General features: G+C 43.7%; 2 long non-coding RNA genes and 1 other non-coding gene across 7 annotated transcripts; 1 reads left to right on the top strand and 2 right to left on the bottom strand.

The window, feature by feature from the left end:
- Positions 1 to 17881: 17881 nt before the first annotated feature.
- LOC139045147 (uncharacterized) lies at positions 17882 to 27637 on the bottom strand. Its single transcript, XR_011503012.1, has 3 exons — positions 27386 to 27637; positions 27066 to 27249; positions 17882 to 26541 (listed from the first exon to the last, which is right to left on the bottom strand). It is a non-coding gene; the product is annotated as an uncharacterized lncRNA (long non-coding RNA).
- Positions 27638 to 29224: 1587 nt separating this feature from the next.
- LOC139045146 (uncharacterized) lies at positions 29225 to 87827 on the top strand. 5 transcript variants are annotated; one of them, XR_011503009.1, is made up of 4 exons: positions 29225 to 29721; positions 39287 to 39497; positions 72874 to 73066; positions 87471 to 87827. It is a non-coding gene; the product is annotated as an uncharacterized lncRNA (long non-coding RNA). The 5 variants fall into 5 exon arrangements; XR_011503007.1 differs by lacking the exon at positions 87471 to 87827 and adding an exon at positions 83481 to 86338; XR_011503010.1 differs by lacking the exons at positions 72874 to 73066; positions 87471 to 87827 and adding exons at positions 64585 to 64696; positions 68460 to 71030.
- Positions 65183 to 65289, bottom strand: LOC123285382 (U6 spliceosomal RNA). Its single transcript, XR_006527133.1, has one exon. It is a non-coding gene; the product is annotated as a U6 spliceosomal RNA (small nuclear RNA).
- Positions 87828 to 125962: the final 38135 nt, after the last annotated feature.

Raw genomic sequence — 125962 nt, 5'->3', positions numbered from 1 at the left:
AACCACCTCATTGGACAGGACATTTTCTTAGCTTAGTACACCCTGTCCCACCAGGTCAATCTACACGGGAAGGCACCTGATAATCAGAGGGTCACTTTTGTGATATGTCATCAGAGCACAATGATATTTATGATTAATGGCATCAACAATAATAGTTAACATTTACCGAGTGCTTACTGCATGTTAGGTGTATTCTAAAGCTTCTAGAGTTCCCATGTGTTAGGAGCATCCCGAATGCTTTCACGTATTAACTCACTTCACTCTCTCTGAGGTGAGTATTCTCGTCATCTTCTCCACCTTCCAATGAGAAAGCAAGCCCAGAGGGGTTAAATAATTTGCCTGCAGTCCCTGGTACGTGGCGGAATTAGGACTTGAACATGCCTTATGCCCTGTTTTTACCCCGTAGGCTCCTCTGCTCCTGGAGGTGCAGCTCCCACACTTCCCCGTCCTGCTCCCCGGGCCTCCTCCAGATGACTGACGAGAGCTCTGCGATGTTGCCCTCACACGCATGGTCTGGATTTCCCAGTCGCTGATTCCACAGCGATGACACGGGCTCCTCGGCGTGTGTTCCGCCCGTTGACCAGCCGGCGTCAAGGCGATCTTGCTGCCTTTGGCTGGGCTGCATCTTCCAACGTGACTCTTGCGTGTATCTGATGTCACCTGTCACGTGCCTGCTTGATTCCTCTGCCTCTCGGAGTGCTGGGGCCACCCTTCTCACGGTAGGGCCCACATTGTATTTTCTACAGATCTCTTCAAAGTGGTAGGAAAATGTGCACGCAGTGAAACACGTCAATTAACGTTCAAAAGGGAAGAGACAGAATGGGAAAATGTGATGAACAAAATCATAACACTCCTCATAACACGTAGTCCTGGAGTCCTTGCTAATATGGGCGGTAAATGCAGCTCCCTTTTCATTCAACTATTTCAGAGCACCGTGCGCAGCAGCACACAGACAGTAAGAAACAGTTATTGAAATTTGAGAGCTGTCTAAGAGGTGGGAAAAAAATGAGGGTATAAACCGTGCATGAGCCAAAGAGACGGCTTGTGATGACTCCGTCGTTTCTCTGAGAAAAGATGGCAAATATCAATGGAGTCGGTGCTGCGATGACAGAATGCAGTCGATACCGATTGACGGAGTGGATTCCGTTTGCTCGTCGATGCCCTTTTTGATAACTGGAGGCTGTAGCTGCAGCCACGTGTACAGTGGCAAGTAAACGGCTCATTCCAAACAGCCAGCGGCTTCCCAACATCTCAATATTTATTATAATATGTAACAAGTAAGATTTTTCAATGTCTTTCTCACATTTTATCAAAAAGTTTTAACACCGTGACAACAATCTCTGAGTCTGTGTTGTGTGGCCTAAATGGCTTGTATACGTTAAATATCCCATTTGAAATCTCATAACAGGCTGAACTTTGCTCATTCCTGCATTATTTGCAATTAGTATGGCACTAATGAGATTGGCTGTAGCTAGATATTTCAATTAACTAGTAAAAAAGGTAAAAGACAGGTATTTTGAACAGAATTAAGCCACTTACAAATCCCTCTTGGAAGGAGAAATGACTGTACTGCGTTCAGAAGTAACGTCAGGCTTTGGAAGGAATTCGCTGTGAAGCAGGTGTTAATGGAAGCTTGGCTAACAGTCCAGAAGAGAGTTAACCGGAGTATATGCTCATTGGTTGATGCCAGCTTCTCATTCGCAGGCTCTGTTCTGATTGGTGGCTGCCTTGTTCTGGTTGATTGTTTCCTATCAATAGTTAAATATTTTGATTGGCTCCTGAAACAACTGTTAAATGTCGTCAATTGTTAAATATTTTGAATGTTTTCTAAAACAGTTGTTAAATATTTTGAATATCACCTCCACTTGGAGCCATCCTCCAACACCGTATGGTCAACAAAACCCAGATCATCAAAGAGTTCTTATAAACAACGCTTTTCCTAGCAATCAAAGGGCATACCTTTATATATGCTCTTTTATTTATATTTATTTATATATTTATATTTTCAATTAAGTGTCATAGAATAAACACCAAAAAGGAAGTGACAGAATGGAAAAATAAGTTGCAAACTAAAAACCGAAAGCTTTTCTAGAACGGTAGGCAAATATTTAGATAGGCTTACGATGCTGTTCTATGCGCTTTCCAGAGAATGACCCCTTTGTTCTTCCCAGCAGCTCTGTGAGGCGGGTGATGCGATTGTTGCCATTCTGCAGATGAGAAAATCGATGCTGAGTGATCAACACGCTCAAGTTCACTACCGAATAAGTGGCGGAGACCGACTTCGTTCTAGGAGTTTGGCTGCAGAGCCCTGGTTTCAACCCCTGCCCTCCACTGTCTCTATCACAAAAACATGTAAAAATTCATATAAATATGTAAATCAATACATGTTTCAAAGAGATGGACAGAGAGTTAGTATATGAAGAAGTCAATTCTGAAAATAACTAAAGATCACAGCCTTTTTTGAAGTTAGAGAAATACGAAGGAAAAGTCATTCAGTGAATGTCTCAAATTAGCAAAATTGAGTAAATGTAAGAAAGCTCAATTTTATAAGGGATATGGGAAAACAGACACCCTTTCAATGGCTGTTGGCACAACATATTGAAGATTTCTGAAGGACAATTTAGAAGTAGGTTATGGGAGCTTCTGAACCCTAACTGGTTTCCTTTTCATGCAGGAATTCCAGATTTGGAAAAATATCTGAAAAAAATAACCTAAAGAAGAAATAAGCTGATATCTTACACAGATGTCTGCATCAGTAGTCTATGTAATAGTAAAATTTGATGATAACCAGACCTACTACAAAAAGGAAACAGCTAGACAAGCCATGGTACATTAAGAACACAGAACATCAAATAGGTATTAAAAATAAGAAATGCATGAGCTTTATAAATATGTAGAAATATGTGAGTGGAAAAAACAAATCCAAAAATAGAACATACCCAAAGATCGGATACACTGATGAAACTGTGGAAAAACCAGTAAGTGCAATTTCTTTAAAACCTGGAAAAAAGTGTTGGATGTAGGAGTTGAATCTTTATTAGTGGGTGTTTGTGTCTTTATTAATCTTATGTCACTTAAATTCTCATTGATTTGCTGTCTTGTGTTTGTCAAGACAAATGAAGGACGTAAGGGAACACGTTTCAGAAATGGGTCAATTTTACATCTAAATGGAATTACTCCACACCTCTGATGTGATCCTGGAGGGAGCTGCCCGGGAACCCCATTGGATAGAAAACAGTAGGAGAAGCCCATGAGGAAGAATGAACCAGAAGGAAATGCATGTAAGGTCAGGAGAACCAGTCTGAGCATTCCGCATGCTTGGCTGAACCATACACGTGAGAACCCCTCCCGGAACGAGCCACAAATGGCCTGCCAAAATAAAGAAGTAAACTCGCAGCATATGCTGGGAAGTTGGCTGTTTTTATGATAGACAGAGAGACATTTTCTTTCAAATATTCTCTTCCTTCACACTGCCGAGAATCCAGCCCTCCGTTTACTGTGATTTCAGACTTGTTCTGGGCAAATTTTCGACTTCTTTCTCAGCCCGCATAGTGATCTCCAGCGTCCGGACTGCACATGTCTGTGTGATATTTCAGGACACACTTGGTTCACTCGTTTGACTCCCCCCTCCTCACCACCATCTACCACTCACTGGATGTTCTACATACAGTCAGACTTGCTTCAGTTGGTGTCATTACGAATATTAAAAATAGAGTTTTAAACGAAAACACACCCTCCTCTGTGCTGTACACTTCTCCGAGAAGCATGACACCGAATAATTTCTCAAATGCAACCCCATTTTCATCCTGCCAGCAATTTGGCAGTTCTCAAAAGGTTACTGCTCTGAATTTGTTTTCTGTGTAATCTTGCAGTCGATTTGTTCTGCCTTAACGCCGAACGTCTGTGTAAGATCCTGACCTCCATATGCCATACACCAGTAGATTTACCCTTTTCTTTAAAATTTTCTTCTACACTAAGATGAGACAAAAGAAAGCATTTCACAACTTGCTAAAATGGTATACGGGCTAAATGTTTAAGGTTAAAATTGAGGGGGTCTCAACCTTCTGTAGGGCTTACGTACCTGCTGCAAGAGCCGGTGTTTTGAGAGCAAGGGCATCTTTCCAAATTTCTAGGACGCACACACACAACTTCTTCTCGCTGAAAGGGATGGTGCAGTCAATCTACCAGGACTGTTAGTTACCCTGCCCTGAAGGGGATTCTACCACTGTTTTAACGACCACATAAAAGGGACTGATTACAGGGTCATAAACCAAAACCAAAAAAGTGAAAGCCAGCCCTACATACAAAGTAGTGGGGAGATAAGTATTTCAGAGAAAAGTCAACTTTCTCTGTCGTCTGGCCATTTCCTAGGCATCTGTTGGACACTGTGTTTTCTCAAGTGTCTAACGTGATGTCAGCTTCTGTGGGGTCAACAGAATTGTTCAGGCGAGTTCCCTAACCACAAGAGATTTCTTTTTACTTGGAAGAGATAGAATTAATACTCCTGAAATAATTGGAAAACAATAAATGCTAACCCTCTTACTCAACAGGCATTCAGGGAAAGGAGAGAGCTGCTGGGCCCGAGGAGCAGATGTGCTTACAGAGGAAGCAGAGCTTGAGGGGGACATGAAAGAATAAGGAGGGAAGAGACGGGCAAAGAAGGAGGGGAAGGAAGATGCACAGAGTGCGCAGTGACGTGTACCAGGCCAAGAGGCAGCACAGGCAGAGGGGAATGCGTCAGGAGCAGCACACCCAGGGGAGAAGGATCAAGTACGTGTGGGCACAGCGCTAGCTGGATGGAAGCCTCGGGTGGGCTGGGAACGTGGTTGGATAGGAGAGCTGAAGACCAAGGTCTGGATCCCAGCTGAAGGCACTGGGGAGAGACCCTGGGGCTTTTCTAAGAAGAAATGGGGCCCAGGAAGAATAGTTTAGCACTAGCTGGGGGAAGGGTGAGTGCAGAGAAGGGGCTAGAGAGCCACTCCCCCCATCTCTTGAGGGTGGGAGTTTGAAGTATGCTTTTTTCTTGGAGAAAGAGAACAAAGGGGAAGTTTTAGGAAAGCGTCAAAGAAGGTAAGAGAGAACTGGATGGAACCTTCAGTTCAGGGGGTTACCTCCAGGGAGTAGGGCTGGGGAGCGGGTGGTATATGGGGGGCCTTACATTTGATGTTATAGTCTTTATACACTTCAGGACAACTGTGTGGGTGTGATTTATTTTGCAAAGGCCTCGTATTAGTTTTACAGAAAATTAAAAAATGTAATCCTAAGACGTATGGCGGACTTTAAAAATAATGACGCCACTGACAAATGGGGTAACTGTGAAGGAAGCTGGCCTCGCTTCTGGTAGGCGCAGCTGTGTGCATGCACACACACGCACACACACACTCCCTTCCAGGTCTGATGTGCACAGCACTCATGTCATTCATCAGCTAGTTTCTGTTTCCTGGATCCTTCTTCTTTGGGGGTCTGGAGCTGTTTTCCTCTTACCCCCCTTTCACGGTGTCTCTGCCGTGCTCTCTCTGATTCTTCTACGATCTGGCCTTCACTGCTGGCCCTGGGATGCCATGGTCTACTTGGAGATATTCTGCCAGGTCTGCCTCGAGTTTCTTCAGTCTGAAGTCCCCACTGTCCTTTGCCTCGTACCAGGGCGCCTGGGCTGCTCTGCAATCCATCTTCCACACTTGTCCAGCTCAGCGAGCCTGACTTGCAGACCCAAGTGCTCCAGCGCTGGGGGGTCGGCCCCATCCAGGGCCACACCGACTGCAGCGCAGGGAGTAGATTAATGTCCACACAACGCACGCTCACCAATGGGCCATCAGGCTTTCCAGCTGATTTCATAATTTATAGAAGAGATGGCCCTGCCCCTAGAATATATAGCAGTGGCGTCATAGGTACAAATTAAGAAACTGCAGATAAGTCAAGCCTCAGGACCTAACAGGCCACATGGGTGCCAAGTGGGCAGCGGGCGCTTTGTGATACAGACAGTCAACAGTGGAGAAGCAAAGAGTTATTTATTTACTTGGACTCCAACATGCATGCATGACCCTGCATTAAGAAAGCCCAGGGGAGCATGCATCACGTTTTGTGGGAAGAGCCATAGGGGTGGAAAAGAAGGGGCTGGAAGTGGTGATCTGGCCAGTGAAAACCAAAGCAGAGCAATAGTTTCCTAAAATCAGGTCAAAGCTCTTAATGCAGGACCCTCCCTGTGTTACTTCCATATTGTGCTTTTGATGCTGTCAGCTGAAGAACCCCCAGAGGGATTTTTTTTCCCATAAGTTCTGAACTTTTTCAGAGAAATAATGTGACTATAACATAACAGAATTTTATTTAATGCTTTTTTTCATCAAAGCATGCAAAAATAATTAAGCTAGAAAAAAAATGTCAAGAACTACAAAATCAAAATTTCTGTATGAAATTGTAGGATGAGTAAAACTTAGAGTTTTCCAAAAAAGAAGCCTTTAAATAAAGCAAAATCTGTAAATTTTGAACAACTACCAAATGTATATAGTCATCCTAATCTTAAATATTTTGGTACCTGAAAAAAGACAAAAATTTTTTCAAGTAGGATGAAAGTCTATAATATTTATGAGATTTTTGGCAAAATCAGAAGACTTGACCAAATTCTTTTAGTAATTTTGCAGTTTAGGAAGTAATTTTGTCTTCAAAGAGTTGTTGAGATTCCAGGAAATTCCAGGCACCGTTCCAGCGGCCAGACACTCAAGAAGAGCAGGAGGTCCGGCTCTCTCAAAGGTCGTGTCCTAGTTGGGGAAAGGGACATGGAAGTAAGCACACACTCGAGACAATGCTAGAGCACGAGGCTTCACATGCAGGTGACAAACAGGGTGCTGCGGGAGAGCTCAGGCGGGAGAGGAGGTGGTCAGGGAGGGCTTCACTGAGGTGGTGACACTGGGGCTGTGATTTAAAGGAGGCAAATGAACCAGTCATGTCTGGACCAATGAAAAACATTCCAGGCAGAGAGAATGGTAAGCGGAGGGAGTGGAAGCAGGCTTGTGCTTGTGCTGGGTTTGGGGGAATAAAGGTCGTTAGGGAGACCCTGGCCAGCTCCCAAGGGAGCTTTCTGGCCATCACAAGGAATCTGGATTTTGTTCCAAGTGCAGAAGAAAGCCATTGGAAGGTTTTGAGCAGCAAAGTGATCTGACCGACATGATCCCATTTATATTTTTAAGAGATTACTTTTGCTCCTGGAGGAAAATGGATTGGGGAAGGCAAGAGCTGGAACGGAGAGGCCCAAGGGGGTTGTTGGGGCATCCCAGGGAGAGGGGATGGCAGCCTGAGGAGGTGGCAGGGAGATGGAGAGAGGCGACGTGCCTGGGCAGGTTTGCAGGTAAAGCCAGCAGGCCTTGGACATGGACTGAACAGCTAGAAGAGCAGAATCAAGGATGACTCCCGTGCTGGGGGCCTTAGTAATGGTGGACAGTGGTGTGATGTATGGGGCTGGGACGTCTAATGGAGGATCAGCCTTGAGGAGGATCAGAGCTCTCTTATGAGTCTAGGTTGAGATTCCTATTTAACATCCAAGCGGTAAGCAAGCAGGTGGATCTGGAGCTCAGAGAAGTCTGTGTTTGAGATGTAAATATGGAGACTATCTGTAGGTGGATTTAAAGCCAAAGGTCAGGATAAATTCACCTAGGGACAGAGGGTACACAGACAAGAAGACCCCAAGTACTCCAAAAAACAAAGGTAGGTAGAGAAAGCTCCAGAAAAGGTATAAGTGGGAAAATGGAAAACCCTGAGTGTGTGGTGTTTTAGAAACAAGGAGGGAAGGTGATCAGCATTGTCCCGAGAACCCCTATCGGGTGAAGTCAGAGAGACGGTCCTTGAATGTAGTCACCTGGAAAAGAACAGCTTCGTAAAGGATGAAGCCAGGTAGGCGAAGGATGGATGAGAGGGAAAGGCACAGGTGCAGCACGGGTAGCAACTCATTTGAGGAGTTTGGGGTGAAAAGAGAAACAGGGAAATGGGAGGTTTCTGGAAAAGGAATGCGGGGTCATGGAAGGCTGCAGTTTTTGCTCATTGTTTAAAAGGTACTCAATACAGAACCAGTTAAATAAGTTCTGATACATCTACACACTGGAGCTACACAGCTGTAAAAGAGAATGAGGAACCATGTACCAACTGAGGTGGAAGGATCTCCAACATGTGCTGTGAATGAGAAAGGGAGGTGCAGACAAATGTGTGTACTATGCTACCTTTCCTTTTAAAAGGGAGGAAAGAAAATACATATTTGCGTTTAGCTGCATATTTGCATAAAGCATTTCAAGAAGGATACATCTGACTGTCCACAGGGAGGAGAATGCGGTGATTGGAGTCCACTGGGAAAGGATAGTGCTTTGTAAACCTTTTTATATCTTTCAAAGTGTGAAGGATGTGAATGCATTACCTTTCCAAAAACTAAATAAACAGCCTCTACTAAAGCATGTTTGAGCGATCAAGTAGAGAAAGAGAAACTGTGTGATGGTGCAGGAAAGAGACGATAACTAAGAGGTGACGCCCCGTAGAAGTGAGAGGAGCTGGGTTTTGGAGACCAGCACAGGAAGCCCACTTGGCCATGAGCAAGGACACTGTCTCCTTTCCAACAGAAGGTGCAGGCAGGTTTGTGTGTTCGATGGCGGCAGGATGAGGGTTTTTTGCTCAGATGGTATTTATTTTGTGAGTGGAGGAAGGGCATCAGCTAAGAGTGCAGAGAAATGAAAGAGGTGCGGAAAGTTTCATGGTCTCGAAAGATGGGCTGTACGCCCTTGGGAAAAAGAATATACTTTCTGGGTAAAATTGGATGGTTGCAGATTGAAAGGGAAAGTAGTTAGGCTGGTCGTTTCATATTTCCAGTCACTCTGAGCTGGCCAGGGATGTGTGCAAGGAAGACAGGCGGTTGAGCTCTTGCCATTCTGGGATGACCAGGGTCCAGCAGGGCAGACGTGGAAGATGTTTGCAAGACAGTGATCTGACAGGGACCCTGGAATTTACCTGGATGAACTGGAGAGTGAAGACCAGGATGGGGGATATGGACAGTTAAAAATACGTGGTTTCGACAGATTGGAGGTTTCCAGTACATGGATGAATTGTTGTGATGGGGGATTCAAAAGTAAGTCACCTGGAAGGACAAGGAATGCTGTCCGAGAGCGAAATGTGAAAGGAGTGGAAACAGATCAGAACACAACCAAGGGAAGAGATGACTGAGGCTGATGGAAGAAAACGGTGGAGACAAGGAAGCCAAATACAGACACGCTGGGCCTCAAAGGAGGCCTTGGGATGAAGCAATGGCCTGTGTGGGGCTGGAGAGCAAGACAGTGAGCTGAGAGCTAAAGTCCCTAACGAAGGTGGGGGGCGGGGGTGACTGCTCACAGCTGGAGGGGCGGTGGAAGTCAGGAGTTTCATCAGATCTGCGGTTATTTTTTTTAAAGATTTTATTATTTCCTTTTCTCCCCAAAGCCCCCCGGTACATCGTTGTATATTCTTCTAGTTGTGGCATGTGGGACGCCGCCTCAGCGTGGTCTGATGAGCAGTGCCATGTCTGCGCCCAGGATTCGAACCAACGAAACACTGGGCCGCCTGCAGCAGAGCGCGCGAACTTAACCACTCGGCCACGGGGCCTGCCCCTGAGCTGCGGTTTTTAAAGGAGCAAAGAGAAATGGCTTGAAGCCACAATGGTGGGAGAGGGGGAGGGAGGAAAGACCTACTGAGTGGCTGTGAGGCCCCCGCTGAGGGGACTGCAGGGGCTGCGCTGGCCTCAGGGGACAGGGCGGTCACAGGAGCACTGAGAGAGGAGCGAGAACACTGAGCATTTCCTGCGCAGGCGGGCATTCCAGAGGGCACAGGGATGTGACTGACACATCTTTTTCCCCTGCTCTGACCTCCTTTCTTTCTCACCCAGCCAAACAGCCACCCCTGTGTACCGAGCAAAGGCCCTTATCTTTCAATCGGATCCCTGGCTCACCACAAACTCAGAGGGGTGCCAAGTGGAGGCCAGCCATGGCTCCTTCTTGGTTTCTGGGCATTGAGGACATTACCTAGCAACTCAGAGTTTTCTGGGTGGTGGCAGAATGTGGCCGGAGGGAAAAGAAATTCCACACTAGCCACGTAAGGCAAGGATTATACCACCAAACCATGACCAAAAGTCAAAGATATCAACATTCCCACATGCAAACAGGTACAGAAAACCTACCCCGTGCACCTGGGCCTTTGCACAACAGAAATCTAGGCCTCTGCCCTTGCCCAAAGATAATTAATGCACCTTAGTATTTTAGGCTGAGTTGCCACTGGTGGTGTAGATGCAAGTGGGATGGAAGTGGAACTGGGGGTGATGAAGGGAAAGAAGTTGTTCCCTAATTCTAAAAGCAGAAAGAGGAAACAAGGAGGAATGCCATCACTCCTTCCTGGAGTGGTGGAATCCACAGGTCGTAGGGCTCCCAGGGCCTGAGGAGGTCATTATGGAATGCCCTGGGCCTCTGCACACATACCCCAAGAGCCAGAGGTGCAGAAGGTTATCTGAGGAGCCTCAAGCTTCAGGGGCCCGCCACTGGGGAACTGTACTTTAGAGAGCTTGAGGCCTCAATTGCCCACAAACAAGACAACCGTGAGAGCGGCACTTTCTGCCTGAGGCAACATGAGAACCAGGGAGCTTTTTAAAAACTTACAACCTCTCCCTGTTCTTCCTGTGCCCCAAACCCTGCAATTCTAATAAAATCCCAGAGACCTCACTCCCAAGCCACTCCTTGCTTTACCACTCCAGTAGCTGCATGTATCTTCAACTGGAGTAAATCAAGCGGCTTTGCCCACTTCCCCGGAGGCTCTAGCTATGGTACGAGCCGTAACCTCTAGCGGACAATGTTCTGAGTTCAATTTCTTTCTAGACCACCTGGCTTTCCTCTCTTTCAAGGTCACAGACTCATCTTTGTGGCCAACTTTAGACAATTTTAAGGCCAAGCAGAACGAGATAAGAGAATCTAGTTCACAGTGGATGCTCAAGAAGGGCAGTTTTCCTTCCTCCATTTTCGTGTCTTTCCCTGTCTTGGGGCATTCTCACGAGCACGGTCTCGGCATTTCCCGCACCCACTATTCTTTCTGACCCTCTCACTGTTGCTAAGGGGACGTGCAGAAGCGGAGGAAGTTTTCTTCCCTTCCTCTCTCAGCAATTAACCTGTTGAAGCCGCAGGGAGCAGAGAGCAGGATTCACTGTAACGGTTAAATATAAAATGTAGGAGCACGTCAGAGGTGAGATGCTGACTCCCACCCACAAGTTAGAACTGAAACATGTCAGCAATTATTGAGGGGGGCTTTGGTTGGGGTAAGGCTGTGGGGTAGACTTGCCACCAAATGGTATGGCCCCAGCTCTTGATGGTTCAGGAAGAGGTCAGCTCTGTAACAGGCAGAACACTCCAGGGATGCGGGAGGAAGAGACCGTGCAGGACTGCACTTCTGCCACAGGATCAAAAAGACGTGGAACACTCTCAGCCTTGGGTTACTCAGACAAGAGGGTCCCTCATGTTCTTTTGGTCTCTGTGGGCGCCACTCTGGTCCCACAATGATCGGACCAAGTACAACCGCCTCCACAAAGGATTGGATGGCGGAATCCCAGCTCACCATCCCTAGGGACTGGTCATGTCAATTTCCCCACTCTTGGGGCAGGAGAAAGTATGGCTTTAGGCGAGAGTGACATGATTGGCTTAAGGGATTGGTCATCTTCCAGGGCAATGAGGCCTTTCTCCTAAGTTCTAGCACTTCCTTCAGGCAGAATGCTTTCCTAAAAATAAAAGACAGCAAAATCTAATGGGAGGAAATTGAGCCTTGTATTATTGCAAGGTGCTCAGCCGGCTACTGCACTGATTGTCTGGACAGGCACGTGGAGGGGCTGGGGTGTGGCCAACTCTAACGCCCATGACAACCCTTGCTGATCACAGCTTCCGAACTAGCCCTGGCCCAGTGGACGACGGAACGGATGCTGCTCAGGAAACACCTCTTGTCCCCCATGCTCTTCCCAGCACATGTGAAAATGCTAAACACTCACTCTTCATGTGCTTTGCTGTAGGCTTATTCTCTCTGATTTGGTAAAACTGAAATGTCATTGAAGTGACCGTGATTTTCACTGAGAAGAGATAACGAGTAGAAGGTATGTGTGTTGATTTTGGTTTGGAATAAGCAGTAAACAGAGCTTCCAACACAAGGACTCTAAATGAGGGCTTTGAATCTAAAAACCATGTGATTCCCATTACAATCAACTGGAGACCTGCTTGTGCGTCTACACCCGGGTGATGGCAGTACGGATTCCAGAACTAGCTCATTAGACAGCCACTTCAATCTTCCCCCCAGAAATGTGGAAATTGTACAGCTGATTAGATCATGGGTCTCAGGTAGCAAAGAAAAACATGAAATTTAGTTGACTGAATCTATAAGCAGTTTGACTTTCTTCATAAGAAAAGTCAGGAAAATTCAAGGAAACTCCAGTGTAGCTTTTTGGTATCTGACAGCCATGGAGCACATTTTTCTACTCCAAGAGTTAGACGCATGGAGTACAAAAGCAAGGGGAATAGCTGATGTGAAAGCTTCCCATAACGAGCCAACATTTCCCCCAAGATTGAAAAAAAAGGTACCACTTAATGATACATGACGTAACTCCCACCCTTGGCAAAGCAATATTTTAAAACTAAAATTATATTATAATTAGCCTTTCAAAAGTGTGAACACTTCAATATAGGAGGCCATTATTAATCCAAGCGCTGCTGCTGCAAAGCATGTTCCTCCCACACGTGTAACTTAATTAAACAGAGCCTCTCCTTCCAGCCATCAGACCGTCATGAAGAACAGGCTCCCACTCACAGATAACGGAGAGATGGATCTCGCTATGACTTCGCACGTCCAGACAAAATTATCTAAATGTCTTCCTTGTTCTTTCTTCTGGCAATTTCTATTTCAAACACAGATTTGCTTCTACTTTATAGGATTTAAAGTTCAAGCACTACCCAGGACAATTCTAATGAAAATTAAATGTCGGTTGATATAATGGTTTGTGTCATTCTTCATACAAAGATCTCAAAAAACTCTTGCTTCCTTATAGAGCTGGGAGGTTTGGTAAGTGCTAAGAATAATTACACAGTGATACTGTGATTTCAAGGGCACTGACAGAGGATAACAAATAAAAGCAACAGCCTCTCAGAATCTTCTCTCTTCTTTAATGCACTATAGGTCCGGCGGCATAAATTCAAAAGCCTGGAGAAGCAGGCGGGTGGCTGGAGTGGTGAGGATGGCTGGTGTGGAGTGGGGGGTGCGGTAACTGGAGAACGCGTGCTCTGTCTAGATGCGCAGGTTGCACAGCTCATGCACATCCTTGTCTTGCCTTCACAAGGGTCAGGGTTGCTGGATCATCTGATGCTTCAGGAGAAGAAGGGAATTCCGATCTTTAGATGAAATCTTTTGATTTTTTTTTCAAAAAAAATGTGGCACCTAATTAAAAATTTAAAAGCCCTAGGTGGGCCAAAGCAAACAACATACAGACCTAAAGCCACCTTTGGGGACCACTGTTGACTAAGACTTTGATCTGCTTTGCCTCCTAAGAAGGGAGATGTTTATCAGTCAGGCGTGTCTTGGAGTAAATCCATAGTCTGAGAAGACACTTGGAGGAGGAGAGGAGGTGTCCTCCGAATAACGGGAGGAGTGTGTGTGACGGTGCTAAGCCTCAGAAGTCAGTGGAGAGGGCCTATTACAATTAAAAGATGCAAATCACAGAGATGTCACGGGCACAATTGCACAGAAAAGAGAGCTAAGGTCCACCTCTGCATTCTCGTTGTGTAGGTTTGGCATCGCAGGACCACAGTTGACACTGGGGATTTTGAAGACACAGGCACTCCCTGGGCACTCATGCTTCCATTGGCTTGCCTTGGTGTCCAACAGCAAGCATCTGAAACTCAGGGGCTTTCTCTCAGCTTGGACAGAGTGCCAGAGAGTTGATCCAGTCTGACCCCCAAAGAACAGCCTTCAGACAATAACACACGGAGTGGGAGCGTTCACACTTGGACTTCCCCGCTTTCAGGAGGATCACTCCGCATTATCTGCAGAGCTCCCCCAGCACCGAGCCCCGAGCATGCACAGTGGTAACCTGCTCCATGAAGCATTCTGCTGTCTCTCTTCCCGTCTTAGCTCCCCACACCCTTCCTGGTACTTCCTGGGATCATCTCCCAAACCTCTTAAACTCACATCCATGTCTCAGGTTCTCTTCTGGGGGAACCCAAGCTAGGACCCTGCACTGCCATGAAACATCTCCTGGGGGTCTTGCTTGTCTTAGCCGACCTCAGGCCTTGGAAGAGATTTTTATGTGACTTGAGCAGGTAGTACCATATTGTCTTATCTACAAAACTGGGATCATTCTATAAGAGCTGCCACTCCAAGCTCAAAATATTGTTATGAGGATCAAATAAGATAATGTTCCTAAGCGTGCTTTGTATGCTGGAGAGTGTTACACAAATGCTGTTTTTATAACTCTTCTTGTTAGGAAGAGCCGATGATGGTACGTCTCCAGGAGCAAAGGTGGGAGTGGGGCAGGGCGGGGGCAGATGGGGGGGAAGAGCCAGCAAGGTGAGGTGCTTTGCTGATCTGTCTGGTGAGTCTCAGAACAAAAATGTCTGGCTGCATGTGGCAGCTTTATTAGATGCTTTCAAATTTACGACACCGCAACAAGGTCGATCAGTCCACGGAGTTGCGCTGTGGAGGCCTGAACTATTTACAACACATTTAATGTGTTTGGAGGCTGAGTTATCGTTCCCATGACTGGAGGAAGATGAGAGTGGCCGACAGAAGGAATAAAACTGCAGCTTTGCAGAGAATTTCATCTGCATAAACTACAGCGACTATTCAAACAATGAAGTATTTAGTATCTATGAGACTATTTATAGCAGGAAATTAATGGGTCTTTTATATCTGATTTAACGGCCTTTTAAAGAGAAAAACTATAATTGCAGCACAATCAAAGGAAAGAGTGATATTTACAGGTTGAATGACGATTAACTACTGAAAGAAGGAGACACATTTTTCTACAGCAGTTTTGACGGTTGAGGTAGCCTTGAGCTGCGGCTGGAAATAAATAACTTATTTTCCTGTGTAAAGCTGCATGCTTTACACACTGCAGGCAGCAGGCTTGTGCTTGTTGCCTCTTATGGCAGCTGAACTGTCCTTTCAGATTTTCTGTAGTAGAGTGTGGTTCCAGGTGATTCTCTCCTCTTTCCCCCTGCTGCTAGGTATGCCAGTATTGTTCATGAACATAGGCATATTTCACAGCATCATTGGCCTCTACCCACTAGAGGCCAGCAGCACAACCCCCCAGTAGTGACAACCAAAAGTGTCCCCAGACATTGCCGATGTCTCCTGGGGGAGCGTGTGTGCACAACTGCTCCTTGTTGAGCACAACTGCTCTGTGGAACGTGGAGTGGTCGCAAGGTGTGTTTAAGAGTTCTCAAGATGTGAAAATAGGCAAGTTTCCATTAAATAAATGAAAATCAAGGATTTCTCTCACTTCGGGCTCCTTGGAGTGTATCGAGCACATGTTTGAGAGACAGAGGGCTTGATGTGACTGCTGACTCTTCCAGGCCCCCGTGTGGTTTCTGAACAATACTGATTCTTCATCTGTAATGCGGCACCTGCCCTCAGAGGGTTGTATGAGGATTAGAATAGAACAAGAATGATAGTGAGCATTTACTATGTTCTAGGTCCTAGGTGTTTTAAATGAATTAATCCACGTAATGCCTATAACAACCTATGGGTTGGGTGCTACCGTTATCCCCATTTCACAACTGAGGGACTGAGGCAATTTGCCTGAGGTCATACAGCCGTCCGGGCCAGAGTTGGAATACACACCCCAACACTGTGGCTTTTGAATGTCCCTCTCCACCTTCAGCCCACACTCCCCCTCTAAGACTGAATGTACGGAAGCACTTTGTAAAAGTCAAAGCCAGAAATCCATCGTTAGTAGTCTTCCCACACATGCCCAGACCTCTGTCCCTCAGGCTGAAACATCTGAAGCATCTTAGCAAGGAGCCTCTCTCGTGATGTTTTCTGTTTGCATTATTCACTTTCCAATTCTACAGGTGTAAATTCTATGCATCCTTTGAGGCCCAGCTCAAATGTCAGCCCCTCCAAGGAGCTTTCCTCTGAATTCTTCTTAATTTCTGCCCCAAGTGCTTTATCCCTCCTTGGAGCTCCTTTGCACTAATTTTATGGAACTCGTCATTCTCTATAGCAGTGACACCTATGTGACCTCCCCCGCCCCCAGCAGCAGACTCCTCATGTTGGTCAGGGGCCCTGTCAGTGACAGCCCCCAACAATGGCTAACGTGGAGCCTCGTCATTGTATGTATTGAAAGTGGAGTATTTCTAAATTAATGGATGGATTGACTGGAGCACGGGCTTGAGTAACAATAATTTCCACCTGTAATCATTTTTCTCTGTTTTACAGGTGAAGCACCTGGGGTGGGGAGCAGTCATCTAAGGGGAGCCTTCAGACTCTGCTCCTACCCACAGCAGCCTGGAGACACAGATCCCGCAGGCACCTTCGTGGTGCAGAGATTAGCTGAGTGTAGCTGCTTGCATGAAACAGTGAGTGAATTCTGCTGGGTGGGCAATTGGTAAGAAGAGGGTCCTTAAAGTTGTCATCTACTGACTGCAACTCTCTCTTCAAACCAGGGTCCATTGTCTGACTTTTGTTGTTGCTGTTGGTCAGGGCATCGCTGTGCAGCATCGCCTTGCTCTGATTGATGATTTTCCATAGATGTTGAAAAATATCTCGTTGATCAGATTTTACCAACTGTTCAGGCAAGAGATCATGAAAGGAGGGACTGCTGACACGGGCCTGATTACTTTACTTACAAAACTTTTTGTAGCTGTCATGATCTGGGCTTTGCTCCCGTGCTCTGCAGTGTCAGTTTCTGAGAGAGATTGAGCGGGGCTGCCGAAGTCGTTCTTCTTTGTCCCATGCTGCACTCATTATTGAGTTTGTACCCAGGGCGCCATTCATCTCTCGTGGCAGCACTGCTGCCATGCTGGCTTCTCTCATGCCAGACCCAGTCCCAGGGAAGTTTAAGGAGGTCTTGTTAGAGCAGAAGGGAAGGTGGTTAGGGAATGAGAGCAATTAGCTTGAAGATGTGTGATCAGGGTGTCAGCCTAGTCAATTGTCACAAGGACTGGGAGTCAGAGGCCTCCACAGCTGGAGATGCGCTGAGTCAGCTCGCCTGAGATCACTACGTGTTTTTTAGACACACTTTTGGTTGACCTTTATTCCAGATTCTGTTTTTAAAGGAGGGAATTCCACAAGGATTCTTTACTAAGGAGAAGCAATAGCTGTGTTTGATTTATTGGTGATATACAGGGTTTTTTAAAAATCACAATCTCACTGCATCCTAATCCAAAATATATTAATATCATCACACACACAATATAACAGGAAAGATTGTGGTTAAAATGGCATTGCCTCATGAACTCTTTCTTCCCTTTTCTATCTGCAATAGCCGTGGGGCCAGTGGAAGCCTGAAAGCAGAAGCCAAGTCTCTATCAATTGCCTTATCGTTTGCTGAGTCTCCATGAGACCAGACTTCATGATGCAAGGGGCAGAAAGCATGTAATTGCTGCTGCTGATGCAAGAGGCAGAAAGAGCCCCCCTTTGATGCATTGACCCATGTTTGAGCATGCAATTAGAAAAACCCTTCTCTCACTCATATGATGAGCAAGTGGGAGACAGTTGTGACAGGAAGAAAATGAATACCTAACTCTTAGCTGTCCTATCTGGGGAACTTGGCTTGATTTTCTCCCCCAGGCACAGCAGTATTGGGAAAAAATAACTCAGAAACTTGACAAGATTTTTTAAAAGGTTTATTTGTTGCGAGAAATCAACTTTCCTTCTATCTCTGACTTTTCACACCACATTGAATTCAGAACACAGCCCCTGTTTAAAAATAATACTTCTTCAGAATAGAAAAATAAACTTGCCTGTGCATGGAACATTTCCAAAGATAGAACATGAACAAACAGGTTTTTAATTTCAGGTGGAAAGTAGACCTTTTGGCCCAAATTTAATTGCAGATAAGAAACTCTCATGTCTAGGACTTAACTAGCTACCGCCTAATGAGGGCTTATTTTAAATACACAAATTAAACACAAGTTATTTATTTATAGAGGAAATGGATAATTAAGCACGTACAACATGCAGCTACATCTAGAGAGCTCAGTTTTCCAGAAATTAAGTAGCTGAGGCCGTTTTAACCATCATCTTGTACCTCAGGATTATGCTGTCCTGCCAACAAGTGGCCCTCGACTGCTTCCCAGGTGAAAACTGACAACCGGAAGGGCTGGCCCCGCCCAGTGCTGGGTGGAGCCGTGCTTCCCGACAGCTCCCAGCCGCTGAGAGTTTAGTCCTCATGAACTGCATCTTCACCCGTAAGACTTTCTATTCCAAAGAGAAAGAGTCTGACTTCCTCTGCTTTCTACTCTGCTGGGTTTTGAAAATTGGAAGCACATTGTTCAATTAAGAACCAATTAACGTGACATTCCAGCATGAAAGAAGTGTTAGGCAAGAGGAACCCACTGCAAACTAATCAGCTTAAAGTTTCATTGACTCACAAGCTGCTGTTTCTTAAAGGCCCATGAGGGCTTTGCATTTATACCCCCTTGGGTTCTGGGGACTTGATGGAGTTCATAAACGATGTAGGGTCAAGTAGAGTCAGGAGCACAGGGCGACCTTCCCAGAGTGGCCCAATTTCTGCAAAAGTGTCACCTGCTTGGTGTACTCTTTCTTTCACATTGGTACTGTCATTACTTCAAAACTGATGCTCCTGTTTGCCACGTGACTCAAAAGATAAATAGCAGCCAGAAACTCGGAGGGCATGGATTACAATCCAGTTCCCTCCAGCACAGGTTGTGCTGTGAATTTCGGTTTCCTCATCTCGAAAATCGACGCAACAGGATCTCTTAAATGCAGCTGAGTTGCTGTGTCACTTGCTACCAGAGAGGAACGAGCCCTGGTTTTTTGAATAAACGCCAGCCTCAGCAATTAGTCCATCAACTTAAATTCTTCTTGCAGTTTCAATTAGATTGAGAACCCTCCCTTGTTTCCACTCAGGCTGTTGTGCAACGTTTATGCAAGGCTCACAGCTGTCTTATTCCACCCCAGAGAGAGCTCGCTCAGCGCCGCCTGCGCCCCCAGTTCATAAAGCACTCTGGATCCGGCCGTGAGAGGCACTCCTGCGTCGCAAGATGGTACTTGTTCGTAGGAAATACGCTCTGGTGAGAAGGCAGGCGTGATTATGCTCTTGTTAACAAGTCACTCACACTCTAGTCGCATTCACTGGACCAACAACCGGTTGAAAACCAAGGAACTTGGAGTGGCAGATTTTGTAGGGGAAGTTTTTTAATGTCCAAAGATTTTGTAAGAGAAGAAAGCACCAAAAATGGAAGTTCACAATCTCTCAGTATCATCTCCCATTTCAAAAGGAATGTGCCAGAAGATATTCTATACAGTTGTTTGACAGATTTATTTATTTTTAACTTCATTTAAGGCAGCTTTCCAAATAACATTCTAAAAGAAATAGCTTCACCAACATTCTAGTCTGACCCAGAGAGCTACGTTTGATTCCCTTTTCCTTTACTCTCTCCGTTTCCATCTCCATTTTCTCTTCCAGCCATACCCACTTCCTTGCATGATGCTGAGAGACCTCAAATACTGCCTTCAGCAAAGCTTCCTCAGAATCCCCCTCTTAACATCTCTGTTGCTTAATGTCCATGTGACAATATGTTCCCTGCTCTGAGCCAGAGAGCCCAGCCCTGGTGCCTCCCTGACCCAGGCTCCGGTGACCGCTGGCACTGGGTGGGGTTTGGTCAATGGGATGTGGGAGGAGAGAGAGAGTGATATGTCTTCCTTCGTCTCTCCCTGCCTTGCGTCACTGTATTGGAAGCGGTTTCATTCCTCTGTGACTACAGCTCCTCGTCCAGAGTTCCAGCCCTGACACAGCTCTCCTTGTCCTCACCTGTCCTCCTTTCTAGAGGCAGTAAGGAATTTCTCTGGTGCCAGTCTCCGGCTGCCTCCACCTTGCTTAGTTGCTCACTCCCGTGCACACCTGTGCAATCAGTCCTTTCAGGGAAGCGGTTTGAGCTGGCTTTGGAGGCCTGCTAGGATTCTGGATCTCCCCACTCCCACCTCACATACACATAAGAGGACAGACAAATGAAGGTACAAAACTATGTTGAATGCACATGGGGCTTACTACCTGATTTGAATGGATTTCCTGCCTGAGTTCTCTCAGGGTCTGAATATACGAGCTGTGATTTCTGTTCTTAGTAGTCATATAACGCAACTTCTGTCACATGGAAAAATTAATCAGCAAGGAATACTACTTTATTCGGGGGTTACGTTGATATAACGGTGGCAACAGAGTAACGTTTAAAATGGTGGGAAAATTATGGTTAGACATGTTCAGATACTTTAATGACAGTAAAGGTGCAATGTTAGCCAAAATGAAATTTCTGCTCATTTTTAAAATAATGAATGTCTTTTCTATTTATTTATCGTAACCTAGTGATGCTAGGAGCTCTCTTGAGGATTAAGCCTAATTTCAGTATACTCCCAAAGGAGTCCTATTAATTTAAAAGGCAGTGGGTATTTAGTGAGAGAACTCAACTCTACAAAGTATAAATTTGCTCTCATTACATCATAAAGAATGTAAGATATTTTTTAAAATGGTAACCAAATATTTGTAGCTTGTATGCTTCCTTTCTCATTACAACATTTGTCACAAAGATGAATTAACGTTGTGCCATTTTCTGTTCTCATTACAATCTTGGTCCTGAGATGAAATATTGGATGTTTAATGTTCTTATGAATTATAGCAGAAAACTGTACGATGTTGACCTTTTTAATATTCTGGTTTCTGACTGGCTGGCATTTCGTCCCCTCCTCTTCCTGCAACAATTCCTACTAATGTGAAAGACAGGCTGGGGAGAGGCAGCCAATGAGAGAGCAGAATATTAAAAAGGTCAACGGAGTGCAGTCTCTTCTATAAATTCAAAAAAATTTATTAAGACATTAAAATTCAAATACTATAACTCATACTTATGAACAAAATATGTAATTCATATTTGTGAAAAATAACCATGTTTTGAGATCTTTTATCAGTGTGATAAAGGTACAACATAATTATTCAAGACTAAAAATAATCTAAGTATTTTATATTACAATAGATTGAGAATATTTTTTAAAATCACAAAGTTACTAAACACGAACATAAAGGTCACTTTCTTCTCTTTCCTGATGTTAAAAAAATTGTATTATTTCTTCAGCAATAGCACTAATATCCACAGATAACTGGAAATGAGGAAATTTATTCTGAGTGGTTGTAATGTTATTCACTGTTTAAAGAATTCTTAATTTAGATTTTGGCAAATAAAAACCAAAAACCATTTTAGATTCTAGATTCCTGTTCACTATTTTATCTAGCACATTTTAATTGTTCAATAAATATTGGCTGGTTGAACGTATGTGCGGGAAGGGAAACAGCCTCTCAAGTCGTAACTGAGCTCCCGTTCTTTTTGGAGGGGCGTGTGGATCTCTGTGAACAGCAACAACGAGGTAAGGGATCCTGAGGAACCACTGAGCTCACGGCCACTGGCGTGCTGTTCCTCCCACAGTACCTGACATAAAGCGCACCTTCAAGAACGCTGCCGAATGAATAGGAGACAAAGAGGAAGCAAGAAAGCGGAAAACCGTGCTCTCCACAGCCTGAGGACTGCGGCCACGCCCGGCTGCACTCCAGTCTGTTCAGCATTTTTGCCTTTTCTGAATTGCCTCCCCAGTTATACCCCCCCATTCTCCCTCACATGATGGTCACATGATCTCGGTTGACAAACTGAGTTTCTTTCTCCTTCCAACCTGTGTTGGGTGAGGTGGGCATTTAATGCCATCGGGGCTGATGCCAATCCACACTGAGGGACTGATGGGAATGCTAAGGGACAAAAGGATTGCTCACTTTCTCCTGGCTCCCTGTCTGTGCGGACAGAACATCCCCGGTGCTTCCTGTGGCCATCTTTGCCACCAAAGAGAAAACAGCTGCAGAATGAAGCCAACAGAGGAGAAAGCAAAGTTAATAGATGAAGAGAAGGAGAGAAAAGAGTGTGGCATTATCTGAAGGCCTGGATCGGGCCTTACCTAAAGCTAGTGCCAGCTCTTGAATATCTCAATTATTAATTAATTCCCTTTTTGCTCATGCTAATTGAAGCTGAGTATCTGTCACAATGGGAAGACTTTTAACTATGGAGTTATTGCAAAGGTTTGTAAGAACCATGTGGACCCCAAGCATTAAATGAATACTGAATAATGCATACAACTATTTTTGACTGAGTGCGGATGCTTTGATCAATAAATTACAAATGTATATGAACCCAGAGCAACTTTGTTATTATTTAATTAGTGTACACTAAACCTATTAGAATATGTGGACTCTGTAAAATTATTCTACACTCAGAGAAGGCCTTCATACTTAAAGAGATGGGGAATCGCTGATAGAAGGAACCTTTTAAAAAGCTGACCTGTGATCTATTAGTGCGAGAGTTCTCCTAAGACCTAGCTCAGTGTCTATGATCCCAGAACATGGATGCAGGCCTCGCTGGGTCTATAAGTCGATCATTAAACATTTATCATTATTTACAATATGCATAGCACTCCACGAGGTGCTAAGGCAAGTCCAATCTCATGGCTGCCTTCCAGAAGCTTAAAATTCAGAGGGGAGTACAAAGCACACACACGTGATGGGCAAACCCACACCACGATGCCAAAATAACTTGTAAGGGAACAACAGTGCCAGCCACGTTTCTCGAGGAAGGTAACACTTGGCTATTTTGCACATAAGAATGCCAAAATGGCAAAAGATTGATCCTAAGGGGGTACACGAGAGAGGGAGATGGTTACGACTAACTCCTGTTTTCTGTGGGTGAATCAATTCCAAGCGCCCTCCTAGAAGCCTGCCGTCCTGAGGGAGGAGGCTGTCCTCGCCGTGGTCCACGTGTCCCCCCGCCGCAGGCTTGGCCTTCGCTTTGCTGTCGTGGACACGTCTCCACCCACTTCCTCCACCTATTTCAAGTCCCTCTCCAGCATCACGCATTTCGCTGGATAATATTGTTGGCCCTGACCTTCTCTAGCCTGCCCTCTGCCTCTGGACGCTGAATGTTAAGAACCGCATCAAATCACCCCAGCTCTCTGGGTCCCCTGGCTGCTGGCTGGGCTCAGCCAGTGGGAGGCTCCGCGGGGCACAAGAGGCGGAGGGGCATGGGATGGGGGTGCTTCCTCCCCTGGCTCCCTCCCTGTTGGGTCGCTGCAGGTGGGTGGCATCCTTCCACCAAAAGCCACGACTACTTTCCCTGAGGTCTGGCGGTGCCCCTTCCTCTTGCCTCTTTTAGGCTGAGGGGTGTAATGGGCCCCCACAGTGGGTACCGTCACCATCCCTTGTCGGTTTTCCCTGACTCTGCCATACATTTGTCAATCACCCCTTCATTCACCTCTCTCACTGATATGCTCTGTTTTCAAATCCTGTCCTAAGGGTCCTTCACTGCCCCCTAGTTGAAGTGACCACGGCTTCCTTCGTCCCCACTCTTGTTCTTGTTCCCCTTGAATCGTGGCACTGGTCATCCTTCCCTGACCACACTGGCTCCCATGTTCTTCTCCTCCGTGGTCTGGAAGTTCCTGGAGAGCAGACTGTGCCTCCTCCCCAGTCTTATGGCCCATAGCAGGCACTGAAAGGCTGAAGGGATGAATGAACGAATGAACAGGGGAGAATACTGCCCTTGTCAAAGCCAGCGTAGCAGACGTTCCTGTTAGAGTCCCAGGAAGGCCACAGCGATGTGGAGGGTCTTCCCACAGCTTCCTCATGCTGACTTCTAGTCAAGGGTTGACCACACCCGCTTACCAGCCTTAGAGTCAGTTCTGTCTCACTCAGATTCTAGTTAATTGATTCAAATCCAAATTGCCAAACTCAAAAGATAAAGATTTTTATAATAAAATAATTCCAGGTTAATGGTTGATGGTAAAAACTATGATGCCAAATAGCAGTTATTTTTCCCTGAGTTTTATTATGAAAAATTTCGACCATAAAAACTTTAAAAAAATGGGACATCCTTACACTCACCACCTAACTTTAATAACTATTAACATTTTTCCATATTTGTATCATTTAACCATCTATGTTCATATGTGTTCTATATGTGTACACGTATATACATCAATAATATCTTTTGCTGGATCTTTGAAAATAGGCTGAAATGTCATTAACACCTCACCCTGACATCCTCCTGCAGGTGTCTCCTGGGACTCTGCCTCATCTAGTCACCACGCCACCAGCATCAGAGCTAAGAACACCGGCAGTCATTCCTTCACAGCATCTTATGCATGTCGATGCTGTGTGCTTGCCAGCCAGACCTGGGAGTACGGGCACCTTTGGCCCCCGGAGCTGCTCTGTTTTAATCTCAATTTTGTCTGGCCTGCAGGCTTTTTTCTAAATGTCGATATCTGTCAGCTTTTGCTGCCACCGTTGAGACCCACAAATAACTGTGCACACATCTGCGAGTCGGGCAGTAAAGGGAACTCCTTCTGGGCTTCTCCGGAAGCTCCTCCTCCGGGGTGAGGCCAGGGCAGCCTAAGACAGCGGGAGGCGCATTCTCAGCGAGAAGGAGCCTTAGATCTTTCTCCTTATATTTCTTTATCTTTTTCCTAATCCTGGCCAGAATATCTTTCTTTCTCTGGGCTGGAATTTATTTCTATCTTTTTTTGAAAGAAAGGGGAGAGAAACATCTAGATGTAAAAGATGCCCCTCGAGTGGAACTTGTAAAAGAATCTCCAGGGCCCCCGCTGGGAGGCCGCCCGGCCCCTCTCTCACTGACACCCACGCCCGACGGGGTCCTGCTGAAACGCGCGCCTTATTTGTTGTATCACTCAAAAAGTTTTAGGTCCCTCATTCTTATTTACAAAAAAGAAAGTGAAGTTCCTGAACTAACAAAATATAGTTGTTTTGATTGATTTTTTTTCCCTCCCCTTGTCGATCAGTTGACCAGCTATTTTTAAAAAAAGTTCTTCACTCTTTGCCTGAAATAATGACATGGCATGCGGAAATCGAGGTCTGAGGGCTGCTTGGTGAGTACTGACCAGCACGAGGGGAAGTGGACGGTCTTCCGGGATCTCCACTATGTTAAGATGCGCCAAGCACACTGGAGGGGTGGGCAAGGCCCCGGGGCCGTCTCCTCTTCCCTTCTCCCTTTACTGACAAGCGGGTGTTTCTCCCCGCTCTCTGCTTCTTGTGGGGCCTCCAGCTGTGGGCCTCCCCGACAAAGACCCCACTGGGATGGCAGGACAGCCATTCTCTCCATGGTGCTGGCTGCCGTTACACCCTTCTGTTAACACCACCTCCTCCTGGTTCCCTCTGCTCTCTGCCATTGCTGATCTCTGCGAGGGACCTCACCATCCCGTTGTCTTCACAGCTCCTCCATAGTGTGCAGCTAGCTTCCCACATTGGAGATGCCCTGTCGAGATGTTTGTGTTTCCTTAGCTGGACCCTAAGTCACATATCTTCCCAGTAGAGCCACCTCCCAGCTTAATGTAAGAATGGTCAGGACAAATTCAAAAGAAACACCAAGTTTCTTCCTAAGTCCGTAAGTGCCCAGTTTGTGTGAGGCCTGGGGTGTAGACAGAGGGGAAGCAGAAAACAATGTCCCTATTTTCAGGAGCTCACAATATAGTGGAGGAAATAGATCAGCACGTAATTTTAATGCATCATGATATATGCTGTGAGGACACAGAAGATATGTTCAAAACACTGTCCCAGTTTTGTTTTATTGTTTCCTGGGTAACTTTGCGGCTGTGGCTGAGGGAAAGGGCAGTAGCCAAGAGCCATGGGAACTGCGCTCCAGGCTAGCTCCATTACCCCTCACTAGCTGTGTGGCCCTGGGCAAGCCGTTGACCTCTCTGGCCTGCATTTCCTCATTTATAAGGGGGAGCATCCAAGCTGTCTTTCAGATTGCAAACATTCTTACTCTGACCTTTTCAATCCCTCATTTAACAATTCTCAGAGCCCACAGGCACTTATTTTAAAGTTCTTTCTAAAGGGCATGACTGAGGCGTGACTCACCCCGTTCAACCCAGGAGTCCTGCTTCTCCCATCCAGCACACAGCACAGGAGAACAAGCACATACACTCGCATGCACACACTTTGCCACTGTTCCCCATCACCTCTAAGTCCTAGGTTGTCCAGGAGCCTACTGGGGGGATGCGCAGTTAGCAACCTACACAATGTGACACAGCAAGCATTACCATCTGAGAGTCAGTCGAGGAGCTGGAGGGGGATGAGGAGCGGGTCCCCCGCTCTGGGCTCCGCACACCCGCTGGGATGCCTCCAGCTTGAACAAGCACAGGTCTCTCTGGCTGAGTTCTTCACAGGCACCTCCGTGATGCCTTAAATGGCCCTTGAGTGAGGGCTCCGTTTCAGGCGGGACAAAGCAGCTTCTTACAGTCAGGGAGCTGTAGAGGAAATCAGCCATTTAATTTGTTTTTAAAAGTACTTTCTCACTGATACGCTTTTTTAGTTACTACATCACCTGAAAAATATCTCTTAATCAGTTAAACTTATTGTCCTTGAATATTTAATTCCTGCCAATGTACAAGTTAAATAATCTCTTCCAAATACGCTGCTTCTGGCTGTTAGACTTACAGAGGGGCCTCGCAAAATGTCTCTTTGCAGAAGCACGCTGACACCTTTGCCAGTGGCCAACGGCCCACAGGAGGGCATTTCCAGCCCTGTCCCACCACAATATTGTTACCGGTGCTGGAGGCACAGTGGCAACAGAGCAGACAGAGATTCACAGCCATGTAAACAGAGGGAAGGAAATCTCGACTGGAGAAAAGTGCAGTGACTTTTAAGTATTTTAAGACAGGCGTTAAAAGAAAGAAATTTTAAATTTGCCATATTATTCTCAAGAGAGTTATGATTTAAAATGTATTTCTTAAAACAAGCTTGCAGATATATGGAAAAAATTGTGCTTCACCTCTACTGAATGCTCAACAAAAACCAGGTTTAGGGGCTGGCCCTGTTCTCGCCCTCCACTTCGGCAGCCTGGGGTTCGCTGGTTCGGATCCAGGACACAGACCTTATCAAGCAGCACTTATCAAGCCATGCTGAGGAGGCATCCCACATAGCACAACTAGATTATACAACTGTGTGCTGGAGGGCTTTGGGGAGAATAAGAAGAAGGAAAAAAAAAGAAGATTGGCAACAGATGTTAGTTCAGGGCCAATCTTCTTTGCCAAAAAAAAGTAACAAAAAGCAAGCAAAACCACCAAGTTTAAATTCTAGCAGCAAACTGACCTTCAGAAATGATGGGTTTGAGCACTGTGAGCTGTAGGCATCCAGCCCCTTTGCTGTGTCTTCTGTTGTAAAGAGGGATTACATGCACTTCATGTGGCAGACCAGGCTCTCCCTTTGGGCGCAGAAAGTGGGTTTCACATCACCGGAAGATTTTGGTATTCTTTCCCCAGATTGTCTTTAGGCTTGTGCTCAGCATGGAAGGGCCCCCCCGGCCTCCCTGGTCCCCTTTCCCACGGCCCTAGAATCTGTGTCCTTCACTTCCTGGCAGTGACCAGCCACTGGGTTTCCCATGTGTCTTTGTGAAGGCAGTGAATGCAGAGGAGGGGCCTTGGGGACCGAGGGCAGCTTTCCCAGTGGCACGGCCTCTGCTCCCCACTCCAGGCCCTCTGCCAAGGGCACTGGGGCAGCAGTGTGACTGAACCTGGCCTCAGATGTGCAAGAATCGCCCTGCCCCAGCCCCCCACCCCCATCCCCTGCCACAGCAGCACCAGGCTACTGGAGCCAGTCCTCTGCCCTTAAAACTATGTGTGGAGACAGCAAGGACTAGCTGGGTGCCTAGCTCCTGCAAACTCTGCCGCTACACCCTGTGCCTTTCCAGGTGTAGCAAGGGCCAGGACTGCACCCTGCACGCAGTCATGTTCACACTGGCGCTCTCCACCAAGGGCGTTCCTCAGCACATCTTCAGCTTCTAATTGCTGGTGTGCTCTTAGCCACGGTCTCACTTGAAATAACAGAAGGTATGAATGTATCTGTTAAAAACTAGTTTGGCTGTGTACACCAGAAATATTTCCAATGACAGTGCCTTACACACAACAGAAGTTTAATTTTTGCTCATGTAAAAGGATGTCGACACTAACTCAGGCTGTTTGTAGCTCATTTCTCTGCCATTCTTAGAGTGTGGGACTAGGAAGTCTTTTTTTCTTTTTTGACAATTAGCCCTAAGCTAACACCTGCCACCAATCCTCTTCTTTTTTTTTGCTGAGGAAGCCTGGCCCTGAGCTAACATCCATGCCCATCTTCCTCTATTTTATACGTGGGATGCCTGGCACAGCGTGGCTTGATAAGCAGTGTGTAGGTCTGCACCCAGGATCCGAACCGGTGAACCCTGGGCCACTGAGGTGGAATGTGTGAACTTAACTGCTGTGCAACTGGGCTGACCCTGGGACTAGACAGTTTTTAAGCTTTTTGGTCTCAGGACCCCTTTCACCCTTAAAAATTATTGAGGTTCCCTAAAGAACTTTTCTTTATGTGGGTTACTGTATTAGAAATTAAAATGGAAATTTCTTACACATTTATTTAATTTGTTTTAAAATAACAATAAACCCTTGCATGTAAACATTAATGACACAAATTTATGAAAAATAGTGACATTTTCTAAAACAAAAAAAATTAGTGAGAAGGGTAACATTGTTTTACATATTTATAAATATAGGGATTTGTAAATCCCCATCTGGCTTAATAGAAGGCAACTTGAATCAAATATCTGTTACTGCATGTGATCTGTTCCAATGTATTGTTTTGGTTTACATCCATGAAGAAAATTCTAGGCTACACATAGATATGTGATTGGAAAAAGTAATTGAAACCTGTAGGCTTCCTGAGCAAGAGTTTTGGAGACCCTTTGTGTCCTCAGTTTACACTTTGGGAATTACTGTCTTCAACCTCATAGTCTAGAATAGCTGCTGGAGCCCCAGCCATCATATCCACATTCAAGGTATCATGATAGAGAAAAGGTTGAAGGCAGGCTTGGTACTCTCCCTTTAAGAAGAATTCCTGGAAGGCTCACAGCATTCCTGCTTACATCTCTGTGCCAAAACTTTCACATGGCAACATTAAGCTCCAAGAGAAATGTTTTAGAGGGGCAGCAATGTGCTTAGCTAAAAACTTCTCAAAAAGAAGGAGAGAAAGGCTACTGAGAAGCAATTAGTAGTCTCTGCCATAGGAAGCACGAGTCAAAAGCATTCCGATGACCCAGGCCCTTCATCGGCTGTTTCCATGGCTGCAGATCCTCAAAACACCACGGACGCCCCAGGATCCCCTGTGAAGTAATTATTGTTGACGATGCTAAATGGTGGGTCTGTGGTGTTCAAGTGCGTTGGAAAGTGTCTGCCGAGGGGCAGCGTGTAGGATGGGAGTCTCCAGCTGAGGAAGGGAGCGAGTTTGGGGCTCTCAGAAGAGCTGAGCAGAAGCACGTCGTGGAAGGGGAATGAAAGCCCCAACTGAAAGAATACCGTCATGGAGAGCCTGCCCTGCAGCGGCCAGACAGTCCTCTCGGCTGAAAGACTGAATGACACTCAGAGAATGGCTGTCAAGGACAGAGCTGGTTGGAAAAAAAGGTAAAAGTGTTTTCTCTTTAGCAAAAAAACGGTAACACAGGACTTTCTCAGAGTTAATAAGAAAGAGTTAAGAAACTACGTTCAAATGCTTTTCCTGAATGCTTATTTTGTGCCAGTCAGGATTCCAAGCAATTTACGTGTATTGTTGACTCATTTGATCCTCAAAGCAACCCCGGGAGGAAGGTACTGTAATTAGCCCCATTTTTCTGATAAGGAAACTGAAGCACAGAGAAGTTAAGCCCCTTACCTAAGATCACACCTCTGATGAAGGTAGATTTGGTTCCACATTCTGGGTTCTGAAACCACTGGGCAATGCTACACGTGGTTCTGAGAAGGAGCCGGGAGCTGAAGCTGACACTTGAGGAAGTTCACTGGATGAGAGAAAACTCGTCATAATACAACTTAGTAATGCTGAAATTTAATGAGAAGCCACGTGTGCCTGTAGCTGGCTGCTGTCCTTTATTAGAATGTGTATTTCAATAGTCCCTGTGTTTAAAAGGAAATGTTAACTGTTACTAAAAAGCATCCTTTAAGTTTGTTAAGGTGCTGCTTCTACAGAAGGACTGTTAGTTAGCTTCTTGAGTGGGCCTCACACCCTTTCCGCACCCCGCACCCCGCAGTTGGCGCTCACAGCCTGTGACTCAGATGCCCCTTCCATCAACAGCCCGGTGGCAGGAAATTGAAGGGTGAGTTCACGCACCTCCCAGGAAATCGTCAGCCTCGGTGAACCTGTTAATGACCCAAATCTTTTTAGCAGAGGGTGCAAACTGGTAGCCTGCAGGTGACACTTTGCTTATGATATGCTTTATTTGGTTTATAGAGTGTAATTTTTAAAACCAGATTTTTTTGGCCAAGACCCGAAACCAAGATTTGACATAAGCAGCCAGGTGAGAGCCTCTGTTTCTCTGATAGGCCCCCTTTTCTCCAGCTCAGCTCGCCCCACCACGCCTGTCCCCCTGCCCTAGCCTCCTCAGGGATTTATGTCACCTGCCTGTCCCCTGCGGGCATTCCAGCTTTCAACTCTGTCTTTTCAGATATTAAACTCCAAATCATATTAAACCCGATACCCTGTTGTAGCGGAACCTGTTCTGAAATTCCGCTGTCTGCAATTTTCAGCTGAACTGATAATTTTGTCACAGTTTATCCACCTGGAGTTCCTGCAATCAGTGGAAACATGGACGGTATGATTCCACATTCTCTGCCGGTAGATCAACAAGGGGCTGGAAAGGAGAGGACAGGACAGATCACAAAATAATGGGCTGAATGTCTGGAGGGTGGTAATGCAGAGCCTGGCACACAGTAGGAGCTTACACATTCACTGATGAAGGTTTGCTGGCACACAGGCAGAGATTTACTGCAGCTGCTGGAATTTCTGTTCTGCCTTGACTGTCACTGTGACGGTCATTGCTCCTAGTTCCAATATTTCTGGCCCTCTGACTCTGGGCACGTGTGGGGCTGTGTGACTAGTTCTGTCGAATGAGTTGTCACCGGAGGTGCTGTGTGCGTCACTGTGGACCAGATCATACAATTGCCAGAACAAGACCCCCCAGAGCAGTCTTCCCTGTCACATGGTGACCAGCCACGTTTGAGCTGGCAGCAGCCCCATGAGCCTGGGACTCTGACAGGCTATGCCGGGCAGAGCTTCTGCCAACCATGACAGACATGTGGCATTAAGAAAAACTGAAATATTGTTATTATAAACCACTGAGGTCTTCGGAGTTGTTTTTACTGCAGCATAATCCATCCAACCTTGACTAAAACGGTCACTAAGTAGTCATTCGTAAGTACCACGTTAAGGTTTTAAGAAGTCTGAATTAGTGACTCGGGCCATCATCCGTTTAGAAGTACAGTCATACGCTGCACCACGACGTTTTGGTCAATGACAAACCGCATACATGATGGTGGTCCCACAGATGAGTACCATCGAACCCAGCTGGGTAGGGAGCTGAACCATCTAGGTTTGTGTAAGTGCACTCTATGACACTGGCACGATGATGACATCCCTCACAACGCATTTCTCAGAACGTGTCCCCCTCGTTAAGTGACTCGTGACTGTATGGAAACTCCTTCTTTAGGCCATATGTCTCCACAACTCACTGATTCTGGGTCCGTTTTATGAAGCCTCCTGTCCCCACGAACTCTCCTCCAGGAAGCACTTGGTCTCATTAGTTGGTGAAAATCACCTATATGCATGGTAAAAGCTTAATTAGACCTTAGTTTAGACTTTTTTCGTCTGAAAAATGTGAGCTTGGGATGGTCATTGGCGGTTTTTATCTACTGTTGGAGAAGTTGGTGTCTGGTTAGCTCTTCATTCTGGGCTTTTTAACATGGTGTTTTAAAGTATTTCAGTGAATCCAGCAAGTGCTGTTAACTAGGCACGACTATCCAGTTGTAGGCTTCATAATCCGTTTACTTAATCAGCAAAGCATTTATTGAGTACCTGCTGGACCGTGGCTGACCTCATCAGCGGACAGGACTGCGCCTTGTCACCGTTTTTCTCTACTGCCTAGCCCGGTGCCTGTCATATAGTGGGGCCCCACAGACGCTTTCATCAGTACTGTTCCACGCGCTACGCTGCTGCACCCAGAGAAACGGAAGTCTTCACACTTTATGAACTAATAGTCTAGTGGCTTAGGTAAAGTTAATACACAATAAGTGTAGTCTGTGGCAGTAAAAAAGAATTACTTGAATGTTAGAAGTGTGATATTAGAAGTGTGACGGAGAAGAAAAGGAACTGTGACGGCCCACGAGCACGCAGGAGCTTGGGGTCCATGGTTTTAATGAGTCTCCACTGAGCCACTGTGCAGCTGTGAGGAAGTTGTTCAACCTTTCTGGGCTTCTGGGTCTCTAACGATTAAATGAAGGAATTGACAAGCTTTTGACAACTAGAAACTTAAAACAATGGCATTATTGCGCTTGAATGCATTCTGATGAATTTCAAAGAACGCAGACAGCAGAAACGTCCTCCACCGCTCCAGCCCCAGCCCTTAAGTTTGGTATGTTTGTTTTCATTTTCATTCATCTCAAAGTATTTTCTGATCTTCCTTGTGGTTTTTTCTTTGACTCATTTGTCATTGGGAGTATGTTGTTTCATTTCCACATGTTTGTGAATTTCCCGAGTTCCCTTCTGTTACTAACTTCTAATTTCATTCCATTGTGATTGGGAAATACATGCTTTGAATCACTTCAATCCTTTTAAATTTATTGAGACTTCATTTATGGCCTAACGTTTAGTTTGCCCTGGAGAAAATTCCATGTACACTGGAGAAGAATATAAGTTTTCTATAAATGTCTGGTAAATCTAGTTGTTTTCTAGACTTAGTCAAGTCTGTTTTCTCGTTGACCCTTTGTCTAGTTGGCAGTGGGGCACTGAAGTCTCCTATTACTATTGTTGGGTGCTCTATTTCTCCCTTCTTCTGCCAGTCTTTGTTTCACGTATTTTGATTGCTCTATTGTTAGGTACATATATATATACACACACTTAAATAATATATATTATACTATATTTAATATATCTGCATGTACAATATACAATATGTATATATTATACAATATAATATGTAATACCTATATAAGTTGAATATATATATGCTATGATATGTTTATGCGATATTTTCCTGATAAAGTGACCCTTTTATCATTATGAAATGTCCTTCTTTGTCTCTAGTAGCAATGTCTGTCTTCCAGTCTATTTTATCTGATATTGGTACAGCCTCTCCAGCTCTCTTTTGATCAGTTTGGTATGGCTTTCGCCTTTATTTTACTTTCAACCTATCTGCGTCTTTGAATCTAAAGTGCGTTTCTTGTAGACAGTCTATGGTTGGATCATGTTTCCTTTAACTCATTCTGTCAATCATTTCCTTTTGACTAGAGTGTTTGTTCCATTTGCATTTACCGTAGTTACTGAGGTAGTTTTGTTGACTGATGTGTGCTCCTTAAAGTTCCTGTGCAGAAGCCCAAATCCCCAGTGGCACTATATTTGGAGAAAGGGCCTTTAAGGAGGCAGTTAAGATTAAATGAGGTCATAAAAGAGGGGCCCCAATCCAATAGGACTGCGATCCTTATGAGAAGATGGAGAGGCAACTGAGATCTCTTTCAGCTTCTCTGTGCTCATGGAGAAAAGGCCACGTAGGGACACAGTGAGAAGGTGGCCATCAGCAAGCCAGGAGGAGAGTCTTCACCAGAGTCCAACCCTGCTGGCACCCGGACCTTGGACTTCTGGTTTCTAGAACTGTGAGAAAATAAATGTGTGTGGTATTTTCTTTCTTTCTTTTTTTCGGTGAGGAAGATTGTCCTTGGGCTAACATCTGTGCCAAACTTCTTCTATTTTGTATGTGGGTCACCACCACAGCATGGCTTGATGAGCAGTGTGTAGGTCCACAGCCAGGATCCGAACCTGCGAATCCTGGCTGCATGCGAAACTTAACCACTCAAGCAGACTGTGTGAAACTTAACCACTACTCCACCAGGCCGGCCCCTGTGGTATTTTCTTATGGCATCCTAAACTGAATAATACAGATGAGATTTGTGCTTACCCTTTTGCTATTGGTTTTCTCTATATCTTATGTCTTTTTGTTCTTCTCTTACACACTTACTGCCTTCTTTTGTGTTAAATAATTTTCTAGCATATCATTTTAATTCCCTTATCATTTCTTTTACTGTATATTTTTCGATTATTTTCTTGGCAGTTGCCCTGGGAGTTACAATTAACATCCTAATTTAAAACAATCTAGTTAGGATTAATACCAAGTTAATTTTGATAACATACAAAAACATTGTTCCTATATAACTTCTTTGTACTATTATTATTATAAAAATTACATATTAGTACACTGTGTACCCATTAACACATATGTTAAATTACTGCTTTATGCTGTTGTCTTTTAAATTAGATAGGAAGAAAAAAGTATTAGAAACAAAAAAGTACATTAGCACCCTCTCAATTTTGGTTTATTTGAGAATGCCTTGATTTCTTCCTCAAAGGACAGTCTTGCAGGATTTAGATTTCTTGATTGACACCTTTTTTCTTTCAGCACTTTGAATATATCATCCTACGGCTTTCTGGCCTCCATGGTTTCTGACGGAAAATTGGCTGCTAGTCTTATTGACAATTGCTTGTGTGTGATGAGTTACTGCTGCCTTGCTGATTTCAGAATTCTCTCTCTGTCTTTGGCATTAGAGAGTTGAGTATGATGTGTTTGGGTATGAATCTCTTTGAGTTTATTCTACTTGGAGTTTGTTGAAATTCTTGGATATGTGATTAATGTGTGTCATCAAATTTGAGAAGTTTTCAGCCACTGTCTATTCAAATATTCTTTCTGCCCCTTTCTCTCTCTCTCCTCTCCTTCTGGGACTCCCATTGTGCATATGGTGATGTGCTTGAGGATTTCCCATATTTCTCAGACCTGCTATTTTTCCTTTTTCATCCTTTTAGCCTTCTGTTCCTCAGACTAGATATCTCAGTTGACATCTTATTGAGTTCCCTGATTCTTTCTTCTGCCTGCTCACATCTGATGTTGAACTCCTCTCGTCAATTTTTTATTTCAGTTATTGTAATTTTCAACTCCAGAATTTCTGTTTATTTATTTTTTTTAATAATTTCTGTTTCTTTCCTGATATTCTCTATTTGGTGAGACATCATTCTCATACTTCCCTCTAGCTTTCTAAATCCTGCTACCTTTAGTTTTTTGGCAATATTTGAAAAAACTGATTTAAAGTCTTTGACTTGTAAGTCCAATGTCGGGGCTTCCTCAAGAACAGATTCCATTGATTACTTTTCCCCTCTAGGTATGGGCTATACTTTCTTGTTTCTTTGCATGTCTCATGTTTTTTGTTGAAAACTGGACATTTTAAATAATATAATGTGCCAATTCTGGAAATCAGATTCTCCCCCCTTCCCAGAGATTTTGATCGTTGCTATTTGTTGTAGTAGTTGCTTGTTTAGTGACTTTTCTGAAAGAGTTCTGTAGAGTGTGCGGTCACTGCGGCCTCTGCTTGCTTAGCTTTGTGGTCACGAGCAGTTCAACAGAGAATTCATGATCCAAAAGCTAGAGCTTAGTCCCTGCTCAGGTCTTTTCTGGCTCTGTGAACAGTCCTGACATGCTCACAGCCCTGTGTATAACTTGTATGCACAATCACTGAAATTGCACAATTTGTGTGTCGTGGCTGTACATGCATAGGTCTTTTTTTCTTACTGGAGCAGTGAGAGCACTATACAAAACTAATTCAAGTTTTTAACGTTCCTGTTTGATATACGCACATTCCACCAATGCTCTCTACCTTTAACTTACTGGTGAGTAAGGAACGATGAGAAGGAGAAGGAATTACAGGTTTCGCTGTTTTCCTTTCCTCTGTGTCATCATTCTCAGCTTAATTGTTTGGCTAAGGCAGGGAAGTAAAATGAGTAAGAAAGGGTATGGCAGGGTTCCTAGGACATTCATGTTTCTTAGAACACCATTGCTTTTTTCTGTTTGAGGCACGTTCTGGTTTGAATGGAAAACACACCTCTCAGGGCTGTCACTGCCCTGACTCACAGATGTAACGTGCTTACCTTGTACTCACTTTGAGACTCACTGAGATTCCGTCTATGATGGGTCCACTAGGATTCTCTGCTCATGGGACATCACGAATGCCATATGCAGGTGGGGCAATAAGACCTGTGAGTGTGCATATTGCACAGACCTCCTGGGCTCATGCACATGCCCCATTGTCCCACTAGACTTCACTTAAAAACACAAATTCAAAGACAAAAGTATTAAGAACTTGAAGATGGCTCTAACAGAGGATTAAACCAAGCATGGGGCCCTATGGGGCCAACAGGCCTCAGACCCATAAGGCTGACTGTGGAGCAGAACCTCTAAATGCCTACCCAGCCTGACTGCTCTTCTTCCTTAGGGAAAACAAAAGCAAATTTTTTTGTTTATAGTGTCTACGTGCTCAGTTAAGCATCTCTATGTCCGAAGCTTTCTTGAAGCTACAGCAATGGCGTGGAAGAATTCTCACCAATGAGGCAGAAGCAGAGGCCTACTGGGACTCCTGGAAAAGTCCTGCCTTCAAGACACATCCATTATTCTTGTTTCTTCTTTTTATTCCTGCTTCAAGTGGGGACATGAGGCTGGAGGACAGCCAGCCTGTTGCCCATGAGGCAGTGAGCATGAAGATAAGAACAGGATCTCCCAAGCCTCTGCTTCTCATGGGAGGAAAATCAATCCTCGTTTGATTAAGCCACGATTTCTCAGGTGTCTGTTACTTGCTGCAGAATGCAATCATAGCTTATACTCATCAATTTAAACATCCCACTTTTATCATGTACTAAATTCCTATAAATATATGATTCTCATTCTGTACTTTTCAACTGTCCTATGGATCTTTAAAATATACTTCTATGCTAAAATCACACTTTTTTTTAACCGCTATAGATTTATAGCATGTTTTGCAAGCTGTTAAAGCAATGCCTCTTTTCTTTGTTCTTTTTTTAAAAAAAGGTCTTAGTTAATTTTGTCCATATTTACTTCTATATAAATTTTTAAACAGGCTTGTCAAGTTCAGTGAAAATTTAGTAGAATTTTGACTGAGATTATATTGAATTTATGGATTCATTTGAGAAGAACTGGAATCTTTAAAATTTCCCGTATTTCCCTCTAGGAAATGTATGCAGACTTTCCCTACATTCTTCAGTAGATTTCTAGTTTCACTCACATGGGTCGCACACATTCTTGCTAGAGTTGTTGCTAGGCATTATCTTTGGTTCTTATTGTGAATGGAACTCTTTTCCATTGTATTTTCACATTGGTTTTTGCTAATTTGTAGCAAAGCTATTATTTTTTATTGGTCTTGATTTTGTATTAGGCCAGCTGGCCAGATTATTTGCCTTAGATGCTTTGTAGCATCCATTTCGGCTCTAAAAGTGCTAGAATTTAGGAGTTATAGAACATCATCATTGGAAGAAGTCATATCTGGTCAAGGTCAAAAGCAAAGCTTCTCGGAAGGGTGAGATTTCCCTGTCCCATTGTTTAAGGCTGTCTAACTCTTCTGGCGGGAATGTCTCCAAGTCTGTCAGTTTGTTTCTAGTGGCAGGCTATACAGTTCATTCGGTCTCCTCTGCATTTCTTTATTGTTTAATCCCGACCTGCAGAATTGTTTCCAAAGGTGATGTGATGTGATAGGCTGAGTAAGAAAGCAGCAGAAAACCCCAAAACATCTCCAGCGTTGGTCACAATGTTCTTAATGGTGATCAGGATCTCCTTTCGTCCCCCAATCTGAAGATCTAAGACCTGAATTCAGATTACCCTCACTAGGAAATACACTGAAAGGCCACAGCCAAGTTCTTCATTAAACATTTAGAGTTTTGGCTTACCAGATTAAAACTGAACTTAGAATGGTTCTCAAAGAATGGCCGTTAGCCAAGAAGTCATATTATCTTCTCTCTTGCTACAACCCTCGCTCGCCTCAACAAGGCCCTAAAACATGTGTCTCCTATCGATAGGGTTCGAAAACATTTAGCGCTTAAGCCCCAATGTCCTGCTTTTGATAATGGGAATGCACACCGTTTAATGGACCAGCATTCAAACTTGGACTTACCGGGACAGCTGGAAAGATGTCATGTGTGTGTTTTCACATCTGGAACACTTTAGACCCTTCCGACCTAAATGAGCGGGGGACGGGGGGAGGGGAAGAAGTAGGGGGTGGTGGGAAGTCTCATTTTCCAAATAGAAGAGTCTCTCAGATCTTTCCTGAACATCCTTACGGAGATCTCTGAGGGGTAGCGATCTCAGAGCCTGGAGGCCTGTGTTGAAAACTGGCTCTACCATTGACCATGTCCACCACTTCCGCAATTCACTCTCAACCTCCCCAAGTCCAGCTTTCCTTTCACAGGAATGTTGTAAGACTAATGTGAGATGAATTTGACAAAAGAACTGTGTAGACTGTTGAGTGCTGTGCGGACGGGAGCTGTTAGTAGTTTGGAACGCTGAGCGCTTCTCCCCTTGCCTGCTGTGATATGCCTGGAGATATGTAACCCACAGGGGATGAGGACCCAGGATGGCCCCGATACATGAGAAAATCATGCTTAAGTACGCCGAAAACCTCTACAAAATATATAATTAAGTAAAGCTCACGACTTTGTGATAAAATATTGATGAAAATGCTCTAAAATAAGTCATAAAATATAAATGCATTAGCATTGCTAGCGTTGTTTTGATGTTTGAACAAGTAGCTTAGAAATCTAAAAAAATCCTACTGTGGCAGCCTGATTGAATCAAATGCACAGAATTGCTTTGTTTTCATCAAGCCCCTGAGTGCTGTCTCTCCCCAGGGTTGGCGAGCACACACCTCTCCGGTTGGTTAGACTCTCTTTCTTAGTTGTGTGTGGGAAGTGCTGGCTTTCAGATTGCCAGCCTCCGGTGAATTTCCTATTACTGCTGTAACAAATTACCAAACACGGAGTGGGCTAAAACAACACGAATTTATTATTTATAGTTCTGGGGGTGAGAAGTCCAAAACAGGTCAGCGGGGCCGTATTCCTTCTGGAGGCTCCGGAGGAAAATCTGTTCCTTGTGTTTTTCAGCTTCCAGGGACTGCCAGCATTCCTTGGTTCACGACCCTGCCCCTCTCTGACTCTGCCTCCGTCGTCACATCACCTTCTCTGCCTCTGAGCCGCCTGCCTCCCTTTTATAAGGATCCTCGTGATGACATGGGCCCGTCTGGGTAATCCGGAACACTCTTCCGCCGCGTCGAGATCACTAATCACCTCTGCAAAGTCCCTTTCGCCACGTCAGGTAACATATTCCCAGGTTTCCATGGACGGGGATGCCTTTGGGGTTGGGGTTTAATTCGGCCTGTCATAATCTTCAACAACAGTTACACTCATTGCTCACTTTTTATGTGCCAAGAGCTGTTCTAAGTACCTCATGTGCATTAAGTCACAAAAACCTTATGAAGATATTATCACTCTCTCCACTTTAAGATCATGACATTGAAGCACAGAGAGGTTGAGTAACTTGCCCAAGGTCACACAGCTAGGATTTCAACCCAGATGGGCTGACTCCAGAGCCCAAACTCTTCATCAGTATGCCCTTGCGAAGAGAACGGGTTGGCCCACTAGACTTAGAGGAAGCAGAAGCTCCTAAATATAGTTTTCGAAGAGCAATGATTTTACCACGATAGTGTCTGACATTTTTTGTGTACGGCTTACAATTTCTAAAGCATATTCTCTTCAATTTTCTATGAAACCTTCCCTTAATCCTGTAGCTTGAAATAATTGTTCCCTCCACTAAATCCTCTTATTTTTTGATTTGTTTAAATAGCAAGGGTTCATATTACACCTTCCGCTGGAATGTGTGTACCTGTTTGTTTTGTGTGTTCAACTGTGAGCCCCTTAAGTAAAGGTGGAAAGAAGCCCCTCCCCCCAGAGACGTAGCAAAGTGACTTGAATATTGAAAATATCCAATAAATATGTGCTCAGTTGAGGAGTATTCTTGAGGCAGAGGATTGCTTTGGAAGTATATAGGACATACACAATAGGTATGGTAGGCTGTTCCGTGTGTGTGTGTGTGTGTGTGTGTGTACATCGTTATATATTTTGAATTCTGTGTAGATTACATCATGTTCCCCACCCAAAGACTAATTACCTTCCATCACCACACATGTGAGCCTAATCACCCCTTCCACCCTCCTCCCTCCCCGCTTCCCCTCTGGTGACCACCAATCCAATCTCTGTCTCTATGTGTTTGTTTGTCGTTGTTTTTATTTTCTACTTATAAGTGAGATCATACTGTATTTGACTTTCTCCCTCTGACTTATGTCAGTTAGCATAATACCCTCAAGGTCCAACCGTGTTGTCACAAATGGCCAGATTTCATCATTTCTTATGGCTGAGCAGTATTTCATTGTGTGTGTGTACTGCGTCTTCTTTATCTATTCATCCCTTGGTGGGCACCTACATTGGTTCCAAGTCTTGGCTATTGTGAATGGTGCTGTGATGAGCGTAGGGGTGCAAGTATCTTTACGCCTTTGTGTTTTCAAGTTCTTTGGATAAATACCCAGCAGTGGAATAGCTGGATCATATGGTAGATCTATCCTTAATTTTCTGAGGATACTCCATACTGCTTTCCATAGCGGCTGCACCAGTTTGCACTCCCACCAGCAGTGTACAAGGGTTCCCTTCTCTCCACATCCTCTCCAACACTTGTTATTTCCTGTCTTGTTGATTATAGCCATTCTGACCAGAGTGAGCTGATACCTCATTGTAGTTTTGATTTGCATTTCCCTGATAGCTAATGATGTTGAGCATCTTTTCATGTGCCTGTTGGCCATCCGTATATCTTCTTTGGAGAAATCTCTGTTCAGATCTTTTGCCCATTTTTTAATTGGGTTGTTGGTTTTGGTGTTGTTAAGATGTATTAGTTCTTTGTATATTTTGGATATTAACCCCTTATCTGATATATGGTTTGCAAACATCTTCTCCCAATTGTTAGATTGTCTTTTCGTTTTGTTGATGGTTTCCTTTGCTGTGCAGAAGCTTTTTAGTTTGATGTAGTCCCATTTGTTTATTTTTTCTTTTGTTTCCCTTGCTGGTCAGACATGGTACTTGAAAATATGCTGCTAAGACCCATGTCAAAAAGCATACTACCTATGTTTTCTTCTAGAAGTTTCATGGTTTCAGGACTTGCATTCAAATCTTTAATCCATTTTGAGTTGATTTTTATGCATGGTATAAGATGATTGTCTACTTTCATTCTTTTACATGTGGCTGTCCAGTTTTCCCAACAGCGCTTATTGAAGAGACTCTCCTTTCTCCATTGTATGCTCTTGGCTCCCTTGTTGAAAATTGGCTGTCCATAGATGTGTGGGTTTATTTCTTGGCTCTCGATTCTGTTCCATTGATCTGTGTGTCTGTTTTCGTGCCAGTATCATGCTGTTTTGGTTTCTATAGTCTTGTAGTATATTTTGAAAGCAGGGAATGTGATGCCTCCAGATTTGTTCTTTTTCTTCAAGATTCCTTTGGTTATTCTAGGTCTTTTGTTGTTCTACATAAATTTTTTTTTAACTTTTTATTGAGATTATGATCGTTTACAACCTTTTGAAACTTCAGTTGTACATTATCGTTTGTCAGTCATGTTGTAGGTGCACCCCTTCACCCTTTGTGCCCACCCCCACACCCCCTTTCCCCTGGTAACCACTAATCTGTTCTCTTTGTCTACATGTTTAACTTCCACATATGAGTGGAGTCATACAGAGATTGTCTTTCTCTATCTGGCTTATTTCACTTAACACAATTCTCTCAAGGTCCATCCATGTTGTTGTGAGTGGGACGATTATATTATAAATTTTAGGATTCTTTGTTCTATTTCTGTGAAAAATGTTGTTGGAACTTTGATAGGGATTGCATTGAATCTACAGATTGCTTTAGGAAGTATGGACATTTTAACGATGTTAATTCTTCCAATCCAAGAGCATGGGATATCTTTCCATTTCTTTGTGTCTTCTTCAATTTCTTTCAGCAATGTTTTATAGTTTTCAGTGTACAGATCTTTCACCTCTTTGGTTAAGTTTATTCCTAGATATTTTATTCTTTTTGTTGCAATTGTAAATGGGATTATATTCTTAATTTCACTTTCTGCTACTTCATTGTTAGTGTATAGAAACACAACTGATTTTTGTATGTTGATTTTGTATCCTGCGACTTGACCATATTCATTTATTATTTCTAAAAGTTTTTTAGTGGATTCCTTAGGGTTTTATATATATAAAATCATGACTCCAAATAGTGACAGTTTCAGTTCTTCTTTTCCAATTTGGAACCCTGTTATTTCTGTTTCTTGCCTGAGTGCTCTGGCTAGGACTTCCAATGCTATCTCAAATAAGAGTGGTGACAGTGGGCATCCTTGTCTGGTTCCTGGTCTTAGAGGGATAGCTTTCAGTTGTTCTCCATTGAGAATGATATTTGCTGTGGGTTTGTCACACATAGCCTTTATTACGTTGAGGTATTTTCCTTCTATACCCATTTTATTTAGAGTTTTTATCATAAGTGGATGCTATATCTTGTCAAATGCTTTCTCTGCATCTATTGAGATGATCATGTGATTTTTATTCTTCATTTTGTTAATGTGGTGTATCATGTTGATTAATTAGAGGATGTTGAACCATCCCTGCAACCCTAGAATGAAACCCACTTGATCATGATGTATGATCTTTTTAATGCATTGTTGTATTTGATTTGCTAGTGTTTTGTTGAGGATTTTTGCATCTATGTTCATCAGTGATATTGGCCTGTAATTTCCTTTTTTTGTGTTGTCCTTGTCTGGTTTTGGTATCAGGATAATGTTGGCTTCATAGAAGGAGTTAGGAAGCCTCCCCTCCTCAAGCTGTTTTGGAAGAGTTTGAGAGGTTAGGTATTAAGTCTTTGAATGTTTGGTAGAATTCACCAAGGAAGCCGTCTGGTCCTGGACTTTCATTTTTTGGAAGGTTTTTGATTACTCTTTCGATCTCCTTACCGGTGATTGGTCTATTCAAATTCTCTACTTCTTCTTGATCCAGTTTTGGAAGGTTATATGATTCTAAGAATTTATCCATTTCCTCTAGATTATCCAATTTGTTGGCATATAGCTTTTCACAGTATTCTTTTATAATCTTTTGTATTTCTGAGGTGTCTGTTGTAATTTCTCCTCTTTCATTTCTGATTTTATTTACTTGAGCCTTCTCTCTTTTTTTTCTTGGTGAGTCTAGGTACGGGTTTGTCAATTTTGTTTATCTTTTCAAAGAACCAGGTCTTGGTTTCATTAATTTTTTCTATTTTTTTTCTAGTCTCTATTTCATTTATCTGCTCTGATTTTTATTATTTCCTTCCTTCTGCTGATGTGGGGCTTTCTTTGTTCTTCTTTTTCCAGTTCCTTTAGGTGCACTGTTAGATTGTTTATTTGGGATTTTTCTTGTTTTTTGAGGTAGGCCTGAATTGCTATAAACTTCCCTCTTAGAACCACTTTTACTGTATCCCATAGATTTGGGCATGTTGTATTTTCATTTTAATTTGTCTCCACGTGTTTTTTTTTTATTTCTTTAATTTCTTCGTTGAACCAATCATTGTTCAGTAGCATTTTATTTAATCTCCAAATTTTCGTGGGTTTTCTGATTTTCTTCCTATAGTTGATTTCCAGTTTCAAAGCTTTGTGGTCACAAAAGATGCTTGGTATTTTTCTGTCTTCTTAAATTTATTGAGACTTGCTTTGTGGCCTAATATGTGATCTGTCCTGGAGAATGTTTCATGTGCATTTGAAAAGAATGTGTATTCTGTGGGTTTTGGATGGAATGTTCTATATGTATCTACTAAGTCCATCTGGTCTAATGTGTCATGTAAGGCCAATGTTTCCTTATTGATCTTCTGTTTGTATGATCTATCCATTGGTGTAAGTGGAGTGTTACAGTCCCCTACTGTTATTGTGTTACTGTCTATTTCTCTTTTTATGTCTGTTAACAATTGCTTTATATATTTAGGTGCTCCTATGTTGGATGTATAGATATTTACAAGTGTTATATCCTCTTGTTGGATTGTTCTCTTTATCATCATGTAGTGCCCTTCTTTGTCTCTTGTTACAGTTTTTGTTTTAAAGTCTATTTTGTCTGATATAAGTATTGCCACCCCAGCTTTCTTTTTCTTTTTTTTTTTTTTGCCATTTGCATGACATATCTTTTTCCATCCTTTCACTTTCAGTTTGTGAGTGTCTTTAGCTCTGAACTGTGTCTCTTGTATGCAGCATATATATGGGTCTTGTTTTTTTATCCAATCCACCACCCTATGCCTTTTGATTGGAGCATTTAGTCCACTGACATTTAAAGTAGCTATTGATACATACATATTTATTGCCATTTTATTACTTTTTTTTCTAGGTGTTTTAGTAGTTCTTCTGTGTTCTTTTCTTGCTCTCTTCCTTTGTGGTTTGATGGCTTTCTTTGGCTATATGTTTGATTTCTTTCCTATTACTTGTTTGTTTATTTATTATAGGTTTCTAGTTTGTGATTACCATGAGGTTCCTATATAATATTCTATGTATATAACAGTCTATATTGAGTTGATGGTCTCCTTAGCTTGACCCCTTTCTAAAAGTTCTACTCTTTTACTCCCCTTCTCCCACATTTTATGTTTTTGAAATCATATCTAATCTCTTGTTTTGTGTGTGTCTATCCATTACCCTCTTATTATTGGTATAGGTAATTTTAGTATTTTTGTCTTTTAAGCTTCATGCTATCTTCATAGGTGGTTGATCTGCTACCTTTACTATATTTTTGCCTTTCCTAGTGATTTTATTGCCTGTTTTATTTTTGTTTTTTTAAAGATAATTTTCTTACCCCTACTTGTGGTCTTCTCTTTCCCACTTAAATAAGTCCCTTCAGCATTTCTTGTAGAACTGGTTTCTTGGTGATAATCTCCTTTAATTTTTGCTTGTCTGGGAAACTCTTTATCTCTCCTTCCATTCTGAATGATAACCTTACTGGATAGAGTATTCTTGGCTGTAGGTTTTTTTCGTTTCAGCATTTTAAATATGTCATGCCATTCTCTTCTAGCCTGTAGAGTTTCAGCTGAGAAGTCTGCCAATAGCCTTATGGACTTTCCTTTGTATGTCACTCGTTGCCTTTCTCTTGCTGCTTTTGGGATTCTCTCTTTATCTTTAATTTTGGACATTTTAATTATAATGTGTCTTGGTGTGGGCCTCTTCAGGTTTATCTTGTTTGGTGGTCTCTGTGCTTCCTGTACTTGGATGTCTCTTTCCTTCCTTAGGTTAGGAAAGTTTTCAGCTATTATTTCTTCAAATAGATTCTCTGCCCCTTTGTCTCTCTCTTCTCCTTGTGGGATACCTATAATACAAATGTTATTGCACTTGATATTGTCCCAGAGTTCCCTTAGACTGTTCTCATTCTGTCTAATTCTTTTTTCTTTTCTCTGTTCAGCTTGCGTGATTTTCTCTAGTCTTTTGTCCAGCTTGCTGATCTGTTCTTCTGTGTCATCTCCTTCCTTATTGAGTCCCTCTAGTGAATTTTTCAATTCCAGTATTGTATTCTTCATTTCTGATTGGTTCTTTTTTATATTCCCCAATTCTTTGTTGACCATCTGACTGAGTTCATCCATTCTTTTCCCAGTATCAGTGAGCATCCTTATGAGCTTTTGTTTGAACTCTTTGTCAGGCAGACTGCTTATTTCTGTTTCATTTAGTTCTTTTTGTGGGGTTTTGTCCTGTTCCCTTGCCTGGAATGTATCCTTTTCTTTTTTTTTTTGAGGAAGATCAGCCCTGAGCTAACATCTGCTGTCAATCCTCCTCCTTTCACTGAGGAAGACTGGCTCTGAGCTAACATCTGTACCCATCTTCCTCCACTCCATATGTGGGACACCTACCACAACATGGCCTGCCAAGCGGTGCCATGTCTGCACCTGGGATCCAAACTGGTGAACCCTGGGCTGCCAAAGTGGAACATGCAAAATGACAAATAAAAATGGCAAGTAATAGGATACATTGGAGTATAAGAGGAAGCCATTTGGTATAAACCTAATTTGGCCTGACCTTGTCTTTCCAAAAGGGCCTGACTGAGGCCGTTGAGCATGCATTGTATATTTACTTTAGATATTCCCTATGGCAAGAACAAAGGCCCTGGAGATAAAGGTGCAGCTTCCCTCCCCCTCCCAATGTTGGCATTTCCTTAAGGATTAAGCATCTTTCCTTAGGCTAGGAACTGATTGCTGCACTCACCTGTGACCACCCAGCTCGAGACAATAGATTTGCCTCCTGCTACGCCCACCGAGATAGCAGATCTGCTACCTGCTGTGTCCATCAAGCGCTGTGCTGACAGGACAATCTTGTGACTATTGTGGGAGGAACATTTCAATCATATGTAAAATATCCTGTTTGGGAGTATATCACCGCTCTGTATACCTCACTTCTTCGGTGCTCTTTCTTCCTTTGGGAAGAAAGGCCCCAGGTCATGGTCCTCAGATTTCAGCTCAGAATAAACTCTCCCAAATTTTCATTTATAGATTGGTTATGGATTATTTTCATTGACAAAACTTAACCGTGCACCACTGGGCCAGCCCCTGGAGTGTATTTTTTTGCCTCCTCATTATGCCTCTTTCTCTGTGCTTATATCTATGTATTAGGTGAATTGGTTATGTCTCCCCATCTTAGAGAAGTGGCCTTATGTAAGAGATGCCTTTTGAGGCCCAGCAGTGTGCTTCCCTCTCGTCACCAGTCCATAAGAACCAGGAGTGACCCCTTTGTGGGCTCCTTGTGTCCTTCTACTGTGGCAGAGTTGCTCTTAGTGCAGGTACCCAGGGAGTCTAGTCTTTCCCTCCATGACTGACTGTTTGTAAATCGGGTTTGGGGAGCCTCAGCACCATTGGCTACAAGGTCTAATAGCAGACCCCTCCTGCAGTTTTCCTGTTAATTCAGTGTGTACCCAGTCTAGCTGGTTGCTAGGCTCAGGGGCTTAAAGTTGCTGTAGGCCTCAGGCCTGCAAGGCTGTTGTCAGCTCTCTTAAGATTGCTGCTGAGTGGGGCTGGCCCCAGGCATGGGAGCACCCAATTGTTTCAGGCTGTGGAAGGTTGGGCCAATCCTCTTTGTGGCTGTTTGTGAAGCACAGGTCTTCTGCCACTGATAAGCCCCACATCCCATAGGTCCACACACACCATCAACACAGTCCTGGTCCATGCACACTTCCAAACCCCCTGGCGTGTACCCTGATACCCCACTGCAGAGGTCTCCACACTCTCCCCCAACACCCCCCACAGCTCACCTGGTCCTCACACAGGCCCTGCCCCACAGAGGCAGATACACTCACCTGCCTGTAGAGGATCAAGGCACCCAGTCTATGCAGGCTAATAAGTAGCCTGAGGGCTTGTTGTTGGGTAGAGCTGGTTGGTCCCTAGGGCGGGCTGCCTGCCCTGGCTGAACTAGATTAAATCTGAGCTCTAGTGGGTGTGGCAGACCCCAGGGCTAACAGGCCAGGGGAAGAACTTCAATGGCATCTCCCAGTGTCTGTGTCAGCCCGCTTATACTAGGTCACAACAATGGTTGCCACCAATGTCTCAGTTTCCAGAGAGGTCTCACCTCTCATCAAGATGCACCCAGAACCTACCAAGTGAGTCTCTTTTCACCAAAGGACTGTGCAGCCTTCTTTTTGCTGATTTCAGGTGGCTCTCTGAGATGGCTGAATTTGTGCGTGGGCACTTTAAGAGCCAGGTTTTTTCGGCTTTTGTCAGATAGCTCTTCTTGGGGTATTCCCCACTGCAGTTAATAGCCAGCGAAGCCAGATAGTAGGACACCGGTCTCAGTTGTGCTGAGTCTGAGGATGCTTATACTGGTAACAGGCCCCTCCCCCCCCCCCCCCACTCAGGACCCTGCTTCTCCAGGGAGGGCTGCGTACCTTAGGGTGGCTCCTGCCTGGCCAGCTGTGAAACTCTGCTGCTCATGGAAGTGGCTTTTTTCTCTCCAGAAGGAATTTCTGTCTTTTCTGCCTCAGTCGGGACTGTCCCTTGTTTGGGGGGTTCTTTTTATCCAGCTTTCAGTTTTCTCTCCAGGGTAATTTTTCCAAAAATAGTTGTAACCTGGTTGTGTTCACGGGAGGAGGTGAGTTCAGAGTCTGCCTACGCTGCCGTCTTCCTTGCCTGATCGGTAGACCATTCCTTTGATGACCCTGATGAACCGTGCCTTCCAGTATTCGTGCCTTTGTGTAGACCCCTCTCAATTTGACTCTGGGCTCGGTCTATGGTAACTACTGTAACCAACTGGCTATGATGGAAGTGATGCTGAGCCAGCTCTGGGACGAGCCCTGGCCTGCCCTGGAAGTTTCTAGGTCCCCCCTCTTAGAATGCTCCTTTTGGAACCCAACCACCAAGCTGCAAGGCAGCCCAAGCAGCTATGCGGAGAGGCCCAAACGGAAACAGACTGAGCCCCCACCAACAGCCCTGGCTGGGTTTCAGAAGAGTCTCCAGATGCCGGGACCCCATCCCAGCATCTCAGCGGAAACCAGGGGGATGGAGTTGTCTAGACAACCTGCAGAATGGCGAGGGGAAGTGAATTGTCGTGTTTGAGCCTCTAGGCTCAGGGGTGGTTTGTTATACAGCAACAGCTAGCCCAAGTCCCAGGGCAGCTGTGGTTCTGAAGGACACGACACCACGCCCTCTCTTCTTCCTGCTGAAGAGCCATCAGTGGGATCACAGATTCCAGGTGGAGGAGGCCGAGATTCCGCCACCAGCAGACCATTGAACAGGGTGGCTGCACTTGGAGCAGACTCTCCTCGCAGGGCAGTGGCTGAGAAGTAAAGGCTGAAGGTGGGGCCCTGAGTCATGGGAGGAGAGATTGTTGGAAACTCGTGCCGGCTTGAGCTCCTCAGAACCCGAGTGGAGGTGTCCTTTCTCTTTTCCTTTAAGGACTTTGTAACTGACCGGTGCTTTCTTGTCCCCTGCCAGTGGTCTCGCCTCCTCCTCCCAGCCAGGTGCTTTCCTTTTTTGTTTTGCAATCTTCGCCTTCCTTGCTGACTTCCTGTCCTTGATGCAGGCCTTTTTTTCTGGTTCTAGTTCTCCACTGTAGGCAAAAACAAGAAATATAGACTAAAACAGATTCCATCCCTGAAGCCAAGTAACCCCACTTGCCTACAGAGACGTTCCCTTAAGGCTCCCGTGTCTGAGCTCGGCGGCTTGGCAGGAGATGCATGGCCTGGATTCAGAATAGGCTTCTGTGCTGGTCACGAGAGGGAGAATCAGAATAATATCAGGGCTTGAAGCAATGTGGCCTGGGAGGGTCTTCAGAGTGGAGAGGGCACCCTTCCTGCTCCACTGTCCTTCCTTCCTCATTCCTCTCCCTGTCCCCTTTCTAAGACCTTGGACAAGAAGACAAAGGCATTGACCCTGTGGGCATTTGGTGCAGCCTGAGCTTCTTGTGCTAGTGTGTTTGTTTGGGGAGGGGTTGCGATGAGCGAGGGATGGGGTCAGGCCTGAGATTTATGAGGGACACAAGTGAAAGGAGCAGCAGTGGTGTCAAGGGCTGCAGGGGGATGCAGCTGGGGCCCACCCCGCTCCTCCCACTCCTTTATCTACCACCTGCCAGTGTAAAGCCCATTCTGGACCGACACTGGGGTAACAGGAGGAATGGGAATGGGGGTGGCTGTAAATAATGGTCTAAATCAACAGTGGGGCTGCTGTGGGAAAGGAAAAGGGAGCCTGGGAAGATCACTGAAACGACTGAGGCCCTTATTCTCGAGGCTTTCTCGGAGAGTGCGTATATTGTGTTTCCGGAGGAGAAGGCGTAGTTGTTTAGGAAAAGCATGCACAGACAATGTGAAAAAAGGCTGGTTGCATTGTTTATTTAGTTAGTAATGATTTATTAGAGGTTGTTGTCTGTCAATTCCTGTCCTAAGAATTTTACAAATATTAACTCATTGACTCCTCACAACAGCTCCGAGACAGGCATTCAGAGGACAATATTATTTTTATTTCCATTTTGCAGGTAAAGAAACTGGGCTCAGAGGGGTTCAGGGGCTTGTCCAAGAGAGACTTACCGGATTTAGCAAATAAACATACAAGATGCCCGGTTACATTTGAATTTCACAATAACAAATGATAATCTTTAAGTATAATTATGTCCCAAATGTTGCACACGAACAGATTTTTGCTAACACACCCAATGCTGCATGTGATATATGGGACACACAGAAAAAATTATTTATTATTTGACATTCGAATTTGCCTGGGCATCCTGTATTTTCTCTGGCTATCTGAGCTCCCAGAACAGACTTCTAGGAAGTGGTAGACCTGGATGTGAATGCAGGAAGTGTGGCGCTCCAGTCCAGGCTCCTGCATGTCTTGCCTCGCTGCCCCTCCTTTGAAGACTGGAAAGAAGTGTGGCAAGACAAAGCCCTAACGGAGTTGTGTCCTCCCTGTTGTTGGCCATCTGAGGAAGAAAGAAGAGGTGTTTCCTCTTTCTCCCTCTTGGCAAGGCATCCTGGGGTTTCTGCCCAATGGCTCAGTCCCTGGATCCAGGACAGACTTGAAAAGCTTTCATTTTCCAAAGTCCAGGCCCCCGCCTCAAGGTGCATCCAGGCTTGAGGGGGGCCCGATCCACAGTCAAAGGGGCTGGGCTGTTCCAGGCCCTGGAAGGCCAGGGACCTGAGCCAGGGTTGGAGGAACTCAGATAGGGTTGGCTGCACATGTCCCCAGAGACCTCAGCCAAGAGCCCGCCAGCCCAATGCTGACTCAGAGGAGGCGTGGGCCTCTCAGGGGGCCCTGAGGGCTGCATTGGAGAGCCCAGAAAGGGCTGCTGAGACCCCTCCCCCCAAGTTTTCTGAAGTGCTTCAACCATAGAGTTCATCAATGACTTCAAAAGGAGAAAAGAGTGAGTTTCCCGTCCACACTGTGTGGTGGGGTAAATCCACGCAGTATTGTTAGGATTAATATATTTGATGAGCAGTTATTGCATGCCTGCCCCCTGCGGATATTTTTTCTTGATCCTCACAGGAACCCTAGTATTGTGAAGATCGCCCCAGAGCTGGAAGGTGGTTGCACTTGAAAACCCAGATCCATCTCAGCCCGAGGCCCAGGCTCTTAGCACCCGCACCTCTCCCAGTTCTAACCCAATCTTAAAGTGGGGCCAAATGTACCAACTTCATCCCCTGATGCTGGGGGCTGACACTCAAGAACCAGGTTTAGGAAGGTTTTTCTCCTTGGAATCTGCAGAGGAAAATCATCAACAAACATCCAGGGCTGCTGGAGTAAAGAGATTATATTTCAAATAGAGTTGCTATCTTTTCAGGATTAAATGCCCTTCTTTTTAAAATCCTGGGTTTAAAATGTTAAATAGAGACACCCAATTTGGTGGAGTGCTCTCTGAGAATGGGCTGTTCTCCACAACACAAACTTGTATGGTGCGCCCCTGGTCTCAGCCGTGCAGCCCCGTGTCTAGGTGGCTCTGCGGCAGTCACGCCTGAGTCACCATTTCTTGACAGTCAGAGTTCTGTGGACCCCCTGAGGGGCCCTGTGGGGACCAGAAATTCAGGGCACTCAAAGGAATCAAAGATGTTGGCAACGTGAATCAGCAACTAATAGCAACTTCTTTCCCCTAAAAAGTCATCTTTCCTACAAGCAATGCTAATTATGCTGTTTAGTGTTGTTTTTCCAAGGCAGATGACAAGAAAAATGTCTAACCAAGGGCCTGGTTGACAGAAGTGAAGAAATATGAGACAGCTAAAACAGAGAAGGAAAAATAATGAGAAAAGTGATTAGAAGAACTGAATTGTTTGGCTTGCTCTACTGGTAATGAGCCTGAACTAAATGAAGAAGTTGCGTGTATTTATGGAAACTGCAGGGGGGATGGGGGAAGTGGCTTCCTCCCAATGTCTAGCTGGATTTTGTCTTCAGACTGGGTGGGTAATGTAAAATAGGATGAGGAAGCTGTCTTGGGGGTGCCCTTGCTGTGGCCCTCAAAGAGGGGCTGGCCACGTGGACAATTCCTGCTTTCCCCCCACCCTCAACCTTGTGTTCCACTCTGCCTGGACTTACCTGGAATTTCACACCCATTCATACCCAGCTCCATCCTTCCATACTCGTATATTCATTACCCCACTCACTCGCTCTTAGACCTGCTTAACAAGAGTCTTCCTTCCATCCTGTATTAGTTTCCTGTGGCTGTGTAATGAGTTATCCCAAACTGGGTAGCTTAAAAACAACAGAAATGTATTCTCTGTTCTGGAGGCCAGAAGTCTGAAATCAAGGTGTTGGCAGGACTGAGCTCCCTCTGAAGGGTCTAAGGGGGAAGGCTTCTTGGCCTCTTCCAGCTTCTGGCGGCTCCAGGTGTTCCTTGACTTGTGGCCACACAACTTCAGTCTCTGCATCTGTCTTTACATGGCTTTCTCCTCCTCTCCCGCTGCCTTTCTCTTCTAAGGACATTTGTCATAGGACTGGGGGCCCATTCAGATAATCCAGGATGGTCTCATCTGGAGATTCTTGACTTAATCATATCTGCAAAGACCTGTTTTCAAAATAAAGTCACACACAGGTTTTGGGTGGACATATCTTTTGCAGGGGAGCCACTATTCAACTGTTTCTCCTAAACCCCAGTATTTCTTACTCCGTAGGTAGGTGACTAATCAATCAAAGAAGAATCCGTTTGTGATCCACTGCGGCATTTTAAACATACCCTTTCCTTGCTTCTCCAATTGTCTCACAAGTCAAAGCTGTTCCAGACCCTCATTCTCTTGTAGACACCTCCTCAAAACTCCCTTGAAGCTCATAGTCTACCCAGCCCTGGGGTTCTATCTATTCAGCTCTCATTCCAGGAGGCATGCCTTCAGTAGTCCTTCCTTCATTGCTTTGCTGTGTAGATCAATCAAGCCTCCAGCTCAGTGGCTGCTCCTCCTGGTTGGCCTCAGACAGTCCTGGCTGGAGCCTACTCTTCCCTGTGTCCCCTCTGGTTGGCACCCTCTTTAACTCTCAAAGTCCTGGCTTGGATGATACCCCTGGCTAGAACACTTTCCTTTATGGAGGGAGGACTCAGGCAATTGGCAGAAAGGACTCCATTTAGTGAGTGGTGAGTGATGAGGAGGCAGAGCCCTTTGCCTGGACTTGCAAATTTAGAAACTAAAATGGAGGTGGGGAAGGTCTGAGGAGAGAGTTGGCATGCAGAATAGGTCACAGTGTAGATGAAGACCAGACTTCCTTTCCCCTGACTCAGAGGAGAATGGGCAACTCCTACCTATGTGGGGGCCTCAGTTTCCCTATTTGAAATAGTCTAAGAGCAATGAGCTCATAAAGCTTGAACCTCTGAGCCAATCTTATTTTTTGGTTTGGAGAAATATGGTCTCTGGAAGTTTGCAAGCAAACACTCCCAGGGAAGATTTGGTGACAATTTAGGCAACTTTTTTTTGCCTCCTCTACCTAAAGAATGAAGGATTCTGTGTCTCAGGGAATGTGCTTCAGGACTGTGGCCTCACCTTCACCCCTTTCTCTCTCTTGACACTCAAAACACAGGGAGCTGTGTAAAGAGCTGGTCACCCTGGTCTTCGGTTTGAGGGAACAAGCTTGACCTTGCACCCCGCCCTCACAGTCCCGCAAATCACCAGGGTGCTATGAAATGGGGCAGGCCCTTCAGCAAACTGTGCGGCAGTTTCCTAAAAGTTAAATATACAGCTCCCCTCTGACCCCAAGTTTCACTCTTAGGTATTTGACCAAGAGAAACAAACTCACATCTTCATAATAAGAGTTGCACAGGAGTCTCAAAAGCAATGCTGTTGAGAAGAGCCCCAAACGCGGCAAACCTCCAATGTTCATCAACAGGAGAACTGATAAACCTGTTGTGATATAATAATGGGATGGAGTATGAATTAGCAAGTTAAAGCAACAATCATTGATGAAATCAGTCAATCACCAAGTCCTGTGGATTCCACTTCCAAAACTTACCTGCTTCCCTCCTCTCGCTATCCCCACGCTGGGGTCAGCTCCCATGACCAGCCCCAGCTCTGACAAGTCCGGTCTTCCTCTGGCATCTCCCCGCTGCTCCTAGTTCCTCAAGTCTGTCCTCCACCCGGCAGCCAGAGCGATCTCCTAAAAACAGGACTCTGATCTTGGCCCCTGTTTCTTCCGACCCTTCAGGGGCTGCCCCACGCCTTCTGGAAGAAGTCTGAAATCCCCGCAGCCCACCATGCCCCGAGAGCCCGCTCCCGCACCGCTGTGCCCGCTCACTGCGCAGCCGGGCCCTCTCCCCACCGCCCTCCAGGGTGAGACTCCACCAGGCACAGCCTTGCCAAGGTCGCTCTGCCAGCAGCACAGTGCTCTGCCTCCTCTCGCGGTCGACCTGCTCCGTCTCCTCCAGAAGAGAGGTGGAGGGAGGTGGCTCTGCCCGGCTTCTATCAGGACTTTGCCAGCCTTTTTAGCACCTTCTGTGCTTTCCCTCAGGGCACCTTCACAGAAACTGTGAAACGGTTTAGAGTGATTATTTGCTCATCTTTTGTATTATTTTCCTACTGCTGCTGTAACAAATGACCTCAAACTCAGTGGCTTAAAACAGCACAGATGACTTATCTTACAGTTCTGGAGTCAGAGATCTGAAATGGGGCTCACAGGGCGGAAATCGCGGGGTTGGCAGGGCTGTGCTCCCTCTGCAGGTTACAGAGAATCCTTCAGTGCCTTTTCCAGCCACTGAAGTTCACCTACATTCCTTGGTTTGTGGCCCCTTCTTCTGTCTTCACAGCAAGCAGTATAGCATCTGCTCTCTCCTCCAACCTCTGCTTTGTCATCATCTCTCTTGACTCTGATCCCCCAGCCTCCCTCTTATAAGGACCCTTGTGACTTCACTGGGCCCACCTGGATAATCCAGGCTGGTCTCTCCATCTCAAGAACCTTAAGCACATCTGCAAAGTCTCTTTACTGTGCAAAGTAACATATTTATAAGTTAGGGTGTGTTAGGGATTAAGATGTGGACATCTTTGGGGGGCCATTCTTCAGCCCACCACATTTGTCTTCTCCCCAGATTTTAAGCTCCCTTGAAGATACGAACTGCTGGACTCTGCCTGCCCAGCAGGTGCCTTGCTATAATAGGTGTGCTCAATAATTCCTTTGCTGCATAAAGTAAGAGCACTGAGACCACTTGCGTGCAGAGGGCTTATACGTATTTTTCAGTTTCATTTCCAAGTTTAAGACAGAACATCTTTTTTTTTCTTCTTTTGGTGAAGAAGATTAGCTCTGAGCTGATATCTGTGCCATTCTCCCTCTATTTTGTATGTGAGCCACCAGCACAGCATGGGTGATGAGTGGGGTAGGTTCCCCCTGGGATCTGAACCTGCAAAGTTGGGCTGCTGAAGCCAAGTGCACAGAACTTTAACCACTGAGCCATGGGCCAGCCCCAAGACTGGAATATCTTTTGAAGCTCTGTAGCCACTAAGGAAAGAGGGTCTGTTTTATCTGGGTCTCCTAGTCTCAAGTTAAAATGGTTCTTGAAAACTACCCCAACCATTACTCAGTTCTTCACTAATTCTGTTCGTAGAGTTTTCCTGCATTAAATTCTCTTTGTCTAATCATCACTTACCTAGGACCAAACTCCCTCGAGTGCCTCCTTCTTTAAAAGTGACCTCACCTGCCCAGTGATCGCCACAATCCACATGAACCAGCACGCGTGCTCCAGCCTCACAGGCTTCTCAGACCTGGAATTGTGGTCTCAGGGCTTCTCCAAGCCAGGTTCCTCCTAACTCTATCCCCGACCTCCAAACACCATTTCACTGGCTACTCTATAAATGGAGAACCTGTTATCAGTATTCTGAGAGCCAGATGACAGCATAGGAAATCAGGATAATTACAACTCAGTTATATTAGTATTGTTTTAGCCTCTGCCATATTGCGACTCTCCCAGCTCAGACGATGGAAAAAAAAGACGAAAGAAGGGTGTGTGTTTATGTGTGTGTGTGTGTGTTTAAAGCAGGGACGCACTACAACCACACACTGAACCCATTTCAAAATGGAAACTTTCTTAGATAAATGAAATGAGTGAATTCTTCCAATCGACTAAAATAAAAATAGAGAAAATTAGGTCAGTCAACCAATTGCTTAATATCACATGGTCAAGAAAGGAAAAGTTGGTTAACCTAATTATTTCTTATTTTCACTGTTGTTTTGATCCTATGTAGGCACACTCTGATTGTGAAAAGCATTACCTGCCTGGTAAATAAAATCATTAACCAAACAGATTTAGGGCACTATAAACCCAGTTCTGCTCATGAACGTCTTCTTGTATCACCTGGTCTGGTTTGAAGTCTTGTCTTGGCTTCCTTCACAAGGCTCGCTCATAAAGGCCTGAACCTCCAAAAAGAAGGGGTGGAGCAGTCTGACCCTAAAGCCCTTTGTCTCCATCCAGCCTTGCCTGGACTTACAGCACGACGCCCGGACACACGAGGCTCTGGAGCATCGTTCCCTTCCCACGCAGAGGCCCAGAAAGCTGGGATTAACCTCAACAATGCACCCTACTATTCAGACAGGAGCAAGGTTCTCATCCAACACGGTGCTGTGCACGTTCAGCTCACTGCCTGTGTGTGCACATTCCCACAGGAACGGGGGACCTTTGCAAAGCAAAGTGACAGCCGTGTGTCCTGTGGCTCTATTCCCACCAGGGACGGGAAGGAGACTGCTCAGCTGTCTTCTTCTTATCTCCTTGCTGCTGGCCCTCTCATGCAATTCTCCGGGTGGAGGCCTTGAGTTTGCATGGAGTCTTTACACAGATGACTTATGCTGCTTATTAAGGAATTTTCATTAATAAAGAAGCATTTTGACTTAACCTCAGGTAGATACAAAGATATCCAGGCATCACAACAAGGACTTCACTGGATAAATTTCAGGAAATTACTTCAAGAAAAGGAAAATCAAGCTGAAGAGAAATACGGCCAGGAGAGTCATCTACAACCAGGCCTCTGTTTGGGGATGTTCGAGCCTGGATTTCTGACATAAGTAGAAAGTTTGGAGAATAGGATTAGATTTTAGAGTATTAAGACGTTATACAATTTCAAGCTCCAGGTCTTATAAAGCTACTGCCTCCCTTCCGCCTTTGTGTAATTTGGGTCCCTTCTCGGGGAGGGGAAGGGTGGGGAGTCGTTCTGATGCAGAGAAAGCCAGTGTTGGTCCAAGCAGCTGCCTAAGACCTACTCGTCATTGTGAGTCCAGTCTTTATTGGAGCAGCAGAGGCTGACGGAAAGTGACAGGCGCTTTGATTTGGTCCTTCACGCACCAGCAGATAAGCGATGATCACCACCATAGGAGGGAGCCTCCGTATGGGGAGTTTTCTCCCCTAGGTACCTCACCATTGGGACTGGAGCAAAAGCAGCCCTTCTATTCAATGTCTGTATTACTTTGCTATTGCTGCTCTGACAAATTACTGCAACCTTAGTTGTTTAAGACAACACAATGTACCATCATATCGTTCTGGAGTTCAGAATCCAAAATAAGTCTTACTGGAATGAAATGAAGGTTTTGGTAGAGTTACGTTCTTTCTGGAGACTCTAGAGAAAAATCGGTACCCTTGCCTTTTCCAGCTTCTAGAATTTGCCCTCCATCCTTGGCCCATGGCCTCTTCCAGCAATCCCATCGCTCTGACACCTGATTCCACTTTCACATCGCCTTCTCTGAATGTCCACCTCCCTTTTTCTCTTATAAGGATCCTTGAGATGACATTGGGCCCACCCAGATAACCCAGGATCATCACTCCATCTCAAGATCCTTAACTTAATCACCTCTGCACAGTCTCTCTTGCCATGTAAGGTAATGCATTCATGGTTTTGAGGATTAGGACATGGACATCTCTGGAGGCCATTAATCTGCCCAACACAATGTCCTTTTCCATTTTCCAACCAGAAGCTATTGGCCATTTCTATACTTGACTCTTCTTTCTCTACTCATCTCAACCGACCACCTGACCCTTCTTTTACCCCAAAGTATTATCTGTAACTTCCTACTCCTTCATTAGATGAGAAGCACCTTAGAAAAGCAGATGCTGTATTTCACTTATCATTTTATGCTTCACAGTCCTTAGCACAGTGTCTTATATAAAATGTGCTCAAAAGTTTTTGTGATTTAAAAAAAAAGAAAAAGATAATTACTATGGAGAACTAACCACTAGTGTGGAGGCGGGACAGCAGAAGTTGAGTGTGAAGGGTAATTTCATTTTGGAGACAGCAAAGGAGTTTGGGTTCTAGGGCAATTCAACAGGAGGGGGCAAGGATGGTCTTTTCAACAGGTGGTGCTGGAACACCTAGCTATCCACAAGGAAAAAAATAATCCTTGAACTTTACCTCACGCCATATACAAAAATTAACTTTAAGACTCTCTAGAGAAAATATAGGAGAAAATCTTCACAACCTTGGGACAGGCAAAATTTCCTTAGATGACCCAAAAAGAACTAATGATGAAAGAAAAAAGTCAATAAAGTGGACTTATTCAAAATTAAAAACTTCTGCTTATCAAAAGACATCATTGAGTAGTAGGGAAAATTAGATGTAGATGGGATTTCTGCTTCCAGCCACATCTAAATAACAGGGACCAGATTTATCTTCCTTCCTGAATCAATTTAAAAACTAGCACAATGGTTATGGAGACTTTAGACATCAAGCAATGAAAGAAAGTGGGCCTGAGAGATGGCAGACAAGTACAGGGAGCCCACATTCGCCCTGGCCACTGCCTGGACCGAGTTTCTGCCCAAGGCACAGACAGCCAGATCCCAGCAGAGTATCAGGTCTCCTGGAGTTTGACAGACACAGATTCTGTGCGGCTGGAACTGGCAGGGTAAAGAATCAGAGGAGAGAACAGAGATGTGTAGAGGGTCCTGCTTGAGTCTTCAGCTGAGGACAGATCGGCACATGTTTGTGAGGACACTGTCCAGGTCTGGGGAAAGAACTCTTTGAAAAGATGAGAGGGACAGTTCCAGCAACTCACAGAAAGCCAGGAATAGTGAGGCAGAGTGAAAAGCCTCATCATTCACAGAGTCCTTGGAACGTTTAGCTTCAGTATTGAGACAAAGGTGCCCCCAGAATAATGGCTGCTCTAGTTCCACAAAATAAAGCTAAAAAGCAAGTTCTGAAAGAGTTGGACTGTGTGTAAGCAACTCAGCTGCAGCCCAGAAACTCAAGAACATTTACAGGAATACGAAAATATTCAGTATCCCAAACCATAAGATTTACAATGTCTGACATCCATTCAGAAATGAACAGAATTAACATTCTAAATTAACATTTGGAAGCAAGAAAGAATGACCCGTAATGAGGATAAAAATCAGTCAATTGAAACTGATCTAAGAATTATACAGATGATAGAATTAGTAGACGAGACATTAAAAGAGTTATTATAACAGTATTCCATGACTTCCAGAGGCTGGAGGAAAGATTGCTCTTGAAGACTAGAGACACAGAAGACAGAAAAAGACCCAAATTGACCTTCTACGAAAACTACAACATCTGATATAAAAAATACAGCAAATTAAACATTGGAGAAAAAGAGATTAATGAGTTTGTCATAGGAATAGAAGTCATCCAAAATAAAATCTAGAAAGAATTTTAAAAAAAAATTTGAAACATAAAATGACCAGAGCATCAGTGAGCTAGGGGACAACTTTAAACATCAAATATGCATGTAATAGGAGTCCCCAAAGCAGGGGAGGGATTGTTTTCAGTTCTGATCTACGTTGAATAAAGCTGCTATGAATTTTCATATATTATGTAGACAGGCGTATGCTTTCAGTTCTCTTGGGTACACACCCAGGAGAGAAATTGCTGGGTCCTGGGGATCATATATGTTTAATTTTTTAAAGAAACTGTCAAAAATGTTCCAAAGTGGTTTTATCATTTTACATGAGCTTCAGCAATGTGTTAAAATTCCAGCTCTTTCTCATCCTCGCCAACGGTTTGAGTTATCAGTCTTTTTAATTTTAGCCATCCTAATGAGGGTGTAATGGTATCTCATTGTGCTTTTAATTTGTATTTCCCTGATGATTCATATTGTTGAGCATGTTTTCATAGGCTTATTGGCCATTTATATATATTTCTTTATGAAATATCTGTTGAAATCTTTTGCCCATTGCTTTATTGGGTTATTTCTCTCCTTATTAACAAGTTGTAAGAGTTCTTTATATATTCTGGATTCAAGTTAAATATAATTATTGCAAATATTTTCTTCTGAGGCCTTTATCATTTTAATAATGTCTTTTTTAAGAGCTTTGTTGAGATATAATAGACATACAATAAACTGCACATATTTGAAAGCTATAATTCGATTAGCTTTAACATATGTGTACACTCGTGAAACACTCATTAAAATCAAGTTAGTGAGCATTTCCATCACTGTCAACAGTCTCCTGGCGCCTCTTGGAATACTTCTTTACTCCTCCTCCATGCCCATCCCCAGGCAACCATTAATCTGCTTATGTCACTATAGATTATTTTGCATTTTCTATAATCTTATTTATATAAGATAATATAGTGTTTCCTTTTTTTTCTGGCTTCTTTCACTAACATAATTTATTTTTAGATGCTTCTACATGGTTTGTGAAACAATACTTCTCTTTCTGTTGCTGAGTCATAGACCACTGTATAAATATTGCACAAATTATGTATTTATTCACCTATTGATGAGCATTTGAGAAGTTTCTAGGTTTTGGATATTAAAAATAAAGCTTCTATGAATATTTGTATAACAATCTTTGCATGCACATATGGTTTCATTTCTCTTTGGTCTAAAATCAATGACCTCCACGTTCACCTTAAGACGGAAGAAAAAGACCAAATGAAATGTATAATAAGCAGAGGAAATAATAAAGGTCAGGGCAGAAATCAATGAAGCAGGATACAGAAAAGCAACGGGCAAACATTGATTGAAAAAAATCTGTCTTTTCGAGAAGATAATAAAATAGATAGACTTCTGGCAGACTGATGAGGGAAAGAAGACACAAAAAGATTATATGTATATCATTTTATGTATTTACAGAACTTCATCACAATGAAGAATGTCTGCTCTTCAAAAAATTGTACAAAGAGAAGACTCAGACTAGGAGAAAATATTTGCAAATTTTCCATCTGATAGAAGACAGTATCCAGAATACGCAAAGAACTCAAAAACTTGATCACAAAAAACGAAGCAACTCGAGGAAAACATGGGCAAAAGATTTGAATGGTCACTTCACCAAAGAAGATATAGGAATGGCAAATAAGCACGTGCTAAGATGCTGAACATCATTCATCATAAGGGAAACACAAATCCAAACCACAGCAAGATCTAATTACATACCTATTAGAATGTCTAACGTTAGGAAGATCGACCATATCAAGTGCTGGAGAGGATGCGCAGGAATGGGGATTCCCACAGAGCTAGGGTGGGAGTGGAAAATGGCACAACCACTTTGGAACAGTATGACAGTTTCTCAAAAGGCTAAGCATGCATCTACTAAACGTCCTGGCCATCTCACGCCTAAATATTTACCAAAACACAACTTGAAATCTGCAAATTTGAAACCCCCAACTTTTGGAGGGAGCTTCAAATTTCTGGTTTGGTCTTTTTCACAAGAAAGTGTTATTCAGATGTCTAGCGCAGATAAAATATTGTCATTACTGTCAACATGAGTTTTCCTGTTGCTGCTGGAGAGTCATGTGCAGCCTCTGGGTTGGAATTTACTTGATGTCTTTCCTAAGTCACAACATTATTTGAAGAGCATCCTTCATTCATTCAACATTAACACCTATTCTTATTAGTAAATTTTTTCCCTCTATGTTTGAAAAAGGCCTTAAATAAAGCTCTAACAAAATAATTCTTGTTAACTTGATTACTTTTAAATTCTCTTTTAGTGTAGCATTATTCTTCATATTTATAAAGTATCTATTCCTAATTATCTAAAATACCTTAATAGCTTAACTACATTCGGAGTATTTTTTCCTTGGCCTGGCTCAGTTCCTCCATTATGATCTCTAGTTCTTATTTTCCAGTGAAAAAAATATTTTTAATTAAGAACATCTTCATTTTGGAGTTTTCAAGGCAAAATTTCTGCAGTCAGCTTCCTGACTGCTGTTTCGAACGTGAAAGTGAACTCGAGCTTGCTTTCCTTTGTGTCTTCTTCTCTCCGGACATGCGCAGCCACTGGGCTTATACATCAGCCGATGTGATCGGAAAAACGCAGTGGGTCAGGCCTGTGTCGCGAGATCAGGGAACATAGTTTTCTCTCCAATAAAAACAGAGCAACTGGTTCTCAAATCTGGCAGCTTCCAGCAAGCCCTGGTGTGTCCGTTCGGTTTGTGAAGCGGTTCCGCCTCACATCCTCCCCGCGCTGTGACAGTCTTTGTCTCCAGGCCCGCGGCACAAAGACTGCAAAAAGGGCCTGGGAGCGGCTTTTCTTGCGCTGGGGCGATATCCAGGATTTCACGGCAAGGAAGGAGGTCTGATCTTTGCAGCCCCCTTTGTTTCCTCTCCCCTAGTTTTACTGCCCTCTTTATCTGTAAATAAAAAGAGTTGTACATACATTTTCAAAATGTGCTGCATAATACAACTTCATACATTAGGGATGCTGACAGCTGCCCTCTGAGGTATGGCTTGACAGCCTAAAATCCAGAAATCCATCACCGAGATAGAGCGATGCTACGCCGTTGCTCCCGGCATGTACTGCGGCACCCAGGAACCACTTATTTGAGATATGCCATCGTAACTCTGATAGATTAAAGCACCACATCCAGGACACAATTGTTGTGGGGAGAAATGCTATCATAGATCTGCCCTGTTACAGCCCAGAATCCAGCAGCCCACCGCGCAGGTCTGTGCTGAATCCGGGCTTCCAGAAACCTGTGAAGCAGTAGGATGACAGTCCTGTTCTTCAACAGCCCATTATGAGCTAATTAGCATACATGAATTGCAGATTTGAAGCATTAAAGTGATGTACAAATCATTAATTTTTTGTCAAATCCATGTCATCCTTGTGTGTGCCTTCCTATTTTAATGTTGCATGACAGTGAAAAGAGGCACCATCCTCTGTCTATAAAGAGGAGATCTGGTGTAGCTGATATAATGAGATCTATGTAAACACTATGTATTTTTCAGCTTTGAATATATCTGCTTGGAAAACTGCTACCCTTGCCGCATTAGGGTTAATTGTGAAAGAATGCTAACATATTCAGAACCCCAGGGGTAGTTCCACATGTTGGCTGAATGAAATGGGATGAAGACCCACTTCACATTTGAGCTTTCTTTTTAAAAAGTCCTCTTTTTGATGAATAAAAAGAACCCTAAAATCTTTGACTGACTGCTGAAGGCGTGACTATGTAGAATGAGGCCTGAGCTTTTAGGTGTGTGAGGGCTCCCAGGCTGCAGCTCGACTCTTGTTAACCCAACCCCGAACTTAATTTATAAAGACGTGTAATGTAATGCGATGGAAAGGGGGGAGCAACATCAAAGCCGTTTTCATACTGGAAAAGGCTTCTAAACATTAATTTGTGGTTTTCTGTATTGTCTCTGTGTATTTAATTACTAAAGCTATTTGTGCTTAAACAAATGCCTCGTGTTTCATTTGAATTTCTGTTTTCTTATTACGGTGGAGTCACAATGCTTAATTTGTTAGTTCTGTAATAGTTGCCATGGTAACAGACCCTAATGTTATATATAAATATGTATGTGGGATGTATATATGTGCGTATTATAAATACATACTATAGATAATTATGACTTCATTCCAAGAGCACATCTCAGAAGACTTAGCTCTTAAGGAAAACCCTAATTACAAGTACAGATATCCTTCGTGAGCGTAAAGATAGGGTCACAAACTCGGTTCTCCTTTTCACTTGGGAAAAATGGAAGTCCTGAGGAAGGGGAGATGCTGCCTGCTCTCTTCTTGTAAGTTCTCTTCTGCCTGAGGGCAGACTCATCCACGCCCAGGGTCATACTCCATGGACCTTTTTCTTCTCCCCACTCTCTTCCCCACAAACTTTTTAACCACACAAAATCCAGACAAAATGAAACCCAAGGCCAAACTCCAGGGGGAGATGTTTTTCGAAAGGACATTATAACAGGAAGACTGAGGGATGCATTGAAAAAGGAGTGGAGAGGGTGAGAGGTTTGTCCCATTGTATTGGTGAGAGAGGGGAATTGGTAAAGGAAAATACATACATAGGTACCACTCGAGTCGGGCATTTACACACGTCTCAGTCATTATTTAAGGTAGATAGCATAGTCTTCATTTCAGAGATAAGGAAGCTGAGGCTCAGAGTGGGTGAGTAAAAAGTGTCATGAGGGTTAGATTGACCAAAGTCTGTGCTCTCTGTACAAGTCACCTCACCACCCTGAGGCCTTCTGTAGTGCCAGGTATCAGACCATCAGCCCTTTCCTTCCAGACTAATGAACATCACAGCTGGTCTCCCATCCAGAGGAAGCTGGGGCAACGCGATGCCGTGCCTTCTGCTGGAGATGACTTTGGCAGTAAACCAAGAAGAAACCTGAATGGAGGTGAGAAGAGCATGGCCACCTCTATCAGTACACAATATTTTCAGCTTCACGGAACAATGACAACAACAATGCAACTATAGCAGCTTATCTAAATAGGGGTTTATTTTTCATAAATCATCACAAACCCAGGGACAGTCAAGGTTAGGCTGGGATGGAGGCTCCACAATGCTTTCAGGACTCGGCAGTTAAGCAGTTGCTTATTTTTCCACTGTGCCATCCTCAGTGTGAGGCTAGAATCTTCCTGTTCCTAAGATGGCTGCAGCCCCGCTGGACATCAAAGCTGCATTCCAGGCTGGAAGAAGAATAATGAATAAAGGGCAAACGTATGAGCCAGTTGAATCTCTCTCTCTCTCTCTCCTCTCTCTCCTTCTCTTTGTAGGAAAAAAAAGTCACAATTCCAATGTTGGATGCCACACATTATGCTTTGACTCATATTGTTTCCTAAATATTAACGAGTGAAGTGTCAAATGACCTCTGGGAACCATGTAAAATATGGAACGCTTCACAAATGTGCATGTCATGCCTGAGCAAGGGCCATGCTAATCTTCTCTGTATCGTTCCAATTCTGGTACATGTGCTGCCAAAGCGAGCACAAGCTTGAAACTTTTTGAAGATAACGATAACTTTTCAGGAAGCCCTAATCAAAAGGCTGTGCTTACTTCCATGTCATTGACCAGCCTTGTGTCATAGGGCCACCCCACAGAGGCAAGAAAGTCTATGGAAGCGAGTCATTTTAACCAAGCCTACTGCTGCCCTCAGTCAAGTGAGGGTTCTTTTAGTAAAGGATGGAGAATGGTTATTGGATAGGTGATGAGCAGTGGTCATCTTCTGTGACAGATATTTTCTGTGACTTCGTCAGGCACACACATCGATGTAGAGAAAGAGGCTGTTTGTATCAGGGAAAACATTGAGTGCATTTCTGGCACACGGTTAAACACCAGCTTGGACCTTACTGATTTTCTTGCTGTTTGTTGAATCTTCAGTTTCCGTTCTCAGGTTCCTCCTCTATTTCCTCCTTCTAGGTCGGAGTACTGACTAGCAAGCTGCCTTATTGGCAGTTAACCACTGGTTTGTTTGCTGGGCATCTCTCTACCCTAGTAAGATGGTGGCAGTGTTCACAGTCTGAGCAAGTGGGTTCTGCAGAAGCTGTGTAGCAAAGTGGTCAAGAGCTCAGGATTCACACAGAACTGGGCTAAACCCCAGCTTCCCTTCTTATAACCTGTGAGACTCTAAGCAAGTTCCTTAACTTCTCTAAGCCTTGGTGTCCTCATCTGATGAATGAGGACAATAAAAACATATTCTTCCGGGGCCGGCCCGGTGGCGCAGCGGTTAAGTGCGCACATTTTGCTTCTCGGCAGCCCGGGGTCACCAGTTTGGATCCTGGATCCGGGTGCGGACATGGCACCGCCTGGCAAAAGTCATGCTGTGGTAGGTGTCCCATGTATAAAGTAGAGGAAGATGGGCATGGACATTAGCTCAGGGGCCAGTCTTCCTCAGCAAAAAGAGGAGGATTGGCAGTAGTTAGCTCAGGGCTAATCTTCCTCAAAACAAAAACAAAACAAAAGAAAAACCTTCTTCAGAGGGTTTCCATGAGGAGGAAATGAGTCAATGGGCATAAAACACCTAGAGGAACATCTGACACATGGCAAGCATTTGCCCAATGTTAACGATTATTATTATTGCTATTTGTCAAGTTGACCTGGATTCAAGTCATGGATCTGCCATTTTCTTGGGCAAGTTACTAAGTCTTTGCTCCTCAGTTTCATCAGGTGAAAAATATTTTCTGGGTGATGCCAGAGATGTAAAGCACCTGGTAGAGTCTCCCTTCCTGTCAGAATTTCATTCGTTCAGGATGGTGCATACTCTGCTGAAATTATTCCCTTCTCCAAATCTCTTGCAGCTGGGGGATGACAAAGTTCTGGCCAATGTAATGGAAGTGGAATTTCCTGGAGAGAGCTTGCTTTCCCGAAAAAAAAGGCAAAGCCTTATTTTGTGAAGTCCCTCTGCTCTCTCTCCTTTCCCGTTGTGTGCCTGGAGGTGCTGCAGCCGTTTTGAAAGTGTGAGGACGAGGGCCGCCAACGAATGATGAAAGAGCAGGACGACAGACTTTGGGCCCCTGACAGCAACACTGAGGCCCTGTGCCAGCGTTAGATTACCCAGCTTAAGTGTGCGACGTGAAGAGAAACCAACTCTTAGGGGTTTAAGCCAATATTCCTCGAGAGTTTTATTTTATGTACAGCCAAACACAACCCATGGTGACATTGTCATGTGGAAATTGTATTAACAATCCTCCTTCTCATCACCACTTCTATCTATGATGTGGCCCCAGGGTGTCCATACCTGTGTTCTGTTTTTATGGGCAGTTACCAAAGAGTTTGACCATGGCCCTATGGAAGACACTTAGTCTGCAGGAAATATTGATCAGGATTCTTCTTGGATCTTCAGTGCCCTGGAGGACTGGAGAAATCCGAAATGCCTCTGGGACTTGGGGGCAAGGACCAGGCCGTGGTCAGACCAAAGCACAGAGTCCTGAGGGGACCGCTGACGATGGAGAGCCCCACAGAGTCCCTCCAGGTCTACGGTCTGGAGATCAATGAATTTATTACCCCCTAATTGCCTACAGGCATCTGGGTGACATTAAGAATATCTGCATTGGGGCTAAATCTGTGACGGGGCTAAAGAGAGATCAACACTGACTGACCCGTAATTTGCAAAGAAGCATTCAGTTAACCTTGTAGTAGGTATCAGGCCACCGACAGACTGAGGACTGAGTTAATGGTGCGACACGGGACAATCTGGGAAAAAATTTCTCTAAGGGTACAGGCCACAGGCTTTTCTGGAGTCTTACTCTATTTATACAACAAACTTGTTTATACAAGTTTACATGATCCATATATTTTTAATATCACTACTTTCACCAGTTAAAACCCATTTCTAACATCCCTAACGCTAATTGACAAGTCATTAATTTTACCAATGAAAACTTATTTTTAACATGCATTGTGCCAGTTAAGAATATTCTGGTGGTGTTGGGAAATTAAGATAGCTGAATCCTTGATGGGATGCACCTCTAGGGGGTGGACCTTCTGATTAGAAGGCTAGCTGATGGCACCTACAGTACTAATTTTTGGTTGGGGCAAATGACCACCCTTATGGTGTAGCTTAAGTGAACTGACATATACGTAACTTTATGCTTCCTATAAAGTATGAGAGGAAGTATACATTACAAATATCCCGTAACTAGTAAAGGGCAAAATCAGAACTAGACCTCATGTCCTCTGACTCCCAAGTTTGGAAATCTTATATCATAGCATCCCAACTTGGCAGTAATCCTATGAACAGACCAAACTTGTTGCCTGAAGAGGGAACCTTGTCTAAATTAGTTCATTAATATCATTAAAAGTTTTCCCACTTAGACTGAAAACAGTAAATTTAGTTGCTGATATTTATCTTAGAGCATCATGTAAGTGGGGAAAGGAAGGATTAAAAAACAGAGCATCAGATAATGAAAGTTTGGATTTGTAAGTGGTAATTGAATGTAAAATAGCGAATTGTTGATTATTAAAAAATTAATAGAAAACATAAATGTTGACCACGGTTCAAAGTGAACATTGTCTTGTTCTCTCTCCTCTATCCCCACACCGCCATGTTTGTGTTTTGCAGGCCTGCTCTGATTTCACGGCCCTTTATGTTCATCACTCTGATAGTTTCTTTTTCTGTTAAGAGGCATCCACTGTATGACTTCTAACTTACTCTTACACAGGAAACGATGGGAAGACAATGAGGGCATTCCCAACGTGAACAGTGGTGTTCGGAGAGGTGCTGATTACACTTTCAGAGTCTACAATAGATTCTTCCGTGGGGACTCTGCGGTCATCTGAAGAAGTGAAGAGGGTCTCCACCTGCCATTTGCACGGTTCTCCGGAGGCCAGGCTCACCGCCACTCACCCAGAGGGCAGCCCTCGGATTCCCGCCCCCGCTCGCTGGCCTCCTGCGTTTGGTCCTCTCCGGCTTTTCCGAAGGAAAATCGTTCTCAACACTGCGTGTTTGTTCAATCGTGTAGAGGTGAAGGCTGGAGATTGCAACACAGCAGACCCAAAAGATCTCATTTCACTGGAAGAGTGCCGTCCAGCAGGAATAGCACTGATCGAAGCCAGAACTGTGAGGAAACTGGTGGATTTCTGGAGGGAGTCATGAGGGATCCGTAAACTTAATTTCCACCTAAAGAAACTAATACTTTTTTCCCCCAAAATAATGGTACATCGATATCTCCTGCTTTCTCTGTCTGAGAAACAAAGATAACTTTTTGGCCTCCTTCACAGAAATGACGAAATAAAAGCTCCAATAAAAGGCTTAGTTGCACACTAAATGTTAAGTCAGTTCTTAAGGATAATCTACTGAAGTCTTTATTGCCAATCTTCTGGGAATTATAGACCACTGGGCCTGCCTTGAAACTCTCCACTGGGAATAGCATATGGGTCCTAAATTCTGTGCAATTAAACTTCCTGGAAAGGAGGAGGCTGGGAAATTGTAGACCACTGAGTCAATAGATTACAACGAAAACAAAAGTAGCAAATAGGGAAATGGGTTAAAGGGTCAAGTGGTGGCCCTTTCTCTCTTAAACCTAGTGTCAAAGGATGAGTGCCAGGAGGAGTTCAAACGTCCCCTAAGCTTGAAACATCTTTGGAAAAACCAAGCTGGTTTAACTGATATAATTATTGTGGATTCATTGAAGTCTGAACAGCAAAGTGTTTAAAGCGCTGTCAGGAGATACTAAATCTCCCTTCTGAGACCAGGATTGAAGGAAGGCAGGGCAGCTTTTTTCTCACATTAAAGCAGGATTGGGCCTGATCAGTATTTGAAATATTTCTCTCCCAGTTTTGGGCAGCATTAGATTTTGGCTAGTGAAATATAAATGAACATCAATTGTACATGACAGCTGCTGATCTAAACCACTTGAAATTCCCCGAATGTCCCTTTCTCTCTTTGCCTAGCTGCCAGAGTCTGGTCAACAAAGTCTGCAGAGCAGAACCCAGGCCGCTGTGTGGACCTCAGGCTGCTGTGCGGCCCCCAGGCCGCTGAGTGCCTAGCCGACCGGGCAGTGAGGGGTTAGAGAGAGAGCTGTTTGTTTTGAGAGGACATGAATCACTATCAAGGGCATTACAACATTTCAAACCAGGTCGGGGTATTCAAGTCACTCTGCATTTTGCTCTGAGGCCAAGGAGCTCAGAGACTTGTTGCTGCCTCTGTTGTAGTGGGAATCAAATCCACTCCAGTCACCACTTCCTCCGGCCTCAGGTTGAGGCCAAAGACCTTAAGAGAAGCATACAAGCATCAAGTGTTAAAGCCACAATGATGACGATGAGCAATTTACCTAGTAAACAGTTTTGTTCAGGATTTGGAAAAGGGATGAAGACTAAAACATATTAACTATCCTTTGGTTCGTCCTTGGGGGGAAATTGAGTCACGGTTAGTTCTTGGCCATTATAATGGGTTCCTTGAAGCCACTTCCTAGGCCAAAATGAACAATTCGTTGTATACAAACTAATTCAAAAGATAAGGTTGATTTGGTTTTTTGGAATCAAAGTCCTTATCTTTCCATTCACCTAGTTTAAAAATATGGTAACCGGATTCGCCTAAGACGCCAAGCTCTCTCCAACATCCTCCTCTCCCAACGCAGGCTTGATTTTAAGATCTTATCTAAGAGATCTCTCAGAACAAAGAGCCACTAATCAAGCTGCTGACCTCAGGACTATGCCATCAGCCTAGGGGGACTTGCTTTATCCCATCAATTTGAGAGCTGCTACTTTATCTCTAGGGGTAATTTGTGTGTTAAATCTATCTCTACCCACTTATATGGGAGGAGATACCACAATTTACTCTGATTTGAACTCAATTTTATACCACAGTTTATGCTGGCTAGTCCAACATTTTCTTTGTTAGCAGTCTTGAGGAAACATCCTTTAAAGTGTTTTGGAAGACTGCTCCGTCTTTAGCGTTACCCATGCAAATGTTTTGTGTGTAGCTGGTAGAGCCAAAAGCCTTAGCTGGCTTTGGATTGATGCTCCTCTCCACAGCCCAGTCTGCTCTCTGCTGTGTGAATTGAGGACGAAAGGTCACCATGAATCAATCCCGGCCTGGGTTTGCAAAAATGTGAATAGAAGGTAGTCAGTCACGGTAGCTCCCCTTTGCAAGAAGGTTATTAAAGTTCACTGGAAAACAATTTCCCCAATCTCACATTTATAATTGAATACTGCTGTTGTGAGGTTTCAATGAGATGAAGTATGTGAAAGTGCTTTGTAAACTCTGTAAAATAAAAAATCTGAAAGAAGAACCACATAGCTATTAACTGTGGTTCATGCTGAAGGACTGGATTGTGGGAGCAACGTCACCGTCTTTTCTCTAACATTTGAATTTTTAAACTTACAAATATGTATGACATAAAATCAGCAAAATATATAAGAATCTTTCCGTTTTGAAGTATTTTCCACAGGGGAAAAGTTTTCAAATGACTAAAATAGAGGTAATTACCAATAATTTTCAAGGAAAAAAATCAAGTATCACATATGTAGTCAAGAATACAAAAAAAATGAAGCTAGATTTTTCCAGAATCATAATATATTCTGTAGGTATAATTTGGAGATTGTTTTTCAGAAATTTTAAAATGAGATCTTTGCTTTCGGCTGTGTATAAAAACAACACAATCGTGAGTATTCTGGAGTCCATGTTTGAGAATTGAGTATTCAGCCCCTCTAGGTTGCCAAGAGGATTGTCCCATGGTTCAGTGTAAATGTGGAGAAATACAGAAACTGAAATCCCAGATACACTATGGAGGTTTAAGGGGGCACCCTTACAAACGGAGCAAACACCCTACCTCTTGTCGCTTCTTTCAGAAGTCCTCACCCTGATGTCCCCTTGTTCTTTGGTGTTCTCATTCTGGCCTCCAGACATCCAGGCCTCCTTTGGACTTCGGAGTCAGAAGACCCAAGTTCCAATTCTAGCTCCACCTTTAATTAGCTGTTTGAAGCCCGGCCTCTAAAGCTCATTGAGCCTCATCTGTGAAATAGAGGGCTGTGAGGATTAAATGAAGTTAATGACAAAAGCAACCCAGAAAGTGCATAACCACAAAGAAAGCAAGATGAACTGTTATTTATTTACTTTCCATACTATCTTGTCTGTGTCAACATTTGTGCAACTGACACCTGATTGCCTCAGGGCCTTGTTTTCCTCTAGTTAATCTCATAAAGTAAACTCTGCTCATGTGTTAGGAGGTGCTAATGAGTTAGCTTAGTACCCTTCTCAGGTAATATATTTACATTTGGAAGGACCTAAAAGGAGCTTTTCCTACTTAGGTTTGGAAGGGGAGGAGACGCTGGGAAATGTGTCTATACTTAGTGCCTTCCCCGCCTGCCAGACACTCTGATGGGAGCGCCACAGTCATTGTTTTGAAAACCTATGAGGTGTGTACATGTGCAAGACCTCATAACCAGCACTGCCTGCCTATAGGAGGATCAATTCATTAGGGAAGCTGTGTAAAGTGATCAAAGCAGGAAAGGGCATCATGCTTTGAAACCTGCATTTTAGGAAAAAAGCTGTCTCTTGCAGTTCAACTGCATTATTTAGAGCTTTGTTCGTCTTGATAATGGGTAATCAGGATTGTAAGAATGTTTGTGCAATCCAAGGCTAATGACAGTACTGGAGGGGAACGAAAAGAAAGGGACTTTCTCTTCCTCTCTCATAGTAAAAAAGAAAAAGAAAGAACGGCGCAGCGGCCCTGCATCTGGCAGGTTCCATCCGGAGACCATGTTGGTCAGGCTTTCCCCTCGCTTGTTTCATATATCCCCTTCTTCTTATTCTGAAATACTTTACAGCAAATTAATGACTTTGTGTTGTTTCAGCCCTTCAAAACAATGCTGAAAATGATCGTTTTTCTTTAAAGAAGACCTTTTCCTCACTGACCAGAGCTGACATTGCTCTGAAATACTGTTCACACAGGAAAGGCAGGTTCCAGTCTTAATTTTCCCCTTTAATTGTCAGTTGTCAGAGTGAAATATTGCTTACTGGTTACCTCCAGTGCTGACCAGGGAGGCTGTGTGTGTGTTTGCTTTTGCTTTTTTTGCTGTGGCCACCCTCTTTGTTTGAGTCCCATCGGGGACTCATGGGTTTTATGTATTCAGTGTTGTTGCAGGTGTTGTTGGTGCCCGGCCCATCCCACCTCACCACTCTCCGTTCCTGGGCACAAAGAAGGCAAGCACCTGCCACTCTCCACCTGAGAGTTGTACCTCATCTCATGCACAGGGCAAGTGGAAAGTGCCAGAGCACTCACACGCTGGGAGTCCTCAGTCCGTGATCGAGGAGGACAAGTCCAAGGTGGGTCCCACACCGTTTCCCAGCGGAAATCCCAGGATTACTCTCTCTCGTAACCTGCTTATTAACATACTTTATATTGGCTTTCTATTCTTTCCCGTCTTGCTGCCCCACTCTGTGACCCCTCTCCCCTGGAATCATTCCCCCTAAACCACATGCACTCAAATCCTTGTCTCAGGATCTGCAGCCGGGGGAACTCAGCCTAAGAGAGTTGACACCAAGAGCAGTTACAGGAAGCAGATGCTCGGAATGGGATACTGATGGGCTAGATGGATAGCCTGCACTACTGATAAGTGAGGCCGTGATCACCTCCAGCATGGTGTAGCATCATGGTTTCTTCGATTTCACCTGTGGTGGATTAATGGGGGGAACATGTGGAAGGGCATGTATTGGCTTATGCAATAGCTCCAATGCCTGAAAGATATGGGGCAGGGGCAATTATGAAGATTGTGGAATTAGTTGGCTGTCATTAACATCCACAGGACGGAAGCAGATAAAAGACTTAGGTCAACAATCTATCAACTCATGGCGTGGTATGAACACCAGAATGCCTCAGTGGCAGTGCTTAAAGAGATCCTCATCTGCATCCAGAAGTCTGTGCTAACCATCAGATCAAAGATTTAAATGTAAGAGTGATGGAACTACAAAGAGGCTAAATTTGCAGCTCCAGTATCTCCCACACTAAACTTAGGACCCTGACACCTGGGATGAGGACTTCTGGGTGGATGTGCTTGAGCACTGTCAACCTCCAGATTTCTCTGGCCCCTGGCCCAGCAGGGGTGATCCTCTTCCCTCAGCTAGAGGGAAGAAACCTGCTATTTTCTGAAGACCGTGCAAGGTCCTTACTGAGATGAATGACTTCAAGATGTGTTTGTCCTCCTTAAGGTCTCTACCCCCTTCCCACCTTCCTTCATTGCTTCTAGACCTGCATTGTCCAATCCGATAGCCACTAGCCACACATAAGTATAAACCAATTAAAATTAAATAAAATCAAGAATTCTTTTTCTCAGTCACATTAGCCATATTTCGAGTTCTCAGCAACCACATGTGGCTAGTGGCTACCTCGTTGGGCAGTACAGATTATACAACTTTTCCATCAACACAAAGGTTTATTGGACAGAGCTGATCTAGAACAGGGATTTTCCAACTTTCTTTTAAAGGGTCAGATACCAAATATTTTAGGCTTTGCAGGCCGTAAGGTCTCTGTTTCCACTACTTGGTTTTGTCAATTTTTTAAACATTTTAGCCATTCTTGCGTTTGCATAATAGCCTCCCGTTGTGGTTTTAATTTTCAGTTTTCTATTGATTGATGATGTTGACTCTCTTTTCAAATGCTTATTGGTCACTTGGACATCTTTTGTGAAGTGCCTATTAAGTGTTTTTCCCATTGTTTTATTGGATATTTGTCTTTTTCTTGGTGATTTGTAGCTCTTTGCCTGTTCTTCATATGAATCCTTTGTCAGATACATACACTGCAAATACTTTCTTGTAGCCTGGGGCTTCCATTTTTTACTTTCTTAAACACTTCTTTTGATGAGAAGTTTTTAATTTTGATGAAGTCCAATTATTTTTCTCTTTCATGGTTAGTGCTTTTTGCATTCTACCCAAGAAATCTTCCTTCATGCTAAGGTCACAGTGATATTTTCCTATGTGTTCCTCCAGAAACTTTATAGCCTGTGCCCTCTCATTTAGGTCTATGATCCATCCCAAGCTAATTTATATGTGTAGTGTGAGTTAGCAGTCAAAGTTCACTTTGTCCCCATAGAGATACTCAGTTACTTCAGCATCATAATTGAAAAGACCTTCCTTTCCTCATTGACATGCATTGGAGCCTTTGTTGAAAATCAAATAATTGAATACCTGTGGGTCTATTTCTAGACTTTCTATTCTGTTCCATAGATTTACTTATCTATCTATATCCAAACACCACACTGTCATGAATGCATGGTTTTATAAGAAGTTTTAACGTCTGACAGTGTTACTACGCCCAGTTTCTTCATCTTTATCATTGTCTTGGCCCTTCAAAGTCCTCTGCATTTTCGTATAAATTTAAAAATCAGCCTGTCAGTGTACGTAAGTAAATCTTGGTGGCATTTTGATGGAGGTTATATAAAATCTGTAGATCGATTTGGCAATTTTACTAGATTGTTTAATAGCTTGTTTGTAGATTCTCTTTGATGCTTTCTGTATGTTGTCATATCATGTGCAGAGAGAGTTTTACGTCTTTCTAATATACATATTTATCTATTTTTTTCTTGCTCTATAATCCTGTCTAAGACCTCAAGTCCAATGTTGACTAAAAATAGAGATAGTGAAAATCATTGCCTTGTGCCGAGTTTTATCAGATTTATCAACCTGTAAAGGAATCTCCAACTAATATCATACTTAATGTTAAAATCTAGAATGCTTTCCCAAAAATAGGGGCGAAATGTGCTGGGCCCCGCTCAAAAATATCAGCCTTCTGAGTCATCCAGTAAATAGGTTCGAGCAACATTCCCAAATGTGATGTATGCTGTCTATGTTTCCACTTCTAGTTAGCATGCAGAAGACTTTGATCATTGTTCTGGGGCAAGGAAGGGATTAAATTTGAACTTAATAAAGTAATATATATATATTTTTTAATAGATTAATTTTTAGAGAAGTTTTAAGTTCATGGCAATTGAGCAGAAAGTACAAAATTTCCAAAATACTTCCTGCCCAGCCCCGCAACACACGCATCTCCCACATATGCACATCCTCCACCACTGTCAATATCCAGCACCAGAGTGGCACATTTCTTACGATCAATGAACCTACACTGAAACATTATTATCACCCAAAGTCTAGAGTTTACATTAGGGTTCATTCTTAGTCTTGTATATTCTATGGATTTTGACAAATATATAATGACATGCGCCCACCACTGTAGTACCATAAAAAATAATTTCACTGCCCTAAACACCCTCTGGGCTCTGTCTATTCACCCCTGCCTCACCCCTAACCCCTGGTAACTACTGATCTTTTTATTGACTCCATGGTTTTACCTTTTCCAGAATATCATATAGTTGGAATTATATAGTATGTAGTCTTTTCAGGTTGGATTCTTTTACTTAGTGATATACATTAAAGTTTCCCCTATGTGTTTTTATAGCGTGATAGCTCATTTCTTTTTAGTATTGAATAAAGTTCCGTTGTCTGGATGTACCATAGTTTATTTATCAGTTCACTATTGAGGACATCTTGGTTGTTTCCAAGTTTTGGCAACAACAAATAAAGATGCTGTAAACATCCATGTGTAGGATTTTAAATAAATATAAGTTTTCAACTCATTTGAACAATAGCAAGGAACACAACTGCTGGATTGTACACTAAGAGTATGTTTAGTTTTGTAAGAAACCACCAAACTGTGTTCCAAAGTGGCTGTATCATTTTGCATTTCCATCAACAATGACTGAGAGTTTCTGTTGCTATAGAAACTCACATCCTCACCAGTGTTTGGTGTTGTCAGTGTTCCACATTTTGGCCATTCTAATGGGTATGTAGTGGTATCTCATTTTTGTTTTAATTGTATTTTCCTGGTGACATTTGATCTGGAGCATCTTTTCATATGCTTATTTGTCCTCTATATATCTTCTTTGATGAGGTGTCTGTTAAGGTCTTTGGCTCATTTTTTAATCGAGTTATCTGTTTTCTTTTTTTTTATTTTGGTAACATTAGTTTGTGACATTTTATAAATTTCAGGTGTACAATGTTATATAGTTGATTTCTGTGTAGATTACATCATGTTCCCCACCCAAGGATTAATTACCATCCATCCCCACACACATGTGAGCCTAATCACCCCTTCCACCCTCCTCCCTCCCCGCTTCCCCTCTGGTGACCACCAATCCAATCTCTGTTTCTATGTGTTTGTTTGTCATTATTTTTAGCTTCTACTTATGAGTGAGATCATACTGTATTTGACTTTCTCCCTCTGACTTATTTCACTTAGCATGATAGTCTCAAGGTCCATCCACGTTGTCACAAATGGTCGGATTTCATAATTTCTTGTGGTTGAGTAATATTCCATTTTGTGTATATACCACATCTTCTTTATCCATTTGTCCCTTGATGGGCACCTAGGTTGTTTCCAAGTCTTGGCTAATGTGAATAATGCTGTGATGACATGGGGGTGCATGTATCTTTATGCATTTGTGTTTTCTTGTTCTTTGGATAAATACCCAGCAGTGGAATAGCTGGATCATATGGTAGACCTATTCTTAATTTTTTGAGAAATCTCCGTACTGCTTTCCATAGAGGCTGAACCAGTTTACACTCCCACCAGCAGTGTATGATGGCTCCCTTCTCTCTCGAGAACAGTCTAAGGGAACTCTGGGACAACATCAAGTGCATTAACATTCGTATTGTAGGTGTCCCAGAAGGAGAAGAGAAGGACAAAAGGGTAGATAATCTATTTGAAGAAATAATAGCTGAAAATTTTCCTAACCTAAGGAAGGAAACAGACATCCAAGCACAGGAAGTACAGAGAGCACCAAACAAGATAAAGCCAAAGAGGCCCACACCAGGACACATTGTAATTAAAATGTCCAAAATTAAAGAGACAGAGTTGTCTGCTTTCTTACTGTCGAGTTTTAAGAGTTCTTTGTATATTTTGGATGACAGTCTTTTCTCAGATGAGTCTTTTCCAAATATTTTCTCTGAGTCTGTGGCTTGTCTTATTCTCTTGACTGTGTCTTTTGCAAAGTAAAAGTTTTCAATTTCAATGAAGTCCAGCTTATCAATTGTTAATGCATCATGCCTTTGTTGCTGTATCTAAAAAAATATCACCATACCTAAGGTCACCTAGATTTTCTCCTACGCTATCTTCTAGAAGTTTATAGTTTTGTGTTTTACACTTAGGTCTGTGATGCATTTTGATTACTTTTTGTGAAGGGTGCAGGGTCTGCGTCTAGATTCATTATTTTGCACGTGGATGTCCAGTTGATTCAGCATCATTTGTTGAAAAGACTATCTTTTCTTCAAGATCAGATGTTTTAGAAACATACTGGAGCGCTGCGAATGTAAATAAGACTAAAGAAAGTAAATTCCAGGGAGAGACAAGCCCTTCGTAGGTGGGTAGAGATTTCATTTACTTTTCACAACTCTGTGAAGTAGGGGATTATTATTAAACTACTTGCTCGAGGTCACACAGTTTAATTCCCACTAGTCTGGAGTAAATGCAAACATCACCAGTGACCTCCTATTTGCCAGAACCAATGGAAACACTCTAGCCCTTATCTCATTGGCAGCATTTTGACAATGTTATCTGTAATGTACTTGAAAATCCTCTTCTTTGACTCGAGCTTTCCGTCTTGCTCTTTCTTTTCAGTTCTCTTCTCCCATCCTCTTAGTTGCTGGTGTTACCAGACCTCCAACCACAACATTCTTCACACCAATATGTTCCCTGGATGATAACATTTCCCCCCTCCAGTGGCCCAAACAGATGCTAATGATTCTCCCGAATGTTTACTACCAATTCCGATATTTCTCCTAATTTCCTAGTGAGATCTCTACCTGAATTATCCCATAACAGTTCAAACGCAGCCTGTCCAAAACTGACCCCATCTTTTGTGTTGTCTAGTTTAGAGAATGGAACTACCTGAAAAGTTCTCAACCCTGAAAGTTGGACATAATCTAACTCTGTCTCATTCTGCCTTTCAAATAGTCACTGATTATCATCACTTCCACATTCCAAAATAATCTCTTATATCCACCCCTTCTGTCTATTCTCACTGTTAATATCCTGTTCCAGATCTTTCTCACTTCTTGCCTGTTTGTTGAAACAATTCCTTCACTGTTCTCCTGTCTCTTGCCTGATTCCTCTCCAAACCATCATCTGTCGTACTGTTGGGATGATCTTCCCAAAGCCACATTTGTTCATGTGCTTCCCCTACTGAAAACCCTTCAACAGCATCCCATGGGCTTTGGAAAAAAGAAAACTCATCTTCGAACATGGTTTCCAAATCCATTGAGTAGGTAGCCCCGACTCAGCTGTCTAATGCTCCTTCTCATGACTCCCATCTGCATTTCCCCAAGTGAGCCCTGCTCCCCCTCACCTATGAACTTCTTACATGCTGTTGCTTCTCCCTTGGAATTAGGATGCTTCTCCTTTATGCTCTCATCATCCTTTATGTTATTTATTTTGCTTTCTTTTAATCATATGTTTACTGCAGTCCTTCCCTGTTACACTGTAGACACTTAAGGGGCAAGCACAGGTTGGTATTAGCGTCTCCAGCCTCCAATAGTTTGGTTGGCTCTTACTTAATGGATGAGTGAATGAACTCCTCTCTCCACAGCTGAGTTCTGTGCTTGGATGACCATGGCTGCCTACTCTGGTTTTTGACTGTGGATTTTTATGCTTTAATGTGAAGCCCAGCTCCTCCCCAGTCCTCTCCTAGAGGCCTGGTTTCGTTATATAAACATTCTTGCTTTGGTTCCTGTAGGATATTCCGCTATCAGCTCACTCCCTGACATCAGCCCTCCCGTCTTTGAAGATCCAGGCATTGGCCGGCGGATTGGGTCTCTTTGTAGATAGCACTCCATCTCCTGTAATCTCCAGACCCAGTTCTTTTCAGCTTGAGGTCCCTTAGCTGCAAGTTGAAAGTGTCAGACAGCTTCTGCCCAGAGAGCTGTTCTCTGTCACCCATTGGCATTCCTTGACACCTTAACAGCAGTGAACTCTGTGGGTTCCAGCTGCCTAGAAATAAAAGAGCACCAAGACCATTACATCAAAGGTTTGGGAAGCTCGTACATATCTGGTAGAAATTGTTGGAATAAATTGAAGGGGAACATAAGGTGGCTTTCCAATTAGCAAATGGAAAGACTGAACCCCACGTACTTCTGCCACAAGGAGGATGGGGGCTGGGAATGAGTAAGCTGCATGGAAAACAATAAGCAGTGGAGAAATATAGGAGCCAAGAAACCTTCTCCCATCCTAGGCTATTCCTACAGGTTATTTTGTGGGGATTCTCAGGAGGGGCGGAGGGGCTCACAGACTTCTGAGTCCTGGTGTGAGTCTCAGGCCCCTCTGAGAATGACAAGCAAGGAGCTCCAGTGAGTGGAGGCATTCACCAAGCAGAGAGGGTAGTGTGAGCGAGGGGAGGGAGCAGGTGCAGAGAGGGCTGGGAAGTTGGACACCTGTGTCTGCATGCTCGTTCCACTGCTTCTAGAACAAATCTTTAACTTCTCTGTGCCCGAGTTTTCTCATGTCCTCATTGGGGATACATAATCAGGGTTACCTAGAACGGCTGGTGTAAAGTGCCCAGCACACGGAGTGCACTCACTGGCAGGTGATGATGATGATGTGGCTGTTGTTTGCCTTCTTGGGCCAACATTCTGAGCATCAAGTTGACTCAGGAAAAATTGGTAAGGATTTGGATGAACCTACCTTGGGTTGCAGGACTGGCTGGTTTATTCCATCCTAGCTATCCGGTCCTCCCTCCCCTCCTCTACAAGTCAATCCTGGCCTATTTTCTCTTGGGTCCATTTATATTGCAGGGGACCCCACCCCTGAGGCTGGGGCCCCAGGCCCCACGTCTGCTCCCTTCTGTGTTGTTAGTGAGAGGCACTAGGAGCAGACTGGAGACGGGGAGGAAGGGAAGCCAGGGTGTCTCCTGATCCCTGTCTGCTTTAGGAGGTGTCTCTGGCAGTCACTGAGGCTCTGCTCTGGCTCCAGATCTCAGTGGACAAGCCCATCACGGTTCCATCTTCCTCTGAGCTCCCGTAACCCTGTTCCCCATGGCCCCTCCACTCTGGGCTGGTAATGCCTTCCTCTTCTGGCCGATCCCTGGGTCACACTCCCTGTTTCCCATTTGAATTTTAGTTCTTCCATTCCCAGCGCAACCAATCACTCGTATTAAATTCCCTCTTCTTACATACAGAGTGGTTTCTGCTTTCTGGTCTGGATTCTGACCCATACCTTCTGTGTGTCCGTCCCAATCATCCTACAACTGTCCAGGGGCTGCCTGAAGTTGAGGGACATCGCCTGGAGCCCCTGCAGCTTTAGAAGTGGACGCTGGCTGAGTGCCCTTCCCTCCTGCCTCTGCAAACACCCCCGTCCCCAGAGCAGAGAGACCCTGGGTGGGGCCGGCGGGCTGGTGGGCAGCCTGTTCCCTGCCCGAGCTGTGTGGGACGATTCCCCAACAGGCCCAAACATTGCTGCTCTCTCGATGACAGCAAAGAAATGTTTTCGTAGAAGCCAGTCTGGGCATCAAAATGCTGAGGCCCATATGTTCCTGCTAACTTCCTGCCAAAATGTTGTTGTCTGAGTTATGAAGACTACAACTTTTTAATCCAGAACAAAAAGGGAATGCTAACCCAGGGATACATTTTAAGCGAAAAAATGAGAACAAAAATCCGTTAGAAATATAATAAAAATGACAAATGGGGGTGACTGAGACTGGGGGATGAGAGAGGCAAATCCGGGAAGTGCCAGCGTCTAGCAGCTCCCGCTGCCTGCACCACCTGGGCCTTCACCCCGGGGATCACCCAGGATGGTGGAGGCTGGCTCCTCAAACGAAACAAGACAAGCGCTTCCACGCCATCGTAGCTCCCCTCTTAGCCAGTCCTTGCTCGCCCTCTGGTTTCCCTGAAGTCTGGGCTCTGAGCGCACGCTCGCTCTGCCCCAGGGCTCTGTGACTCACCAAGTCCCCGTCCCCTCTGTCGGTTTATTGGACTTTGCTCTCTGCTCTGCTCACTGCCCTGATTGTCGCCACCCCTCCAGCTCCAGTGAGAAGTTGCCTCCACTCCTCAAGAAGCCCACCAGCAGCGCGGGCCTGACCCTTTGATACCCTTCTGCCAAAGATGGAGATTTGGCACTTACAAAATACAGAACAAGACAGAAAAGACTACAAAATCTAGCACAGACAGAGAAGACAACATGGCCTGGGAAATAAACACATTTTCCAAAGGATAACTTTTCATTCCTTGTCAGAAATCATAATTTGCAGGTTTGAAGATACACTCAAGAGTTAGCAATAATAAAAAAAGAGATGCTGGTAAGGAATTGTGGCTACATGGCCCAGTGGGTCAGAAATTTCGAGGAGAATTATTGTAACATAGGCTCCACACTATTGGTGTCCCTCCATATCCCCAGGCCCACTCCAGAGGGCACCTGCAGGTAGTTCCCAGATAAGCCAAGGGTGTGTCTTGCCTCTGCCTGTGGGAGCTCTCTGGCTGGAGGAGCCTGCTCAGTTGTGCATGAGGCTGGCTGGAAGTGCTAGAGAGGAACAAACCTCAACCATTGAGAGACAGGAGTTGATGGATAAATAGCCAGGTTCTTCATGCCTTGATGGGACAATTATAAAATGTCCTCTACAGAATGTCCTGGAAGGCCTCAGGCAGCTCCTAGTTGCCCACTGTGGGGACCCAATCACGGATACGTCCTTTATTGCCTTGACTTCCTTTCTGTCTGTTTACCACTGGCTTACCATGCTTCCTTGAGTTTCCAGTTTCCTTTGAGGGTCACCTCTCAAATAAAGTATTTGCACTGAAATTCTTTAGAGGAGAACCCAATCTGGAGATGACATCATCCCCTCTCGCCCATGTATCCGCCCCTCCTATCATAGCCTTCAGCTGTTATCCAACCTACACTTAAACTAGGGCTTTGGAAAGCAACACCAATAAGGAATGCCAAGACCCCAGCGAGAAACTAAAATGTTCGTGTTAAAGATGCAATCAACACACGTCTGAAAGGGAAATTGCATGGCCGCCAATGGTCAAAACTCCTTCCTGTGATTATTTTATAAAGAATGCTAAGCCCTGAGTAAGGACACGATATCCCTATGCATAAAACCTAGCACAAATTAGGGATACTCTACTGAGTTTTTACAAACCTTTTAAGAGTGACTATTCTACATCAAATATTATGCTAGAACTTTATATGTCATGGTATTAAATTCTCACAATGACTTTATTATGATTAAATAAAATTGTCATTTTATAATGACACAAACAAAAACGTTAATGGTAAAGTAACTTGCCCAAACTTGAGATTTATTTTGTGGGTATTTTTGGATTTGATGTTTTGAGATACATATTACAGGGACAGAGTGCTCCATTCCCAAATCCAAGTGCTCCACGGTGTTTCCCAACTGATCCTGCGGTTGGGTTGGAGCTTTTTAATGGGGTTCTGGCCAATGAAGGATGAATTGAAATACTGTAAGCGACTTCTAGACCATCCCTTAAACTTTTCCAGTGTGGTTATTCAGCACTTTTATCCCCCAAATCCAGTGACCTTGGAGGCCAAGTATTCAAGATGATACAGCTATAAGACGAGGAAGACCACTTGTCATGTGTTGCACATTGTTCAAGGTGGAAATAGCACTTATTTGGTTAAGTCATTGAAAGCTGGGGGCTTATCTGTTCTGACAGAGTGTTTTGCTGTTGTTTTTTATTATAGCCCTGGAACTCAAGGTGCCAGCATGTGGCACTGGATTAGCAGATGGCCACTAGATAGTGAAGAAACTAATACTGGAGGCTGGAAAAATCTTGACTCATATTATGCCGAGGCAAAACATACGGAAAATTTGCCCCCTACAATAATTTTGGAGACAGAACATGTGCTTACTGAGCTGGCACCTCTAGGGGAAAAGATCGGAAAACAGTGAACATTGTGTGTTGGCTACGATTGACTGTGTTTGGAAAGATATTATAAAGAAGAGATGAGCCCAGAAGAGAACTGACCGCTTTACAAACGGAAGTCATGTCCAGAAACTTCAGGCGTTATAGGATTGGAAGAACCTCCTGCTTCTAGACTCCAAAAGGCAAGAGATGGAGTTTAAAAAAGGTTTTGAGCAGCAAACAGTCAACAAAATGCAGAGAAGTGACTCTGCGCACTGGTCAGATTAAGGGGGCCACCTTCCTCTCCAGACTTGAAAGGCGGCCACTGTTAAGTTGAAGGAGGTGGGGATGGAGGTAAGAGGACAAGGAAGTAGAGTAGACTTGAGACTGGGTCTAAAAGATATCTGTGGACGTCTCTATTACACATCGAGCTGACTAGCATCCAACAGATCAAAGTCTACTGAATTTTTGAGGGAATGGTATTCCCCTCAAAAAACCATGAGCCTAGAGTAGAAAAGGCCTTTGATGGTTTGGGCTGTACAACAACCTTTGGTCCCTGACCTTCCATGAGCAGAAGCAAATGCTGAAGGCTCCAGCCTGGAGGCAGACAATATTCCTCACACCCCTTTCAGGTGTGGTCAGAGAAGATGAAAAACAAGAAAAGTCCCTTCCAGAAGACAGAATCAGAGCTAATCAAGGAAGCTCTGTCTCCCAGGGCAGAGGTCTCCAAAGTGTGGCCACGAGGAGTTCAGAACTCCCGATGTATGATTGCTTTGTGTCTGCCTTTTTTCCCTTTTCTGACTAGGAGCATTTGTTGTGGTGATTTGGTTTTCATTCCACCATTGTACATTGGACAGGACAGGTAATTCATGTTTTTAAAGTTTATCTGTCTCTGGACCAGGAGAAGCCACATCCAGACTTGATAGAGACTATTATGTATCATCCAGAGATCCTGGACTTTGAGCTAAATGCCGTGGATTTTGGGTTGACTCTTGGAGGTAAGGGTGGTGGTGGGATCCAGTTTCTGCATGTGGTAGGAAGGGACAAATGGGTATTTCAAGGCATAAAGCAGACGGAAGCAGAGCTGATGGTGCTCACCATACCACGCGTAAGCTCCTGTGCGTTTCCCAGGCTTCTTCGTAGGTGGGGGTCATGGGACTGGGCTCTGGCCATTGGATATAGATAGAATCACTCCACAATTTTCCAGCTCTCTCCTCCTCTGTCCTGGTGACTGTGGGGCGTCATGTTCCTGACGGTGTGCTGACAAGATGAAGGAAGACTACCTCACACATGCTGGACTTTGTGTGAACTAAGCGTAAACATTTAGGGAATTAAGCCACTGAGATCTTAAGGTTTATTTGTAACCGTATCAAGACTTAGTCTATCCTGGCGAATATTCTCTGCTATTCTAGCAGAGAATGTTAGTAATATGGGGAACTTTTAGATACTTTTTAAATCTAGGGAAAAGGATAGTGTCGAAGTATTGCTCTAAGCGCATTTGGGATGAGGGAAGACAGAGTTCTATTTTTATTTCATAGTAGAAATTATGTGTAAGATGAAATAAGGTTTTAGAATTTCATGCAATGACATTTTATATAAACTGAAAATTAAATCCAAGGATCTAAGTATTTCCAAACAATTTTTGGAGAAAAGCTCCTCTGTGAAAGGTTGCACTCCACCATCGCAAAGAGTTCTGGTTCAGCCGCTCCATTAGATCTCTCTTGCCTCCTCAATATGAGATTTGTCTTCTCTTGTATAATCTTCTTTCTTCTGATGCACAGTCCTACGAGTTTGCCCAAGAAAAAATCTTAGCAGTGTTTTCTCAGCTTCTGGGTCAGGAAAAAACTTGCCCAAGAGAAATTACAGCAACGTGTTGAGTGAAAGTGAACAATATAGGGTTCTTTAAACTGTAAACGTCTTCAAAATCTTTGACACTGCTCTAGGCTAACACTGCTACCTGGAATTCTGGACATTTTGTTATTAAATGATATAAAGCAACTACACCATAGCCGAATCCAACGCCAGGAACTGAGCATAACAGTGCTGTTTCTTTGCCAACCTTTTTAGAATTTCTTGATTGAAAACTAGGAAGAAGAGTAGCCATCGGGAGGGTGTTACAGTCCTTGCACTACAAAGTTGTCTGAGACAATGATTGTGGATCCATTGCTGCCAGTCATATCACCATATATTTGGAATTTGGCATTTTCCTGCTGAATAAAGCTTGGATGACAACCAGAGCTTTGCCTGTGTTACCCAGTTTGCTGATTTAAGCCTCGAGATATTCAAATGGACTCCATGCCCCTTACTCCATACTGTGATCCACGGCCAATGTCACACAGACAAGGAAGAGCTCTATTAGCCATTGGAATAATTAATGGTTTTCTTGTTATGAGGTTGAAGTGCAGATCAGAAGTTATTTGCTCCAGCTCTGGCTGTTGGATTGACACATGCTTTCTGTGGACCAAGCAGAGCAAAAATGTGAGAAGAGAGTCCTATTTTCTTCCAACTCAGATGCTTGTTTTGTAATCCTTCCTGCTGTCTTTACAGCTCTATCACTGACACCTGGGTACCTCTTCTTCCAGGAGTCCACCTCATCTCACATTCTTCCTCAGAAATGAGTTCCTAACACAGACTAAATTGAGCTGATTTTGTGACTCCACAGTCACACAAGGGGCTCCAAAGGGTCAGCACATCTTTGATGTGTGGGCGGAGGAGCGTAAGGCCCCAGGAAGGCGAGGCCAGTGCCGGGCCAAGCCATTTTGGGTCTGAGCAAAAGGAAAAAGTCAGTAAAGCCAAATCTGCCTTTGTTTAACCTTATGAAATTTTGTTCACCATAAATTTTTTGCATAATTTTTATTTTTTAAGATGCTGCATTAAGATAGTATTTATCTGACTACTGAGGTTTTTGTGCCCCCTTAAATTTCGTGCCTGAGGCTGGTGGCTCACTGGCCTCCCCTGGACCTGTCTCTGGGAGGGGTGCACATGATCCTGGAATTAATCACTTAGTATGTGCTGACTGAGGGACCAAGAGGGCCGGGAAGACCCCCTGCATGCCTCCCCGAGACGTTCTAGGGTTGGTTCTGATCCTGCAGTGGGTGAGGAAGAGGGACCCTCTAAGTGTAGCATTTTGAGGGCAACTCTGAGCACAATGCCAGAAGAGGGCACTTCCAGACTGACCAGAGGAATTCCTGAGAGGCCACTAGTGATGACAATGATGACTGCCATGATGATGATATTTAAAGTGCCAATATCCAATGAAAGAATTAGGATATCCAGTAAAAGCAAATGACAAAGGCAAAAATGACATTTCATCAAAATTTTCCTTGATATCTTAGAGAGTTAGGCTGGAGACCAAAAACCCCAACTGGAAATAAGCCTGACATGGCTAGTTGTTCTTTCAATGTCAGAGCAGGTTGGTGCTTCTCTCTGTGTGCACCAGGTGAAGTAGCTGGCTTACACTCAAGGGACATGGTGTGTAACAAAGACACCCGTGGGAGGGCTCCTCAGGGGCAGGAGATGCTCAGGGCATGAGAGGCCTGCGGGTGCTGAGACAGCCTGAGGGATCCACGAACTCACAGCCCCCTTCTCCTGCTCACTCCAGGTCACATGCTCATTTAGTGACCACACAAATTAAACGGATATTTTCTCTCTTTTTCCCCATCTCCTGAGGACATATGTTAAGTGAATGGCCAAGTTCAACGTGAGCTACAATTCTGCTATGTTGAGTACTTACTACGCACAGACATTGTGCTAATTGCTTACATGCGTTATCATTTCATTTCCACAACACCTGTCTGATGTGGGCACCCTCATTCTGCTCCTTTTCTAGATAAGAACACTGAGGATCAAAAAGGTCCACTTGCCCCAAGGTCACATAACTCTTAAATCTTGGAATTGAGAATCCAAATAAGAAGTCGAAGACCTTCTCCTCACCGCTCCACAGCGTGGTCAGCCTTTGCCTTCAAGTCTTTTCGGTCTACGGTAACAGAAGAACTTGATCTGGGCCTCATTCACTGTCATGCCATGCATCATTTAATCTCACTTGCCTTTTTCCTACGTAACATGATGGAAAGGACACCTGACCTGGAATGTAGGTGACTGAGGTCCTCTCTTTGCTCTGCCTTTGGCTTCATTTGTAGTTTTAGGCAAGCCCCTTGGTTTCCTAAAGACTGAGCTAAGTCAATTTTAAAATAAAGGTTTTATGTTAGATTGTTTTTCATATCACTTTGTTTAGCTCGAACCTTCCATGATTCCGTTTCACGACCTAATGCACCTGTAGCTGCCACAAAACAATGAGAAAAGACTTATGGCAACATTTTATTGAACATTTACTGCTATATACAATTGCTCTAAAGCCAAGGTAAGATTTGAAAATGAGATCGGAAATAATTATAGAAGAAAGAACTTTTCAGTGAAGGGGACACATTCAGCCTCAAAGATACTCTTTGCGGGCATGTGTGCTCCCAAACCAAGAACGTCTCTACCACTCCTTTCGTGCAAAGGCAGGAGGGAGCTCTTTCACGAATATCTAGCTCTGCTGGATCCCACTGCTTGAGTGTGGCACAGTTTTGGGCAAGAACGAGCGTGAACAAACCAGCCATTGTATGTGTAACAGCAGTAAAATTATAGAACTCCGTACCCTAGAGCAGGACAGCTCGAAGCTTATGGACAGACTGCTCAGTTATTCAGGCACAGTAATGGAAAGGTTTTTGAAATAAACAGTGAAGCACCAGTGCCAGGATCTTCAAGGAAGAAGGTCGGATTAGATATATAGATCCACACAGTGATCTTGGCTATCCTGACACCACCACTTCAACTAAGACCTTTACCAGTCTCTTGATAAGGGACGGGGCATTCTAAACAATGGAGCCATCCTTTACCACTTACTGTGCATGTTTACCAGTAAGTTAACTGTGATCTTGCTGTACATGGTTCATTTTAGAGGGTGAATTTAAGTAGTTTTTAAATTTCCTTATAAAGTCCTATTCCTCCCTCCATCCCTTGCTCCTATCCCTTATTTCGTGACACGTATTTCTCGGTCATCTTTGTATTCAGATACTGTGCATACAGTGTTGAACAAAATACCAATATCACTCCTTCACAGAGCTTTTGGACTTTTGAGCCAGTCAAAACCTCTTCTAGTCGTGTTAAGGAGGGCTGTATGAACTAGGGGAAAGTAATGACATGTGCATCACTATCGTGATTCCCAGGACTGGGAGGAGCTCCTCACACCCAAATATCCCTGTTGAACCACATGGCCCCCAACAGTGCTCATATACAAAACGTCGACTTCATCTCAGCAGGCCCCAGAGCCAAGAACGCAGGAGGTTTCAATGGTCGCATCCCTTGGATAAGGGATGGGTCAAAACGTACACTTTAGAGCTTTCTCGGAAGATGACTTTACACAATTTCAGTTCATTGCTCTCCGCATCTACTGAACACGCGAAAGGTGATACTACCAGAGCGTCTGCTACAGATAGTAACTGAGCAGCCGGTAACTATTAGTTACCAGGCATTAGAAGTGATTGAGAGGCCAGCCCAGTGGCACAGTGGTTAAGTTCGCACACTCCACTTCGGCAGCCCGGGGATCCCGGGCAAGGACATATGCACTGCTTATGAAGCCATGCTGTGGCAGGCGTCCCACACCTAAAATGGAGGAAGATGGGCACACATGTTAGCTCAAGGTCACTCTTTCTCAGCAGAAAGAGGAGGATTGGCAGTGGATCTTAGCTCAGGGCTTACAAATCTTCCTTAAAAATAAAATAATAAAATAAAATAAAATAAAAGTGAATGGTTCCCACCTCACACTGTCACAGTTTAGCTGCGAAGAAAACATGTAAATAGATCACCACAATAGAGTACCATCGAGGGCAGTAATGGAAGTGTTTATAAGGCCTTGGAGTCATTTGGAGAAAGGAGCGATTACCTCTATGGGGGTAGAAAGGGCAGAGAAGGTCTTCCAGAGTAGGATGTTGAAGTCAGTATGAAAAGTTGAATAGGAATTTTCCAGGCCAAGGGAGTGGCGAGCTACGATGGAGTAGCAGAGGTGGAATGGGCAGGGCCTTCCAAGCAGAGGGAAGCACTGTGCCCGGGCTGGAGAGGCACGCCGAGTATTGTGTTTCTGGATCATCCAGCATGAAGCTGGATGAGCCAGAAGATGTCAGTGATGATGGGGATAGGTGCCCATCCTTGTGTGTCTGATGTAAGAGCTTGGACTTTTGTCGTCTAGTCTAGGGAATGAGGGAGCTGCTGCTGAAGGAGCTGACTACAGGAGAACGACAATGCTACGTTACTTCTCCCGGTTTCCTTGGGACCGTGTCAGATAAGGTCACTAATACAATCAGGCTTCTCCACCTGGGAACCAACCAGAGACTTCAGACACGTGGGCCGCGCTCTCTCCCGTAATCTCGTTCTTACCTCCTTCTTCGTGTCTTCTCTATTACTTTTTCCTTCTCTATAGACCAGCTTTCTTGGCTCTCCAGTCTATGTGGAAGATTTTTGTTCTCGACTCCACGTATTCTAGATGTGGCCAACGGAAAGACTGCCTAAGTGTCTGTTCTGAGTTCCCAGAAGAGAGGACTTGATTGGCCAGTCCTGAGTCAGCTACTATCACTGAGTCAATCAGCCATATCCAAGGGCAGGTGTCACCCTCCCAACGTGACCGACAGGTCCCACATCTGGGGTTTCAAGAATTAGGCGTGGAGTGGAGGAGGACAGTCCCAAGGTAAGCAGACTTGTTGAGAGCTGGGCAGATACTCTGAAAGTATGTCATAAAATACAAACACAGTCACAATCACACTGACCACACACACACACAAACAGCATCCAAATGTTCACAGTATATAAGAACCAGTTAAACAAAATTGTCTGTATTTAAATTTCTACAGTCAAGAAAATGAAAATTGTTTTAAGTAAAATGTTCCCATCATGGCCTTCTTATTTCCCTCAACTACGGGCCTTCCTTTTGGAACCTCTAAGCTTTCCTCCAGCGCTCCAGTTCTTTGATTAAAGGCGTGGGGCACAGTGAGTGGGAACTTCCCCAGATCCTGCATTCTCCAGCGGGCACTTCACCCAGCTCGGAAGGCCTTGTGGCACAGCTGATCTGACGGAAGAAGATCTCACCTAAACGGACAGTTGTCTGCTCATTCACTAGTTGCCCTGGACACAGATAATACGGGACTATTTGCAAAAATTAAGCCCACCCTCAAAGGACAAAATGATGTTTTTCTCCATTGGCAATACTCAGTAGAAAATGCTGTAGGCTTTTATAGCAATTTTTACTGTGGCTTTAAAACAAAACAAAAACTACTGGTAAAAACTAAAATGACAAAAACTCAGCCTCTTGAGGTGACTGCTTTTAAGGCATTGATATGTAAAAGCCTGGGCTATATACAACTTCTGGCATGTTTGTTTTAAAAAAAAAAACCAATATCACTATCTCATTATTTTTACACTTGGAATACGTAGGCCTTAAGCAGACAGACGAGGAAGTGCTCCAGCGCTCAAACATTTGTCAATGCCACCCTTCCTACACTCTAAACATCTTCATTCTGTAACTACTCTCTGCTCTCCTAGGCTAGAAGAAGACCAAGGATTAAGAAAACACACACACAGATCCCAAGGAGTATCTGAATTCCCATGAAAACAGAAAAGAAAGGGAATAGACAATGTGCATTAATGCCATTTCCACTTCGTGCACAATTTAGGGCTCTCTGCAGGCTGACTTGGTTTAGATCAGTGGTCCTTTACATGACAACATTCACATCTCCTTATATTATAAATCTACTTATTAACTTTTCCCAGAAAGTATTCTGGAGGTGATTTCTAGTCGGAGTTCTTCACACAGATGATAATAGTAGACATGTCATCTAAAATTCTTCTGATTTCCTTTAGTCCAACAAATCATTTCTTTCCATCGCATTCTTAGAAGCCCTCAAGCATGAGGGACAAAGCAGTATTTTTCAATGAACAAAACAAAATCTTCGTCCTATATTTATTTCCATTAGTAAGAAAAAATGCAAATCTCTTCTCGGAGTGCAGCTGAGGGATACATAGGCAGTTGATGAAAAGACATTCATTAGGGATACAATTTCTCTGCAGTTGTTGATCCCCCCCCTTCCCCAACTGTCTGGACGGGATGGGGGAGAGGTTACTGAGCTATGCACACATTTCCCATATTGGATCGGAAGCAGGAGTGGAGCTAATGGACTATGTATTCAAATGAGACTCTTTAAAGCAGAGCTGAATTGAACTCAGATGCAAATGGCAGTGGCAGGAGCACTTTGTGCTGCCCTTTGTCCTCTCAGTCTATGTCCTTAAGCACGCAGTCAAGGACTCCCAGCGAGGAGTTTAGCCTTCTGAGAAAGTAAACAACCTTGTCCTTCCCCTCTTGACACAGACGTGGTCAGGATGTGCTGTGCCTGCTGAAAACGTGCCGCAGAGCATTCTCATCCGGCTGGGCTGTGGGGGTGCTTCCTGCAGGACCAGCCAGACACAGAGGAGGAAAGACAGCTAACTCTGCTACGGACAGAGAAACTCTGGAAATGAAGGGCAGGAGGGCAATAAGAAGAGAGAAGGATCTGAAATATCTTCATTGGAGATAAAGGAAAAGGGGAAAAGTGGAAAAGAAAGAAGACTCGTTTAAATATGAATAAGATGCTGGATGACATTTGTAACTCCCTGAGTTCCTTTCTCCTACTCTACAACCAAACCTAGGACTGAAAGCAGGGCTGGCGTCTCACCTAGAAGGGGACTTCTCACCTGGGATGCTCTGAGAAAGAACTCAAACAAGAGGAAGAAAATTCACCCTGGCCTCCTCCTCCTCATGAAGGTGGCTTATTTTCATATCAATGATCCATTGGGCTTAAATTTGGCTCTTAATGGGAAATGCTTCCTCCCCTGAGCTCCTCTCTGCTAATGCTTCCAGTCCTGCAAGAATTCCTGTCTGGCAAGGCTTTCCCATCAGATGGGGCATTCCCTCTCCTTGAGAAGAAGAAGCAAGTCTGTGCTCTCTCGCCAGAGTCACCCAGTCAGTCAGGGTGAAACCAGACGAAAGTTCCTGATTCCAAAGTATCCCTTGGTCCCTTGTCTTTCTGGCCCTCCTCCTCTCATCTGCTGTGCCTCTCTGCATAGGTTAAAGGTTCACTGGAAAGTCAAGTGTGGTACCGAGAGGAAACTATCCAGATTGTTTGGCTGAAAATGGCCCCCTGAAAAGCCTTTTAGGGGACGAGGAGCTGTCTCTGTGTTCTCTATTGGTGGCTGAACTGATGGATAATAAAATAGTATGGGATCTCCTTAAAAAATTGCTGAATAAAATTTAGTGGGTTAATTTAAATATACGAATGAATCATCTGTTGCAAGTGAATTAAAAATATGGAATGTTTCGCAAAGCACATTGATTTTTTTAAAAATCATTTTACTTCTGCTCACTAATCTCAGCTCCAATCGCAGGGTCCCATCATATCTTTTTCAGTTTCCATGATTCTATTTATTATTCATAAGAAAGAAGAGCTTGCCATTTCCTCACTCTGTAATGAGAAATATCTGGCTCTAGGTGGACAAGAAAAACCAGATTTTGGAAGAGTGGACCCCTAATGGCTTCAACTGCTATGCTCACCTTGCTCTAACACTGACTGTCGTGTGTGTGCAAGGTAATTTGGGCTAGTTGGGCATGTGTATGGAGTCAGTATACATGGAATGTGCAAAAGACACAGTCCTGATGGAATTCAGTCCACAGCGAGCAAGACCCATTTCTCATGTGTGCGATGAGTTTTGGTCATGGTGTCAGGCCCATCACTGCCGTTATTGCAGCATCCTCCTTGAAAGGCACACACATTGGCCCTGGCTTATTTTGCCGTTGCTGGTGGTTGCTGACAATTATTCCCCACTACGGGCAGAACTACACTTCACGGAAACAGACATCACTTCCTGTGACTTGTGAGGAGTTGGAGGATGTATTTTTTAACCCATAAAGTAAATTATGAGCCTCCCCCATGCCTCATAGCATCTACGCCACTTCAATTATTTTATAAAATGGAAAACCAGGATAGCAAAATGTTCAACCACACACTGCATCAGAGAGAGCCTCGAAAGTCAGAAGAATGTGTGTTTCTAGTACGGAGGGCAGACAGGAGGGAAGGCAGCACGTTTTGGAAGACAAGTCTCTGATGGCCAGACAAAGGCAGCAGTGCACAAACTTGCCTTCAGAACACCAGTGCAGCCAACTTACATCGTCAGCAACCGCAGGCATCACAAGCAGCCTGCCCAGCCCAAGACAAGTGATGCTTGTCAGGCACTCACAGGCCTTGTTTGGGGACCAGGAGTCAAAGTGATGAGACAGAGGCAGGTCTTCACATGTAGCACGTGCAGATGGGTGAAACAGACTTCACTGGCTGCCTGGACCCAAGCGAGGCTCCTGCTGAGCCAGAAGATGCACCAGGTTTCCACGGGGCTTACGTACATGGAAGAGAAACAGCACTGGATTCAAAAACTGGGGTCTGAGTGATTTTGATATGTCCTGTGAGTCTTAAGACAATGTAGCTTTCCCATTTTTCAGTTAATCACTTCTTCCCAGAATCTTTCTTGAGTGAATGAAGAATGCAACAACGTATTTTGTAGGGCTGCCAGGAGATCAGAGGTCAGGTATAAAAATAATTAATTAGCTGAATGCCTCAGAAAACTCTCTTTGGGAAAAGTCTCCTGCAACATGACTGAAGGATAAGCCGTAAGAGTAGGAAAGAAAAACGAAAGAACAGCTGAGGGAATAGGGTGAAGATTTACAAAAGGGAGAAAAAAATCACCTTTTATTTGTCCTGTCAAAAGCATTTTAAATAGGATTTTCCTTCAACCTGCCCCACAGTATTCCTGTTCTGTCAGTGTTATCAAGCTGAGCATTTTTTTTCCCAGTGAATAAACAGCAAACTGTTTCTTCAGGAGTGAATTGTATTTCTTGCATACACAATTAACCATAGTGCTTACACGTCTGTAGAGTTGTTTTCATTCACAGTCTGCTTGTGTGGAGGAACTTGGAAATACACAAATGATCAAAACTCAGCAAAATTTTCTCCATTATCTTCTCAAGAAATCCAGTCTGCTTCCATGATGTCAAAGATGTCCTTACCCCTCCACGAAGAATGAGAGTCAAAGGCCACATAACTGATTATCTAGCTAAGACTTTCCTTCCACTTCTGAATGTAATACATCTTGCTGTGATCCTCAAGGACAGAGGATATATATGCCGGTGCTTGACCTCGCCATGGTTCCTCCGAATCGTTTATATTCCTTGAAGGGGGCCGTCTGGCTAGGGAATGGGGTGAGGTTTGGGAGAGTTACATGCTCTTGTCTTCACCCACTTTTAATTCTTATCCAGTGAAATGGCAGTTTTGGAGGTCCCCATGGCACTTCGGCTGGGTGACATCTGGCCCATGCAGAAGACAGGATACTTAGCAAAATCATTCCTGACAAAACCTGAGAAATGGGAAAATAATTACACATGATGGAAAAGAATTATATACCTCGCTGCATATTTTGACTCATAGAATGAAAATAATTGAGGGTGGAATAAGGGTGAAGAAATTTTCATGTCTGAAAGAAGCAGAGATTCAGGGTTGAGATCAAGAAACAACCCAAATCTGAGTGATTCCCAGATAACAAGAAATAAAATACCTGGAGAGGACACAATAATTTTTCTGCAGTGTGGGGTCCTAGATTTAATTCAAGGAATAGTGATAACAGCACCACTAGCACCAGCATAACGTGACCCGGGGCTACTTGAAGTGCTTTAAGGGTGTTTAATTCCCTGATCCTCACGCTAACCCTATGGAGGAAGGAACACAGTTATTACCGTTTTACAGAGGAGGCGACAGTGGCCCGGAGAGTTTAAGCAAGTTGACTTCTAGGGCTCGTGAGCAGCAGGGACAGACTGGTGCCCAGGCAGGCTGGCTCCGGAGCCCAGGACCTTGGCCACCACAGGAACCACCTCAGATATAGGGAAGTCTACTCTTACCAGGGAATTCTCCCCATATCCACAGTCACATTCAGTGCTGATCACTCACGAGTTGAGAAGATGTTTCTGACACGTTCACTGCCAAATTTTGAATATTCAATGACAGGAGCATGTTATCAAATGGAACGCTCAAAGATGATTTTTATAAGTCCTCAGTGGAACTTTTAGCTCTTGGGGACCAACTCCCGAGTCTCTTGTGATTCAAAGTCGACTCGTAGTAACGGCAAGCGTGCCCACTTCAGCCTGAGAGACTGTCATTGACACTCACAGTGCCCAGTTCTTCTTTCTTAAAGCAGTTGTCACATATCTGCAGTGAACTGATGATTTGTTTTGTTATTTGTTCAATGTTCACCTTACTCTCTGAGCTCCCCACTATATATCTGGTTCAGAGCCTGGCACACACCCAGGAAATACCTGTTGAACAAACGAGTGAACGACTCAGCCCAGCAGCATCGTCTTGTGTTCACCAATGCTGATTTTTTCCCTCTGGCAGTTATCACCCCACGGAAATGGGGGCAATATATGGAATTTTTACCCTGTGCTCTTACTTGGCAATTCATCAAGGAATTTTCCTGTTCACCAGCAGATTCACATGCTCGCTTTGTTTAAGAGGGATTTCAGTGTGTGACACAGGGGATTTTTTCCTAAGGATGTGATTATTCGTGTCTTGATCCTGCTGCTGCGATATGGCCACGTCTGGCACAGCGCTCAGGCGGCATGGGATTATGCTGCCCTCATTGTGTGAAGTGACTTGGACACGCCGCCGAGCTTATTAGCGTGCGGTGTTGTGGATCACTTTACAAAGCCAACAGCTGCAGCATCTCTCCAACAGTTGTGTCATCATTTGGTGTGTGCGGCACCTCTGCACGATGCACGATGCACGCAACGAAAACATTTATTCTTCTCATCTGTCAATATATTTGTGCCTCTCAACTCTCTCTTTCTATTGTTTCCTCTTTTTTTTTTTGCCTTCTTTTCACAAGTGGCAGAATACATCCCAATTCCCAAACAATTGGCTTCTCCACAGAAATACTCTTAAGGCAGCTGCTTTCTTATTGTACACTTCTGAATGAATATATATGTATTTCTCAATAAGAAACAGGCTTTTTGAAATGCAGGACCAGTTTCAAAGCATATAATGATATTCAATTAACCAAATATGGGCTGCATACACCTCTGTGCTGTGGGTGAGCTAGTACAAACACTCTGTTTGACTCTTGAGGAAACCGCGGCTTTCATGGGATTATCCGGTCTAAAAGACACTGAATCCATAAAAGAGGCCGGAGGAGGGCTCTTTTTATGATGCCCTCATTCCACCCCACCCCCCAGTGATAGAGGATCTGAGACGGTGTGAGATAATCCTCCAATTAGGTTCCAGAGGAAACTGAGCTGAAATGGCTTCTCTGAAGCCACACAGTTCATCAACAGTGAAGCAGGATTAAGCTCAGGATTTCTGGATCACAGCCATGCGTATACTATGCTTCTTTCAAGCCATTAGTCTACAAGAGTGAACTTGACAATCATTGGTGTGACCAGGGTTGAAACGTTAGGCTTAGGTGCCCTGAGTCAGGCGTGACATGAGGATATGGCAGAGGTGCCCCTGGCACATGGAAGCAAGATGCCTGACAGCTCCATTTCTTCCTTAAGAAGCATGACACTCTGGCTATGTGCCTCCCTCTATTTATAGACCGGAACAGTACTCATGGTTTGCCTTGAACCTAGACAGCAGGCCTTGCCTAATCTGAGTCCCTCCAACTGCCAGAGTGTGAGCAACTGCAGGTGGGACCAGCCGTCCAGCTAAGCAGAAGGATCTGAAGAATCCCCAGGAGGAGGGGCCAGTGGGTCAGAGAAGTCAGCGAAAGCAGTAGGAGGTGGAGGAGCATCCGACAGAGAATACAATATTTATTGAGTTTCTACGATGCGCCATGCAGGATGATAGATTTTCTTATTCTTGTGTTACAAATGAGATAATGAGGCTTTGAGAGGTTGCATGACATGCCTGTTTTCTGGTAAAAGCAACAAGGCTTTGGACCTTGTTAGACAAATTCCAATGTTCTTGGCCCGGGCATGGCATAGGGCTGTGGCAGTTGTGTCCTGTGCAGAGGTACCAGGCAGAGGGAGTGAATGGGAGATGAAACCCAGCCAGCACCCTCCTTGCACAGCATCCATCTGGAAACAGAGACACCTTTTGCCAGCAGCAGCCCCTCCATGACTCTTCCATTTCATCCCACTCTCCCCATGGACTGAGATCCAGAGTGGGGAACAATGATCAGAAGATCACAGTTGACAAGATAGCCCCACGTAAATAAGAGAAGGCACAGATACTCCAGGAGACTTTTCACTTGCTGCCTCCATTACTGCTTGTTTCCTGCTGGGTATGGTGGCCCAGGACAGCTAGGTGCTGACCATAGTTGGAGAAAGCCCAGACCTTTCAGGTAAATCCTGGTCTTGCTGGAGGCAAGACCACATGTGCCCAAGTTTGCTGGAGAATGTTTTTGCTGAGTTCTGTTTGTCCTTTGCTTTTAATTCAAAAGTCTTAGGTGAAGTTTGGGTCTGAGAGAAGTAGGGAGCAAGGACTCAACTAAAAATGACAGAAGCAGCACCTTCAGGCCACCCACCTTCCAGTTCTGAGGGAACAGGAGCAACAGAGCACATGTGAAAAAGGCGTGGGCTCCTCACCCCAGGCTGACCAGACTAATCCTCTTGAAGAAGCGAGAATAATTTGAATCTGAGGTCTAAACTAGACTCCAAAGCGATTTTAAGAATATGACGATTCCAGCCAGACTGGCTTTAAACAACAGGAAAATCTATTATCTCCTGCAAAATGGCATTCAGCAGTAGGGAAGGCTTCAAGATTTATTGATTCCACAGCTCAAAGATATTTTCAGACCTAGATTCTTTTGGTTTTTGTCTTTGCTGTCAATGGTATCAGCTTTATCCTAAAGCTGGTTCCCCACATGGTCATATGACGGCTGCCAGCATCAACTGGTACAGCATACTTTTGTGTTTATTTCTGGTTGGATGAGATAGACTGACTTTTCAATTCCAGAAACCCCAAGCAAGCCTCTCCTTGCATCTCTTTGGCTTACATTGTCTTAGTTCCGCTCATCTCTGAACCAATCCCTGGCCAGAGGGATGGCACCACCTGCTTTGGCTTAGACTAATTATCTGGGGTGGAATGAATGTTGGGAAGTCTTCCAGTTCTCCTCCAAAACGTCGCTCCAACCTGAAATCCCCACTTCTAAGTGCATCGGTCAAGGTTCGATCAGAGAAGCAAAACTTCTATGAGTGGCACAGAATAAAGGATTCATTACAGGGATTAGGTTGTATTCAGTGTGGGAGCTGCCGAAGCAGCCTGTGCAGCCTGCTGCCTCTGTGCCTCTTGTTGAGCCCAAAGTCACTGTAGGTCAGCTAGACCAACAGTTGGGAAGGAAAGCTGGTTCCCTTCAACTCAGAACACAGGAAGCTGAAGGACGAGGTCTAGCAGGTGCTGGAGGAGCTGTGGGTCTGGGCGCCACCCATGACAGCAAGGTGAGCCAGCAGGCCAGCGACAATGTGCATGGGCTGCCACAGCACCTGGCACTCTGCTCCAAACTTCAGAGCATAACCAAACAGCTGAGGCTTCAGTCTGCCTCCCAAATCTCGTGCAAAACGTCTCTTGTAGTCAACGCTAACCTGGAACCATACAAAGGAGGGAATTCTGGAGTGAATAAGCTTCTAGCTTAACTAAATTGATATAGCACAAAGCAGCCACAATAGGAATAATCTAGTGCAATGATTCTCAATCAAGGGTTATTTCGCCTCCAGGGGACATTTGGCAATGTCTAGAGACAATTTTTTGTTTGCCACAACTGGGAGGAAGCTACTGGCATCTAGTGGGTAGAAGTCAGGGATGCTGCACAACATCCTACATTGCACAGGACAGCCCCTCATAACAAAGAATTATCCCATCCGAAATATCAGTAGTGCCAAACAGGAAAAACCCTGATCTGGGGTGACCACCAACTGTAAACAAGTCAGGTTCAAACTCTGTCTTCATCTCAAGCTCACATAGCAGGGAGAAGCCAGGCTTAGGTTTATATCATTGTGGGAACTAGCGGCATATGGCTGCATTTGAGAATATAGCACATGCCCAGGACATTTGGCATTTGTCACACATAGCTACTATTAGAAGGCCTTTACTTAAAAAAAAGAATATATATATATATGTATGTATATAGCAACAAAGCTTTTATCTCCAAATATGTTGCAAGTCTGTAAAGAACATGCATCATCCCTTATACCTCCATGACCCCTCTCCCCCCACATAGTGGCTGGTACCCAGGTTGACATCTGTTGTTTCTTGACTGACTTTGCTGTGGTGTGGGGGCCCAGCCAGTCCTTTACATCCAACCGTGCTTATGTATACACAGACCTATTTGTAGACGGAAACTATACACTGCATCGACAGATGGGCTGTCAGGCCTCTTGGGACATGGTTTACAGGTACAAAGTAGATGCTTTTTCAGGAGGACTTTTATCATGTTGAAAAAAGGATTGGAATGCCACATTGGCATTTCCAATTAAATTCTCAGGAAAGTTCTTTCCGATGACTTAATGGCATATTTGAGGCAGATGTTGCTTGACTGAGGAGGTAGAAGTTGTTGGAGAGAAACCTAAGCCAAGAAGGGTAGTGTGTCCCTTCAAAACTTCCATTTTCTATTAGATTGTTGGTGCTTCCAGGGAATTCCATGGTGTGGATCCTATAACAGCCCAGAAGACACTGCCCGATGGCACGTTGCTTACGGATCTAATATTGTAACTCACTGGCACTTTCATAATGTAGCAGGAAAGTATCAGCTACATGATCACCAATCCTTAGTGCATGATCACTGTTGCTGGTTGCATCCTTAGGATGTGGGGTTCTGGCCAATCTTAAGAGGTGTAGGGAAGGCAACCAGTGAGAGAACTTTGACATATCCCCTGCCTTCCCAACCTCCAGGTGAAATGTGGATATCTATTCTAAAACATTCTATAACTAAGAAAATATGAATATGCATGCATAAATATAAAGGATGATTGGAATTGCAAAAAGGAATTGGACAGGTGAGTGAGGCATTGATTAACTGGGTCTATATGAGCTGTATTTTTTTCATTGAGGTATAATTGACATATAACATTATATTAGTTTCAGGTGTACAGCATAATGGTTCAATATTATTTATACATATTGCAAAGTGATCACAGCAATAAGTCTAGCTAACATCTGACACTATAAATATTTACAAAAAAAATTTTTTTCTTGTGATGAGTACTCTGAAGATTACCCTCGTAGCAATTTCAAATACACACTATAGTATTATTAACTATGGTCACCATGCCGTGCATCACGTCCCCAGGACTTATTTATTTTATAAGTGGGAGTTTGTACCTTTGGACCCCTTCACTCATTTCACCCTCCCTTCTCTTTCGCTGTCATCTCTTCTCTCTCACATACTCTCCTCCCTGTACATCTAAATGTTTAGCCCAAAACTGGAATAATATTTTACATACTGTTTTGTAATTTGCATAATAGGAAGAGTTTTTCTATGTCAATAGATAGAAATCTATTTTTCTATTATTAATAGTTAGATAATATGTAATTAATAAGATGAACCATGCTTTATTGGACCAATTCCCAATCATTGAAATTTAGGATTTCTCTAAAAAGTATATTATAAATAATCTCCACTGAATATCCTTGATATACAAATCTTTGCATTGTTGAACATTGACTATTTCTTTCCTCAGGATAAATTTCTATAAGTAGACTTACTGGGTCAAAGGGCATTCATATTTTAAGGCCTTAGGTTTGCATTTTGGAGCTAATGGTTCATTAGCAATATTACATGTGTAACCCTCGGGGAGGGTAGTACATGAGTTGCAACCCTGGGTTTGACTGGCTATCAGCGGCCCAGCTCCGTGCTTTTCGAAGCGCAAATGTATGTGCCGGCAGCAAATGTGAAACAAAACCTCCGCTCTGCAATCTGGCACTCAGTTGTTCATTTCTTCAACATAACAGGGGAAAGAAAGTGGTTTTGAGAGTGTAACAAACATATTGGTCTATTGAAGTACCACCATAGACATATTTAATTCCTGTGAAAATAATTGGGTCTGGAGCAATAATTATAGCCATCAAATTACTTCTTCCAAAAAAGAAAGGAAAGGAGGTTTAAACGATTAACTATCAGAGTCATAGCTCTTTCCATCCCCAGGAAAGGAAGTGAGAGCTTGCCCTCAAATGGGAGTTACGTTGATTAGGGCCCACCCTCCTCTGGGAGGAAGAAAGGAGGAGGGTAAGTCTTTAGGGTCCCACCGTCTCCAGCACACGAGGGTTGTCAGGGGCACAAGCTCCATCCATCTGCCAACTGCCATAGCCATTGGCCTTGACTAGATGCAAAGCAGGCATAGGTGGGGGCCACTGCTGAGAGAAGAAGAGGCTGAAAATGTTGGCCTTCTCCATTTCAAGGGCAACAGCCACGCGGCCCCTGGTTATAAAGCTGGCTAATGAGCTTTCACACGTTCTTTTCCTTAATCATCACAAGTACCCAGTGAAGTTTGTGCCATTGCTCGCACTTGCAGGGGGGACATGAGGATCAAAGAGATCAGAGGCTGATGTGCTCTGCAGATGTCATGTAAGTGGTAACAGAGTGGGAAGTGGGGTTTGAACCCTGACGCTGTAACCTCAAGTGTGTAATTTTCTATAACCCACCATTCTGGATGATTTCTCCTGTTATTCATTATTGACCCCTAGGTACCAAGTGCTTTCCCATAAATAATCAAATATATTTAATCCTCAGAAAACCCTTCCAAGTACACGTTGCCATCTGTATGAGTTTTCTAGAGCTGCCCTTACAAGGTACCACAGACTGAGTGACTTCAACAACAGAAAGTTATTGTACCCCGGTTCCGGAGGCCGGAAGTCTGAGATCAAGGTGTTGGCAGGGCCCTGCTTCCCCCGGGGGCTATCGGGAACGATCTGTTCCTGGCTTCTCATTTGTTATCTTCTGGTACTACCTGCTATGACATGTGATAGCATAAACCCCAGTCTTCACAGGGCCATCCCTTTAGGTGTATGTCTGTCTCCAAATTTCTCCTTTTTATAAGCACACCAGTCACATTGATTAGGGCCCACTCTCCCCCAGTATGACTTTGTCTCAACTAATTTCTCCTGCAATGACCCTGTTTCTAAAGAAGGTCACATTCTGAGGTACTGGGAGTTCAGGCTTCAACATATGGATTTGGGGGGACAAACTTCAACCCATAACACCATGTCCACTTTTGACATGACAGAATTGACTGACCTGAGGTTGCTGAGCATGTGAATGTCAAGGCCAGGGTCTGGAGTCAGCTCTTCTGACCAGGAGCCACTGCACTTCGCTGTTAGGGTTCCCATCCCCCCAAATACATATGGATCACATCAGAGCGACTGTAACCAGGTCTAAGCAGTGTCATGCAAACGTCCATTAGAAATGCAAATAAAACGTGATTACAAAGACGATTTAATTTAATCCCAGGCCAGACTACTTGGTGGACTTAAAAGAACATGCAGAAGCCACAGGAGGATCTGGATTTGGAGAATATGGGGCTTCCAGACATGTGAGACCGCCGAGTGGGAGTGTAAGATGACGGGAAGCCCGGAAGGGAAAGAACTGGCTCAGGAGCCAACGGATGGGTGCCAAAGAAGAGAGAACTGAGGACAGGGTGTGAACGGGGTCCAGAGAACTTATGCATCAGCAAGCCTAAGGATCCCCAGATGGACAACTACCCCGAGTTGAAAACAGGACAACATGCCCCATCTGGAGTCACTTATGCTAAGGCTCATGTCACCAAACAGAGACTTAATTACAGTTTGGCTCTCCCAGAAATGGAGTCTTAAACCAGTCAGTCAGGGACCCCTGATCAGCGCTAGTGACACCATCTGCCTGAGAGCCCCCTGCTGTCCCCGAGAGCAAAGTGACCCTGCACCACCCTCCTGCTTTTTGCCCAGATGCCTTCCTTGTCCCTGCTCCCTTCTGATTCTGAAACGCTTTCATTTTGTACAGCCCCTCGGAGCTCCTTTCTGCCAGATTGGATGCTGCCTGATTCGAATTGATTTTTACTCAGAGAAAGTCTTAAAATTTTCAATATGCCTCAGTTTGTCTTTTAATACCTGTGAAATTCACAGTGCACCTGGGCTAGCAAAAAATAAAAACCCAAAGAACCAAGGCTGAGGAACCCCAAGGGAGGCTCTGACAGTGTGAACTGCTTACCAGGTTACTAGAGAGAGTCCTGGGTCTGGGTCGTCCTGGGACTGAGGGGTGGCCCAGAAGAGGGTTTTCAGTGCCAGAACCCAGACAGTCTAAGCCAAAGGCGGACGGTTGTCACCTGCCAGGGCTGAAACCTGCGAGTTGGCTGTGAACCGGATTAATCAGCGAGTGGGGCCTCCTGGTTGAAGCACCACACTAGCAAATCAGTAATTCGCCACAGGAATCCCTCACCTTTGGGCAGAGACAAGGATGCTGTCAGACACCATGCCTCGGCGGCACAGAGCTCTGTTCCCAGAACCACGCAGCGCAGTTGCGCTATGCTGCTTCCTCGCTGGCTGGGTGGGGTTAGGAGGTGGTGGAGTCCACTGAAAGCGAAGATCTTGGACAGGCTTTGGTCCTTCGTTGGTAACTGTGGAATATATCCAAGGCAGAACCGACCCCTCTGAAGGACCCTTCTGTTCTGTCCTCTTCTCTCCAGTCCCTGCATGGCTCCCTCATGTGAACAGGCAATGAGAGATTTTCTCAAATTTTCGTGGCCATGAAAATCAGCCAGGCCCTTATTAAACGCACAGATTCCAGGGCAGCCTGGTGGCCTAGTGGTTAAGTTCCACGCTCCAATTCAGCAGCACAGGGTTCCCAGGCCCGGATCCCGGGCGTGGACCTAGCACCACTCATCAAGCCATGCTGTGGCAGCATCCCACATAAGACAGAGGAAGATTGGCACAGATGTTAGCCACACACACACACAAAAGTATAGATTCGGAGACCAATTTATTCAGAATCTCCAGGCAGAACTCAGGCCTGGGGGCCATAGCAGCAGGAGATCGTGTGCCCATCCTGCTCTCAGAAGAAACTGAGTGATGCGCCCCACCTCCATAGGATGCACAGAGGGTATGGAAGCCGGAGAATACTGTTTCTGCTCCACTCTCCTGCCTCCATTTCCAGAGGCACGTTTCTCTGTTTCCCAACAAGCACACCTAGGAAAGAGGGTGGATAGCATTTTCTTTCTGCAGTTTGGCTCTGTAGATCTACCTGATAGCCATGCCTTTGGTAACCAAAGAGAGCTAGGGAAGACAACCGGGGCTATCTGTGTGGGTCTAACAGAACCCCAGCCAGGGCAGTTTCGAGGGACCTCATCTCTCTGCCGCCGCTCATGTCTGAGTGGAGGACGAGGAGGGTTCCAGATTGTTAACCAGCGGCAGCTGGCAGCTTTATTGTTTTTTAATTAAATAACCCCCAGCCACACGAGCACACGCCAACCCCCCCACACCTCCTCCTCCTCCTGAAACCTCATTAAGCAGGAGGACTATAATTAAAGCCGGAATCCACGGTGACACTCCTACTTCCATCCGTCCTGAGCTGCAGCGGCTGTGGGCAGAAAGGCAGCTCGCTCCTCCGCTTTATGGGCAGAGGGTGAAATACCAGGGAGAGGCCATCTTTCTCTGTCACTTCATGGGCAACTGGGCCCTTCCTTCAGGGCAACCAGATGTGCCTTTTGTCCCAACCCACCTCCACTGTGGATGGTGTCCATCAAATACAGCCAGACGTCTGCCTGGAAGGGCCAGTCTCCCTCAAACAGGTGAGGGCTTTGATTCCCAGAGCAAGGGAATTTTCCTGAAGGCACCACATGCTGCACTTGGGCCCAATACATCAGGAATATTTCCATATGGTTGGCGTGGATAGCCATCAGCATTTCTGACTTCTGCCTATTTATGTCTAACAGGGGCATATGGCTGCCCATGAGGCTGCCTTCCTGCCTGCCCCTCATTCCCTCCTGCCCCCCTCACTTGGCCAGCCGCGTCCTGGACCCTAACCCTTCCCGGCTCTCTCTTCCTTTGTCTTCCTGGCCAGCCATTCTCCTACTTCTGAACCCTCTGGCTTCCAGTTTCTAATTGCAGAACCTGTTAGGCTGTGGTAGCTGTTCTCAGTGATATCTGGAAACCAGTTTAAGATAGGAGCAGACGCCTTTAAAAATTCTCCCACGTCGGGGGGCAGGGTGGGGAGGAAATGAACAGAGAAAGGCAGAGCTCTTTTCAGACCTAATCTGTTGTGCAAAGCCAAATTCCTCTCCCCACCCCCAGCTCGGGCAAAGCTCTGGTAATATTGTTTCCTGCAAAGCCCCCAAACCCAGTGAAAACGAATTTATCATTTACATCATTTCTCTTTGTAGCTCTGACAATTCATATTACCCCAGAACCTGACGTCTCCACTTTCCTCCAATTGATAAATAATCTCTTTTTGATTTCTGTAACTGAGAAACATCGTGAGCCCAACATACAAAGGAAGATTCATTGGTCGTTTATTTCACATGTGAGTTCCTTGAAAAATTGAGTCCGCAGCGTCATTTGGGCATTAATTCCTGACACGCCACTTATCATATTTTGATTGTTTCCAAGAGAACACCATATTTTAACTCTTTGGGAATAATTTAACTGATCAAATACATGGCATCTGGTTGTCATGGTTACTGAAGTTCTAAAAATAATATAAAGAAAAGACCACCTTTAATTGAAATCACAAGAAGTTGTTATGGTAACTGGAATTTAAAAGTAACTAGGTTAAACTACATTTCATTTTATCTAGCACTTTACACAAACAAATTCTGATTAAAATATCAGGTTTAATTTAATCAGTTAATTAATGTCACTAAATGTCATTTATCTTATAAGTCTCATTTACATTCATTGCTGAATTATCCAACTTGCTATTTTATAACCATTCTGCCTTCAATTCAACATTCTGGAACCCGGGGCAAAGCGTGTAGAGAGTGGGAAGCTGGGATTGACCTAAGATCAACCTAAGATCCGACCTGCCTCTTACTAGCCTCCTGAAGCCTCCGTTTCTTTATCTGTAAAGTGGGGTGATGTTGCTGGCTCTGCTTTTGCTACAGCGTCTACATGAATCAAATACAGTTATGTAGGCGAACATATGTTGAGATTCGAGAACTTACTACAATGGATCACATTATTATTCCATTTTCTTTTGTCCACACATTTGTTTGGATATTGAATTTTATAAAAAGACTCATACCGAAAAAACTAGAAATGTTTACAGTACAGAATTTTGAGTCTAGTGACTAAATTAATTATGGAATGACATTTATCATTCTTATAAGTCAAAATGCTTAAAGAAAAACTTGAAGTGACTGGAAGATAAGGATGGTCTTCAACCCTTCGTTGATATTCCCCATGGTGTATTGCATATAGGAGAAAGCTACTTAATGAATTTACATTAATACACGATGTTTTAGTAGCAGATTCCACATGCATGAGGACCTGTGCTGAAATAAACTCCTACAACATTCAAATTACCCCTGTCTTGAGAAGAGAAGCAGATGTGGAAACGAATGCTCTAAATCAAACACTAGTTTCCATGAGAGAAGACAGATGGGTCAACTCCACAGGAAAGTGGGGGGTGTGAGTGGATTTAAGAAAGAGCTGATGAGAGGGTTAACCTTAAAGAGTATGTACCAGCCCTGGAAGGGCTTGTGGATAATGGAGGTCTTTCCATTTGTTGGCAGCAGTGTGTATGGAGGCTCACATGGGTTCAAAAATCAGTGTTTGGTGATATTGAGAGAGAGGCAGCGGGAGGTAAGACAAGAATATCCAGGGAGCTGGGCCATTTTTGCCTTCTAGCACTGGAGAGGCTCAGACCTTACTGTTTGAGACCTGGCAAAAAAATGTATTCGCTCAAAAAGAAAACTGCAAAATTGAATTTAACAAATGTTTAAACATCTACAAAATGTAACATTGGGCCAACTTCATTAATCGTCATGTTTACTACTGCTAAATATTTCATTACACTTAAAACAATTTAAAGGTTAGATTTTTCTCACTTTGCAAGAATTTCCAACTCTGAAAAGTGATTGCCAAGAAATCATAGCCAATCTCAAATTAAATTAGTTGTCTCTAGTCAAATTATTTCTTAAGCAAAATTACATTTTTGACCCAAAAAGTAGGTGCATGTTAATACATTTGACATGGTGTGGAGTGGAAGCCCCAAAAGTCAGCATTCAAAGGACCCGTAAAGGTTTCAATAGCACAGGCAGCTCTTTTTTTTTTTTTGTAAAAAGCATATCTGGGACTTAAAAGTAAGAGGAAACAACCAGCAGAACAATGACAAAGACACGCGTATCTTTGTGGGAGTAATGTCAGCATGAATTGGATGGGGAGAAACAGGCTGCACCTTAGAAAGATGGGCGAGCGAGAGCGAGGCCTGAGCTCTGCTCCCACTCTGCTCCTTGGAGCTGGGTTTCCCACGCCCGCTGCAGTGCTGTGGGCTACTGTGGTCAGCGCCAGCATTCCTCAGAAGTGCTGGCTCTCCCTCACTCTCTGACAGCTAGCAGCAAAGCTGAGATCAGGCAGCGGCTTCCCTGGTCTTCTCTTCTCCAGCCTTTGCAGCCGTTTCATAATTATCCAATCTCCTGCATTCAATCCCTTCCTACTTGAAATACCTGCTGTTGATTCTGCTGTTCTGACCGAGCTTTGATTGATACACTGTTAGGATTACAGCTAATTGCTGGAATTGCTGCAATAATTGCTGGAATTATTCCCTGCGGGTCTTAGGATCAGGAGCTGGCCTTACCCGCCATGATATCCCTTGACCAAGTGTGGTGACCTGTGTAAGGAGGCAATTCAGCTTGTGCTGCTTTCGTCCCCCTTTGTCCAGGGGAGATTCCACTGAAAATCAATCCGGCTGAGCCAGAAGAGCACCCTCTTCTCAATGAGGAGCCCCGTAGTGGGGGATGGCAGTGAATTTGAAATCTCTGCCATTCCTGACCTAACTGACAAGAAAGAGAAAAGTTTGTTGAAAGAATAAATTAATGCTCGAATGGAAACAACCTTTATGGAACTCTTTGCTCTTTTAAAGACAATGTGTACATCCTTAAGCCTTCTGCTGATGGCTGTGGTAGCTTTTTAGATGTCAGAAACAGTAAGAATTAAGGTCATGGATAATTATGGAGAAAGTTACTTTCTTATTTTTCTTCAAATACAGAAAAGTAGAGAGGAATTATTGAGATGGGAAATATGAAAGTAAGTAAAGTGGTATTTATGATAAGGGTGTGATTTGTATAATGTCTCACAAAGTGTCTCCAATGCGATCTGCATTTATACCCCTCAACTTGTACACATCCCAAAGATACAAATGCACCTCAAAATGAAGGGAAGACTTTTCTTAAAAACTAGAAACAGGATGTCTCTAAGGTGATGCTTTAGTTGATGGTTTATAGATGAGGCCTAATAATGTAATGGCTTGTAAAGTTTTTGTTTTTAATCATACAATCCTTAAACCAGAAAAGTTACTGAGGCATCTGAGGTGCTACCCTCTGCCTGTACCTGAACATTCTCAGACTAATGATCATCATTTCTTCCCCTCAGTGACTTGCGTCAAGGTAGTTAATTTCTGTTTTGCTTTTATCTTAAAAAAAAAACACTTTTTCACTGTTTCTCTATAATTAGCATATATGTTTTTAATTGACTTACTCATGTGCCCTCTCTCAATTGGATTTTTCTTTTCTCTGATTTTTTTTTTTTTTTGATGAGGAAGATTGTTGCTGAGCTAACATCTATTGCCAGTCTTCCTCTTTTTGCTTGAGGAAGATGGCTGCTGAGCTGACATCTATGCTAATCTTCCTCTATTTTGTACGTATGTGGGATGCTGCCACAACAGCATGGCTTGATGAGCAGTGTGTAGGTCCCGTCCTGGGACCCAAATCCATGAACCCCGGGCCAGCAAAACAGAGCACAAGAACTTAAGCACCACACCACTGGGCCAGTCCCATTTTTTCGCTGACTTTTCAAGGATAGTTACCCAATCTTGAGTTGAACATTTCTCATCAAGCCGTCATTTCACCTACACTATTTTTATAGCTAGGCCTCAAGTATCTGGACAAAGGTGGTTAATTTTTATTATCTTTGTTATAAAAGAGTCTGAATTATTGCTGTTGTATAGTTCTCCCAAAAACAGAGACATTACCTGCACGTGTAAGATAACCTACTTGTATATTAACTCTTGTAGAATGACTATGTTTTCAAAAGTAACTATCTTATAGTTTTCATTTTTGGCAATATTGTCATTTATAGTATCAGACTTGCCCTCCCATTGTAAACAACTAGAAAGCAAGACCCGTTTTTCAGCTATTTTCAGCTGTTGGATAATAGGCAGCAGAGGACTGTAACCCATAAAAGAGGGCAAACCAAAAAGGTGAGCCCCAGCATCACGCTGGCCCTCTCTCTGAAGGCGGCACTTTCTGGACTGTGGCCCAGGGAGGGAAACCCACGCAGAGCACAGGGGTCTCGCGAAGTTAAAAAGGCAGAGAGTGGAGTTCGAACAGGCTGAGGCAGCTGGGATTTACAAGACAGCTTACTGGAGAAGAGAAAGATATGAAGAGAGACAGATCCAGTAATCAAGGGCATCTTCACTCCTGTCTGAGTCTCTAAGCCTCTTTGTTCTACATTTTTTACCACTTGCTCTGAGGTTTATAATATACATCCTTGACTTATTCCTAATGTTGGGCAAAAGTAATATATACAAAGTATAACATGTCATAACCAAATAGGGAAGATACCAGGAGGCGTGGTTAGCTTAACATTTGAAAATCTATTAATGCGATTCATTAACACAATAAAAAGGGGAGGAAAGACACTCACACGAGCCTCTCAGTAGACGCAGAAAATACATTCTGATACGATGCAATACTACTTCGTGGTAAAATCTCCCAGCAAATTGGGCATAGAGGAGAACCTGCTCAATCTGACAACAGGCATCCACACACACACAAAAGGAGCGACTATCATTCTTAGTGATGAAAGACACAACGTCCCTTATATCAGTAATAAAGCAACGTTGTCTGCTATCACCACTTCTAGTTGAGTGTACCGGAAGACCTAGCCAATGCAATAATACAATAAAAATAAGTGAAAAGGCAGACACATTGGAAAAAGAGAGGAAAAAAGCTTCATTTGCAGATCATGTACATAGAAAATCCTAAAGTAGCTGGGAAAAAAAACTAGAACTAATAAGTCAATTTATTGAGGTCACAGTATACAAGATCAATATTAAAAATCAATCATATTTCTATATACTAGCAACAACCAACTGAAAAAAGAATTTAAAATGTACAATTAAAAATATCAAAGAACAGAGACTGGCCCGGTGGTGTAGCAGTTAAGTTCGCAGACTCTGCTTTGGCAGCCTGGGGTTCGCTAGTTCAGATCCTGGGCGGCAGACCTACGCACCACTTATCAAGCCATGCTGTGTCAGGCATTCTATATGTAAAATAGAGGAAGATGGGCAGAGATGTTAGCTTAGGGCCAGTCTTCCTCACCAAAAAAGAGGAGGATTGGTGGCAGATGTTAGCTCAGGGCTGATCTTCCTCAAAAAAAAAAAAAATCAAAGAACATAACATACTTACACATAAACTCAACAAGTTATGTACAAGACCTGTACACTGGAAACTACAAAACATTGCTGAGAGAAATTAAAGAAGATACAAATAAATGTAGAGGTGCACCACGGATCAAATCAAATTTGTCCTCAAGTTGATCTTTACATCTAACACAATCTCTTTCAAACCCTAGCAGGATTTTATGTAAAATCGACAAATTAATTCTTAAATTTATGTTGAGATGCAAAGATCTAGAATAGCCAAAACAATTTTTAAAAAGAAGGGAGCAAATCTGGAAGACTTACATTACTTGATTTCAAGACATTATAAAACTACAGTAATCAAGACACTGTGGTATTGTTGTAAGAATAAAGATACACATAGATCAATAAAACAGAACGAGAGTACAGACGTGGACCCACACATGATTTCCAACAAAGATCTCTAGGTAATTCAGTGGGGAAAGGATAGTCTTTTCAACCTGGGATTGAATACTAGAAACCAGCTGTCTGTAAAGCAAACAAACTGACCCTTCCTCACATCTTGACACTTTAACTGTAAATGGCTCACATTTTTAAACATAAAAGCTAAAACTCATAAATTTTAGAAGAAAATATAGACAAAAATTTTTGTTACCTTGGAGTTGACAAAGATTCCTCAAATAGGACACAAAAAGCACTAACCATAAAAGAAAAATATTGATAAGTTGGTCCTTATCGATATTAAAATCTTTTGCTTTCTGTAAGATAGCATTGTCAAAATAGAAGGGCACCCCACAAAATGGTAGCTAATATTCATAATACATATATCTGACAGAGCACTTGTAACCACAATATGTGAAGAACACTTACAATTCAATAATTAAAAGACAATGCAATAAAAAATGAGCAAAATATTTGAACCAACATTTTACTAAAGAAGATATATGAAGTGACAGTAAGCACATAAAAAAAAACCTCTGTTTCATTAGTCATCAGGGAAATGTAAATTAAAATTATAATATGATGCCACTATAACTCACTAAAATGTCTATGACACATTGTTGGCAAAGATGTGGGGCAACTGAAACGCTCATACAGTCCTGGTGGGAAGGTAAAATGGTGCTTTGGGAAACAGCTTGGCACTTTCTATGCATTTACTATACAACCCAGAAATTCTACTTCTACATATTTACCTGAGAAAAATAAAAACATACATCCCTAAAAAGACATGTAAACATAAGTTCATAGTAGCTTTTTAAAAATATATATAATAACCAACAACTGGAACAACCCAAACACCCATCAGCAGAAGAGAGGGTAACCAAATTGAGGGATGTCCACACAATGGCATACCGGTCAACAGTAAGAAGAAACTGATTATCAGCACGTGCAACAATCTGGCAACATTTCAAAAGTACTGTGCTGAGAGGAAGAATCCAGACATAAGATAGCCCATAATATATGAATGCACTTGAATGAAATTTTGGAAAAGTCAAAACTAATCTATAGGACAGAAAACAAATCAGCGGTTGCCTGGGGCCAGGGTGGAGTATGGAACACAAGCAAATTTTGGGAGGTGATGGAAATGTTTTGTCTTGATTGCGTGGTTGTTAAGTGGTTGTATTAAATGGGTGTATTTATTTTTTAATATGCATTAAATAATACACTTAAAATGGGACCATTTTGTTGCATATAAACTATATCTCACTAAGGTTGATTTAACAAAAAAGGAAATATTCTCAGCCTGTTCCCTCCCAAACTCATTCCTCTCCTGCTTTGATTTCCTCATGAAATCAATTATTTCATGTTGTATATCTAATATACCTGTTTAAGCTATGAAAAGTCTTATAAGCATTATATAAGTCTTGTATACATTATACGTGGGTACACATTATATATAGACATATCTTTAGGGGAGAAATTTAAATCATTATTTCCTGTACTATTGCATTTTCTTGTAATTTTTTAAAAGGAAAATAATCTATTGGTCTTGCCATATACAATTGAATACCTTTTACTAAAACTAATAAGATCATGTGGGAGGTGCCTAACCAGTCAGTGAGCAATGCCTTTCCCCCTCCTTAAAGGTGTGAACCCCCAGGGCCATATTTGTATCCCGTGACTCTACCCTCTTGACCTTATCTCATTAGCCTGACTTACGTCTTTTCAACCAGTTGTAGCCAAAAGATCAGGTTCCCAGAGTAGAACCATGACTGCTGAGGAGCCCCACCCCATAGATTGGAGGAGTTCTCTTAGAGGAGATATACAACTCCTTTTGACTTTTGATATATGGCTTTTCTAGAATTTTATACATATCTGGAAAGAAACACCCAAAATTTCTACTATTTCACCCCTTGATTGCCCAGAGCACACATACTTTTGTCACCACATGCAATTCTAAAGATGCCTCTCCAGACAGTATAAACACCTTGCAACAACAAGTAACCCAGGGTCATGCCAAGAGCACGTCAATCTGCCGCTGCCTTCGAGAACCACGGTCTCCCTGAGACGCGCATCTTTGCTCTACTTCTGTCATCATTCCTTCACTCTTGTCTTCGACCAGTGAGTGAATCAAACAATTCCATCAACACAGGTGATATACAATAGCATGGAGGAAAGGGAGAGAAAAGGTACAAAGAACAATGAGAACTCTTAATGAGAAGAGGAAAGAGAAAAGGGAGAGTGGGTGGAACGATTCAGTCATTGGACGCCAGCAATGGGGACGCGGAAGTGGAAACTATGGTTCTTGATGCTATTGGTGCAATTAACGGTCCCCCTTCACTCTTACCTGCTCCTTCACCTTCTGACTTTCAGCCAAAACCTTATCTTGCATAGTTTCTTTCCTTGATATAGTGCTGAGCCCTGAGAGACCCTATTAGTAGTTTTCCATTGACCTTTGCCCCTGGGTGTGATCATACAAGACACCCCAATAAAAATCCTCAAATTCCATCTACACTGTATGGTAGAAACTTTTTTTAAGAGCCAGCATCAATAATCTCAGCTCACAGTACATATCCCTCATTGAAAAATATTTTTAATTACAAAAGTACTACATCATCATTGCCAACAAAATTTGAACAGAATGATGTCAAAGAATTGTGTCAAAACAATCCTTGTAGCTGGGAATAAAAAGAAAGAATAAGTACCCAGCAAAAGTTCTGTCCTCAGCCCCTGCCCATCTTCCTCCCAGAGGTAGATGGTAGCCACTGTCAACAGTTTCACGGGATTTCTTGCAGGCCTTTTTTGATGCATACACAAGCATACAGATTTGCGCCCCTTGATGTATGGTGCCATAGCAAGGCTCAGGGCTGGTTGCTACTGCGGCTTTGATATATGTTTACAAGCACTAAAGTGGCCAAAGACTAAACAGTGGGAGGTAAATGTGCACAAGCAAAGCACTTGGTTAATTTGGTTAATCAGCTCCATCCTAAGTAGCCTGGCCTTGGCTACAGAGTGTGCTGGAAGCTCCCAGCAGGGAAGAGGAGGCAGCTAACGATGGGGGAAATTAACTGATCATCATGTCCCATTGAGCCTGATTCATGCTGTCCTCTCTGTCTGAAGGGTCTGACTGGAGTGGGAGGGCTAGGAACAGCTGTGGGCGGCTGGGTACAGCAGCAGGTCTCGGTTCCAGTTTTAGTTTAGCGAGATTCAGCAAGCGTGATGCAAGGGACACTGGAAACATTAAACAGATGTGGTCCCTTTGGGTCAGGTTCAGAGCCTCACCCTGGTTGGCCCGGCTGGTGCCAGGCTCTGGGTTGGTTCATTCTGGCCAGTGGCTGGGTGAACCTGGAGCAAAGCAACATCAGTGTAACGGAATCTGGAGAGTCTGCCCTACACAGGTTTAGATTTTAGTTCCCATTAAAGATTTTTAAAATAAACTTTTTATTTTAGGATAGATTTATAAGTAGATTTACATTTACAGGAAAGTTTTGAAGATAATACAGATTTCCCATATGCTCCACACCCAGTTTTTCCCGTTATGAACACCTTACATTAGTAGGGTGCATTGTGATGATTAGTGAACCAATATTGATACCTTATTATTCACTAATGCCATACTTTATTCATGTTTCCTTAGTTCTTACCTAATCTTCTTCTCTTGTTCCCGGACCCCATGCAGGACATCACAGTGCAGTTAATGGTCTCGTCTCCTTAGGGTCCTCTTGGCTACGGCAGCTTCTCAGACTTTTCCTGTTTTTGATGACCTGACAGTTGTGAGGAATGACTGGTCAGGTATCTTATAGAATGTCCCTCTGGTGGGATTGTCTGATGTTTTTCTCCTGATTACACCGGGGTTATGGGTTAGAGAGAGGATGAGGTAAAGTGCCCTTCTCATCCCGTCATAGCAAGGGGACCTTCTATCAGCACGACTCACCAGCATTGATGTTGACCCCGACGGCCTGGCTGAGGTCGTGTTCGTCATTTCTCCGCTGTAAAGTTACTTTCTCCTCCTTTCCGCCATGTCCTCTTTGCAGGGAAGTCCCTATGCACAGCCCACACTTAAGGAGTGGGAGTTGTGCCTCACCTCCTTGGGAGCAGATATGTACACAAATTATTTGGAATTCTCTTAGGAGCATTGTCTCTCCTCCCATTATTTATACTCCAATACCACTGTCTTTATTTCATTGCTCTAAAATTGTGGCAGCCTTGACCATTGAGAACCCTTTTAATTGACTCCTGTATCTCTTTAACATTTCACAATCGCTGTGTTTTTCAAGCACTTCCTTACCTTCTGTCATTTCAAGATGCTCCAGCCCCATCTTGTATTTTTCCTTCTTCCGGCCTAGAGGAAGCCATTTTTTTGAGGAGTGCTGCGTTGTTTTTTTTGGAAAATGGTATTAGAAACCAAATCTGGGTGCCAGGTATGCTTGTTGCTACAGGGGTATCATTGTTTCTAGGCCCCCTCAGCTGACAGAGCAAGGAAATATATGTGTGTAAATTAACCTATGTATATATGCTTACCAATAAATATTTCTCTGTCTCTTAAACTAAGCATGAGTTCATACTGACGTCTCCAACTCCAGTCCATTTCCACATGGATTATTCTAGCCTGCTTGTCTTACTCACATGTAACCCCCTGCTCCAACAGTGGGAAGCCTGGCTCCTACCATCTGCCATCCGCTTACTCAATTGTTCCATTCCAGTATTCATCTAGATTGCTGCATACTTCCATGGGAAACAACTTCATCAACTAGCTCACAGTGCTTTAGTGCAGTTCCATTTGCCTTACAGATCCCACTAATTTCCAGCTTACTTAGGTAGGCATCTTTTCCCCCTGCCCCCTTCACTGAGATTGTTTTCTGTGTTTGTAACACAGTTAGATTTTTTGGTCATACAGTGAGATTTATTTCTCATTACTTTCTGGGATGCCTCAAACGCCTAAATGTATCTTTAAATTCTTACACATAACGGTTCGCTCTTTCTGCTGTAAAGTTCTATTGATTTTGATAAATGTATCATGCCATGTATCCAACATTACAACATCATACAGAATAGTTTCACCAAGCAAAAATTCCCCTGTGCTTAGCCTATTCAACTTTCGCCCACCCCTGACCCCAAGCCTGGCAACCACTGATCTGTTTATCTTCTCTATAGTTTTGCCTTTTCCAGAATGTTGTATAAATAGAATCATACAGTATGTAGCCTTTCCAGACTGGCTCCTTTCACTTAGAACCTGCATTTAAGGTTCATCCCTGTCTTTACGTGATTCGATAGCTCATTCCTTTCTGTCACTGGACAGTATTCCATTGTATGGATGTACTGCAGTTGTTGATGTCCTGTTGAAGGACATCTTGGTTGCTTCTAGTTCTTGGCAATTATGAATAAAGCTGCTATTAACTTTTTCATGCAGATTTTTGTGTTTTCAAATCAGTTGGGTAAATATCTAGGAGCATGATTACTGTATTGTAACAGTATGCTATGTCTGGCTTTGGAAGAAACAGCCACGCTATCTTCCAAAGTCACTGTACGTTTTCCATCGCCACCAGCAATGGCTGAGAGTTCTTGCTTCTACACATCCTTTTCAGCAATTTGTGTTATTAATTTTTAGGATTTTTGCCATTTAGCCATAGGAATGTACTGGTATTGCTTTGTTGTTTTCATTTAAATTTCCCTGATGACAAATGGTGTTAGGCATCCTTTTATATGCTTGTTGGCCATCTGTATATCTTCCATGGTGAAGTGTCTGTTCAGAACTTTTGCCCATTTTTTAATTGGGTTGTTTGTTTTCTTATTATTGAGTTTTAAGAGTTTTTTTGGTACATTTTGTATATATAGCCTTTGAAAATATTTTTCTCCAAGTCTGTGGCTTTCTTTTTCATTCTGTTAATAATGTCTTTCACAGAGCAGAATTTTAAAATTTTAATAAAATCCCAAATCTTTAAAAGTCTAACTTTAATAAAGTAGAAATTAAAGTTTTTCTTTCATAGATTATGCTTTTGTATGGTTTTGGTATTGTATTTAAAAACTCAAGGTCATGTACAAACCCAAGTTCATGTATATTTTCTCATGTTTTCTTCTGGAAGTTGTAGAGTTTCACATTTTGCATTTAGTCTTATTAAAATTTTAACTTGTCCATGATATGATATATTTTAGGCAGCTGGACTTACGGGAAATGGTAATTTATTTGACAAGGCATATTTTTCTGTGTCTTTGGAAAATAGGAAGGGTTTCTTTCCCCTCGAAAATGGAGTAGAGCAGAAAAGAAATGACTAGCCCAATATGAAGATTGGTGAGTGCAGAAAGAAGGTGTTTCTGTTTTGGTTTTAGAAATGGTAGTATAACAACTTCTTACTAACTTATACAATTCTCATGTACTAATGAAGCTTGATTTTAAACAAAAAATAAAAGCCCATATGCAAACCCTAAACTTTTCATTTCACCTACGGCAGAACTGACAGAGGATGGAGAGAAATATCACTCCAGCTCTACAGTTGAAGTTTGAACAGAAGACCTTTCCTTTGGAAGAAGGGACTTAAGAGGTGGGAGCAGATTTCATAGAATTAAATCATTATGGCCTTCAACATCAACCTGACATCCCTCTGATGAGGACATTCCTCTCATAATCACAATGCTGTAGCGCATTTATTTCCCTTTTCCTCTTTTGTGAAAAAAAATCTGAGGCTGGTCCGGTGACGTAGTGGTTAAGTTCACACACTCTGCTTTGGCAGCCTGGGGTTTGCAAGTTTGGATACCAGGTGTGGACCTACATACTGCTCATCAGGCCATGCTGTGGCAGCGTCCCGCATACAAAATACAGGAAGATTGGCACAGATGTTAGCTCAGGGCAAATCTTCCTCACCAAAAAAACCTAAAAAACAGGGGCCAGCCCGGTGGCACAGCAGTTTAAGTTTACCCTCTCCACATCGGTGGGCTAGGGGTCGCCGGTTTGTATCCCGGGCGTGGACCTACACACTGCTTATCAAGCCAGGCTGTGGCAGGCGTCCTACATAAAAAATAGAGGAAGATTGGCAACAGATGTTAGCTCAGGGCTAATCTTCCTCAAGAAAAAAATCATTTAAATCGATAAATTTTCTTCTGAATACTGCTTTGGTGCAGCCTATAAATTTTGTTACACACTATTCTTATTGTTGTTAATTTCTAAATTTTCTGCAGTGTTAATTTTCTCCTTGACTCACTAATGACTTCTCGCTTTCTAATCCGAGCGTTAACTGTATACTTTTGGATTTTTGTAATTTTATTGATGCATGATCTTTTTATTTATTTGTTGGTAGAGGTTTTCTCAGTATTGGAAATACAGGTATATTCTATCCGCCCTCATGTGGTGTACAGTTTGATTTACATTTTTTTATCAGCCTGTCAAAAAGAGAAAGGGGTATCATTAAAGCTTCCCATTAGTATTGTACTTCTGTCCATTTCTCCTGATTTACAGCGGATTTCACTTTTTGTCTTTTGATATAATGTTGTCTGATGCATAAAACTTCATGACAGTTTTATATTCTTTGTGAAATATACTTTCTGACAGGATAGCTTCATCCCATTTAATATGTCCTCCTTGTTTCTATCATGTTTTCTATTGGTACTGTGATTCTCCTGTTATTTGTATTTTCCTGTTATGCTTGTCCACTTCCTAATCACTTAATATTCTTTTTATTTAGTAATTTTGTATTAGGTGGGTCCTTAGAAAATGTCACATAGATGGATTTCTCTTCTTAAACAACCTAATGATATACTATTTTTTAATAAAGGAGCGTTTTCCAATTGCATTTATAGGCTTAATAAACATATTTGATCAGATTTTGCTCTTATTTTGTGATTTCTAGTAGTCTCTTTCTTTCTCGCTCTCCTCCTTCCACTTCTTCTTCTTCTTGTTTACTGCCTTTTACTACATGACTGTATTTTCCTTGCTTTCATCTCCTCTAATACTTTGGAAGAGATCTATGCTGTTTTTTAAGCCACCAATAGTTTAGTTTCAAAATCTGCTTCAACCCAGGAAGGGCCCACGAGTGGTGTCATTCTCTTCTCTTCCGGTGAAGATGTTATAAGTGGATTAGAGCAGTGACCCACTGAGTCTGGATATGACCCCAACAAAGCCCACAGGCAGTCGTTGCCAATTAACAAGAGTTGGAACATAAGCTGAAATCTTTTTACCGTCCTTGCTTTCTCCTACTTAATGAGTTAAGCTAGTGGCTCCCAAACATTGTTGCACATTGGAAGTAGCTGAGAAGCTTTTGGTGGCACCCCATACCAAATACGTGAACGTGTCTGGGGGTGGAGGTCAGGCGGAGGTGGTTCAGGAAGATCCCCACCTGACTCCAATGCGTGGCAAAATCTGACAACTACTGAGCCTAAGCACAATTTTACTTCTTGCCTTTCTTCTCGTCCCACTTCTCTGTCATTATTAATGTAGTTAAAGCTTGCTCCCTGTCTCTCTATCTCTCCTTCTCCTTCCACTTCTCCCTCCTTTTCTCCCTTCTAATCATTACATATCTTCTAATATGAAAATAATTTTTGAAATTGGCATCCCCTTTCATAACCACACCTACAAAAATTAATTTGAGGGGCCGGCCCCGTGGCCGAGTGGTTAAGTTCCCGTGTTCTGCTTTGGCGGCCCAGGGTTTTGCCGGTTCTGATCCTGGGTGCGGCGTCCCATACAGCACAACCAGAATGGCCTACAACTAGAATATACAACTATGCACTGGGGGGCATTTTGGGGAGAAGAAGAAAGGAAAAAAAAGAAGATTGACAACAGATGTTCGCTCAGGGCCAATCTTTAAAAGAGAAAATAAAATAAAAAAATTAATTTGGATATCTCTCAGTTCTAACTGGCTCAGTGTTTGTGACCAGTCCTTTTTATATAATTACTTTCACATTTTGAAACTTTCAAAATTTATTTTCTCTCAGGCAATACATCTTCAAATAATTTTTTCAAGAAGTTCACATGAATGATATGCTACATTTTTGAGGGTGGTTTCTTCTGTTGCCTTCACACCAAAATTTAGACAGGTACAAATTTCTTAGATGACATTATTTCTCTTGAAAATCGTGTAGACATTAATCCATTATCTTCTGGTATTTCAAGTTATGGAACAGTTGTTTGAGGCCAGTCTTATTTTCTTATTTTCACTCCTTTGCAGTTAATCTCTCTTTCTGTTTTTTTTTGGCCAAAGGCCTTACAAATTTTTCCCTTTGTTCTTTCAGTCCAAAAGTTGGCCAGAACGTGCCTGGACGGGGCCTTTTAAAATTCATTTTCCTTGCATGCAGTGGATGCTTTCAACCTACAAGTACAGATCTTATTTCAGCTCAGGAAGGCCGTTTCTTCTTAGTTTGGGTTGTTTTTTCTCTTATACGTGCCCTGATCTTCCCTCTGAGAATACCAATGATCTGTGTTCACCCTCCGTTATGTACCTGCCACGTCTATCTTGTACCTGTCGTTTTACTCTCTCTGAATTTGCTTCTGCAATCCAGGAGAACATTTTAAGTTCATCTTCCATATGACTGAGTCAAAGTTTCACAGGCTCATTCAGATTTTTACTACTATTCACGTGAATTCCATTTTTCCACTGCATTTATCCAAAGGATGTCTTACGATCTTCGTCTCTGTTTTCCATTTTTAGAGCATCCGGTTCTTGTTTCTTGTGTGTGATGCATTTATCTTTCAGGCAATATTAATTACAGGTTAATTTTTAATGTTCTTTTCTCCCTGCACAGTGTCTTTTTCTTCCAGTTTCCTTTTTTTTCCTCTTATTTTCTCCTTTGTTGTTTACACTGGGTGCTTTGTTTTGGATTTATGGAAAACTTTGATGGGGGCTCATATTTGAGAGTGGGAGGCTGACAGGTTGATGAGAGCTCTCCCGGGCATTGCCACAGCTTGTCCTCCGTGAAGCACCAAGGAGCTCTTCCTGTCCCCATTGTCAGCATCTGGGGGACTAGCAGCACCACGAGATGGTCAGATCCCCGACAGAAGACTCATCGATCTCCTTCCTGAAAAATAAAAGCCTGAATCCTGGGAGCCAGTGAAAGATGGGCCTGGAGCCGAGCATTCAGGATGCAAACATGTATGCAGCCCTCCTGGTTTGAGTACAGAGCCTGAGGGGCTCCAGTGGTATCCCTAAGCCCAGGGAGTGACCTTGTCTACCACATGGACCTCCAGGATTCTGCCGGGAGGGGAAATAGCACTCGGCAGCAGCACGTAGGGGGAGGGGAGCAATCTAGAGACCTAGTTGTTCTTAACTTCCCCAATCCTCCTAATGTTTTGCCCTTCTCTCCTTCATCCTATCTTCTACAACTACTAGTCCTGCTAATTCCTGAGTCTCCTGAGGGGATCTGTGGTGTAAATTCGGCTGCTCCTCAGTTTTCTCCACCTATAGTTTAGAATTTGGCTTTCTCAGATCTGTTACAACAGTTTCCATCTATCAGTCTACTTTCCAGCTTCAAAATTTTGCTACTATTTTCTCTTTTTCCATTTTCTCTACCCATGTGTGTGTGTGTGTGTGTGTGTGTGTATAATAGTTTTATAAGGATTTTTGGCAGGGGGAAAAATGAGGTGTGTTAGTTCAATGCTCCGTCTTTACCTGGAAGTCTCATGACCTTTTTAGATCTTGTGGGATCCTTCTTAATTCCATTGATCTGAACTTTAATCTCAGCTTTCTTTCTCTTTTTTATGCAATTTTTTTTTTGGTGAGGAAGATTGACCCCGAGCTGACATCTGTTGCCAATCTTCTTCTTTTTGCTGGGGAAGAATGTCCCTGAGCTAACATCTGTGCCCATCTTCCTCTATTTTTTTGCATATGGGATGCCGCCACAGCATGGCTTGATGAGTGGTGTACAGGTCTTCACCTGGAATTGAACCCGCGAACTCTGGGTCGCTGAAGCGTAGCACGTGAACTTAACCATTACACCCCCACCCAGCCCCTCAGCCTCCTTTCTCTGTAAGCTCCCGTCTCACTGAATTCTTTCCAGGATTCCCAGTGGTTTCCTGATATTGTCTTCTGAATCTTGTAACAGATCATTTTCAGAGACGAGCTCCTACTTTGAGTCAAATATTTCCATTTCTTTACACTGCAGTATTTTTTCATGAGTCTCATTTGTGTTTATAGTATCTTCACTCATTCTAGAACAAGGATGAATACACCCAGACTTGGTGTCTATCAACAGACAGGGTGAGTGAATTACCCTCTTTTGCCTGGTAGTGTGATGGCTGAACTCCCTTCTCAGAGCTCAAGCAGAAGGGAAATGGACGTGAAGAGCCTCTGGTCTAACTCTCAGTCTCTGTCAAAGTCTTGTTCTGTGTTCCACTGCTCCATCTAGGTGTAGCTTCCTCCATCACCTACTGCCTGGTTCTCTGGTACCAAATGGGCTGAGTGCTTGAAAAATGAGAGATTGTACTGCTACCATGATTTTTTATCTTTTTTAAAGATTGGCACCTGAGCTAACAACTGTTGCCAATCTTCTTTCTTTTTTTAATTTTTTTATTATTATTTTTTCCTGCTTCTTCTCCCCAAACCCTCCGAGTTGTGTATTCTAGTTGTAAGTGCCTCTGGTTGTGCTATGTGAGACGCCACTTCAGCATGGCCTGATGAGCAGTGCCATGTCAACGCCTAGGAATTGAACCAGTGAAACCCAGGGCCGCCAAAGCAGAGCACATGAACTCAACCACTCGGCCATGGGGCCGGCCCCAGCTACCTTGATTTTTATCTGCCTATTTTTCTCCTGTACACTTTACTTATAGAGATTTTAAGACCCTCCCCTCCCTGTCCTGCTGCTTCTCCTCCCACGTCCTGTCCACTCTTACCTCACAAATGCAGTTGATCACAGGAGCCTTCACTCTCAACCTGGATGTACAAGGATGACGGCAGGGAGGACGCACAGGATTCTGTTCATTTCACCAGAGTAGCACCATGAGCTAAGAGGGGAGCGGATACCTGGCTTTCCTAATTGGAACAGGTGTTGGCCCATGGAAACCATCTTTCTCTTTATAAGATTGTTTCTATGAAACCTGAGTAGAGATTTCTCTTCCAGCTCCTACTTCCTTGTAATTTGCATCATTTTTTTCTAGATTCTGGCGTGAGTTTTCTTGCCCATCTTAATTTTGGATCAGAAATTTGAGTTTTTATTTTTTTCTGGGCCTTCATGAAAGACTTGCCCTACTTCATATTGGCTTGATCCAGAGGCTCACTCCGTCCTGGGCACAGGATGACAACACACCTCAGGGCAGGTGTCTTCTCACAACCACATCTGAAGGCAGGCAAGGCAGTTTCTCCCTGAGCATCTCTTTGCATCAGAGAGGAAAACCTTTCCCAACAGCTTCCCAGCATCCTTCTCTTTGTGTTCCATTGACCATGCTCAGGTCACATGTCCAAGGAGGTCTGAGGGAGCTAACACCCAGCATTTTCAGACCCTTGCGTGTGCACATGTGATGGTGGAGGGGGTGTTTGCAGCAAGGAAGAAGGCGACAAGGAATGGCTGTTACTAAAGCAACAAACAGTGCTTCTCCCTGCCCGTGCAATCGCAACTGTATTCTCCACAAGTAAGTTGTGGATACTGACTAGCACAAATCAAAGTCCTCTTTATGTGAGAAAGATGTGTACAGATTCCATACCTGGGATAATCCTTCTTTTCTTGAGCAAGATCAATGCAGACAGTGTCAATCATACAAAAAATCAGTTTTGTTTCTGGTCTTGTGCCAGCTTCCAAGAAGCTCCAAGACAAATTTACGGCACACCACTGGAAAGCATTATTTCTCATGGTTTATATTCTCTGAACTTATTTCATTTCCAGTTGTATTTGAACTTCCCCTACCCTTAATTTCCCCCAGCCCCTTCTAATGTAATCCTGTTTTATTTCATTTTGACCTGATGTATGTATTTTTGCAAGTATTCTTCCATCTTAGATCTTTTTGGAATAAGGCCAAATCTAAATAACAATTAATTAACTACTGATGCTTTTATAGCCTGATATTAAATTATATTTGAGAATTGGGACTGCATCTTGCTGATCTTTCTATCTCCTATGTTTCATTGTAAGTGGTAGCACCCAATAAATGTTTGTGGAACTGAATTGATGCATCCCCAGGGCCACCTGAGTCCACCAGTCCTCCAAATGTGGCCTGCCTTTTATTTCCTAAGGGACCTTAGGATTATAGGTATCAACCTGTTGATCTTATACGTAGGGACAGACAACTGGAAACAAGTCGTCTCATCCATGTGGCTCAATGTGTGAATTTCTGGCCCAGCCTAAGATTATGATATCAGATAAATGCTTAGAAGTATTGATCTGATTTGACTAAATAGTGGCTTAGCCAAGCCAGCACACAGCTGCCAGAGTCACACTGGGCCGCAACAGCTGGAGACAGGCATAGGACACTAGAAATTATTCTGTTGCAGCCCCTCCAAACCATGCTTGACATGCTATTTATCTTCTCCCACTGAAACTCTCTCTTTCCAAATAAATGGGGGTGGGCTCTAGCTTGGGGGTTGTTTACCTTCTGCTGAACAAACAAGCTTGAATTAGGAATTAGAATCAGGGAGTCTACAGTGATGAACGTGCTTACCCCGGCATTACTCAGAAAATGGGAAAAATAAATTAGATTACTACTTGGGAGGACTCATTGGTTTGGAGAGCAGCAAGGACGTAACTGCAGGTCTAAAGCAGCACAGCCGCGGGTTTTCTTCCAGCAAGCTGGGACCTACCTCGGGGCACAGGCAGAAAGCGGGTCCCTCGGACGGCCTGGGGTGTGCAGCCAGCCCGCAGAGACAGAGAGGGCGGGAGAGGACCTGTGACTTGTCCTCCCATGACATGGTGATCCACATTTCCATGGGGCCCGCATCTTGTTTAACACGTTTACGGTCTCGGAGAGCCTCGGGCCGCATCTTCCCGTTCCACTGGATGTGTTAAGAGCGGTGTCATGAGAGAGCCTGTGAAGTGAAGGGAAGGATTTTTACTTCTTAGGCGGAATAAACAGGATGCTTTACTCCGTCAACAGCTGTCCTTGGTGTGGTATATTCTCGTGGAATAACACACAACAACATAGTGCAGTTTGCTTGAAATTCTAATTAAAATGAGGTACTTGTCTCCTGCCTCAGCCAAATGAAATTATGGAACAAGACTTCCAAGCAGCAAGGACTCGTCTCAACAGCGCGGCTAACCTGAAAAACAGCAGTTGCTCAGCAACCAAGTCAGTTTTCAGGATCCTGGGGCTTGGGGTGACTAGTGGTCCCAGCT

This window comes from Equus asinus, chromosome 4 (assembly GCF_041296235.1).
Source record: "Equus asinus isolate D_3611 breed Donkey chromosome 4, EquAss-T2T_v2, whole genome shotgun sequence".
In the NCBI taxonomy this organism is placed as follows: domain Eukaryota; kingdom Metazoa; phylum Chordata; class Mammalia; order Perissodactyla; family Equidae; genus Equus; species Equus asinus.
The sequence above is the reverse complement of the archived record's forward strand: the minus strand, read 5'-3'. Positions and strand labels throughout refer to the sequence as shown.